At 44.6% G+C, this 125,096-nt stretch overlaps 1 protein-coding gene across 3 annotated transcripts; it reads left to right on the top strand.

Moving 5' to 3' along the window:
• Positions 1-34,546: 34,546 nt before the first annotated feature.
• On the top strand, positions 34,547-123,002 carry METTL24 (methyltransferase like 24). Of its 3 annotated transcripts, XM_084622937.1 has the most exons (7): positions 40,794-41,059; positions 41,640-42,115; positions 78,364-78,462; positions 88,241-88,380; positions 91,921-92,149; positions 106,004-106,092; positions 121,708-121,899. In XM_084622937.1, exons 2-7 carry the CDS (start codon positions 41,726-41,728, stop codon positions 121,763-121,765), a joined length of 1,005 nt encoding a protein of 334 aa, XP_084479063.1. In that variant the 5' UTR covers positions 40,794-41,059; positions 41,640-41,725; the 3' UTR covers positions 121,766-121,899. The 3 variants fall into 3 exon arrangements, with proteins under 3 accessions (XP_084479062.1, XP_084479063.1, XP_084479061.1); XM_084622935.1 differs by lacking the exon at positions 106,004-106,092 and having other exon boundaries at positions 40,800-41,059; positions 121,708-123,002; XM_084622936.1 differs by lacking the exons at positions 40,794-41,059; positions 41,640-42,115; positions 106,004-106,092 and adding an exon at positions 34,547-35,875 and having other exon boundaries at positions 121,708-123,002.
• Positions 123,003-125,096: the final 2,094 nt, after the last annotated feature.

Raw genomic sequence — 125,096 nt, 5'->3', positions numbered from 1 at the left:
TTAGTCTCTAAGGTGCCACAAGTACTCCTTTTCTTTTTATGGATACAGACTAACACAGCTGCTACTCTGAAACCTGTTTCCTCTTTGGGGCTGAAACCTGCATGCACAAAAATGTTCTCATGAAAAGTGCCAGATTGACAAGCCTAAGCCTAGTTAGTAAAGTCCTCTCTTTACCTTTATAGAACACTTCAGCACGGGCAGCAAGCAGTACAGTGGACTCAGCATCGCTTTAAATCTGTGAAGTAAGATTAGATAACTTTCTAATTATGATATGCTTGAATCCAGTTTGTGGGAGAAATTCCACAGCCTGTGTGTACAGGGATTCAGGCTAGATGGCTGTGGTGGTCCCTTTATAGAATCACGTGGAACTTTCCAGATTTTCTGAGGATTACATTTTCCTTGAACCTCCTAGAATGTTGTCAGCCATGCCCACACAGGTATATAAGGGGTGGGGAGTCACCAGTCTGTCAGTGAGATATAAGAACAAACTGAAGTGAGAGCCATAGGTGCCAACTCCGTAGATGTTCCGGTGCTGAAGCAACCACGGGAAAAAAATGGTGGGTGCTCAGCACCCAACACCAGCCCCCCTATCAGCTCCTCCCACTCCCTCGCAGCACCTCCCGCCTGCTGGTGGCCCCACAGATCAGTGCCTCCCCCTTCCTCCACGCATCTCCTGTGTTCCGCAGATCAGTTGTTTAACAGTGTGCAGGAGGCGCTGGGGGCCGAAAGAGGGGAGAGGGGTTGGGAAGAGGCAAGGCACGAGTGGGGGTTTGAGGGAAGGGTGGTATGGGGGCGGGGTCTGGGGCAGGGCAGGGGCGGCAAGAACGGGTGGGGACGGGAAGAGGCATGGCAGGGGTGTGGACTTGGGTGAAGTGGAGTGGGGGCAGAGTCTGGGATGGAGCGTGGGTCGAGCACCCCCCGGGGACACAGGAACTGGGTGCCTATGATGAAAGCTGTGATATTGTGAATCTTGTTTTATTGTGTAATTGTGAAAGTGTACTTGTGTTTTAAGACTTGAAGAGTGTAAGTAGTGACTAATAAAAGACATATTTAATGAGACACCAGAAATATCTATCAAACCCCTATCAACATAACAACATAAAAGAAATACTGTTACTTCTTTTGCTATGTATCAGAGGGGTAGACGTGTTAGTCTGTACCCACAAAAACAATGAGGAGTCCGGTGGCCCCTTAAAGACTAACAGATTTATTTGGGCATAAGTAAAAAATCCCACTTCTTCAGATGCATAGAACGAAAATTACTTATGGATACAGGCATAAATATATTGGCACATGAAGAGAAGGGAGTTACCTTACAAGTGGAGAACCAGTGTTGACAAGGCCAATTCAATCAGGGTGGATGTGGTCCACTCCCAATAACTGATGAGGAGGTATCAATACCAAGAGAGGGGAAATTGCTTTTGTAGTGACCCAGCCACTCCCAGTCCCTATTCAAGCCCAAATTAATAGTGTTAAGTTTGCAAATGAATTGTAGCTCTGCAGTTTCTCTTTGAAGTCTGATTTTGAAGTTTTTTTGTTGAAGGATGGCTACTTTTAAATCTGCTATTGAATGTCCAGGGAGATTGAAGTGTTCTCCTATTGGCTTTTGTATGTTACCATTCCTGATGTCTGATTTGTGTCCATTTATTCTTTTATGTAGAGACTGTCCAGTTTGGCCAATGTACATGGCAGACGGGCATTGCTGGCACATGATGGTATAGATCAAATTAGTAGATGTGTAGGTGAATGAGCCCCTGATGGTGTGGCTGATGTTGTTGGGTCCTCTGATGGTGTCGCTAGAGTAGATATGGGGACGGAGTAGAAAACGGGCTTTGGTACAGGGATTGGTTCCTGGGTTAGTGTTTCTGTTGTGTAGTTGCTGATGAGTATTTGCTTTAGGTTGGGGGGCTGTCTGTAAGCGAGGACTGGCCTGCCTCCCAAGTTCTGTGAGAGTGAGGGATCATTTTCCAGGATGGGTTGTAGATCGTTGATGATGTGCTGGAGAGGTTTTAGCTGGGGGCTGTACATGACAGCCAGTGGTGTTCTGTTATTTTCCTTGTTGGGCCTGTCCTGTAGTAGGTGACTTCTGGGTACCTACCTCGCTCTGTCAATCTATTTCCTCACTTCCCCAGGTGGGTAGTAGTTTTCAGAATGCTTGATAAAGATCTTGTAGGTGTCTGCCTCTGTCTGAGGGATTGGAGCAAATGCGGTTAGGGCTTGGCTGTAGACAATGGATTGTGTGATGTGTCCTGGATGGAAGCTGGAGGCATGTAGGTAAGTAGAACGGTCAGTTGGTTTCTGGTATAGGGTGATGTTTATGTGACCATCACTTATTTGCACTGTAGTGTCCAAGAAGTGGATCTCTTGTGTGGACTCATCCAGGCTGAGGTTGATGGTGGGATGGAAATTGTTGAAATCCAGGTGGAATTCTTCAAGGGCCTCCTTCCCGTGGGTCCATATGATGAAGATGTCATCAATGTAGTGTAAGTAGAGGAGGGGTGCTAGGGGACGAGAGCTGAGGAAGTATTGTTCTAAGTCAGCCATAAAAATGTTGGCATACTGTGGGACCAGGCGGGTACCCATAGCAGTGCCGCTGATTTGAAGATATAAGTTGTCCCCAAATCTGAAAGGGTTATGGGTAAGGACAACGTCACGAAGCTCAGCCACCAGGTGTGCCATGGCCTCATCAGGGATACTGTTCCTGACAGCTTGTAGTCCATCCTCGTGTGGAATATTGGTGTAAAGAGTTTCTACATCCGTGGTGGCCAGGATGGTGTTTTCAGGAAGATCACCAATGCACTGTAGTTTCCTCAGGAAGTTGGTGGTGTTTCAAAGATAGCTAGGAGTGCTGGTAGCATTGGGTCTGAGGAGAGAGTCCAAATAGCGAGACAATCCTGCTGTAAGAGTGTCAATGCCTGAGATGATGGGGCATCCAGGATTTCCAGGTTTATGGATCTTGGGTAGCAGATAGATCTACGTGTGTGTCTGTGTAGATTTGTTCTGGTGCTATAGCAGGGAGTTTCTTGAGAAGATGGTGTAGTTTCTTTTGGTACTCCTCAGTGGGATCGGAGGATAGTGACCTGTAGAATGTGGTGTTGGGAAGTTGCCTGGCAGCCTCCTGTTCATAATCCAACCTGTTCATGATGACTACAGCACCTCCTTTGTCAGATCCTTTGATTAAAATGTCAGAGTTGTTTCTGAGGCTGTGGATGGCATTGCGTTCTGTATGGCTGAGGTTATGGGGCAAGTGATGCTATTTGTTCACAATTGCAGCCTGTGCACGTCGGCTGAAGCACTCTGTGTAGAAGTCCAGTCTGTCATTTCAACCGTCAGGAGGAGTCCACGCAGAATTCTTCTTCTTGAAGTGTTGGTAGGAGGGTTCCTGTGGGTCAGTACACCGTTCAGTGGTGTGTTGAAAATATTTCTTGAGTCGGAGATGGTGAAAGTAGGCTTCCAGATCACCGAAGAACTGTATCATGTGTGTGGGGGTGGTGGGGCAGAAAAAGAGTCCCCAAGATAGCACAGACACTTCTGCTGGGCTAAGTGTGTGGTTGGATAGACTAACAATATTGTTGGGTGAGCTAAGGGTACCACTGTTGTAGCCCCCTCTGACTATGCTATGCTTAACACATAATGTTTGATGACTTTCTAAGACTGCGGAACATAAACTATTGTGCTCCCTAATACTGTCTGCTTTCCCCTATAGAAAATAAAAGATGCCCCCGAAGAAGCCTTCAGGAGCTCAGTATAGGAAGCAAAAAGCTTAGTTGGAATCTAGTTTGCAGCAAGGGGCAAATTTGATGGAAAAATACCTGAAACAGAACAACAGAGACAGGGCTTTAGGCAGTAGCCATCATCCCAGAAGAAATCTGAGGAGCGAAGTGCAAATGATGGAAGTCCTATTAGTAAGGAATTAGCAGCTTCAGTTCCCAGGGCAAAAGTGAGAAAAGCAACCTTTTGAAATTAAAGGACATTGTAAGGCTGTCACCTACTGTAACGCTATTTAATACTGGTCCACCCAATGTTAGTGCACAGTTCAATTTCTTGATGTTAGTGCATTTCAGTTGTTCTTAAATTAAATAGTTTCTGTAAGCTTAGAGGAAACAATTTTTTAAAATTTTCTTATATATGGCATGAATAAATACAGATTTACAGATCTTAGCATGCAAAAATATATCGTTTTATATGGCAGGGTTAAATCATGCATGCAAATCCTGCATCTAAGTTGTGAAATGGGCTACAAATGCAATAAAAATATTGTATTCAAAAGTTTAACAATGGAGGGGAAGGCGCTGAAGATGCTCCTCACCTGGGGTCACCATTTGCAGAGATCAGGAAGAAATCCCCATCCTGAATCACCCCTGATTCACAACTGGTCACATGTATTCTGTGTTTGGCTTTTTTTTCTTCATTCCTCTGTAGCATCAGGGATTGGCCACAGCTGGAGATGGGACACCAGATAGGGTGAACCAATGCTTTGAGGTGGTACAGAGAATCATCTTTCTTAGATGCCTGGCTGGTGTGTCTTGCTCCCATGTTCACAGTCAAATGATCACCAGATTTGGGGTCAGGAAGGAATTTCCCACAGGTCTGATTGGTGGGGACATTGGTGATTTTCACCTTCATCTACAGCACTGGGCATAGTTCACCTACTGGGATTATCTGGGCCAGATATTATTCATCTAATCAATTCTTTGCCATTGCTGGGCCTCGGGCACTGGTGGCGCCTTGGGCTTTTGTGTTGTTTGCCTGTGGCACACAACAGTTTAGTCTCCTGAGGACTGAAATGCTTGAGTCTGACTAAAGTCAAGGGGCTCAATACATGGGTAACTGGGTGAAATTTAATGGCCTGTGATATAAAGGAGATCAGACTAGATACACTAATGGTCCCTTTTAGCCTTAAGAACTATAGCCCAGATCCTCAAAGGTATTTTAGGCACCTAAAGCCCATGGATGAGGTGAGCCTCAAAGCTGCTTTCACTTATGCTTGGCTGCCTATGGATCCATGAGCCATACGGCATCAGCTGGGCAACACTGGGGCATATAGGTGCCATAGTCACATCTGTTTTTCCCTGGGCACACCTTTCTGCCAGTGCCCAGTAGGTGGGATGGCGTAGGAACCACTTGTATATGCCACTTGGAAATTCCCCTGTAGTATAGCAATCCTTGGGGCCAGGTCTGCCAGCTGTATAGCTCTATAAGAGCAAAGTAAAGCGACTGGAACAGAACAGACATGTTCCAGTATGTTGATCCAAGAGTTTATATAGCTGTCAATTTTTTTCATTTGGTTGTTACTATGGTGATTTATTATCGCTTGCATCAAGAAAGACAGTAAGTACACAGGTGTCCTTCCAATAATGAGAGTCAAAGTTATTCCAGCTATATATCGTTGCTATAAATCTATAAAAGACAAACTTAATAGAATTTTCCAGCTGCAGCCAAAGAGTGTCAAATTAACTAATTACAGATACAGTAGTAATGAGTTCTTTCCAGTTGTACTAAATCTAGTTAACTATTGCCCTTGTTCCTGCAGTTTCCCCAATAAACTCCATCACTATATATTTATTTTATGATTCAGTGAACACACTGCACAATACAGAATTACAATATTGTAAATTAACTCTAACAAAAACAGTTAAAGATTATTTACTGCAGTAAATTACATAGTTTTATATGCATCACTGAGGCTCTGGTTGCTGCATAATCTTACAGTACATTACATTATAGAGCAATATAGGACAAGAAACTGGTACTCATTTCGATCAATCTTGTCTTTTAGCCATTTGCAAACATCTCATTTTTACCTAAGTCCCTTTGACTTTGTTCTTATGCACAGTCTTTATGTTTTTCAATGTGTCACACCAGCTGCATTGATTGTGCCTTATGGGATAGGTTTTCCCTCTCTCTGCTTCTGAACAAGAACCCGAAGGGTTGTAGGCTCCAGACTCTCCTTTGTTACCTCTACTCAGAGTTTAGATTTCTTGTTTTTCTCCTTAGGCTGGGCTGATAGGAATAATCAAAAAAAAAACAAACCAATCAAAGACCACAAGATTCATAAATAAAACCCTATTACTAATGGAGAGAAGATCAGATTAAAAACAAATCCAGCTGTACCTGGATATGAGCTAATTAAGGAATTTATGCTCACCATTCCATAGTTTAAAGTAGAGCTGAGTTTTATACTTGAAGCAAAGATTCAAATATTTAGTTATGTATGAAGAATACAGGATATCCTCCCCAAAATTATAACAAGGGCTCTTTGGGTACAGAATGATTTTTCTGAGAATTTTACAAGTAAATCTGTTAATCAGTTTATGAGTTAAAATTAGTTTTGAAATAGCTTATTAAAAAATGTTAGTACCCAAATGATTTTTTTGTCCAAATGATCACAGTAACAAAACAACATAGCCTCTTTAAACTTCTCATATAATTAAAACTCACTGAAACTTTGTGCATAGACTAATTTTAAAGATTTTTTTGACATTTAAAGGTTATTTTTGCTGTTATTCTTCATCACTGAAAGTTTCAGCATGACCTGGCAAATAATTTATTCTACAGAAAATTCCCTGAAGAATTGCCCTATCTCAAAATGGCTGATATATCCCTTCCCATTGTTCTCAATGGAACTGAAGCCATAGCTGCCCTTAGAAAAGGTCCCCTCTTACTGTTCCTAAAATGAGTGATATCAAACTGTGTTAAGCTCAGATGTTGCCCCCTGACAGCATAGAGACAAGGAAATTCCCAGATAAAACCCATGAGGAAACAAACTGAAAAAAACTTGATGTGTTTTGAAATATAAGTTTAACTTAATCTGGAACTAGAAACACTACTATGCCCCGAAGAAGTGGTTTTTTTTTTAACCAACGAAAGCTTATGCCCAAATAAATCTGTTAGTCTTTAAGGTGCCACCGGACTCCTCGTTGTTTTTGTTACTATGCCCTAAACATAATTGCATGCTGCCACCACACGATGGTGTTATGGCCCTAAATGTGAATTCCTATATGAAAAGACAGGGTCTGTTCTTAGAAGCTGACCAAAACAAAAAGAGAGACCTGTGACTGAAGCCATAAGAATGGTCATACTGGGTCAGACCAGTGGTCCATCTAGCCCAGTATTCTGTCTTCTGACAGTGACCAATGCCAGATGCTTCAGAGGGAATGAACATAACAGGGCATTCATCAAGTGATCTATCCCCATCATCCACTCCCTGCTTTTGGAAGTCACAGGCTAGGGACACCAAAAGCATGGATTGCATCCCTGACCATCTTGGACCTATCTTCCATGAATTTATCTAATTTTTTATTCCCCATGCCCCCATTATAGTTTTGGCCTTCACAGCAGCCCCTGACAATGAGTTCCTAATGTTTACCGTGTGTTGTATGAAGAAGTACTTCCTTATGTTTGTTTTAAACCTGCTGCTTATTAATTTCATTGGGTGACCCCTGCTTCGTGTGTTATGTGAAGGAGTAAATAACACTGCTTTATTCACTTGCTCCACACCATTCATGATTTTATACACCTCTATCATATATACCCCCTTAATTGTCTCTTTTCCAAGCTGAAAAATCCCAGTCGTATAAATCGTTCCTCGAATAGAAGCTGTTCCATTCCCTTAGTCATTTTTGTTGCCCTTCTCTGTACCTTTTCCAATTCTAATATATCTTTTTTTAGATGGGGTGACCAGAACTGCACACTTTATTCAAGGTGTGAGTGTACCATGGAAGTCCAGGAGAGGGGACCTGGAACCCAGAAAGGACATTGACTGAATCCCAAAGAACACTGAAGAGTAGTGAGGAAACTGAGGCAGGGAATTGCATACAAGCGTTGTGATGTGTTCCCTGGGGTGCAACCTGGAACTGGGGTACCACTGAGCCCTGTGTCTCACCAGTCTGGGCTCCCTCTCACACTGTGATGCTGTGAAAAGCTACAAACTTCTGGCAAAAAGAATAGGAGTACTTGTGGTACCTTAGAGACTAACAAATTTATTGGAGCATAAGCTTTCGTGGGCTACAGTCCACTTCATCGAATGCATAGAATGGAACATATAGTAAGAAGATATATATACACTGTGACAAAGTTCCTCCTCTACCTTGGTGGGTCTTGTGCTTATTGGCAGATTTGCTCGCCTTGGAGCTTAACGGCAGCCCTCAGTTTGGCCGTTTTTGTGAACCCACAGTCCAGGTCGATGACTCCTGAGTCTGACCAGGAGTTGGGAGATTTTGGAGGAACCTGGGCCCACCCTCTACTCTGGATTCCAGCCCAGGGCCCTGTGGAATGCAGCTGTCTAGAGTGCCTCCTAGAACAGCTGTGTGACAGCTACAACTCCCTGGGCTACTTCCTCATGGCCTCCTCCCAACACCTTCTTTCTCCTCACCATAGGAACTTCCTCCTGATGTCTGATAATGCTTGTACTCCTTAGTCCTCCAACAGTATGTGTTCTCACTCTCAGCTCCTAGCGCCTCTTGCTCCCAGCTCCTTACACGTGCACCACAAACAGAAGTGAGCTCCTTTTTAAACCCAGGTGCCCCGATTAGCCTGCCTTAATTGATTCTAGCAGCTTCTTGATTGGCTGCAGGTGTTTTAATCAGCCTGTCGTCTTAATTGTCTCCAGAAGGTTCCTGATTGTTCTGGAACCTTCCCTGTTACCTTACCCAGGGAAAAGGGACCTAGTTAACCTGGAGCTAATATATCTGCCTTCTATTACTCTCCTGTAGCCATCTGGCCCGACCCTGTCACAATACATACAGAGCAGGTGGAAGTTGCCATACAAACTGTAAGAGGCTAATTAATTAAGGTTTCAGAGTAACAGCCGTGTTAGTCTGTATTCGCAAAAAGAAAAGGAGTACTTGTGGCACCTTAGAGACTAACCAATTTATTTGAGCATGAGCTTTCGTGAGCTACAGCTCACTTCATCGGATGCATACCGTGGAAACTGCAGAAGACATTATATACACACACAGACCATGAAACAATACCTCCTCCCACCCCACTGTCCTGCTGGTAATAGCTTATCTAAAGTGATCATCAGGTTGGGCCATTTCCAGCACAAATCCAGGTTTTCTCACCCTCCACCCCCACACACAAATTCACTCTCCTGCTGGTGATAGCCCATCCAAAGTGACAACTCTTTACACAATGTGCATGATAATCAAGTTGGGCTATTTTCTGCACAAATCCAGGTTTTCTCACATCCCCCCCACCCCCATACACACACAAACTCACTCTCCTGCTGGTAATAGCTCATCCAAACTGACCACTCTCCAAGTTTAAATCCAAGTTAAACCAGAACATCTGGGGGGGGGGGGTTAGGAAAAAACAAGAGGAAACAGGCTACCTTGCATAATGACTTAGCCACTCCCAGTCTCTATTTAAGCCTAAATTAATAGTATCCAATTTGCAAATGAATTCCAATTCAGCAGTTTCTCGCTGGAGTCTGGATTTGAAGTTTTTTTGTTTTAAGATAGCGACCTTCATGTCTGTGATTGCGTGACCAGAGAGATTGAAGTGTTCTCCGACTGGTTTATGAATGTTATAATTCTTGACATCTGATTTGTGTCCATTTATTCTTTTACGTAGAGACTGTCCAGTTTGACCAATGTACATGGCAGAGGGGCATTGCTGGCACATGATGGCATATATCACATTGGTGGATGTGCAGGTGAACGAGCCTCTGATAGTGTGGCTGATGTTATTAGGCCCTGTGATGGTGTCCCCTGAAGAGATATGTGGGCACAATTGGCAACGGGCTTTGTTGCAAGGATAAGTTCCTGGGTTAGTGGTTCTGTTGTGTGGTATGTGGTTGTTGGTGAGTATTTGCTTCAGGTTGCGGGGCTGTCTGTAGGCAAGGACTGGCCTGTCTCCCAAGATTTGTGAGAGTGTTGAGTCATCCTTTAGGATAGGTTGTAGATCCTTAATAATGCGTTGGAGGGGTTTTAGTTGGGGGCTGAAGGTGACGGCTAGTGGCGTTCTGTTATTTTCTTTGTTAGGCCATAGTAAGATGAGCGATTATCAGCAGGAGAAAAAAAACCCTTTTGTAGTGATAATCAAGATGGCCCATTTAGACAGTTGACGAGAAGGTATGAGGGTACTTAACATGGGGAAATAGATTCAATATGTGTAATGACCCAGCCACCCCTTGTCTCTGTTCAAACCCAAGTTAATGGTATCTAGTTTGCATATTAATTCAAGCTCAGCAGTTTCTTGTTGGAGTCTGTTTTTGAAGCTTTTCTGTTGCAAAATTGCCACCTTTAAGTCTTTTACTGAGTGGCCAGAGAGGTTGAAGTGTTCTCCTACCGGTTTTTTAATGTTATGATTCCTGATGTCAGATTTGTGTCCATTTATTCTTTTGCATAATGACTGTCTGGTTTGGCCAAAAGAGAGGCCAAAGGGAGGCCTCCAGCCATAGAGAGGCTCCAGCCAATTCCCTCTGGCTCCCCAGCCTTGCACCCCAGAGCTGTACCATTTTGCCCTGGTCAGAAGCCTGACCAGTGTAAGTTTATTACCCAGTCTGCCACTTCTACAAAGGAGAATGGACATGCACCAGCTCTGGCAACCTGAGCAGATTTCCCAAGCACTCCAAGCAAAACACACCGTTTTAGGTAAAATATAAAACAGATTATTAACTACAGAAAGATAGATTTTAAGTGATTATAAGTAATAAGCATACTGATCAAAGTTGGTTACCTAGACAGGATTTGAATCAAGCAGCATCTGACCATCATGGTATCCTTCCTTAATACATAGGCTGGGATTCTCCTTTCCAGTCTGGGACCACCCCCCCAGTTCAAAGTCTTTGTCCTCCAGACATGTTTCCAGGTATTGAGTTGTGGAGTGAGGCCAAGTGATGATGTCACTTCTCCTCTTTTATAGCTTCTTACAGCTTGCTGGAAAGATCCTTTGCTATGACATGGCTCAAGCAGTCTCCATTTTCTACATGCTATCTCTGAGAAGTCTCCATTGTATACAGTTCCTGGGATAGTCCTTGTGAGTGAGTATTCCCTTTAATGGGCCATTAGCATGTCTGGCTCCTCCACAGTTGCATTTGAAAGATTGCGTGTTCCCAACATCACAACATATTTCAGTAACACATACATAGCAAAACTTCATAACTCAACATACTGTGATAGCACATACAATACAACAGGATATTAATGTTCAACAGAGCAAGACTTTTAAAATGAAACCTCACAAGGCATACTTTGTACAAAACATGTCATAATTATATGACAGTGGTGAATATTGGGATTCCAGGATGCTGCTTTCAGGGACAGAGTGCCACAGGTATTCATTGTTTTGCTTTTACTATTCATTCATTGTATTTTTCTTGTGCTGTCTAAAGTGAAGAGTGATTGATTTAGAAATCCCTGTGGAAAGTCTGTGTCTATTTGCTTCAACTGTCACGTGTCTCTGATGGGATAAATTCTAAACCAGAGATGTGGAGGTTTTGGGGAGGGTGTGCTTAAGCAATTAAGTTGTCTTGTGGGGGTTCAGCACTGATCTTGGGGCCTATGGCAGCGGGACTATGGGGGTCCTACTCAGGGCCATCCTTACCCATACGCAAAGTACGCAGCTGCGTAGGGCACCAGGAAATTTGGGGCACCACATTTCCTGGTGCCCTGAGCAGCTGTGTGCTGCTCCAGCCCCTGCTCCGCCCCAGCCCCACTCCCACTCCCCTGAGGAGTGCAGCAGGGCTGGACCTGCACTCACCAGCAGCGGGAAGTGCAGTGACCTGGCCCCAGCCATGCCACCGGTAAGTGCTGGGGGGTGGTTCCCCCCGTCCCCCAAGCCAGCCCCTCCCTGGAGGCCTGGGGCCTCACACACGCCCCATGCGGCGGGGGGGGGGGTGCTGTATAGGGGCCCAGAATAGCTGGGGAAGGCCCTGGTCCTACTTCTGAGAAGGGACGCTAGACAGTGAGTCTATGCCCAGGAAATATGCCTAGAGGCCAAAGAGAGAAAGAGACGGTGCCTTTGAGCCTACCCAGACCAAAAGGAGCTGAAAAACACACAGAGAACAGTGTTTGGATTCAAGCACAGCCACCTCATGAGCATCCAGCAGAGGGAGCATGACCAAGTATATGACAATTTACAAAGACATAATTCATCTCCAGCTCTCCTGTTTTAGGAAGTGGAGTCATTTCTGTGTTGTTTCTGTGCCACAGATAGCCGGAGAATGTTTCCAGTTTCATTCATTGTTGTATGGGATATTGTTTCCCTGAGGAAGGAGATTCATGTTCACCTCAGCCACCCCAGAACCTGCATGGGGCATAATAATAAGCAAGAATTTCCCCTGCCAAACCTGAAATTGGCGTCCGATGGCAGCGGCTGCACCGGGGAGGCTGAGCCTCCCCTAGCTTAATATACCCACCGCCCATGGTTCACCTCCTATCCACTTGTCTGCAGAATGGCTTTCCAACCTGCTATTTGCTTCTCCCCTTTCATCTTGCCTATGCCTGTTTACAAATACAGTTCATTTGTTAACTTTCTAGTCTCTGCCTAAAATAGGATCCTTTCTCCCATGTCTTTCTCTTGCCTGTCTGAATTCCTTGTGAATGCTAATTAGGCTTCAGCACAGACCTGGCTTCAGCATATTACCTGAAGGAATTTATCATTATGTCTCTCTGGACACAAGTTAAAGAGACCATAGGATCATAGAAATGTAGGACTGGAAGGGACCTCAGCAGGCCATCTCTCCCAGTCCCCTGCCCTGAGGAAGGACTAAGTATTAGCCTTGAATATGTCCACCTTATCCATACTTTGTAATCTATATCAAATATAAATTCCTGGCAGATGGTGTCCAATCTGTCACACTCATAATGTTCTTCAAAGGCATAATTATGGAATAAAAAAGGAACAATTATATTTGAGACATTTGTATCAATCTTTATAATTACAAGCAGCAGATGGCCTGTATGTCTGATTTTATAACCTGGGCAAAAAGTAATCAACTGGGCTTTTTTATTTACAAAAACAAAAGCAATAAAGATATATTGTCTCACTGTAATCTCCTGCCTGCAGTTTAGTAAATTTCTCAAATTTCTGACAAGTATGTGGAAATTAAGCGTTCAACCATGCAATATATCTTAGTTGAACACTATTGCATATGGAATAATCAGAAGTCTAAGAAATAGAATTAATATAATTAAAGAGACTAGCCTAAATGTTTTGGGATGATTTCACACAGGATATAACATTTTTCTACAGTGATACCTCAATTAAACACTGTCAAAGGCTAATTATTTCTTTTGCACCGGCACATTTCTCATGTTCCACCAGAGGGAGCAGTTGGATCGATCCGGTCCTGAAAGCCAAGAACTCCAGCACAAGAAAAAAAATACGTGGAGCTGAGTGGTGAGCATCCATGGAAACGTGGGCAGTTTCCCATGCCACAGGGCTCTTACGTATCTAAAAAGCACAGATGGTTTGACAGGTTTGAGTGCTGTAGTTAAGTTTAAGAAATGACAGCATTCAGTGACTACTGTACCAAGTTCTGGAAACCTCTTTCAAACTTTCTGAGAAAATGGGGCTTGCGAGAGAAGAGATGTACAAAAATACGATTATAGGGTCACTCATAGCTGCACTGTCCTAGGAAGAGACTGGGAAGAAATTGTGTCTTGGAGATACATATTCCTCCCTTGCTTTCCCACTTGTTCCTGTTGTGGGGAAAGTACTTTGCTACAGCTCACTACAGGGTACAGCATACTATACCTGCCCTCCCACTAGTGCCCAGTTAATTCTCCTGATTGAAGGGCTCCACATCTACCCCACCCATTTGCTTACAGTGGGGCATAACGACCCCAAAGACCGTATTCTCGCTCCCACATAGCCTGCCGATGGTGTGAGGTTTTATGACCCTAATTCCCTGGACTGGTTGCCAAGTGGCTTGTACATACTGAACCTAAGCCTGGTCTACACCTGTAACTTCGGCTGAGTTAGCTATGTCACTCAAGGGTGTGAAAAAATTCACACTCCTGAGTGACATCGTAAAGCTGATCTAAACGCCGGTGTAGACGCTGCTCGGTCAATGAAACAATTCTTCAGTTTACCTATACCTAGTTACTGCCTCTCATGGGGGGTAGATTAATTACAGCAATGGAAAAACTTCTTCCATCACTGTAGGAATTGCCTGCACAAGGGTGCGACAATAGCACAGCTGCAGAGCCATAGCTCTGCCACTGTAGCATCGACAGTCTAGACAAGCCTTCAGAGGCTTAGTTAATCACGATCAATATTTTTAGGGCTGGCTAAAAAGGGTCGCTTTTTTTAACCTCTTCTTTGGTAAGAAATTTCCAAAAATGTTTGTTTTTTTCATCAAAAACAAAACTAAAAACTTTTGGTCTAAATTTTGCCACTGAAGGAAGGTACAAAAAGAGAGAGAAAGGTAACAAAACTAATAGTTTTGAATTAAACATACATTTTGCCATGAAAATTATCATTTTGTTTGAAAAGGCCTTTTCCATTAAACAATAAAAGTATCAACAGAAAAATTTTGACCAGAGTTCGTATTTTCCAGTGTTACTTCATTCTTTAGGCCTTAATCCTGCAACATTAAGGTGAATGAGAGCTTTGCCATTGGCTTCAATGAGCATAGGATCAAGCCTTTTACACACATTAATTTGTGTCCACCACGCTGTTGTCCATTAACTGTATGTTGTTGGGGAAATATGTTTCCTAAACCTGTAACACGCATCATATTCCATGCTTCTGTCATTGTCACATTTTTGCTATTCTATTTTTAACTACAGCAAACTATTGATTAATTGGCAGAAATCCAAGGCTTAAATTTGAAATTTCCTTAATCTATGAGAGTTTTAGGGGGATATATTTAAAAGTCATCTTTGCCACAGAAAGATTAAATAACTAAATAGCCTCTCACTTTCTGAATGACCCTGCATTTTTTGTGGTCTGCTACTGTACAAGCATGCTAGGAAGCCCAAGATAAGTAATACACTCTTTTCACAAAGTTGTACTGCCAGATGTTAATGTTTCTGGAGCACAAAAGAAAAAAAGGGAGTACATCAGTGCTAATGGGATACAAAGAAGGGATTTTGACTCACCCCATTATATTTCCCTCTGTGATGAGAGGTGACTCTTTGAATTAGATAGTTTCAATTTAAGCAAATGGGACTGGCAGGGAAGACTTCCATTTAGATAGGAAAGAGGAGAAAGGCGCTTTTGCTTTACTCAAATGATGTAGTACGCACAGTATTTCCAATAGTCAGTATAGCATTTCTGCTATGAGTACAACCTCAGATTTCCAAGTTCCTCTTCACTGTACGTGTGGACTTTTCAGAAGTGTCTTTTCAGTAGGAGCACACATCCACATGAAACTCAAAGGGACTTGTGCCCCTGAATCACTAATAGATTTTGAAAAAAATTCTTCCCTAAACTCTGTAGGGCAAGGACCATATCTTTCTTCATGTTCTGCACCTGTCCGAGCATTGTTGGCGTTCCAGTAATAATCACAGAATGAATTTCCATGGAGATTTGGAATACGGTAATTGCCTCAAACAGAAGGATATAGCTTTTTTCTAGCATTTAATGGACTTCTCAAGTGAAAAGCAATAAAAAGTACGTGAACAGATGTTTTCACTCTTTTTCCCCCCACTGCTGCATATATTACATAATTATATACTAAAGTGTTCCCATCTGTTTTAATAGCTTATTGCAGGGTGTATTATATGAGGTAAAAGACAGAGAGAACAAAGTCCTCACTTTTTAAAGGCCTTTGGAATTTAGCAATTATTTTTTTCCTTTTCACCCATATTAAGCCTGAGAGATGAATGAGAAGTTATATATAGCAAATATTGCCTCTTCCAGAAAACATCTTGCACTGAAAGGATTCAGCCCCTCACCCATGAGCACCCAGCCTCATCAGCCTGGATTAGCACCTTGCAATTGGACTACAAAAGAAGGACCAAACTGTGATTCTAAGGGTCACTGCTTCCCTATTGCTCCAAGGGAGAAGTAAACTACACCAGCCCTTTCCCTGGTGCAGCTTACTCAACCTTCTGCGCCAGCTCAGCTGCACTGGCTGGCACCTTGCAGGGAGGGGAGCAAAGATGCTGCTTACTTCCTACCCCACCCACCTATACAGGAAAGGTAGCAGCAGCCTGGCAGTGACTGCTTCAATGTGGGTAGCCTGCGCAGGAAAATCAGAGGCTCTTTTCTCCCCCTTCCTCCTCTACATGAGTATACAGCTGGGTTCATGGCTGAGCCCCTGATTACTCTGCTTCCCAAGAGATTGCTGAAGGATTTCTCCATTAGACAATTTTATTTATAACACAGATCTTTCTTTGCCATCTTTCCACAGCAGGGACACAACAGATTTCTGATTAGACTTGAAGAACTCTAGAACAATAATCACTCACTGAAGCAGCAGCTTGCACAGTAGGAAAGAATTTTAGAAGCAATAACAAATATTAGGACATGTGGTTCTTATTTATATATTTTGTTAACTATTGTCAATATCTGTAAAGCACCATTTTCCCCACACCACAGCCTGATCTTCATCAGGTGTAATTCAATCAGAAAAGCTTACTTACTGGAGCGTTTAAAAAGAATTAATTTGACTGGCTTCTGCTTGTGGGATCCAGGACTCGTGGTGAATAGAATCCAGGCTGTGGGGAAAGTGGGCCTTCTATGGAAGATAATGCAGAGGATTGTCAGCTGCAGTAGGGACTTAGGCATTTGTAAGCAGGGTCTGAATGAGGTTACCCCAGAATTCTAGTGATGAACTGGGGGAAAAGACTTCAGGAGCCGACTGTATGTACATAGACACACCTTTTCTTCTTAGGTGTTCAGCAAACAGCTGCTTTGCCAAAGTGATCAATTTTGGCAGGTTTTGGGTTACAATTCACTTCAATATTGAATAAATGTTGGTATCCTTCTTGTATGAGTAAAGGCCAGCAGAACTGTACTTAGCCTGCCCTGATTGGGGGGGGCGGGGGGGTCACTCTAAACTGTACCTCACTTGGTAAGCAGGGGGTAGAGATGCCGAATCCTAGTAAAAGTTAGGAGAGACTTATCTGCCCTAGCTAGTAGTGTGGATTCCACTTTGAGAGTCCTGGAGGGAATCTGACTTTTCTTTCTCCAGGATTTAAAGTTAAAATTGAGTTAACCTCATTATTAAGAGCAGGGTTAAAGGGTAGAACTTCAGAACACAGCATTGCAGAAGTGGTAGCAAGCAGCAGCACTAGTTACAGCAGCAGAGGTAACAGTGCGAGCTGAGTGACAGGAGTGAAGCGGCAGGTAGCAGCCAATGGTGGCAGAGGTAACAGTGGCAGTTGTAGAGGGCAGAGTCAGCAACAAACAAGAACAGAGATAGTAGTAGTAGTAGCGAGCCAGTTGCGGAGACGGTATAAGTAGCAGCAGAGACATTGCTTGACTGTCCCTCTTTTTCAGGAATGGGAGGTGAACTCACATAAACTCACCTCTGAACTCTGGGTCTTCACTAACTAAAGACAACCAACTGTGTGTGGGGTGCAGCGGAGGGAAAGGAGAGGGGCGTGTTAAAGGAACTTTTGTTCATGGGACTTTCACACCACAAACTGGGAAACTGAGGCAAAGGATATTACCAAATGTACTGTGGGGTGGGTGGTTGCTAATGGTTATTTACTTCTGACTTGTGGGTGTGGTGTTTTCCCAAATTAATGCTGGGTTCTCTTTTCCTTTTAATAAAAGTTTCCTTTGTTAAACACAAACTCAATATTTGAGGGTAGGAAAATATTGCCTCTGAGAGGCGCCGCAACTGGTTGTTAATTTTCCCAGATTAGTGGGTGGGGACTTGAGATGGTTCTGTTTTGTATTGTTTAGAGGCAACTCTTATTGTACCTGAACCGGGCTGCTCCTCACACCCGCAGGCAGAAGGGTTACAAACTGCAATGCTGAGAATCACAACAACTAACTTTTAGGCACCTAGAAAATCATGAGACAACACTGTGATCCACAAAGCCTGAGATAGGTGTCTCGATACATTGAAAGGGGAGAGATAGGCCCCCTTTGACTGCAATCCACAAAGCAAGCCCACTAGTCTTAGGTCCCTGCCATACAGTTAGGGTTCCTATGGGAAGGGGTCTCCACCCTGGGGTTAGGGTTCCTATGGGTAGGAGATTTGGGACTAGAGTTAGGGCTCATCTGTGTTGAGGCCCCTGCTCCAGGATTAGGGACCCTGTGGGTAGAGGTTCCCGCTCTAGATTTAAAGTTCTTACGGGTAGAGGACTTTGGGTTGTTGTTCGGGTTCCTGTGCTTATGGGACTTGGAATTACGGTGAGGGGTTCTATGGGTAGGGGGTCCCAGCCCTAAAGTTAGGATTCCTATGAGTTAGGGTAAGGTTTCCTATGGTACGGGACTTGGGGACTAGGGTTTGGGTTCCTATGGGTTGGGGTCCCTGCCCCAGGATTAGGGTTCTTATGGGTATGGGATTAGGGATAGGGTTCCTATGGGTAGGGGGTCCCTGCAGAATGGTTAAGGCTCCTATGGGTAATGGTCCCAGCCCTAGGGTTAGAGTTCCTATGGCTGGGGTCCCTGCACTAGGTATATGGTTCCTATCGGTAGGGGTTCCCACCCTACGGTTAGGGTTCCTACATGTAGGGGACTTTGGGCTAGGGTTAGGGTTCCTGTGGGTAGGGGTTTCTGCTCTAGGGTTAGGGTTGCCATGGGTAGGGCATTTGGGGCTAGCGTAAGGGTTCCTATGTGTAGGGGTTCCAGACCTAAGTTTAGGGTTCCTATGGGTAGGGGCCCCTGCACTAGGACTCCTATCGGTAGGGGACTTGGGTCTAGGTTTAGGGTGCCTGTAGGTAGAGGTCTTTGGGCTCGAGTTAGGATTCCTGTGGGTAGGGGTCCCCGCTCTAGATTTAGGATTCATGGGGGTTTTAACTCTGGGCTATTGTTAGGATTCCTATGCTTAGGGGACTTCAGTTTCACGTTAGGGGTCCTATGGGTAGGGGTCCCAGAACTAGGGTAGGGGATTTGGGTCTAGGGTTACAGTTCCAATGGGTAGGGGTCCTCCCTAGGATAAGGTTGTTTATGGGTTGGAGACTTGGGGCTGCGGTTAGGGTTCCTATGAGTAGGGGTCCCGGCCAAATTGTTAGGGCTCCTGTGGGTAGCAGTCCCAGCACTAGGGTTAGAATTACTATAGGTAGGGGTCCCTGCCCTAGATATAGGGTTCTTATGGGTAGGGGCCTTGGGGTTAGGGTTAGGGTTCCTATGGGTAGGGCTTCCCACCCTAGAGTTAGGGTTCCTATGGGTAAAGTACTTGGGCTAGGGTTAGGGTTGCTATGGGTAGTGGTCTCCACTCTATGGTTAGGGTTCCTATGGGTAGGGAACTTGGGGGTAGAGTTAGGATTCCTATGTGTAGCGGTCCCAGCCCTAAGTTTACAGTTACTATAGGTAGGGGACTTGGACTAAGGTAAAGGTCCCTATGGGTAGCGCTCCCCTCCCTGAGTTTAGGGTCCCTATGGGTAGGGGTCACTGCCCTAGGATTAGGGTTCCTAAGTGTAGGTGACTTCAGGCTAGGATTAGGGTTCCTATGGGTAAGAGTCCCTGCCCTAGGGTTAGGGATCCTGTGGGTAGGGGTCTCCGATCTAGATTTAGGGTTCTAGGGGAATGGGACTTATGGGTATTGTTAGGGTTCCTATACTTAGGGGACTTTGGTTTAGGGTTGGGGACTTATGAGTATGGGTCCCAGGAATAGGCTTAGTATTCCATGGTTAGGGGACTTGGTATAGGGTAGGGTTCCTATGAAGATGGGGCTTGGGGTCCTGTTAGGGTTGCTAAGGGTAGGGGCTCTGCCAAATGGTTAGGACTCCTATGGGTAGTGGTCCCAGCCCAAGGGTTAGAGTTACTATCGGTAAGGGTCCCTTCCCTAGGTATAGGGCTCCTATGGGTAGGGGTTCCCACCCTAGAGTTAGGGTTCCTATGGGTAAGGGTCCCTGATCTAAGGTAAGGATTCCTAATGGTAGGGGAGTTGGGGTTATGGTTAGGATTCCAATGGCAAGGGGTATATGCCCCAGAATTAGCTTTCCTATGGACATGGCATTAAGGGCTAGGGTTAGGATTCCCATGGGTAGTGGTCCAGCTTTGGGGTTAGAGTTCATGTGGATAGAGATCTTGCCGGTAGGAACCCTAACTGTAGCTCCAAGTGCCCTACCCATAGGAAGCCTAACCCTAGGGCATTGACCCCTAACCGTTTGAAGCCTAACCCTACCTCACGTGCCCTACCCAGAGGAACCCTAACACTAGAGTAGGGAGCCCTACCCGTAGGAACCCTAACCATTGCTCAGAGTGTCCTATCCATAGCAACCCTAACCTTAGCTTCAAGTGCCCAACCCCTAGGAACCCTAACCCTATAGTGATGAGGCATAGCCTCAGGAAACATGACTCTATGGTCAGGAGCCCTGCATTACCCTGTCTTCATAGATCACAACTGAGAATGCCAAATTCAGGACAAACTGCTGAGAAATAGGGCAGACACCACCCCAAAATTGGTGGTTATTCTCCCATAAGATATACCAAACCAGCAACAAAAGTAAACTTCTGTCTCACCACACTGCCTAACGAGAAGTCAGAAAAGCAGTCTCCTTAACATTCCAGTCCTTGTATCACCACCAAAAACAACCTCGGGTTCAGAGGGAAGACTGGGTAGCTGACTCTGCAGAGCAGGACAGCAGTGCGGTGCAGTGCTGGGTTTACAATGGCACCATGGCCCACACTTGGAAGGGGCCCATAATGCCTACATGTGGCCCCCATAAAGGATTAATCCAGCCCTAGCCAAAGCCTGGCAATGTGTTGCAAGGTGTGCTGGGAGTTGTAGTTCGCATGCTGGGGCATTCCGCCTGGCCCCTTGGACCTGTGCCACCATCTGCACTACAAGTCCCAGAATGCCCTATGCTGGCTGCAAGCTGCCCCAGTTGAAGTGGGTGGTGGTGGTGGTGGAGCAGACCCGAAAAAAAAAAGGAAACGGTGCAGGGAGAGGGTTTCTGCCGCACAGTATCAGGCAAATACAAGAAAAATGTATTGAACAAAACATGAATCTGTGCAGTGTTTTCATTGTATCAAATGCTTTTGTCAGATCAGTCAATAGAGAAGGATTATGGATTATCCTCCACATGAGGGGCTGCACAGTCAGGTACTTTTTAATGGAGATCTCACTGACTCCTTTCCCATTTCAAATGGAGTTAAACAAGGCTGTGTCCTTGCCCTTGTACTGTTCAACCTCTTCTTTACCCAAGTTCTCAACCATGCTATAAATGGAGTCAACATAGGCATATACAGACACAATGGCTCAGTCCTCCATCTTACAAGGCTTAAAGCAAAAACAAAAGTAACAGAACTACTAATAAGAGAGGCACTCTTTGCCGATGATTGTGCCCTCTTAGCACACGCAGAGGGAGATCTCCAGTGCATCGTAGAGCACTTCACTGAAGCAGCACAATTGTTTGGCTCACAATCAGCATGGAGAAAACGGTGGCGTTGCAACAATCACCTTCGCCGCTCTGTGCCATATCCCCCAGCACAGGGGTCTCCAAACTTTATGAGATGAGGGGCCATATTAGATTTTTGAAGGGGCTTTGTGGGGCAAAGCGACTGTGAAAGCAATTAAATATATGCAAAATCGTTTAAAAATCAACACTACTGTACTGTCAGTGTTGCATTAAATTCTAAATCAGGTATTGTTAAGGAAAAGTTAGCACATGTGACTCCATTTTGGTTTGGGGCCCACCATTGTTTAAATGCCAGCACATCATACACCAGGAGGAGTAATCCTTAGATATTGAATCCCTGTGAAAATCCTCCTCCTTGTCTCCATCCTGCCTTGACTCCCAGTATCTGGTTTTTGTCAGTCTTTAACTCCCGGTTTCTTGGCCTTGATGTGAGGCCTCCCATCCTGATAATAAAAGTTACTGATGCATGGCTTTAGGACCATGCTGTGTAATTAACATACTGGTATAGCACGAGGAATGCACCAAGCAGGGATAGGTGGTAGATAAAACAAGGGTTTGTTTATTGGCTAAGGTTTCCGATGCACGAGGGCAACATGCTTTGCTAAAAGGTATATAATCTTTGTATAATCTGCATTCAGGGTCCCCTCCTGGCTAGCAGGGGGGCACCACGCTCGAGCGTAATAAACTTAGTGTCTTTTGGGAACTCTGCAGTTGTGGACTTTGTTTCTGTGCCTCAGCCTAGATTCGAACTGTGCGTGTCCTATCAGGTATAATTCGCAGCATTTGTGTGCGTGTCCTACCAGGTGTAATTCGTAGCACTTGTGTGCGTGTCCTACCAGGTGTAATTCGCAACAGTATAAAAGTTAATCGATGCAGGTACTGTAAGTTGGCTCCCCTCTTTGGGTCTGCTCTGCCCCGTGCCTGCTCCTTTCTCCCCGTGCCTGCTCTGCTGAAGAAAATGACAAAGGATTGAACGTTTGGCTGTACTTTGGTAAGAGAAGCTCCAAGTTCCCATTGTTGGTTGGGACTATTTGGTTCTATTAATGCTGTAGTTAAAATTTAACCATTATGAAATTATTAATTTCCATCTTCTTTACTCCATTTATTGGAGACATAATTAAGCATCTGGCTTGTATTTTTACTCTAAGGCAGGGGTCTGTGCCTGCTCGGCTGCAGCAGCGACTCTCCCCTAAGTTGGCTCCCCTTTTGGGGGGACACTGGCTCCCAGAGGCACTCACCCCTCTGCACAGCTCAGCTGTGCTGCCGCCCCGCGTGAGCTGCTGCTGGCAGCCCCTCCCACTGCCTGCTTGGCGTGGCTACTCAGCTGTTTGCTTCTCCCCTCTTGGTTGGAGGGCCGAACAAATGGAAGCCCTGGGCTGGATCCGGCCCGCGGGCCATAGTTTGGAGACCCCTGCCCTAACATATCCATTAGTGGAATCCAACTAAAGCAAGTTGAAAGTTTTACCTGTCTTGGCAGCAACATCTCCAGTGATGGATCTCTTGACAAAGAGATCACAAACAGGATTCAGAAAGCTTCTCAGTCATTAGGAAAGCCACGTAGTAAAGTCCTGAAATCTCATAACATAACCCTCTCAACAAAAATAAAACTTTATAATGCTTTTGTGCTCACATCTCTCCTCTACTGCTGTGTGACCTGGACACCATACAAATGACATCAAACAGCTAGAGGCCTTCCATATGCGGTCTCTGTGCACCATTATGGGGATCTGCTGGCAGGACAAAATTACCAACCTGCAGGTTCTCCAAAAGTAAAATGCCATAAGCATCGAGGCCATGCTGATTAAAGCCCAACTATGTTGGGTAGGACAGATCATTGGGATCCCTGAATATCAATTCCCTAGAAAAATTTTCTATGGAGAATCGGCACAAGGACACTGGAATCAAGGCTGCCCCAGAAAGCGCTACAAGGTCAGCACCAAGAACAGCACACACTTTGGTGCAATAAAACCGGATGATTTCGAGAAGGCTGCGTTAAATAGATCAGCCTGGCAACACACAGCATACAGAGCTTTCCAAGCCTTTGAAGAGGACAGAAATAACTGATTATTAGCTGCAAGGGAAAAGCGTCATACTAATGCTATTGCTACCAAGACACTCACCAATGTCTTTGTCTGCCCGATCTGCTCACAAGCATGCATGACACACTTTGGACTTCAGTCACTCCAGAATCCACAACAAGAGAGAGCATGAAAACATCATCATCGAGTCGATGGACTACACACATACACTTCTTTGGTGGCTAGTCAACTGTCAAACTTCCTGACTCTGAGCTGTATTAATTTTTCCTGATATTTAGCCTACATTTTTTTTCTTTATTTTTTTCTCAGACCTTCATGTTTACACCCTTTAAATATGTAGCCTGTTAGCATACTCTACAAACCCTTTCCTTATGGCTTAGCAAAGTTATATATACACTTGTTTTCCTGTCTTAACCATTTTTGTTGGTCTTCTTGAGAGCAACACTTTGCAGGGAGTTCCAAGAAGAGAGGTCCATAGGTGCTGGAACTAGGGGCATTGGGAGTGCTGCTGTGCCCCCATGGCTTGAAGTGGTTTCCATCATATACAGGGTTTACAGTTTGGTTCAATAGCTCTCAGCAACCCCAGAATCACCTCTGGCCCATTAGGAGGATTTTTATACAACCCCCCTTTCAAACAAGCTAGAAGATGAACCACTCCTCACATCCTTCAAAGAAATAACAGCTGGGGAAGAAAGTGACACTGCTAGAACCCCTGGGAGCACAGCTACCATCAGCAGTTAGGGTCAGAAGCCTCCCTCCAGCTCTAATAACACCAGGTTATTATCTTAAAAGCCATAAAGAGGCTAGATGAGTTCTAGTTATCTCCTTTCTTGGGTATATGAATGTAAGAGCCCTGTAGGCTTCATGGCAATATTGGCAGGGAGCTCATTTGTAGGGACTTTCCTTTGTCCTATTTTTCCCTTGGTAATCTCCAGAAATCCCCAGTAAAATAGCTTGCTTGTTTTTTAAGTATTGGTTTTCCACACAGTTCCAACCTTTCTCCTGAGCAGGTCAGCTAACTGCAGAGCAAGTGTCTATTCTGCTTCAGCCTGCCTGGCTTGGGAAGCTATGAATACCTGAGACTGGATAGAGCCTCTTCATTTTGTTTGGCATTAGCCAAAAGATAACCAGTAAATTGGTATCAACGTTACTGTTGTCAGCATGGTTTATGATTGCATCAGATTGGCTCTCCCAGACTACTCCTTGGATTAGGATGTGGTTAGTTAAAGTTTGGCATGTTTATAACGGAAAAGCTCACTCGTTTGAGGAGAGATTCTGTTATACAACACAATTCTGTATGGTATCCAATTTATATATTATACAGAACATTTTGAAGCTGTGAACGCCCTCTCAATTATTAGTGGGTGGATTTAGAACTTGATTGATCATAACCACAGAGAGTTTACAAATATTTGCAGGTATGGATGGGGTTTACTTTTTAAAAATCTTCTGGGAGATTTATATAGTTAAAGAAATTATTCCTCCTATATGGGCTCATTGGTGCCAGTGAAGGTCTCTCACACACATTCAAGGGTAACACTAAGCTCACTGTTATGGGCCAGATTCTCTGCTATATACAGCTGCTTCTAAGCGCAGCAGAAAGGGGAGGCCTTATTCTCTGCCCGCCATGCGTGAAGGTTAGAGCAGCCTGGAAGTTCCTCCAGCCTGCACCTTCCGGCAGTGGTCTCCACAATACCATCCATCAGCTGGGGATAGCCAGAGTGCATAGTGCTCTGGTCACTCCTCCTCCCTGTTTTGACGCAGTGCCTTAGAAGTTCTAGATTCTTGTTTCTTTTTAACCCTCATTTCTCACACACAGGCTTCCTTGCAGAGGGATCCTTGATAAGGCAATTACTATATAATTTCCTTGCAGTGCTTATTTATAATGAAAAAGGAACCCAGTTTCAAGCTGGTTGGCTGGAGAGCAGTGGTGGTTGGCCAGGCGCCCAGCTCTGAAGGCAGCACCTCTGCCAGTAGCAGCACAGATGTAAGGGTGAAATGGCATGGTATATTGCCACCCTCACTTCTGCGCTGCTCCTGGTGACAGCGCTGCCTTGAGAGCTGGGTGGCCAGAGAGTGGGAGCTGCTGGCCGGGAGCCCAGAGGTGCTAGGGCTTTGAACTGCCAAGCCTAGAGGTGCTGGGCTCAGTCCTAGCAAGCCCCGGCATAAATTATGCACTGTTTTCTTGTTAAAGTGAAGAGAGGGCCAACAAGGAAGAGAAGGGAGAGAGCAGAGAGTGTTTAAGGATTGTGTATGATTTCCCATTGTATTACACCTTGGCCTAGGCAAGTTTTCTCACTATCCTTGTTTAATATTTCTACCCTTATTCTGAGTCTCTCTCTCTCTCCTCCTAGTCTCCCTTTGTGAGGGAAGGAGATTTATATCCAAAGAAAATAGGAGACATGAGTTATGGTGTATGAGAAATAAAAATTATTTTATTAGAAAAAACAACAGTCGAACATTAGTTTTTACTTTTTTCTTTTCTGGCTAACACTTGATCTACTTTTAAATTGAAGTTAACTGAAGTCCCACTGAAGATGACCTGACTGGTATTGTTATTGTAGTACAAGGTCAATGTTTATATTTATGGCTGAGTGATGAGAAAGAATGGCTGCATTTGAGAACCTGAGCTTTCTATTTTACTTGTGTACTGATACAGAAATAACAAATAAATCTGAAGTGATAAAGTCAGCAGCTCCATTGTTTTTAACAACATCCACTCCGTCACACCTCCATAACTTATTTCAGTATCTAATTTTTTAGTATTTTAGGGAACCTTCCATTTCTAATGGCTTAAGCGTCACAAGATTATAAAAATAATAGATTTGTGAGTTTTATTTGCCTTCTGGTTCTTGCGCTTTAGGGCTCATGTTTTTAAGATTTTTCTCCACCACCACAAGGGCCACAAACATTTTATTTCACTGAAAGCAGAGATTCTCACATTTGTGACTCTAGCAACTGGGAAATTGAAGAAAAATACCAACGTTGCAAGACTTGTGATAAAATCATGAGAATCAGCAACACTGCAAGACCAGTGAACCATTCCTGTTTCATATTGGATTCAGTCTAGTTTTTTCAACCTTGTTTCTCCATGCAGATGCCTTATTTATATAGTCAAAATGAGAGGAGAATGTCTAGCAAAAAGCTGTGCTCCTTGAAGCAAGTGTCTCTGTCCTGGTGAATGTGATCCGTATTTTGAAAATCTGGGCCCTTCTGACAAGAATCCTATCAGATGCAGGTAGCCAGTGATTTAAAACTAACCTCTGACTTAAAAAAAAAAAAAAGTTGGCAATTGTAAATTGGCAGAGCGAACCCACAGGACCATTAAATGTTCCTCCCTGAGGTTTTATTCTCGAGACATAGAGGCCCATAGTGACTAACATATGGAAATATTCACAACAAATAGTTTTCCAAATAAGTCAGGCTGCTCCATCTCTTCTTCCCCCTTATCTTCTTTCATCCAGCTGCTTCCACTCCCCTCCTGCTCCTGACAGGAGTTGAACTCTTTGCCTTGTACACACTCCTCTTCTGGCAGCAGCTCCCAATCATCTCTCTCAGCAGAGGTCAGCTCCAGTTCTGCTCTTTGCTGTGAACAAAAGAGACGTAGCTGAAGAGGCCAAAGCAGTGGCTGCCACAGGCGCTGACTTTCCAAAGTGCCAGGGGGTGCTTGACCCCGGTCCCACCCCACCTCTTCCTGCTCACACTTCGCTCCCACCCTGCTTCTTCCCGCCCAGTTCTGCCCCCTCCCCCAAACGTGCTGTGTCCTTGCCCCCAGAGCCTCCTGCCTGCACACCGCAAAACAGCTGATCGCAGTGGGCAGGAGGCACTGGAGGGGTGGGGGAAAATGATTGGTGAGTGCTGAGCAGCCACTGACAGCCCCCCTTTTTTTCTCCGCGGGTGCTCCAGGTCCGGAGCACCCATGGAGTAGGATCCTATGGTTGCTGCTGCTGAGAGAGGCAAAGGAGCCTAGGAAGAGCACCAAGGACAGAAATAGCTCCGTTTAGAAAAGTTACCTCCTATAGCCATATAGTCTATGATTACTGGAAGGCTGCAGCTATGAGACAGTCACATGAAGAAGAAAACAAACTGGTTTAACAGAACCAGAAACTTCCCAGTTTAGGGTACAACATAGTCCTCATAGGTGCTGGAACGAGGGGTGCTGCCACACCCTCCTGGCTTGAAATGGTTTCCATCATATAGAAAGTTACCAGTTTGGTTCAATGGCTCTTAGCACCCCCACTATAAAAATTGTTCCAGCACCCCTGATAGTCCTATGATCATGTGACACTCAAGCCCAGGGGTAATCAATTATTTTTTGTCAAGGTCCAAATTTCTTGGTCAAGGTTTAGACTCCAGAGAAACATCTTTCTCACTGCAAGTGTGAAACAAATTCATACAATGCTGTGCATTAGTAACATACTTCATACTTATATTTTTAGTGCATCAAATGAAAAATCAAATCAAATCACTGTATAACCTAAAAATAACCTCAAAGAAAGATGTAATAAATTACTTCTGAGACTTTGAGAAAGTACATAGATAAAATGTCAAATAGATGCAAATATTAGCATTAAAATACTTCCAGATAACTGTTTTAAGTTTTGAATTTGTTTTGAATTTACAAAGAGTATTAACTTTGGTTTTGTCAAATAAAATTATTGTAGGCATATATGTAGCTAGATAGACATATTTGAAACTTTCAAGCCTTTTGTGGCTTATTTAATATTAGTATCAGAGTTTGAAAGAAAATACTTAGTACACACAAACTCTCTTAGCTTTATGATTATAGTCTTTTCAATAAAAAACATTCCTCCCCACACACAAGTATTAACCAAAAGTAACAGGTATTTAACAGTAATTCATGATAAAGCTGTAGCATCACTACTGAAAATGTAATTTTATATGGCAATACAGATGTAGAATAAAATATGTGAATAATTACAATACTTACCATCAGTAGGAGAAATGACAGGTCCTCCACTGGACAAGGGCCTTGAAGTTTGGAGTGACTTCAGTCAAGGCAAGATGGACGCAGTTGTTCAGATGATTATCAGTCAAAGCAGAGTGATTTTGCAATTTAATGCTGTTCACTGTTGAGAATGCTGACTCATACATGGTATGTCGAGCCAAACATAGTCAAGACGTTAAATGTTACCTTCAAGTGTGGATACTTGGAGTCCAGCAAGTTTCACATGTAGTTTCAGTGTGCTGCACCTTAAGCATGTCATCTGCTGGTAAATCAGTAGGGCCCTACCAAATTCATGGTTCATTTTGGTTAATTTCACGGTCATAGGATTTTAAAAATCATAAATTTCATGATTTCAACTATTTAAATCTGAAATTTCACGGTGGTGTAATTGTAGGGTCCTGACCCAAAAAGGAGTTTGTGTGGGAATCGCAGGGTTAGTGTAGTGGGGTTTGCAGTGCTGCTACCCTTACTCCTGCATTGCTGCTGGCAGCAGCGCTGCCTTCAGAGAAGGGCGGCTGGAGAGCTGTGGCTGCTGTCCAGGAGCCACCTCCAGCAGCAGCGCAGATGTAAATAGAGCATGGTACGGAATTGCCACCCTTACTTCTGAGCTGCTGCTTGCAGAGCTGGGCCCTCAGTCAGCAGCTGCCACTATCTGGCCACCGAGCTCTGAAGGCAGCAGTGCAGGAGTAGGGGTGGTATGGCATGGTATTGCCAACCTTACTTCTCTGCTGCTGCTGGCGGGGGCGCCGACAGCCGCCGCTCTCCAGCCACCCTGCTCTGAAGGCAGCGCAGAAGTAAAGGTGGCAATACTGTGACCCCCATAAAACAACCTGGTGACCAACCTACCCCAGGCCCACAACTCCCTTTTGGGTCAGGACCCCAATCTGAGAAACGCTGGTCTCTCCTGTGAATCTGTATCGTGCAGGGTAAAAGCACACAAAAGACCAGATTTCACGGTCTGTGACGTGTTTTTCATGGCCGTGAATTTGGTAGAGCCCCATAAATCAGTAAGCTCCAGTTGTAGTTTTGATTTTCCAACATCTGGAACGGATGCTTCTGCTCGATTCCACCAAGTGCCATTTGGTTGTGCCACGAATGGGCTCCTTGCAAACAGGAAGATGCCTTTCACACGTTTAAATTTTTGGAACCTCTGCTGGAAGTTTTGAGGAAGCCTTTCCAGAAATGATGCCATCTGATTCATGTCTGCAGTGTCCCAGCAGCTTAGCAGCATCAGGAAATACAGCATCTCCCCAGTTTCCAAATCATTTATGAAGAGACTCTGTTTTGAAATGAAACAACACTGCTGTGGATATCCCCTACATTGTGATTTCACCCCTGTAGCTTTAAGTTGAAATCATTTAAGTAACCCTGGGTGGGCAAACTTTTTGGCTCGAGGGCCACATCGGGGTGTGAAACTGTATGGAGGGCCAGGTAGGGAAGGCTGTGCCTCCCCAAACAGCCTGGTCCCTGCCCCCTCTCCGCCCCCTCCAGCCTCCCCCTGCTTGCCCCCGTCAAAACCCCCACCCCATCCAACCCGCCCCGCTCCTTGTCACCTGATCACCCCCTCCTGGTACCCCCACCCCAACCATCCCCCGGGACACAACCCCCTACCTAACTCACCCCGCTCCCCATCCCCTAAGTGCCCCCCCAGAACTTCTGCCCTATCCAACTGCCCCTTGTTCCCCATCCCCTGACTGCCCCTCCCTCCCCGAACCTCTGCCCCATCCAACCTCCTCCTGTCCCTGACTGCCCCCCAGGACCCCCTGCCCTTTATCCAACCCCCAGCCCCCTTACCATGCCGCTCAGAGCAGCATGTCCGGCCACCGCGCTGCCCAGCCAGAGCCAGAGACGCTGCTGTGCTGCCATGCCCTGCATGAGCAGGCAGCCCCGCCGCCCAGAGTGATGCCCACGCAGTGGTGTGGCTGCGGGGAAGGGGGAATTCGGGAGAGGGGCTGGGGGCTAGCCTCCCAGGCCAGGAGCTCAGGAGCCAGGCAGCATGGTCCTGTGGGCGGGATGTGGCTTGCGAGCCGGAGTTTGCCCACCTCTGAAGTAACGTATCAAATCAATGAGAAAGGCCAGGATGCTCAGGCTTGCAGCATCCCTCAAAAATGCATGTAGCTCTTCTGTCTTTTTCCCTGGAATTTCTTGTAGATATTCTTCCATCGGGGTTCCCAAACTTGATTCGCGGCTTGTTCAGGGTAAGCCCCTGGCGGGCCACGAGACACTCTGTTTACCTGAGCGTCTGCAGGTACAGCCACTTACAGCTCTCAGTGGCCATGGTTTGCCGTTTTTACTGCTTACCCTGAACAAGCCGCAAACCAAGTTTGGGAACCTCTGTTCCACATGAATTCAAATTTCCCATAGCCTTAGTACTTGCCCTCTGCTCAGCCAGCGGATGCCATTATGAACCAACAGGTCATCTCAATCAGCAGATACTTCTGAAAGAAAGCTTTTGAACTGTTTGTGTTGCAGTGTTCACTTGGACCGAAGGAAGCTGACAAGTTTAATCACGATTGATGTTACATTAGCATATTCATCACTATGCTTTGCACAAAGTTTAGTTTGATGGATTACACACAGATAGGATATCAAATTAGGGTTCAGGTCTTGCAGATGTTTCACAAGCCCTTGGGGAGTACTGACCATGGCAAGAGCGCCTTCTGTTGTAATTGACACAATCTGAATCACATCAAAATCTTCATTAGACAAAAAAGTTTGAACAGAATTAAACAAATCCTCACCTGTCGAACGATTGTTATACAGTATTATAAGGAACAACAAATTATCCACAAATTTTTCTCTATCAAAAAAACAGACATACAGAGCTAGCTGAGCCATGTCTCTGATATCACAGGATTTGTCCACTGCCATGGAAAATCTTCCCATTTTCAGTTTCTCACACAACTGCTTGAAAATGTCTTGTGCCATCATCTCAGCGCACCTAATAGCTGTTGTGTCTGAGAGTGACACTTGTGTGAGCATGTCAACGTCTTCTCTGCAAAAAGAGTTTCAGCTTTAGTAACCATACTTTGCTTAGGAATGTCCTTGTCTGTATGGAAAAGATTTCCTGCATTTTGCCATTACCCACACACACACACTTCATGAAGCTTCAGTTGCCTTTTCTTAAGTGCAAGTAGCCTTTGAAATAAAATTTGTGCTCTGAAAATATCCATCTTTTATTGAAGGGATCTTGTCTGATCTTAAACGGGAGCCCAGTGGATATTTCTGGTCAAAATCCATGTTTCACTTCATGTGTTGTTTGATGTTTCCACTTTTAACAAAGACCACAATCTGTACAAATTACACATACTGATCAAGAATTTGGACACTGTGGCAAAATAAAACAGTAAGCATCGGTCCATGCGTCTTTAAATGAATAGTTTTTGGTGTCAACTTTCCGTTCTTTTTTTTGTTGCCATCATGGGCAGCATGTGAACCCCCCGTTCGGGGAGGATAGCTCCCTACCCCACCCCTCATACACCCACCTTGCCTGCCAGAGCCAGAGGAGCCCCGAACCGCACACTGCGGCTGGAGGAGCTCTCGCTGGCCTGGCGAGCCACCCTTAGTCCTGGGCCGCTACCCTGGCCCGAGTCGCCCTGGGCCACAGCCTGCCCGCCTGCCAGCCCAAGCCACCCTGCTCAAGCCCCCTCTGGCTTCAGGGAAGAGACAGAGTGAGGGTGAGAAAAGGAGCAGCAGGGCCACAGGGGAAGAGCAGAATGAGGCTTTGGGGAGGAGTGTGGGTGGGGCCACAGCCCGGCTGCTTGGGGAGGCTTAGCCTCCCCTGGCCTATTATACCTCCCACTCACTACTGCCATGTTTAAAAGCAGTGATGTTAAACGCTGAAAGCATAAGAGGCGGGACTACTGCTTTCAACAGTGTAAATGAGCCCATGAGCGTACAGTGAAAAATGTAATTTTTTTAAACAGGAACGTACTCTCCGTTTTTTATTGTTGGAAACTTATGATAGCTCAAATTAAGGAATTAAGGAGAACAACTCAACCATTAATTCACAGTACAATGTATTGGAGATCGTACTGTGAAAGAATGAGAGGGTAAAAATAATAAGTAAATAAAAAGATTTCACAGTCTGTTCAAAAGTGTCTGGCGGTCCAGATTTGGCTGGTGGTCTACCAGTTGACTACCTCTATTCTAGCTTGTATAAGATCATGGATTTTAAAAAAAAAACACAGAAGAAAAACTTGCAAGGGGAGTGGATCTCAAAGTTGGGCACCAGCCCAAGCCCGAACATCTACACTTCTGTTGTTAGCTCCACAGTCCAAGCCCCGGGAGCTCAAGTGAATTGACCTGGGCTCTGAGATGCAATGCTGTTTTTTTATTGCAATGTAGATGTATAGTTTTCTGTGTTCCCTTTAAGATCCTGATGGGCCGTCAGTCCCCAGCCTTGTCACATAAGCCCTGTTCACCTGTGTACGGTGTAAACCAGTGGTTTTCAAACTGTGGGTGGGTCGCGGAATGTAAGACACTGGGTTGCGGTGTCTCTCGTCAGCACCGCTGACCAGGCCATTAAAAGTCCCATTGGCACTGTTGCCCAGCTAAGGCAGGCTAGCTCCTCCGTGTTCTGACACCGCGTTGCACCCTGGAAGTGGCCAGCAGCAGGTCCGGTTCCTAGGCAGGGGAGTCACCGGGCTCTGTGTGCTGCCCCCACCCCAAGCACCAGCTCCACACTCCCATTGGCCAGCTTCCAGCCAATGGGAACTGGCGGGAGGGGTGCTTGCGGGTGAGAGCTGCATGGAGCTGCTTGCGTATCTCCACCTACAAGCCGGACAGCCTGCTGGCCGCTTAGCAGCCCCACTGCACCGCTGTCTGGGAGCTGCCAGATGTAAATCCACACCCCAATCCCCTGCCCCAACCCAAGCCCTGAGTTCCCTCCAAACCTGGAGCCCCCTCCTGTACCCAAACCCCTCGTTCCTGGCCCCACCCCAGAGCCTGCACCCCCACCCCAGAGCCCTAACCCCCCTCCCACACCCCAACCCCCTGCCCCAGCCCAGAGCCCCCTCCCACACCCTGAACCCCTCATTCCTGAACCCCTCTGCCCCAGCCCTGAGCCCCTCATCCCCAGGCATCAACAATTTTCTTCAACTGGGTCGCCAGAAAAAAAGTTTGAAAACCACTGGTGTAAGCAAGCAGTTAACTCCTAGCTTGTTTGAAAATAAGGAAGGCCTCTTTATAGCAATTCTCTTTTGGTAACATCGGAAGTTTCAAAAAATTGTCATGAGTTCAAACTGGCACATTATTAATGACTAAAAAGAACAAAGACTCTTCAGATTTAAAATTTCTGTGCTACTCCCACATTACACTGTAGGATAGTAATTGTCAGTTTTTTCCATACCAGGAACACCCCAGGACTCTTTCCCCAACTAGCCATCTATCCAGGACCCCTCTCCCATTAAGCAATATGGTTAGCAAACAACTTGAACCTCCTGCCAGCTATTTGGGTCTTCCCCAAGTTGAAACCCCTGCTATATCTCAGCCACAGGTGTATACAACAACCAAGCTATTCTCAAATGTCTGTAAAATGGAATAGAAATGAGGCTATTAAATTTGTTCCTCAGAATTTTACTTTCTGAGACAGACTTAATACAAAACATACATATTTTTCATTTGTTCCTTACCCTTCGTTTACACAATACCATTCTTTCCCATCTAGATTGGCTTTGCCCTTTCCCCAAGACAAAGGGGATTTTGTTGAATTTCAGTAGCAAGTGTTTTGCTCAGTTACCTTTGGTGGCAATAAGTGTAAGTTAATATCTCTGGTAAGCACTCCTTCATTTCAGCAAACACTGTTGGCTGCTTGCCAGCCATCTCTGAAATGACTGAGGCTGGATCATGCATCTTTGAATTTTGCATTTTAAAAATCAATGACATCACAACAGTTTTGTAAATGTTCTTCCCATCTTAACACTGTCTTAGTTTAGTACAAGTCTCCACCAAAACAATCTTCCTTCCACATGCTCCTGACAAAACATATTCTACTTTCGCTTTAAACATATGACAAAAATATTAAGGACAATTGCTGTTGACAACCACAAAAACAACAAGGAGTCCGGTGGCAGCTTAAAGACGAACAGATTTATTTGAGCATAAGCTTTCGTGGGTAAAAAACCACTTCTTCAGATGCATGGAGTCAAAATTACAGACGCAGGCATTATTATACTGACACTTGAAGAGAAGGGAGTTACCACACAAGTGGAGAACCAGTGCTGACAGGGCCAATTCGATCAGGATGGATGTAGTCCACTCCCAATAATTGAGGAGGAGGCATCAATTCCAGGAGAGGCAAAACTGCTTTTGTAATGAGCCAGCCCCTCCCAGTGCCTACCTACTCAAGCCCAAATTAATGGTGTTAAATTTGCAAATGAATTTTAGTTCTGCAGTTTCTCTTTGAAGGCTGTTTCTGAAGTTTTTTTTGTTGAAGGATGGCTACTTTCAGATCTGTTACAGACTGTCCAGGGAGATGGAAGCGTTCTCCCACTGGCTTTTGTATGTTACCATTCCTGATGTCCCATAACCACAGTGATAGTCTAATGACAAAATAAGGGGGAGGGGGACAAACTTGTCAGCCGCTTCTCGGCGAGCTGAGAGCGAGGCTTGCCCCCCTCACAAGGGGGCACCGAACTATTCGGGCGCTGACTGAAGTTCGTCTTCGGCGCTACCCAGGGAGAAGCGCGCACCGAGCAGAGCAGACCCGCCGGGCACAGAGACGGGCTCGCTGAGCTCCCCTTCAGCCAGGTCACACCCCCATCCCGGGGGAGCGTCAGGCTGGGTGTGGTTGGTGTCCGCGCCGGCCGCAGCCCCTTTGCACAGCCCGCCGGTGCTGGCTGGCTGCCGCGGGGCTCCGGTCTGTCCCGGGGGAGCGCCGCTCGGCCGCCTGCCTTTCCCAGCGCCCCGGCTCTCGCCTGGGCCCCCCTGCCCCGCCCCGCCCCGCCCCGCCGGCCGGGCGCCCAGCCCACGGGCTGTGCCGGCGGCGGCGGCAGCAGGCTCCCGCTCCCAGGGGCTCGCCCGCCCAGTCAGCGGGCCATGAGCCCGGGCGCGGCGGCTGCAGCGGGGCGATGGTGCCCAAGGAGAAGCCGCTGTGGAAGGGCTTCGCGTTCCGCCTCTGCCTGCTCTCGGCCGGGCTCTTCCTCTGCCTGCAGCTGGGGCTGAGGCGCTCCCGGGCCCCGGCGGAGAAGGCGGGAGCCGCTGCGGCCCGGGCTCTGCCCGCCCGGGGCACCGAGCAGCGCCTCGGGCCGGTGCCGGCCCGCAGCAGCCGCAAGGGCAGCGCGGAGGCGCACCTGGGGCCGGGGGCGGGGCGGCCGGAGGCGGCGAGCGCCAGCAGGAGGCGGGTGACCTACCTGAGAAGCAGCCGCAGAAGGAGCTCGGAGCCCGCCTGCTGCCCCCTGCAGTCCCTGGGCAGCAGCCGCAGGAAGGTAGGGCACTGGGAGGCCGGGGGAGGGACATGACACGGGCATCGCCATATCACAGCATGACACCCCCTCCCCATGCCGAAGGGCCATAAAATCTAGCTAGTCTAAGGCCGGCGCCTGCAAATGGCTCTGCCCGCACGGGTGGTCGGGACCCCGGGGCTTGGCTCCTACCTCTGATGTGGGGACACTCTCCGCCTCCCCATCTCGCTGTTGGTGCTGAGCCCAGGGGGCGCTCAGTGGGATGACCATATTTCCCAAAGGGAAAAGGGGACACCACATGGAGCTGGCCCCAGCCGCTTGTCCTGGGGTTTGGAGAGGAAGTTGAGGGAGGGATCGCTCAGTGGTTTGCACATTGGTCTGCTAAACCCAGGGTTGTGAGTTCAATCCTTGAGGTGGCCATTTAGGGATCTGGGGCAAAAATTGGGGATTGGTCCTGCTTTGAGTAGATCCCTTCCAACCCTGATAGTCTATGATAAGTTTGGCTCCATATCTGACCTCTGTGGCTATGATGCTAAAAGAGCCATGCAGACCTTCCTGCCCAGGCTCTGAGTGGAGGGGGTTTCAGAGCCTGAGCCTGAATGCATCTACACAGCGACTTTTAATGCAGTAGTGAGCTCGAATCTTTACACCTGGGCTCCGAGACTAGCTTTGGGGTTTTGTTGGTTGTTTGCTATATAGACAGAGGTACCCTTTGAGGGAAGTGTAGAACTACCAGGATCTTTTCTTAATACTCCAGCAGGCCAGGGAAGAGGATGGAGAAATTGGGTAATTCCCTCTTCCCTTATGCCCATCACATCCAGGAATGAAGGAAGTAAAAGAAGCACATTTTGCCGCAACATGGTGACTTTGAGATTTTCTCATGTGGTGTGGTGATGGCATCATGTTACATCAGTTTGCAATGTTGCCAGCTCTTGCAATTTTATTACCAAGTGTTGTAATATTTGGTGTGTTGTCTTAAATCCCCAGCTCCTGATTAGGGGAGATCCATAGCTTTTTTTCAAAAAGAAAGTATATTTTTAACCGTAGTAGTTGCAGGTAAAAACTTTAAATCCTAAGTGTACTTTTAAAGGCTCAGAAGTTAGTAGACAAATACAAAGAGCTCCAATTTATAATTTTTAAGTCAGTCTAATTGTTTTTGGGAGGCTTGACTCATGACTTTTGAATACTTGGGGTTGGCACTGTATGTGTTGGTGTTGAGTTGTGATGACACTTCACACCACAAGCACTTTAGGATACAGTGCTGTTATTTTGTGTTGCTGTAAGTTCATTTGAAAGTGAAGTGACTGAAGTTCATGGTCCATGTCTGCATTAAAGAACTGAACTGTTTCCAGTTGAATTGGTGCAATAGAATTGGTTTAAGCATAAATAGCTTTATATGTCCACTCAAGGAATATGGATGCATACGTTAAAATTTTGCAGTTTCCCTGTGTATCAACACTAGTGCTGTTCTAAACCATTACAATTGCACTGCTCTGAGCTAACAATTTCTGGCATGTCTCCCAGATGTAGTATATTCTGGAAGATTTTTAAAGGCTTCTGGTTCATTGTGGAATGGTAGTGTGAGGACTGTTTGAACTGTTGGTGCTGTTACATTCGTGGTACTGGTCCACACTGTCACTGAGCCACTGAAATGACATCATGATCATCTACCTAAAGTACAGTATGCTTCATTTATTGGGATGCTCTTCATCATGCTACTCCCTCTACTGAGACTACTCCCAGGAAATCAAGTTAACCTAATGAAAGAGAATGGTAAAGACTGAGGCTCTGTCAGGGAAAATAGTAACCAAAAAATCACATAGGGTTTGTCCATATACACACAATTTGTACTACTTATTTATGCTGGCAAAATTGGGATGGTACAATCCCCGTAGTGTGGATACAGATATTCCATTATAAGCATTTTTGGAGTGGTGTTGTAGCTGTGTTGGTCCTGTGCTGGCGACCTAAGAAAGAACTCTGTGAATCTCAAACGCTTGTCCCTTCCACCAAGTGAAGCTGATCCAATAAAAGATATTACCTCACTCACCTTGTTTCTCGCATACTGGCATAGTTTATTCCTATATGGGAAGGGGAATAAGCACGATTGGTATAAGGCATCTCTGTATTGGTATAATACACAAGCTATGTCTTCACTAGGAATGTGAAATCCTAGTGAGGACAAGGCAGTTTGTAGTCTTTACATGAGTTATAGGTTGAGTTAAAGACTGTAGGGGAGCTTAGTCTTTAACTTGATCTGCTAACACATGTTGAAATTACATTGTATTCACTAGGATTTTACATTGAGTTAGTTAACTTCAGATAGTTCAAATAAAGAACACATCTTTAGCCCCTAGTGAAGGCAAGGTCTAGGGATTTGTATAGGTATAACTATTTTGGTTAACTGAAATAATTATACATATAGTTACATGTACAAAATGTATATGTAAACTAGGCCTTAATGGGACACATGTAGCCATTGCCTATTGATTAAGCAGTACTTAGATGTTAAATAGCTCTGAAATGCTAGTCATTTTAACAAGAAAAAATAAAGTAGAAATGGAGTGAATCGTTTTTATTTTTCACCATGTTACATTTTATTTTATTTAAAGACTTTTCAGACCGTTTTAAGAGAAGAAACAGTCTCTTAATTAATACTTTATGGCTTCTACCTGCTCCTTTGGAGCAAGAAAGTAGCTAGACCAGCACTGGCAGCCAGGCTTATGAGCATCCATAGTGCTCTGGGGAGGTGAGGGGAGGGCAGGGCAGGGCAAAGGAACAGTGCAGAGGGACTGGGTCTCAATACAGATCTCCAAGGATCCACCAGGATGGATATATTTCACTGTGGATCTTGCAAGCCATCATGCCATGTGTCCTCTGCATGTCTACAACCCCCTTCTTATCCATGGCAAGGTTAAGACCTTTAACTGTATAGTGTACTGCACAGATATTTCTTTTGGAGGGGATTACAATATATGATCTACAAGCAGTGCAACAAAATATTACTGAATATAATTTTTCCATATATGTTGGGGGATAGCCTACTCTGCTGCCTATTAAACAAATTACACAGAATCATAGAAGATAAGGGTTGGAAGAGACCTCAGGAGGTCATCTAGTCCAACCCACTGCTTAAAGCAGGACCACCCCCAACTAAATCATCCCAGCCAGGGCTTTGTCAAGCCGGGCCTTAAAAACCTCTAAGGATGGAGATTCCACCACCTCCCTAGGTAACCCATTCCAGTGCTTCATCACCCTCCTAGTGAAATAGTTTTTCCTAATATCCAGCCTAGACCTCCCGCATTGCAACTTCAGGCCATTGCTTCTTGTTCTGTCATCTGCCACCACTGAGAACAGCCAAGCTCCATCCTCTTTGGAACCCCCGCTTCAGGTAGTAAAAGGCTGCTATTAAATCCTCTCTCACTCTTCTCTTCTGTAGACTTAATAAGTCCAGTTCCCTCAGCCTCTCCTCATAAGCCATGTGCCCCAGCCCCCTCATCATTTTTGTTGCCCTAGGCAGAAACAATAGAGAATAAAACACTGCAGAATAATTTACATGATCAGTACTTTTAAGGGTCATGTTTACAAACAGTTGTCTTCATATTTTTGTGCTTGATAATAATGTAGTTTTGTTTGTGAACAAACTCACAGGGCATTTGTCTGGGATTTTACCTAGAAACAAATGAACAAAAATTCCAAAAGAAGATGAGAAAGTCTAAGATCCATTCATCCATCCATGACTCCTATCCTTTCAATTCCAGGAAATTGATTGTGTGATTGCACACTTTTTGTGATCAGTGGCACAACAGTAAGATTGGGAAGAATGACACTAAAGACAGTGTGAAAGTTTATACCCTAAATAAATTTGGAAGAAATAGATTTTCATCTGTAAATATTAGTTTCACTGTACATATGCAAACCAATGAAAAAATATTTCCATCTGTGATAATTGAAATGTACAGATAGGCTAAAGAAGAAAAATGCTGCTTGAGAACTTATTAGAGTTTGAATAAAGAATATTTACTTTGTGTATTTTGATAGTTTGTGTTTTAGCAGTTATAAAGCTTTAACTTTTTGAATCTTAATGTCTACTATCATTAACTAATTATTGTCTGACCCCCCCATAATATCCTGCAAATGTAGAAATGTAAATAGATAAAAATAAAAAAGCTTACCATCAAAATTATACAAAAAACTAAATTCTGCCAAGCCTAACCATAAAAGAGTACAAGTGTAAGTACATTCGTCAGCTCTGGTCTACACTAGGAGTTGAGGTTGAATTTAGCAGTGTTAAATTGATTTAACCCTGCACCCATCCACATGACAAAGCCCTATTTTCGACTTAAAGGACTCTTAAAATCGAGTTCCTTACTCCACCCCCGACAAGGGGATTAGCGCTGAAATCGGCCTTGCTGGTTCGAATTTGGGGTACTGTGGACGCAGTTAGATGGTATTGGCCCCAGGAGCTATCCCAGAGTGCTCCATTGTGACCGCTCTGGACAGCACTCTCAACTCAGATGCACTGGCCAGGTAGACAGGAAAAGGCCCGCGAACTTTTGAATTTCAATTTCCTGTTTGGTCAGCTTGGCAAGCTGCAGGTGAGTGCAGAGCTCATCAGCAGAGGTGACCATGCAGAGCTCATCACAGAGGTGACCATGATGGAGTCCCAGAATCGCAAAAGAGCTCCAGCCTGGGCCAAATGGGAGGTACGGGATCTGATTGCTGTATGGGGAGAGGAATCTGTGCTATCAGAATTCCGTTCCAGTTTTCAAAATGCCAAAACCTTTGTCAAAATCTCCCAGGGCATGAAGGACAGAGGCCGTAACAGGGACCCGAAGCAGTGCCGCGTGAAACTTAAGGAGCTGAGGCAAGCCTACCAGAGAGGCAAACGGCCGTTCCGGGTCAGAACACAAAACGTGCCGCTTCTATGATGAGCTGCATGCCATTTTAGGGGGTTCAGCCACCACTACCCCAGCCATGTTGTTTGACTCCTTCAATGGACATGGAGGCAACATGGAAGAGGTTTTGGGGATGAGGAAGAAGAAGAAGATGATGATGATGAGGTTGTAGATAGCTCACAGCAAGCAAGCGGAGAAACCGGTTTTCCCAACAGCCAGGAACTGTTTCTCACCCTGGACCTGGAGCCAGTACCTCCCAAACCCACCCAAGGCTGCCTCCCGGACCCGCCAGGTGGAGAAGGGACCTCTGGTGAGTGTACCTTTTTAAATACTATACATGGTTTAAAAGCAAGCATGTTTAATAATTAATTTGCCCTGGCATTCGCGGCTCTCCTGGATGTACTCCCAAAGCCTTTGCAAAAGGTTTCTGGGGAGGGCAGCCTTATTCCATCCACCATGGTAGGACACTTTACCACTCCAGGCCAGAGGCACATAGTCGGGAATCATTGTAGAACAAAGCATTGCAGTGTATGTTTGCTGGCATTCAAACAACACCAGTTCTTTATCTCTCTGTGTTATCCTCAGGAGAGTGATATCATTCACGGTCACCTGGTTGAATTGGGTGCTTTTCTTAAGGGGACATTCAGTGGTGCGCATTCCTGCTGGGCTGTTTGCCTGTGGCTGAACAGAAGTGTTCCCCGCTGTTAGTCACGGTGTGGGGTGAGGGGCTAGCCACGTGGTGGGGGGAGGCAAAATGCAACCTTGAAATGAAAGCACATGTGCTATGTATGTAATGTTAACAGCAAGGTTTACTGTGAAAGAGTGTACCCATTGTTCTATAAAATCTGTCTTTTTAAATACCACTGTCCCTTTTTTTCCCCTTCCACTAGCTGCATGTGTTTCAAGGATCACAGGATCTTCTCCTTCCCAGAGGCTAGCGAAGATTAGAAGGTGAAAAAAATGCACTCGCGATGAAATGTTCTCTGAGCTCATGCTGTCCTCCCACACTGACAGAGCACAGATGAATGCATGGAGGCAGACAATGTCAGAGTGCAGGAAAGCACAAAATGACTGGGAGGAGAGGTGGCGGGCTGAAGAGAGGGCTGAAGCTGAAAGGTGGCGGCAGCGTGATGAGAGGAGGCAGGATTCAATGCTGAGGCTGCTGGAGGATCAAAATAATATGCTCCAGCATATGGTTGAGCTGCAGGAAAGGCAGCTGGAACACAGACCGCCGCTACAGCCCCTGTGTAACCAACCGCCCTCCTCCCCAAGTTCCATAGCCTCCTTACCCAGATGCCCAAGAACGCAGTGGGGGGGCCCCTGGCCACAGCCACTCCACCCCAGAGGATTGCTCAAGCAACAGAAGGTTGGCATTCAATAAGTTTTAAAGTTTTAAACTTTTAAAGTGCTGTGTGGCCTTGTCCTTCCGTCCTCCACCACCCCTCCCACTGCTTCTCTCCTCCACCACCCCTCCTGGGCTACTTTGGTAGTAATCCCCCTATTTGTGTGATGAATTAATAAAGAATGCATGAATGTGAAGCAACAATGACTTTATTGCCTCTGCAAGCGGTGATGGAAGGGAGGAGGGGAGAGTGGTTAGCTTATAGGGAAGTAGAGTGAACCAAGGGGCAGGGGGTTTCATCAAGGAGAAACAAACAGAACTTTCACAGTGTAGCCTGGCCAGTCATGAAACTGGTTTTCAAAGTTTCTCTGATGCGCACCGTGCCCTCCTGTGCTCTTCTAACTGCCCTGGTGTCTAGCTGTGCATAACCAGCAGCCAGGCGATTTGCCTCAACCTCCCACCCCACCATAAATGTCTCCCCCTTACTCTCACAGATATTGTGGAGCGCACAACAAGCAGTAATAACAGTGGGAATATTGGCTTCGCTGAGGTCTAAGCGAGTCAGTAAACTGCGCCAGCACGCTTTTAAATGTCCAAATGCACATTCTACCACCATTTTGCACTTGCTCAGCCTGTAGTTGAACAGCTCCTGACTACTATCCAGGCTGCCTGTGTATGGCTTCATGAGCCATGGCATTAAGGGGTAGGCTGGGTCCCCAAGGATAACTATAGGCATTTCAACATCCCCAGTGGTTATTTTCTGGTCTTGGAATAAAGTCCCTTCCTGCAGCTTTTGAAACAGACCAGAGTTCCTGAAGATGCGAGCGTCATGTACCTTTCCTGGCCATCCCACGTTGATGTTGGTGAAACGTTCCTTGTGATCCACCAGTGCTTGCAGCACTATTGCTTGTGGTTTATGTACTCGCCGGCTTGGTGCTCCAGTGCCAAGATAGGGATATGGGTTTCGTCTATGGCCCCAACACAGTTAGGGAATCCCATTGCAGGAAAGCCATCCGCTATGACCTGCACATTTCCCAGGGTCACTACCCTTGATATCAGAATATCTTTGATTGTTTTAGCTACTTGCATCACAGCAGCCCCCACAGTAGATTTGCCCACTCCAAATTGATTTCCGACTGACCAGTAGCTGTCTGGCGTTGCAAGCTTCCACAGGGCTATTGTTACTCACTTCTCAACTGTGAGGGCTGTCAGTGATGTGCCAGGCTAAGTTTAAAATGACTTTCCTCCATTCTTTTCAATTGTATTACACAACTAAAAGTTTCTGTTTAAAAAAGATGTTCCCAGCCTTTGGATTTGTTTTTATAGACTTTATGTCCAGGGTGTCTAGAGCAGGAGTGGGCAAACACTTTGGCCCAAGGGCCATATCTGGGTTTGGAAATTGTGTTGCAGGCCATGAATGCTCACAAAATTGGGTGTTGGGGTGCGGGCTCCAGCTGGGGGTGTGGGCTCTGGGGTGTGGCTATATATGAGGGGTTGGGGGTGCAGGAGGGTTCTCCGGGCTGGGACCAATGGGTTTGGAGGGGGATCAGGGCTGGGGCAGGGGATTGGGGCATGGGAGGGGGTCAGGAGTCCAGGCTCCAAGCGGTGCTTACCTCAAGCAGCTCCTGGAAGCAGTGGCATGTCCCCCGTCTGGCTTCTACACAGAGGCACGGCCAGGTGGCTCTGCGTGCTGCCCCATCCACAGGCGCCGCCTCCACAGCTCCCATTGGCTTTAGTTCCCAGTCAATGGGAGCAGCAGGGGCAGTGCTTGGGGCAGGGGCAGCATGCGGAGCCCCCTGGCTGCCCCTACATGTAGGAGCTGGAGGGGGGGGGGGACATGCCACGGCTTCTGGGAGCTGCGCAGAGCCACGGCATGCACAGAGTGGGGCAAGCCCCTGACCCCTCTACCTGGCGGGAGCTCAAGGGCCAGATTAAAATGTCTGAAGGCTGGATGCGGCCCCCAGGCCGTAGTTTGCCCACCCCTGGTTTAGAGTGTATGGGTAAGCATCATTTTTAGTATTCTGTAAATCTGCTAAACATAAGTTTTTGATGTTAAAATTTTTCATAGTTGATTTATGTGTATATTGTTTTTAAATTGCTTTCAGTTTTTTAAATCTCTGATATTAGTTGTGCAAGTCACTTCTTTGTGTGCCTCAGTTTCCCCATCTCCAAACTGGGGATAATGATACAGTAACTCCTCACTTAAAGTCATCCCAGTTAATGTTGTTTTGTTGTTATGTTGCTGATCAGTTAGGGAACATGCTCACTTAAAGTTGTGCAATGTTCCCTTATAATGTCGTTTGGCAGCTGCCTGCTTTGTCCACTGCTTGCAGAAAGAGCAGCCCTTTGCAGCTAGCTGGTGGGGGCTTGGAACCAGGGTGGACCGGCAGCCGCCCTATCAACTCTCTGCTCCCCTAAGTTCCCTGTGGGACAGCCGCCCAACAGCCTATCAATTGCCGGCAGTTCAGCTGTCCCTCCTCCCTCTGCCATGTGCTGCTCCTGCCCTCTGCCTTGGAGCTGCTCCTGGGAGTCTCCTGCTTGCTGTGCGGGGTGGGGAGCAAAGTGGGGGGCTAATATCACGATGTCCCCCTTCACCCTACTCCTGCCACCCGCTTACCCTATCTCCAAAGAGCAGTGGGGGGACACGACTGGGCTCAGGATGGAGGGAGCTTGCAGGCAGCAGCTGCTGCCTCAACTTCCTGATCTTAAAAGGCAGTGTACTTAGAGTGGGGTCAGCGTACTTAAAGGGGAAATGCACATCTCTCTCTCTCTTACACACAGGGTGTGTGTCTCTGTCTCTGTCTCTGTCATGCTGTCTCCCCTCCCTCCATTCATGCTGCCTTGTAGAGTATGAGGCTACATTAACAACAATGTTTAACCCTTGAGGGCTCAGCTGAGTTCTAGTTCATCATTTAGCAGTAAGGCATTCCCTGGGAAATATCCCACCCTCTTCCACCCTCTGACTTCACCACCACAACCAAGCTTCACAATCATCATTGCTGTGTACAGTATTAAATTGTTTGTTTAAAACTTATATTGTGTATACATATATATAATAGTCTTTTGTCTGGTGAAAAAAATTTCCCTGGAACCTAACCCCCTCTATTTACATTAATTCGAATGGGGAAATTGGATTTGCTTAACATCATTTCGCTTAACGTTGCATTTTTCAGGAACATAACTACAATGTTAAGCAAGGAGTTACTGTACTGACCTCCTTTGTAAAACACTTTGGATCTACTGCTGGAAAAGCACTATACAAGTGCTGGGTGGTATTATTATTATTTATTACATATTATTGGGCTGCTCCTGCTTCTGTTCAAGCCAGTGCTAACACTCTCATAGAAATCTTGGTCCTCTTGAAATCAGCCTAATCTCTCTGTTTAGCCATTTATACTACACTCAATACTGTAATAGCTGAACACTTTAGGATTGGGCCCTAACTTTTTATACTGATTTATTATTGTTTTCTCCCAGTTCCATACATTGTAATGTGAAAGCTGTTGAGATTTGAGAGTTGAAAAGGATGATCTTAAGAGTTTACAGTTATATAGGTTTTAGTTTTTGTTTTAAATTTGGAAGAATCCCCAAACATTTTATAAACTGAAACATAAGTCAGACACAGAGTTTATTCCAACTGCTTTATGGGTATCAGACATCAAAGTTCAGCAATTCACAGAATTGTTACACAACTATTTGGGGCTATGTCTTCACTAGAAATGCTGCTGCTGTGCTTCACTATAGCCACTTGCTACAGAGACCGGAAGGATTCTCCTTCTGTCAGGCTAGTGCTGGCAACCCCAGTGTTTAGGTCGGCTTAGCATGGTAGACCTAACTTCTTAGTGTAGACCTGGCCTAGGAAAGGAAGTATAGGATATACCTTAACCTTAAAAGTAGAGGCAAAGTCTAGGTAAAGTTAGAATATAATTGCCCAAATTGGAATTTGGCTAGGACACTGAGTTAAAATCCATACTGTTGTGAAAAGTGCAATGGTGTCTTTAACTACCACTGTGATGGGTTTGAGGCTCTTTGGGGTGACACCTGATGTACTGGGATGTCACTGAGTCAGCCTATTCTACCCGGCCTTGCTGGGTTAGGCTCACAAGCCTCTTCCAGCCAAGCACACAGAGAGACAGAGATCCGCTCTGGAAAGATTCAGCCTTAGGGGCTTGCTCCAACACTCTGATGCCCACTCCCTTTAAGAGGTACAAACCCAAAGGTTTTATGAAATTCTCCCCCTCCCTCAATGTGAAGAGAGGTGTGCACACTTCTTCCCCCCCCCCCAGTTAGAAATTACATAAACTGGATTATATTATAAAAAAGAATTAAGTTTATTAACTACCAAAGGTGGATTTTAAGTGAATATGAGAGATAACAGACAGAACAAAGCAGATTATTGAGCAAATAAACAAAGTATGCCAGCTAAGCTCAATATACTTAAGAAACAGGTTACAAAATGTACTTTCTTACCCTAAATGTTATTTTAGGCAGGTTGCAAAGTTTCTTTGGTTTAGAGTTCCAGTTATATTTCTTTTCAGACTGGACTCTTAACTCATTCTGGACTCCCCACTTGCCCTCCCCTCGGGTGGCTTTAGCAGTCTTTCTTCTTGGGCAGACAAGCCATGGAGAGGAGTAGTCCCGTTTGCCTTCCTCCCCATCCTTAAATAAGATTAACATAGGGCGGGAATCCTTTGTTTCCCAAATGTGACACTCCCCCCACCCCTGTTCCCTTCCAGTGGAAAGTTAGAAGAAGTCTCAGGTAACGTTTAGTATCCGGTGACAAGACCACCTGACTGTAGTATCACAGCATCCATGAGTCAGTGGCAGTATGGAGTGTCCACAGGAAGGCCCAGCCTTTTCACAGTCCATTCTCCTCGCTGATGGGCCATCCGCCCTGTCTGGCTTTTCCATTGTTGTACTGAAGTGTTAGCAGTGGGTGTCACCCAAAGTAGCATAGTTGAAATACAGATACATAGTCAATATTCCTAACTTCAGATATAGAAATGATACAGCGTACAAATTGGATAATCACATTCAATAAATTATAACCTTTCCAATGATAACTTACAAGACCCATCTTGCATAAAGTACATCTCAGTTATGTCATATTCATAACATAATCATATTTTCATAAAGAATATGAAGTGAAACGTCACAACCACAAATGGTCATGACTTCAGTTTAACACGTCAGTGGGAAGAACATCACTGACACCATTTCCTTCAGCACTTGGGGGTCTGTTGTATTAATTACAAGGGTCAAAAGAGTTAATGTTAGACACTTTCACTGTCTAACATACAAACAGTGATACAAAGAGGTCTATTGTGTTGTTGTTTTTTAACAGAGGCCTTAGTTTACTTGATTTTTTGGCAAACACTTGTAAGTGATTTTAAACTTAAAAGATTATTGATTAAACACAAGAAAGAAACTGAAACTGAGTGATTATGCAAAACAAACAATTAAAATTTTTAAGTCTCTCTCCTTTTGGAGGCAAAATATTAGTCTCTCATTTACAGAACAACCTTTCTTTGATTAAAAGTAAAGGATTAATTTTACTTTCAGTCCAGATGTGTAAAGGGTATTCATGTCTCCTGTTTCTAACAAATAGACACAAGGTGGAGGAAAGAGGATAGACAGGGCAGGAAAAATATGGCTTTTGTTGATATCTTTGGAACAGTGGATGGCTGGTTAGCCACAAATGGATTCTTTGGCTGGTTGGTCAACCGTTGCTTGGACACTGGTTCGCTTTCTGGTCAGAACATCATCTGGTTGGGTCTTTTACTCCTTGGACAGGGCAGGGTTGTGGCCATCTCATCTCACAGTGCTAATGCAGTGCATTTGATTTCAGGGTTTGATGAAAAGCTGAGAGAGAGAATATAGGAGGAAACAAATAGTGGGGCAGAAAGGAACACAACAGAGAAGGAGAGGCAAAACTGGATGTTATGTGTCTCTGTGGTACAGGCAATTAGTTTTCTGATGGGCTGAGGACAAAATGTCATGATGATTTTCAGAATTTACAATTGAAAAACAAAGCTCTTTGAACAAGAGCAAAGCCAACTGGCCTTCTTCCTGGAAGAAAGTCTTTCGGTTTGGTCTTCTCCTTTTATCTTGCTGTCAGGAAGGAATCTTCCCCTAGGTTAGATTGGCAGAGACCCTGGGGGTTTTTCGTCTTCTTCAGGAGCATGAGGCAATGATCACTTGCAGATTTAAACTAGTGTAATTAGTGGATTCTCTGTAACTTGAAGTCTTTAAACCATGGTTTGAGGACTTCATTAACTCAGGTCTTGTCTACACTGCCACTTACAGTGCTGCAACTTTCACCATTGTAAAGTGGCAGTGTAGATAGAGCAACAGCACTGGGAGCTATTCCCCTCGTGGAGGTAGTTTTATTACAGCGCTGGGAGAGCTTTCTCCCAGTGCTGGAGCCACGACTACACAACCGCGTTAAAGCGCTGCCGTGGGACCGCTTTAACGTCGGCTGTGTAGACATATCCACAGCCAGAGGTTATGGGCCTGTTACAGGAGGGGGTGGGCGAGCTTCTGTGGCTTGCAGTGTGCAGGAGGTTAGACTAAATGATGGTGATGGTCCCTTCTGACCTTCAAGTCTATGAGACAAGATGAGATGAGCTGGGATGGAAATTGAGATGAGAGAGAGAGAGCTACATTAATTTATTTTTAAAGTCTCTTTTTAAGAAACCCCAAAAGGGGAAAAATAGGTGACATCGTTTTTCCCCTCATTATTTTGTCTACCAATTAGGCCTGATATTTGTCACACAAATTTTGGTTAATTAATTGTTTGGACTAATCCAGCTTCTTTGTATGGTTCTTTTGCACTTGTTTATAATATTGATTTGTTGAAAACAACTCAACTTATTTTCTTATGGTTAATTTTTAAGTACTCAAAGTACAGGTTATTGTAACATTTTATGAACTTTCACTTTTGAGCTTACAGTTAGGGTAAATTTTATAGGTTTAATAGTCACAACAGGTCTCCCATCCAAGTACTGATCTAACCCAAACTTGCTTAGTAAGTAAGATTTGCACAAGGATTACACAGCAAGCTAGTATGGTTTCAGGCCATTGGTATGTGGGAGGTAACTATGAGTGCCTTGGTTTTTGTTCAGATATTGTCAAACTAAAAGAGCAGGCTGAGGGAGATGATTGTGTTTGGAATAAAAGAAGGTACTTTTATTAATAGTTGTTTCAACAGCAAACAATCAAATCCCAAGACCACCAGACAAATCTGGTATCAAATTGATGCAGCTGTGTCAGTAAAAAATACAGAAGCACATGAATTCTTTTCAGAGTAATTATGCAAGAAAAATACTGACACTTCTCTATATTTTAATGGCAAATAACATTTGTTTAATAGACCATAAAGAGTGAATGTAACATTGTTTCTGACAGTGATGTCATTTGTTAAATTACGAGGTAAATGATCTCCCAGTAACCTTGATTCTTACATGTTTTTTATTACTGAAAAAGATTCTTCCTTCATACATTTTTGGGAAGCATCTGGGGAATATTATCTTTCAGAAAGTCATTAAGGCTTTATGTGATTTAATTATATCTAACAATATAATATATAGATTTATTCCAAATACATACTCCAGATTTCTTTTCAACATGCACAGGTTGTGGAATAAACTGTCCTAGATAGCCATGATGATGAAAATATTTTTATAAGGGATATAAGCCATCATGCTTAAAGGCATAAGCCAAACATTGAATGATAGATGGGTAAGTTTAGTTATTCCATAATCTTTCATTATGGGGATTGTTTCACCTTCCTATTGAAGTGTCTAGTTCTGGACACTGTCAGAGACAGGAGAGTGGGCTAAATGGACCACTAGTCTGATCCAAAATGCAGTTCTTATGTGTCTGTGTTAGGAGAGAAATACGTAATGACCCATTTCTCTTTTCAGCACATAACCCAAGAAGCTGTACTGGGCAGATGTATGGGGGTGGGGAGAGAACAATGCTCCCTTTCTCCCATCTGCAGAATGGTTGCACAGCCAGTGGCTGAACTAGCTCTGTGTGCCCTCTAGGCATTCGCACTTTCGGAGGGGACCAGAGGATTCCTGCTGCAGTGGATTCTTTGCTCTCACCTCTTTTTTGCTGTTCCAAAAGCCCCTGCAGAGAAGGTCTCTATGCAAGGGCTCTATGGAGAGCAGGGCTCTACAGGTGCACAGCAGACCTGCACCACTTCTGCCACTCAGGGATCCTCTGTGGCCACAGAGGCAGGATTTTCCTCATATGAATAGTGACCTGTATTAGTTTTCAGTTGCCACTGACCTACTCTGTAACAAAAGTGACACACGAATGTGGTAAAAGACTGGTCTTTATTTTTTGGGCCCAGTCACACGGCCCATATTTACAAGTTATACTTCTGACACATGGCGCAAGTCAGCATCCACTGTCTCCAGCGACCGCACACCACCAGCAGGTTGCATTGGTAGCTTGCAGACAACTTCACTGAGATCAGAATCCCACCTCTCCTGAATTTTACAGTCCTACTCAAAAATTCCCTTTGTATAACTTGCTAGAGGGGAGTAGGAGGAAAGAGCAGATTTTGGCCATGTCGACACTACAGGCTTGTGTTGGTCAGAGGTATCATCCCTGACTGACAGAACTGTGCCAATAAAAGCCCTAAGCATAAAGGCAATTATACCTGCAAAACTGTGCTTTTGTCTGTATAGCTTATTTCACTCAGAGAGGCTGGAATAACCACCATCAGCAAAAGCCCAATTTTGCCAGTATAAGCTGTGTCCCTACTAGAAGTGCTTTGCTGGTGTAGCGTACCAGTATAGCTGTACTGGCAAAGCACCTTACAAGGTTGTGTTTACACTGCCACTTTCAGCGCTAAAATTTTAGTCGTTCAAGGGTGTGGAAACACCCCCCCTCTCCCCCGAGCGACAAAAGTTTTAGTGCTGAAAAGTGCCAGTATAGACAGTGCTTTATCTCCGGGAGCCGCGCTCCCAGCGATAAAGCTACCATCCCTCGTTAGGGGGAGAGCTACCATCCCTCGTTAGGGGGAGAGCTACCATCCCTCGTTAGGGGGAGAGCTCTCCCCCAGCGATAAAGCGTGTTTACACTGCCCACGTTACAGCATTGCCACTGCCGCGCTGTAACGTGGGCAGTGTAGACGTATCCTTAGTGTGGACATAGCCTGCATGACGCCCCAGGGGCTTAAAGCTCTCTCGGAGAGTTTTTGGTTTCATCCTTTATCTCTGCAGTGCTCCAGAGTGCTTGCTCTTTCTTAGCATCTTGTCACATGCAGAGCAGGATTTAACTTTCCAGCTGCTAAGGCTTTCATTGAAGCTTGATCAGTTTTTCACCATTAACATTTACTCACCCAACCGTTTACTTGTCAGCATTTATGTATATATTTAAAATAACATGAAACCCATGGCAGTTGCTGGAGTCTGACAAATGTCATTGTCCAGAGGTTATCTTGAAATCTGGAGAGCCAGATTAAGTGACCTGTGCACAGGAGTGCTCTCCTGGGATCTGGTGGTGGTGGTGGACAGAATCTTCACAGGCATCTCCACAGAAGTTACTGCAGCTAAGGTTACTTAGCCTCAGCATGCGATACTTCCCCTGAATTCAGCAGGGTCTGGCTAATGGATCTGAGTAGTTACTAATCCACCAACTGTATCTTAGCTCCAAAATGCCCTTTTCTGCTACATGGAGCTGTGCCCTGTGGTATGTGGGGCATGTGGTCTCTTTGCATTCTAACCTCCCTGCACAGTGGAACCACACTGGCTCTGTTCCATGGACATTGTATGCTTACAGGTGGCGGAGGGGGCAGGATTTGTCCTGAAGAAATTATGAACATTTAACATAAAATGAATGCCGAGTTTGAGAAGTGAGAGATTTCCACAAAATGGGTATAGCTTTGTCAATGGCAGGCCAAGCTTCCCTACGCCACTTCACCTCAGCCTTGCTTACAGATTGATCACCTTTATGAGTTGGGCTGGTCCAGGCCTCATGCTTATTCAGGGCACGCTCCAACTCCCACTGAAATCCAACATCCTCATTGGAAGTTGAATCAGCCCCCAAATCCTCTGTCTGTTGAGTCTGCTGCAAAAAGCTGAAGTTGTGATGTGGACATCGGACAACAACTCCTTTTCACAAACACTGTCCAACAACTATCACATTGTAATGACTAATAATGACTACCTGTCTGTAATGGCTTTGTTTGGATTCCAAATGTTGACATATGGGTGAGAGTCTCTATGTCCCATTACCTATTTTTCAGGCCACATACTATGCTCTCTTACTTATAACTTAGACTACATGCTACTTGGAATTCCATTCATACTGGATAGTCATTCAATTTTCCACACCAGTGATGGTGACAGTGAATCATATAATCAGCTAGCAGTAAAACACTTGAGTAGATATACATCATTTTGCATTCACTTATTATAAAAACATCATCTAGAATCCTCCCAATGAGTTAAAATCTGAAGTAAAACAGATAATGAAGTTTAGTTGAACAATTGAAAAAGAACAAGGTTTGATTTATAATTTTGAGACAGTGTTATAGATTGTCTTAGAATCTGTTAAATTGTTCACTCTATCATTATTTATGGTAGTTTCTTTATTTAGAATGTGATTGGATGACTTGCTGGCCTTTTTCTGAGTAAGAGAATTTATTAGAATAATATAAGCCCTGTGTACAAATGAGCTGAAGGCCCTGGGTAACAGATGAATGCAATCTGTAATTTTGAATCCACCCTTACGGCAGTAATTCAGTCATATATATACTGGAAACAGTTGAAATGTTTCCCGCTGCATTCACAGTAGCTTACAGCGTAATCAGTTGTAGGCTGCACTGTCACGCATTCTTAGACAATAAACCTACTATGGCATACGTTGTACCAACAAGAAACGTTTGGATCGTTCATCATACCTATGTGCTCCAGGATTATTGATTTCTCATATTGGGAAATCTCCCTTTAAGAGTGTCCCCAGGGGGAGCTGCAGCTGGGTGGAGGGCCTAGTTGCCATGGACTGTAGAAGAGAATAGGGAGCCTCAGTACAAGGTCTGTAGATGGATGACTCTGTTTTGATCCCCTTAACTGTTCATTACTTTTGATTTCTAGACTTATGCCATAAAAAAGGAGTGCCTACCCTGTGTTCTATGCATCCGATGAAGTGAGCTGTAGCTCACGAAAGCTTATACTCAAATAAATTGGTTAGTCTCTAAGGTGCTACAAGTACTCCTTTTCTTTTTGCGAATACAGACTAACACGGCTGCTACTCTGAAACCTGTGTTCTATGTGCTTCTTGATACATTTTATAAAATGGACTATTCCTATAATCTCCCATGTCAAATAATGAACACATAACTGAGCAGCTGTTAACCTATATGCAAACTTACTGTGTTCCACCAGAGTCCCCGCAGTTCCTCATGGCCAGGGGAAATTGTCATTGCTGCCAGGGCCAGTTCTAGGGAGAGTGAGCAGGTCTTGCCTGGGTGCTGACAGCCAGGTGGTGCCAGACTACTGTGCCACTTGTCTTTTTTTTTTCTTCTTCTCTGCTCTGATTGATTAGTTGGCCATTTATGTTCCACTGATGATTGGTTGGCCACCTTTCCCCTTTCCTCCTTTGCATCGCAGCTGGGAAGTGGGGTGTATGGGCGGCAGCACCAAAAACACTTTCTGCTCTGGCTGGCAAAATGGCTAGTGCTACTCCTTCTTGCAGCATGCTTTGAAGGTTGATAGAATAGAACTGTTTTGGACTGGGGTGCAGTGAGTTCAAAATCTGAGTTCCAAATTGACAGTGCCCTGCCAGGTGAACCCTCTTTCTTATATGAGTTGTGCTGATCTTAACTGTAACAGTAGGGCATGGGGAGAGAGGTGATCTTCCAGATAACTAGGTCTTGGGCCATTTAGGACTTTTAGGTCAAATCCAACATCTTAAATTCTAGCTTGTACTTGAGATCCAAAAGCACTGGTGTCATGTATTCCTGGAAAGATTTGCCCCATAACAAATTATGTGCACCAGTTTCCATTTACTGATAGATTTAAGATGTAGCCTCATGAAGAGGAAATTGCTGTAGTTCTTCTGGAGATAACAAAGGCATGGATGGCCCTTAGACTACGTGCTTACCTTTTATTTTCTTTGGTAACTATCTCTGACCTTTTGTGCCTACCACCTATAATCACTTAAAATCTATCTTTCTGTAGTTAATAACAGAAGACAGTGTTTTACCTAAGACAGTGTGTTTTGGTTGAAGAGCTTGGGAAATCTCACCTTAGTTTACAAAGTTTTACTCCTGAGGCATTCTGCACCAAAAAAAAAAAAAATTATGCGCCAAAAAAAAAATTACACACACAATATTTTAAAATTCTGCAAATTTTATTTGTCAAATAAATATGGAGGCTCCAGCATGGCACTGAGGAGCACAGGCCACTGGCTGCACAGAGGTGGGAGATCACTGTGCAGCTCCATCCCCGGGACACAGACTCAGCAATGAGGCTGCACCCAATCCTGACGTGCAAGGACTAGCCTGCCCCAGAAACACCCCAGGGCCCTGCCTCTCCATGTGGGCAGGTAGGCTCAACAAGGCAGGATGCAAGTGTGGAGGGGCTTAGTGTGGGGAGATCCAGGTGTGGTTTGAGAGGGTTCTGGGTGGGGCAATCTGGGTGTGGGTAGCTCAATGGGGGATTCAGATGTGGGGAGGATCTGGATGCCCAGGGGCTTGTTGGGGGGTTCTCAGTGCAATGGTAATGGGACTCTGCAGGGGGTCCAGGTGAAGGTGGTTTGGGCTTAGCGGAGGGGGGGGTCTGGGTGTGGGAGGCTCAGTGCGGGATCCAGATGCTGGGAGAATGGGGCTCAGTGGGGTGGGAATCCAGGTTCAACTGGTTGGGAGTTGGTGGGGTGGGGATTCGAGTGCGGGTGGCTTCTCAGGGTGGTCCAGGTGCAGGGGGAGTGGGGCTCATCAGGGTGGGTTCTGAGTCCAGGGGGGTGAGGCTTGGCAGAAAGGTCTGGGTATGAGGGGGTCTGGATGCATGGGAGATGGGCAGATGGGAGAGCAGCTCCTATACAGGGATCCGTCCTCCTGCAGCTAAGGAGCTGTGGGCACAGGAAGTGGGCGAGGGGTGGGGGATAATTTGCAGTTTCCTGCAGCTGGGGGAGAAATCTGAGGGTGGGTCTGACCCGGGCCCGGATGCCATGCAGGGGAAGAGGAAGTCCCATCCTCACTAGCCCAGCTGGGACTAGCAGCTGAGCTTGGTGCAGGGTATGAGCCACCAGCCAGGTCTTCCCCCAGTCCCACCTCCTGCCCCACAGTGATAGACTTTTCTGCCGGCTCCCTGGGCACCTGAAACATACTGCTGGGGAGGTTTGCATGACCACTGTTGTGACTCCCTTTGCTTCCCCATCAGAGAGTCATTTTCTGCAGGGAAGCAAAGAAATCTGCAGAGGACATCAATTCTGCGCATGCACAGTGGCGCAGAATTCCCCCAGGAGTAACAAAGGCTAGCGTGTCTCCTCTCCACATTGAGGGAGAGCAGGACTGGGTAATGAACTTACCACTGGGCAGGCTTTTGACCAGGGCAAGAGGGTAAAGTTCTGGGGCACAAGGCTGGGTAGCTGGGGGGGGGGAACTGGCTGGAGCCTCTCTATTGTTGGTTCATCAGTGGCTGGCAAAGCACTCAGTTGGGTGTGTCCCTGCCTTTGGATGTCTGTGTAAGTGCAGTACCTGCCAGAGTCCCACAGTCCAGGTTGCACTCCAGGAACCCCATCACACTCTGAAAGGAGTCACTGATGTAATTTTAGGCTCCTTTCTACAGTTATTTCTACAGTAGCAGATGCTCTGTGCTTTGTTGTCAGTTTTGGAAAGATTATCAGTTATTTTTATGACAAAGAGGTCAACAAGGGGAAAATCATGATGCCTGTTGCTCCAGAAAAAAAGAAAGTGGGTAGAAATGGGATGAAAAACAAAGATTGACTAAATAGAAAGGGATAAAAATGTTAGGGAAATACATGTTATTTAGAAAAGTCTTTGGTATTAGAACCAATGGAGACTGAAACTATTAAAGATATGCAGCAGTGCCATAACCTTCCCTTTCCTAATAACCTGGCAAAGTTGATAAGTTAACTAGTTGATAACTTAACTAAGTTAAGTACAATACAGCATAGGAAGTAACAGGTAATGAATGAATAAACTGATAGTGAACACAGTAAAATTTGCAAAAAGAAAAGGAGTACTTGTGGCACCTTAGAGACTAACCAATTTATTTGAGCATGAGCTTTCGTGAGCTACAGCTCACTTCATTGGATGCATACCGTGGAAACTGCAGAAGACATTATATACACACAGAGACCATGAAACAATACCTCTTCCCACCCCACTGTCCTGCTGGTAATAGCTTATCTAAAGTGATCATCAAGTTGGGCCATTTCCAGCACAAATCCAGGTTTTCTCACCCCCCCCCCAAACTCACTCTCCTGCTGGTAAAATTTGTTAATCTAAGTGATAGTGTGTTGTAACTTTTTACCTTTCCCTCATCATTTCCTTGTGTCTCTTACATTTTCAAAGCAAGTAAACTTTGTTTCATCTTTAATAGCAATGTCATCCTCCTCCTTTTTCCGACATCTTTGTGGAAAATTAAACAAGAAACAATTAGGTTTTGATTGGATGCTGCCAGAGTTTATGCTCTTCATTTTAATTAGATGTTATGATTAATGACCTGATTGTGCAGTTTTTATTCATTCTGAAATCCATGGGAATTTTGGGTGCTATGTCTTGTATAATTAACAATAAAACACTGGTAATTACCTTTAGTCAAAGAGGATGTTACTAACATGCAGTTGTGTTGTTTATATCTATACCAAATTGCATGCTTTGGAGCAAGCTTGAGTTCATTCTTTACTAATTTGTAAACAGTCTCATACTTGAAAACCCCCCAAAAACTAATAACTTTTAACCTGCCTGTAACTATTTTTCAGCACACTGAAGAAACTTTTTGAAAAAAACATAGTTTTTTAAAAGATATGTTCTAGTTCAAACAGGAATTTATTTGGGGAAGTCCTGTGGCCTCTGTTACACAGAAGGTCAGAGAAGTTGATCACAATGGTCCCCCCGGCCTTATAGTCTCTGAAGAGTTTATCATTGCCTGGCACAGCTAATTTCTTTATTTTGAAAGACTGAGCTTTCTGCTCTTGCCCAAGGAATGGTATTCCATTCTTTTAGTAAAAAACAAAAGAGGAAAGTATGTTTGTTTTGAGATAGAGATGGCACAGGTTTCATCCTGCCAAGTTAGGTTCCCCATTGATTTCTTTATTAGCTAACTTTTACCTATTCAAAATAGCAGTGAGCTTAAGAAAAGTTGAGACTCAGCGTGGAATGTGCTGATCAAGTGAACAGAGTATGGTTCTGAGAGACAGCAGGGCCTCATGGGTTCAAATTGTGATGCATTGTGAGCCTCCCTTTATCTGATTTTTCTAGGTTTTTACACTGTGCTCATCACTATGACCTCTGAGTGTCTGAGTAAATCACTCAATCTCTGTTTCCCCATCTGTAATGTAGATAATATTTACTTACCTATCTCTCAAAGGTATTGTGAGGCTTATGTAGCAGACCCTTAATGTAGCAGTGCCAGTGTCAATGTTGTCCACTCTTCTGGTTTTTATCATGAGTCTTACTATGTCGGGTGTTTTTATTGAAGCCAAAGATCCTGTATTTATTTCATTTTTTAAAAGTAAGTTCATAGACCTCATGGCTGTGGAGAAAAGCTTGAACATATGACTAAAATACACTCTAAAGGTTCAAAAACAGAAGGCAAATTAAAAGCAACCAAAATGGATTTTTTAAAAAAAAAATCTCATGCTTTGGGAGGGGTGAGAGAGGATGTGACTCAAGATTTTTTTTTTTTAATGCTTGGGCTTGGCAACGCTGCCGTGCCGTTACATTTTTTTTGTCGAGGAGGAGGGCAAGGCTGCAGGGAGCCTGCACAGAGGGCCAGCATTTTCTGTATGCCACAGGACACTACTTCATGGGGGTTCCTTCTATACTGACTGCAAGAAATTTAGGGGTGGGCTCATGGATCCACAACTATATGTATCTACTAACCATTCCACCACTGCGAAGGGGCATATGAGTAGCAGCGGCATGGGCTAACACAATTGTGTGAGCTAAAGGGGAGGGTTCGGTCCTGGCTCTTGCGGGCTTCCATTGCATACCACCCAGTTAGTCAGGGTTTGCTGAGGAGAGGATTTGCTCCATAACATTTGTACATTGCTTTGAAGACCTAAAGCTCAATATAGGTGTTAAATACTGTTGTTCAAATACAAATAGTATTTTAAGATTTGTTTTCAAGTATCCTTAACGTGCTGTACACTGTAAGCCTGATCCAAAGCCCGTAGAAGTCAGTGGACAGACTTCCACTGATTTCAGTGGGCTTTCGATCAGACATTATATTTGTTATTCATTAGTAGAGTGTCTGGTTTTTATGCAAAATCTAACTATTTGTTGATTAACAGTATTTGGTGTGCAGTATGGTTTGAATAGCACAATGAAGTCCCTCTAAGGAAATCTCCAATGTTTTTCTATCAAATGTTGGTTAGACAGATTAATATAATATCACATATATATTCCCAACCAAATAACTTCATTTAAAAAATAAACAAATCAACAATTAAGGATGCAGATTGGTCTTGTTTCTGCACAGATACAGGCCAGATTTGGTAAACAGTAGCTAGCCATCAGTGTAGCTGCTTTGGTGCTGACCCCTACATGTAGACAAAGACATGCAGAGGTTTGGAATAACTAACCTAATGTAGTTTTACTCCTGCCTTAAGCACTTTTTGAAAATCTTGGTCATTGTTTATTTTTCCCTTCCATTCCTGTTTAAAGTCCACTGAAACATTAATTATAGTTTGTTTTTAAAACTTAAGCTTCTGAAATACCTGCTCCTCAATCTTTTACAATAGCAAAGAAAACCTAACACACCTTTCCTGTACCTTTTATGCCCTTTTAGAGTACAAACAATCTCTCTCATTAACTATATATGTTTTCATGAGTTTGGTAACTCTGCCTCTGGAAACCCGAACAATCTTCCAGCAGGGTGGATTTAAATCACCAGGTGCAAAACCTCAATTTAAATTGTCGATTTTAATCAATCCACCCTGATTGTTGGGATTTCTTGAGGCAGAGTTACAAATCTCATGAAAACATCTATTTAATGGGGGAGATTGTTTTTATTCTGCTAACAGATAACTTCAGTTATTTTCTAAAGAAAGGTGCATTCTCATTGGTTGGTATAACCATTGTTTCTATGGTGTCTAGAGTAATCAATATTCATAATTTGAGAACTGAGCCTATCAGAGATCAGGTAGGGTGAAATCTATAAAATAGAAAGAGACCATGTATGTGGGCTCAGTGGATGACCCTGATGAGATACATGATGGTGTCTCTTGGAGTAAGATGCCAAGTCACTATGTGCTCAGTAGCACAGCTATCTACAGGATGAAACCCTTAATACAAGACCTTTTGTTCCATATTTACAAAGCTTGACCTCAAAAGTTAGATGTTTTCCCCTGATTCTTTCTTTATATAAACAAGCTGCCTTTAATTCAAAGTTTTTGATAGAGGCTCATGGGTTCAGCATATTTATTTTTTATTTAAATATTTTAAGAGATCATAACAAGTTTAGGCTTTAATATATTTTGTATTAAATTCAGATTTCATTTTAAACAGGTTTATTTTTAAAACCGAAAGCTTATTATAATTTAAATAATACAACTAAAACTTATTTACTTGATTTAAAAAAAAACCCAAACCACTGTCTTCCAGAGACAGCTGGATGTACTTAGAAAGGTCTTCAATTTCAGAAGTCTGCAGAAGTTTCCATATTGCCACATTTTAGCTTTTCTAGCATCCCAGTTGATTCTCGGGGTTCTTAATTGTGGTGATTTTATTTTCAAACTCTTCATACTCAGTGAAATACATTTGTGGCACTGTGTAAATAATAATAAATTAGTTGCAGTGCTCTCCAAAGTCATCAAAGACTACAAAATAAAATAAAAAATCTGGCAACTGTGCATGGAATACATGCTTTGTGATCTGGAGGCATAAACGCAAACCCTGGATTTTTATTCGTTAACAGCTGTCTTCTTCATTTTGGGAAGGCTTTCTTGGAGGCTCTCAAAACTCTTTTAAGTTTGTCATTGAAATATAGACTATTTGATTTTAAGCATCTCTGACTTCCAGCATGCTCTTTAGGTTAAGTGCTTGACTGGTGAAAAAAACTGAAAAATTTAGAGAGACCGTACTTGAATTTCAACCTATGTGTGATACACCAGTTTAGTGTGTTTGATCATGTCTCCTTCTAGTGACTGGTTTCCATGATTATGGATGAAATTCTGGTGCCATTAAGTCAGTGGAATTTACTTTGTGTCAACACACTACTTTATTTCTCATATGATAGAGGCTTTGGATGTTGAAAGTCCCAGATTTGATGACTGCAGTAGCCTGTATGCGTGATGCATTTCATTACATGTTGTCTTCTGGACACTCAGCTGAGGTAGTCAGAAATGAAGGAGGGGCAGAAAATAAGCACAGCCATTAACAAAAAGAGAATGGAAGTGGAACTCTCATTGTTTGTAATCTTTCAGCAATTACTGTGTATGTATAGACCCACCATTTTGCTGTGTATATTGACCAAGATACAATCTCTTTCAATTTCAGTTGCTATGTGTTAGCCTGGAGCTCTTCTAATTAGAATTAAACCACAAATTATATTTTTCAGTTTGATGTATGCCTCCATTTTCAGAAAGTGTTACTTTTTTTTTTTTTAAACAAAATCAGTTCACTTAGAGTGCCAGACTGTCTGGGGGAGCAAGTGCCTCTTAAGGGCTATTAAGCAAGTCCCTCTTGCTCTGGGTGTTGCTCAGAGCTGTATTAATTGGCTCTGGAAGCAGTCACATCCTGCCCTCTCCAGGCAGAAGGAGGTTTGAGGCAATGCAGAACTTTGGAGGAGGTGGCTGTCTGGAGAACAAGGAGTATTAATAGGAGGGAGTTTGATGAAGTTTGCTCTCAAACAAATCAAGACACACAGATATGTAAACTACTTTGGTTATTAAATTTTTCTCTTACACAACACATGTCAAAATTTTTTATTTAAATATACAACAAATTATTAATGCCAGGGGAACTTTAATCCCTGCACCTCTTCTGTATGCAATCTTGAATATGGCAAATAGACATATTACACAAGAGAACTTGGTTGTGTACATATTTTATCACCAGCTGATGTTGGCACAAGGCTTTGTTCTTCAGCCTGAAGTTTCATGATCAAGTTTTATGCTAACATACTAGTTTTTATAAGACTGTAGACCTCCTGTGGGATGGATTCTGTACGTGGTCTTTCCACTCTCTACTGCATGAAACTAATACCTCTAGAGAATGAAGCTATTATTCAAGGTTTTGATACAAAGAAGACAGTGTGTGTGTGTGCACTGCCATCAAAGGCTTTAGAAACATCCTGTCTCAGATTAACTCTTGGAAGGCTAAAAATGGTGAAACAGGATTTTCATTATTAGGTAAAATGATTCATTATGGGCCTGATGTGGCAAGCAATCAATAGAAATGCTGTGCTCAGAGGCCTTGTAGAATTGGGCCCCAAGTGTGTTATCCTGGGTCTCACAGTGGCCAATGCCTAAGGATAAGTTTTTGCCACGGTTATTTTAGTAAGAGTCACAAACAGGTCATGGGCAATAAACAGAAATTCACAGAAGCTGGTGACCTGTCTGTGACTTTTACTAGAAATAACAGTGGGGCTGACTGGGGTGGGTGGGGGGAAATGACAGCTCCAGCCCCCGCCAATCACAGTGGCGGCTGACAGCGGCAGGTGACAGCTCCAGGCCCTCCCCTCCCCCCCCGGCGGCTCGGAGCCCTGGGGCCCCCTCTGCCCAGGATGGCTCCGAGCCCTGGGGCCGGTGGCTCAGAGTCCCAGGGTCCCCACGGCAGCTCAGAGCTCTGAGGCCAGTGGCTGACAGCTCCGGGGCCCCCACTGCAACTTGGAGCCCTGAGGCCCCTGCTGCCCAGGATGGCTCAGTGTCCTGGGGCCGGTGGCTCGGAGCCCCAGGGCCAGCAGCTTGGAACCCACTCAGGGCTCCAGGGACCCTGCTGCCCGCAGTGGTTGAGAGCTTCCAGGCCCCTGCCCCTGGGGGCTGATAGCACCAGTCCTGCAATCTCAAGGTTGAAGCTGAAGAAAAGGTCACGGAGGTCTCTGAAAGTCTGTAAATCTAAATCTTATCTTAACCAATGCCTGATGTTTCAGACCACGGTAACCCCTTCCCTCCCCACCTTCTGATGATGCCCCTAACCAGTTGTGCAATGCTCTACATGGATAAAAATCTTTATATGTAAAGAAGTCAAGCCTAGAGAGCAAACAGTTCAGCCATATAAAGATGTGATATGTGTAAAACCAGGCACTTTAGAAAGACTTCGCTATTTTAGTAGTTCACTCAAAGCATATATGGAGCTGTAAAAATCAATGCTATTTGCTTTTGAAGGATCTGTTTAAATGAAAGCTCACTGAAGATGTAGATGTCCCAGCTCTATAACGATGCTACTTCTATGCAAGTAGTGGGTAAGTCTTTATGGATATACCTAATGCAAACTTGTAATACTGATGATGCTTAGTATGGGGAGAACTAACATGGTGCACCTTAAATGGATTAAAAGCTGCCTTTCTGACAGATCTCAAAATGTAAATGGGGAATCATCATCAAATGGGTGTGTTTCTAGAGGGATTGGTTCTTGGCCTGATGCTATTTAACATTTTTATTATTGATCTGGGAGAAGACACAAAATCATCACTGTTAAAGTTTGCAGATGACCCAAAAATTGGGGGAGTGGTAAGTAATGACGAGGACAGGTCACTGATACAGAGCGATCTGGATTGACTGGAAGCAAAAGTTACGTGTTTTACTGTGGTAAATGGAAATGTTACATCTAGGAACAAACAATGTAGGCCATACTGACAAGATGGGGGACAGTATCCTGGGAAGCAATGACTCTGAACATTATTTTGGAGGTCGTGGTTGATAATCAGCTGAATATGAGCTCCCAGTGTGACACTGTGGTCGAAAGGGCTAATGTGATCCTTGGATAAATAAACAGTGGGATCTTGAGTAGGAATAGAGAGGTTATTTTACCTCTGCATTTATCATAGAATCATAGAGTATCAGGGTTGGAAGAGCCTTCAGGAGGTCCTCTAGTCCAACCCTCTGCTCAAAGCAGGGCCAACCCCAACTAAATCATCCCAGCCAGGGCTTTGTCAAGCTGGGCCTTAAAAACCTCTAAGGATGGAGATTCCACCACCTCCCTGGGTAACCCATTCCAGAGCTTCACCACCCTCCTAGTGAAATACTATTTCCTAATATCCAACCTAGACCTCCACCACTGCAACTTGAGACCATTGCTCCTTGTTCTGTCATCTACCACCACTGAGAACAGCCTAGCTCCATCCCCTTTGGAATCCCCCTTCAGGTAGATGAAGGCTGCTATCAAATCCCCCCCTCACTCTTCTCCTCTGCAGACTAAATAAGTCCAGTTCCTTCAGCCTCTCCTCAAAAGACATGTGCACCAGCCCCCTAATCATTTTCACTGCCCTCCGCTGGACTCTCTCCAATTTGTCCACATCCTTTCTGTAGTAGAGGGCCCAAAACTGGACCGAGTACTCCAGATGTGGCTTCATCATTGCCGAATAGAGGGGAATAATCACTTCCCTCGATCTGCTGGCAGTGCTCCTACTAATGCAGCCCAATATGCCTTTAGCCTTCTTGGCAACAAGGGCACGCTGTTGACTCATACCTAGCTTCTTGTCCACTGTAATCCCCAGGTCCTTTTCTGCAGAACTGCCACTTAGCCAGTTGGTCCCCAGCCTGTAGCAGTGCCTGGGATTCTTCTGTCGTAAGTGCAGGACTCTGCACTTGTCCTTGTTGAACCTCATCAGATTTCTCTTGGCACAATCCTCCAATTTGTCTAGGTCACTGTGGGCCCTATCCCTACCCTCCAGCATATCTACCTCTCCCCCCAGCTTAGTGTCATCCATGAACTTGCTGAGGGTGCAGTCCATCCCATAATCCAGATCATTAATGAAGATGTTGAACAAAACCTGCCCCAGGACCAACCCCTGGGGCACGCCGCTTGATACCAGCTGCTAACTAGACATCTAGCCCATTTATCAGTTTATACCCATTGAGCCCGACGATCTAGCCAGCTTTCTATCCACCTTATAGTTCATTCATCCAATCCATACTTCTTTAACTTGCTGGAAAGAATACTGTGGGAGACCATATCAAAAGCTTTGCTAAAGTTAAGGTGTATCACATCCACTGCTTTCCCCGTATCCACAGAGCCAGTTATCTCATCATAGAAGGCAATCAGGTTGGTCAGGCATGACTTGCCCTTGGTGAATCCATGTTGACTGTTCCTGATCACCTTCCTGTCCTCCAAGTGCTTCAAAATACATTCCTTGAGGACCTGATTCAAGATTTTTCTGGGGACTGAGGTGAGGCTGACTGGTCTGTAGTTTCCTGGATTCTCCTTCTTCCCTTTTTTTAAAGATGGGCACTATATTTGCCTTTTTCCAATCATCCTGGGCCTCCCCCGATCACCACAAGTTTTCAAAGATAATGGCCAATGGCTCTTCAATCACATCAGCCAACTCCCTCAGCACCCTTGGATGCATTGCATCCAGCCCCATGGACTTGTGCGTGTCCAGCTTTTCTAAATAGTCCTTAACCTGTTCTTTCACCACTGAGGGCTGCTCACCTCCTCCCCATACTGTGCTGCCCAGTGCAGCAGTCTGGGAACTGACCATGTCTGTGAAGACCAAGGCAAAAAAAGCATTAAGTACTCCAGCTTTTTCCACATCATCTGTCACTAGATTGCCTTCCTCATTCAGTAAGTGTCCCACACTTTCCCTGACCTTTTTCTTGTTACTAACATAGCCCTGGTGCAACCGCAGCTGGAATACTGTGTCCCGTTCCGGTGCCCACAATTCAAGAAGGATGCTGATAAATTGGAGAGGGTTCAGAGAAGAGCCACAAGAATGATTAAAGAATTAGGAAACATGCCTTATAGTGATTTACTCAAGGAGCTCTATGTAGTTTAATAAAGAGAAAGTTAAGTCGTAACCTGATTACAATCTGTAAGTATCTACATAGGGAACAAATATTTAACAATGGGCTCTTAAATCTAGCCGAGAAAAGTATAATACAATCCAATGGCTGGAAGTTGAAGCTAGACAAATTCAGCCTGGAAATAAGGTGTAAGTTTTAACAGTGGAAAGTAATTAACCATTGGGACAATTTATCAGAGGTCACTGACAATTTTTAAATCAAGATTAGATGTTTTTCTAAAAGATCTTCTGTAGGAATTATTTTGGGGAAGTTCTATGGCCTGTGTTATAGAGGAGATCATATGAGGTTATCACAGTGGTCCCTTCTGGCCTTGGAATCTGTGAATCGACTCCAGGAATACTTTGTCAAGACTGAGATATGTTTGTTCTTCTATTGTATTCTCTTATGTCTTCTATAGACAGCTCCATTTGGGGGGGGGGGAGGGATTTGTGTTGCTTAATCCATGTATTCCCCTCTTGGATATAAAGCATTAAGTATTATTTATCCCTGTTGAAGATTTTTTTAATCTTTTGCACCACCTTCCTTCTATAAAATCCAATTAAACGTTAATTGCATCTCATAATCATGTTAAGTGAGCACAGCAATTTCAGTGGCAGCATGGTGTATGTATGTGGTAGAACTCAGTAAAACTGAGTAAAACAGTAAAACTCAGTAGAACTCAGTAAAACTGCACCTGAATGACAGCTGATTACAAGCAAGGGTCTTTCAAATCAGACAGGGTGAAACTAGAAATATTCTGAATAAATCAGAGTGGCAGGGTGAGGGTGGGGGAATCATTTGTTTCCATGGCTTACAAATATTTATAGATATTGATGGTATTTCTTAACACACAAGTGTTGTATTCTTCTTTGCTCCTGGCTCAAATGTAAAAAATTCTTATTACATAGTGAGAGGATTATATATTTTCTCTCAATTAAGATGCCTGTGCATAAGCTGATGGAGTCTTCCATTTCTTTCTTGGAAGCAGTAGACATTTTGGCAGCAAATTGTGATTTTTGAAAGGTTTTGCTCATAAACATTGCTGATAATTAAACATTACGTCATGAGACTGCTAAACAAAAAAAATATTTAAAAGTGTAATTAAGCATTACATCATGAGACTGTCAAACAAAAAAATTATTTAGAAGCGGGGAAAAAAGCACTTATAAAGATCAAACACATGGGATCATGGAAAACTTCCTAACTAACTCCCTTTTAAAATTCAAATACCAAAAACAAACATTTTTTGAAATGTAGCCAGGAAACAGATCATGAGTATGTCTCATACTTTACACTAAAATTTTATTGAAAGTTCCTGGGCTTCAGGCAGTCCTTTACTCTGTAATTAAGAAAATTGCTAAAAAGAAAGTTCAGGTCTGAAGGAATATACACATGTTTATGCTTCATTAAGCATTGTATATCTGATTCAAGTTTTGCCCTCTTATTCTAGCATAGGAAAAGATGGTTCCTTGGTGATTTTGGCTGCCTGGCAGTTTGAATTACCTCACTACAATCTGGATTTGTTGCTCCATGAAGAGGTCCGTGATCTACAATTTGTGTTTTTAAGCATAGGCTAGGAAAACCTGCACCTGCCCTTTAACCTGTCCTTTGCATATGCTGAGTTAAACTTTATATTATGGCTTCAGAATTTTAGCAGGACAAATGATACCTTGTGTATGCTGCAGCTTATTAATAGATTATCAGATGATTGTCACAGATGGCCGTTGATGGAGAAAATGTGGAAGTAAATGGTCTCCAGGGGAAAATCATCATAGGTCAGATTAGTACCAAAGAGAAGTTGGCCATATGTCTGAAATGTCTGAAAGCCCACCTCACCCCCAGACCTTCAAATGAACTGTCATGTTATTTCAAGTAACCATGAACGATGTTATAAGACTTTCTTTGTTTTAAGGTTACTCTATTTATTGAATCTCTACAGTGTATCCTGGGTCCTATTGCAGTGAGTCTTACTTAGAAAATATCTTCAGGATAACATTTGTCTTGCTGTCCATTACAATTCTGGGTTTCAAGAGTCAACTTGTAAAGGGACCATAGTAAAATGTATCTAAAGAGTTATTTTTATTATGGTAGTTTCAAGGCAGTAGTTGTCTTGTGGATGTAAGTGAAGGGGGTAAATGTAAAAGCACAGACATCTCAGGATGCCATTTCAATTTTTCATGTGCTGTCACCTGTAGAATGTCTCTTTGTGCAGCAGCAGCTGGCCCATTTGTTGGGAATGGAATCAGCAGATAATATCTATGCTATAGAAACATAAACATGGCACCTCCATGGATCTATCCTTAATATGAAGAGAGAGGATGGTCTTGTGGTTAAGGAGTTGGACTGGAACTCAGGAGATCTGGATTCATTTCCTGGCTCTGCAAACTTCCTGGATTACATTGGCGAAGCTTTTTTGTTTGCTTCAGTTCATTATCTGTATAATGTAGATAATAGTGCTTCCTTTGTCTGTCTTGTCGATTTGGTTTGTATCCTCTGTGGGGCAGGGACTGTTTCTCAGTACGTGTTTGTGCAGTGACTAGCACAGGGGTCGGCAACCTATGGCACGTGTGCCAAAGATGGCACGCAAGCCAATTTTTAATGGCACGCTGCTGTCTGCCGGGGACAGCAGCATGCAATTAAAATCCTGTCCGGCCCACTCTTCTCTGCCCCCGCCCACTGCTCTCTCCTTGCAGGGCAGGCAAGCTTCCCTCTCCCCCCGCCTCTTCCCCCAGCGTGCTGAGTTCCTGCCCCTCCTTCTCCCCCTCCCTGTGGCCAATCAGCTGATGGCCCTTGCTACAGAGGGGGAGAGGGAAAAGCAGAGCCGCAGCACGCTCTCTGCTCCGGGGACATTGGGGAAGGGGGTGGAATCGGCATATTCCCTCCAGCCCCCTGTCATGAGCTGCTCGGGACAGGGGGCTGGGAGCACCTCCATGACCCCAGCTCACACCCCCAGCCCTCTGCCCTGACCCCTGCACCCCCCCTCACACGCCCCCAGCCTTCTGCCCTGACCCTGAACCCCCCCAAATTCCTAGCCCTCTGCCCTGACCCCTGCACCTCCCTCACACACACCCAGCCCTCTGCCCTCACCTCTGCAGCCTCCACACACCCCAGCCCCATGCCCTGACCCCTGCACCCCCCCACAACCCCAGCCTTGACTCCTGCACCTCCTCACACACCTCCAGCCCCCTGCCCTGACTCCTGCACCACCCACACATACCCAGCCCCCCACACCCCATGCCCTGACTCTTGCACCCCCACATCCACATTCCCGCCCCCACCCTGAGCACCAAACGGGAGCTCCTGCACCCTCCCCACTACCACATTCCCACCTGCACCTCTCGCACCAAATGGGAGCTGCCCAGTTAAGCGCTCCACACCCAAACCTCTTGCCCCAACCCTGAGCCTCCTCCCTCATTCTAGCTCCTGGCCAGACCCTGCACCCCAACCCCCAGCCTGCTCCTTCACCCCCAGCCATGTTCTCAGTGCACTCCCACCCTCAGCTCAGTACAGAGAGAGGAAGAGAATGGGCCAGAACCAGGGAGAAAGTAGGTACCTACTCTATGTGGACAGGGCTGGGACCCTAGGCCGGCAGAGGGCTGAGCGGGGCCGGCAGCCGGGACCTTGGCTGGCAGGACCCGGTGGACAGAACCCCAGACCGGCAGTGGGCTGAGCCGCTCAGCCCACTGCTGGTCTGGGGTCCCAGCCGCTGGCCCCGCTCAGCCCGCTGCCGGTCTGGGGTTCTGGCTGCCTTCCCCTTGCCAGCTGGGGTCCCGGCCGCAGGCCCCGCTCAGCCCGCGGCTGGCCTAGGTGAACGGAACCCCAGGCCAGCAGCGGGCTGAGCAGGCTGGCGATGTAAGTTCAGCATTTTAATTTAATTTTAAATGAAGCTTCTTAAACATTTTGGAAACCTTGTTTACATACAACAATAGTTTAGTTATATAATATATAGACTTATAGAGAGAGACCTTCTAAAAAACATTAAAATGTAGTATTGGCATGCAAAACCTTAAATTAAAGTGAATAAATGAAGACTCGGCACACCACTTCTGAAAGGTTGCCAACCCCTCGACTAGCACAATAGGACACCAGTTTCAGCTGGTGCCTCGTAAGGCTACCACAAACAATTATTACAATAATAACATCAAATACTCTTCTTGGTGGACAACTGAAGCAACTAGACTGCGTATTGGAGATGTTCTTGGGACCAGAAGGGCGGGAATCCTCCTCACCAGCCCATGAAACTGCTCTACAGATGCAACTCCAGCCTCAGGGATGGAGTTTTCTCTGTGCTGCCTTTGCCCATCCCTCTCCCACCACAGGAGGAATGACCAGTGGATCCACAGAGCAGTGAATCCTCAGCTCCCAATTCCCACTGCACAGTGGTATGCAGGGAGCCTCTGTGGAGCGGTGTTGCACAATTTGGAAGGGCCCCTCCCTCCCATGTGCTTTTCTTCAAACATGAGTAAAATATTGATCAGCTTTAACAAGAAAAGTAAAGATGTTTGAACATTTGGAAAGGAAGCAAAATCCTGTTTAAAGAGTGAAAAGGGAAATATTGGGACAATGTTAATGTTTACAGATCACCTGTTCTAGACAACAGGGTTGTTACCTGCCCTTACAACAGATGGGAGGTCACAGCTCATGCATTGCAAGTCACAGTGCATGGAAAATAGCCTCTGGATATGTAATGCAGTGTAAGCCCATGCTTGAGCTCAAGTCTAACCCCCTTCATGTCTACATTGCAATTGCGCTAAAACAGGTCTTGAACCCAGGGTTCCAGGATCCTGCAGGGCTGAAAGGTCCAAGCTCCTGTCAAGCCGGGACCCTGGGGTTTGAGCCCTATTGCTTTGCAGTGTAGATGCAGCCCTTCTTGACGTGGGTCCCAGGAGTCAGCCAGAAGTATCCCACAATCCCATGAAACAATTTCCTTAGTCCTCGCGATCTCAATAATCTGCAATCGACTTTACTGAAAACGGAAGCCATTGCCCTTGGCAAACAGCAGCAGCTCAGGTCAGCGTTAACCCATCTCCAAGCACAGTATCAGAGAGCCTCCTGGGTTTGCAATGGAGAGTGAACCAATCAAGCTTTTAGCAAAGCAAGCTGCTTCCGGGTCACAGAAGCACAGCCAAATTTTGGTGACTCTCTGGTGAGATACAAGTAAAACCAGGGACTTCAGCAAAAGCAGCAGGAATGACCAGGTGTACCAGCAGAGAGCTACAAAAATGGCAGCTCTGCAGATTTTCCGGATGCGTGATCAGTGCAGGGAGCATATTAAGAGGCTGAAGAGCGAGTACTGGAAGACCAGGGACAAGAACTGCACTTTGGCCAACTTACCAACAACATGCTCATTTTATGATGACTTTGACCGGATTCTGGGCACTGCACCCAGCACAGAGCCAACCGTGCTTTATGACGACCTGGTCAGCTGGGATGGTGCCCTGCTGGCTTTTGAACCCAGCCTGGGGACTGATGGAAGTCAGCAGCAGGCTCCCAGTGAGGAGTATGAAGTGACTCTTTTAATTAAACCAGTCCCAGAGCAGGCTCTGAATCAGGAACAGCAGCAACTTCTTGGTCCCTACTCAGAAGAATTGTTTGATCCCCACCCTGAGGAACAGCCCACTGCCGAGCTTGCAGAAAACCTGGTGGAGACAGAAGGTGTCCCAGAGGCCAGTAAGTGTATGACTCAAATGTACAGTTTATTATTATAATAGTGGGGGTGGTAAGGGGATTTCTGCTGTAAGAAGCATTGATAAGCCCTGGCTACCAGCGTGTGGCCACTAATGACTGACTGTATCACAGCATCTGGGTGTCCCCTCTTTCCCTCCCCCACCCGCCTCCCATGTGGCATTCAAAATGGCAACTTGGAATTTCAAACATTCATAAATAGCTGTAAAGGTTATTTTAACTGTTAAGTCACAGATGTTTGTCAGGGTCAGTCATGTTTTTCTTCCAGCAATAAGAAACTTGCCACTCTGTAATCACTCTTCCAGGGTCTATGGACCCACCTGTAAACAGTGAGCTGAGTTGGTGATTCAGTATTCTATTCCCAAACCTAGTCCATTTCAGTTAGAGGTAATCCATGCAGTTTGCAGGCCACCAGATCATTTCTCCCAAGTACAGGTGGGGTGTCAGTTTTGTCCCCACTGCTGCAGATTTCAGAGCGTTTGCATGCAGCAATAACAGGGTAAGCCATGTGTGAGCTAGTGCAGCATCATGTTAATTCCATCATGGATTCTGACTCAATCCTGGCTGTTGATAGCTGCAAACTATTCCTGAAGGAGGACCTCCAGACAGTCACATTGCATGGAAGGGTGTATTTTCCAGGTCCCCCATAGAGCTGACTAGTCCACTCCAGTCACAAATGTGCTATACGTTTCAATACTTCAGCTGCATACACTGCAGGTTTCCCTCCAGCAGCTAGGAATAACATCTCCCTTTGCCATTAAGCACCACACGAACAGTTATGTCTTCCAAAATATGAAAGGCCTGACAAGACAGAAAAAGCCTTTTTCAATAAGGGCACGAAACAACCTGCCCCTGCTCCATATGGCAATTAGTTAAGAAATTTTTATGAAACAGAAAAAGGTTATAATTTTAAACTTACCATTGTTTCTGCACTTCTGTAACTGCAATTAACAAGGCTGTCCAGAGACAGTATGAGGACTGAGGCATCTCCTTTACAATATGTGTTAGTTCACTTTAGAAATGTTATATTTTATGTCCTTGAGATGCCACCAAAATTAATTCAGTGCTCCTCCACTGAGCTGATGTAGACAATAACCCTCCATTTCTTGTCCTATTTCAGGACCCTCAAACTATACTGCCAACTTCTTCTTCAGGAACTCAATCTGTGGCCCGGCATACCTCCACAGACTGTTCCAAAAGGAAGCATTTCTGTGATGAAATTATGGTTGAAGTTCTTGCAAAGGCAGACCAGCAGGTCCAGTACCAGAAGAAGAGGGACAGCATGTTTAGAGGCAGGAAGAAAGGTTGAGGCTCGCTGCACAGGTGGAGGACAGGGTTTCAGCAAGGGAGCAGAGACTTCCAAAGCAGTTCCTGGAACAGGAACAGAGGCTAAGGGAGGAGGACAGTGCTCAACAGACAGAACTGTTTCAGCAACTCATCTCCATAATGGCTGCAAGAAACACATCTCTTGCTGCCTCCCGAACTTCATGATATGAGCATGTGCAATGTACCCTCAGTCCATTAGTAGCTTGGACAGCTCTGTGTCAGGGTGGCCCATGCACTCAGGACTCATGAGTGGCTGGGCAGGGCAACTAAACCCTGTGTAGCCTTCCTTCATCAACCCCTGTCCGGTGGAAACCTCCCCTCCCCTCTTCTGCTGCTGTGTGAGGGGAAAATGTGTAAAGAAGGGAAAGAAGAATGTAGGGTCAGCGGTGATGTAGCAGTAGGGGGATTGTATCGTGTATTAACTATTTCCTGTTCTTTTTGTGTGTGGGGAGGGTTGGGGGGGGTGTTGTAATGATAGCTGGCCTGCCAAACGCTGTGTGTGTTTTACTATTTTAGGACATGTTTACAAATAAAGGATGTTATATTTTCACGAAAGTATACTGCTATGTCTGCATCACATCATACAATCATGATTTGAGATGATAGAGCTAAAAATGTGTTTAGGAGTAATTAAGCACCATTAAGAAAACCATATTCCTCTATTTAGCTATTCACATTTTAATACATTCCATCTGTACACCCATTCTACCCTCTCCCCCAACACATAACCAAATTCACTATTTATCATGTCATTCAGATTTACTTTGCGTGTCAGTCAAGCCTACATCTCTCCCAAGCACTGCCCCCCACCAAAAAATTAATAAGCCACTTTTCCCCCACAAGCACATTCCTATGGGTACTATTCCCCCTCTTCCATTGGGCCATGCAAGTCCATAATGTGAGAACACCAAGCAACACTGACTTCTGTTGCCCGGGTGCAACCAGCTCCCTCAGTGGTAGCTGCAGTTTCTGGCTGGGGGTACTAATCTAGCGACCCGTCATTGTCATAGGTCTGTTCAGGGGGAAATGGCTCAACTCTGGCTTTACAAAGGTTGTGAAGAGCACAGCAAGTCACAGTACTGCAATCAGCACTGATGACATTGGAATCCAAACAGACACCTCCAATGGGATTTTAATCTGCCAAAAGCACATTTAGCCACCATTCTACACCTGCTGAGAATGTAATTAATCTTTCTTTTGCCAGGGCCTCTGAAATTAGGGTGCGGTTTTGTAAGTCAAAGCAAAAGGGATGCATGGGCTCCCCCACAATAACAGTGGGGACAGTAACGCTGTTTAAGTAAATGTCATTTGGTGGGAATAGTGTCCCAGCCTATCTATGAATGTAGACTCCTGAGCAGCAAAAAACTCTAGCATTGTGAACTTTTCAAGTATAGCCCTTGTAAACATTCATAAATCTGCCTCTGTGGTCCACAAGGGCTTGCATAACCATGGAGTAGTACCCTTTGTGGTTTGTGTACTCGTGCTCCTTGCGGAGGGCAAACTATGGGCATATGACTCCCATTGGTGGCTCCTGGCACAGTTAGGAAACCCCATTCTCTCAAAGCCAGTAATTACCTCCAGAATATCTTTAATGCCTGCCACCTTGGGTAACCCACACTCCTGATTGCCTCAGTTAACTACCACTTTACCCACAGTCAACTTTCCAACCCCAAACTGGCTGGCAACAAACTTGTAGCAGCCAAGGGTAGCCAGCTTCCAGGCCATTATAGCAACCTACTTCTGGACTGGCAAGGATGACCTCAGATGTGTCTCTTTATGTTGGGGACAAGCTGCTCACAACGCTCCAGAAATGTAGCTTTCTTCATGTGAAAGTTCTGGACCTACTCCTGGTCATCTCAGGTCTGCATGACGATGTGATCCCACCGGTCTGTGCTTGTGGCGTTGCTGCAGAAGTGGTGCTATGTTGGGGGCATCAGCAGCTATGCAGTTATATTGGCCAGTGCCAGTGCAACTCTGAAATGGTATTCCAGGGTACTCCTCCTCCTCTGCTGCCTCCTCTCCTTGCAGCTCCATTGGGAAATCCATCAGGTACCTTTGGGGGGGACAGAAAACATCGCTAATATGTCCACAAGCGCCTCAGATGCTGTGCCAGTTTTCTGACACAGGAGTGAAAGCGCAAGAAAAAGAAGTTCATCAAAAGGCACCTTGTCCAGGTTGCTGGCTCGGAGAGCTGGGAGTGCCCAGACCAAAATGACGGCTTGGCAGGCTGTGTTTGGCAGGCTGTTCAGACTTCCTACAGCATGCAGGGCTGATAGGAAAATTTTCCCACATTGTACCACAGTCCTAGGGCTTGAGTGGCCACATTTTGTGGGGAAGGAGGCTTTTGGGATTCTGGGATATGATTACTTTGACTTGGATCTGCACACTGCAGTGTGGATGTCAGAACTCTAGGTTCGAGCACGTGTTAGAAAAGTCTTAATGTAGGGTTAAAATACAATGTAGATGCTCAAACCCAGGGTTCCCTAACACGGGTCAGCTGACTCAAGTCCCACTAACCCTGGGCTTACATTTCAAAGTGGACATACCCACCGGGGCTGTTACTCCCTCCCTTGCAGGGGTACAGACTGGGCCTTTGCTTCACCATCTCCCATCCCAGGGTGCCAGCCAGCACAGCCAAGCTGAGTTGGAGGGGGAAATAGTCTGCTATTGGTATAGACCTACTGGATCAATTTTGATCAGCTCCTGATGCAATGCAGCTTACTCCGAGCAGAATGTAATGTTGCAATCTAGTCCACTGTGAGAAAAAAAATCAGAAAACCTCGAGAGAGAATGCCACAGGGATTCTTTAACATCCCACCATATGAAAGAATCTCATTTCAGACAAAAAGAAAAGGAATACTTGTGGCACCTTAGAGACTAACCAATTTATTTGAGCATAAGCTTTCGTGAGCTACAGCATGAAAGCTTATGCTCAAATAAATTGGTTAGTCTCTAAGGTGCCACAAGTACTCCTTTTCTTTTTGTGAATACAGACTAACACGGCTGTTACTCTGAAACCTGTCATTTCAGACAGTTAATGCCAGAGCTTTATTTTCTCTGACAACTAGCAGTAAAGATAATTTTTGGGTGTAATGGAACAATGGGTGCCCTGTAATTCTACTACTCTGTGGAGTACCTGCAGTGTTCTACATTTCAGAATAGCTGACTCAGCTGTTTGGGTGCCCCTGGTTTTGCCTGAAAACTATTGCCAGACTTCATTCTCATTTCAGCTTTCAAACATGTCAGATCTACAGCTTTCCTGTCATCACAAATGTTGTGTAGCCACATGAAATGTTTGAATCATTTTGAAAGATTCCACACTTTTCCCTCCCAAAGTGTCCACTTAACTTTCTGACATCAGCAGTTTCAACGTCACACTTTGAAATCAGAGTATCAATGGTCTGTGCCACAAGTGGGTTTCTTGATATTCTGGCTTCTGTGACATGCAGTGTGGGACACGAATTCTTGTTTAATAGCAAAAAGTGAAAGAAAGCCAAAAAAAACATAGAGGGGGGGAAATGTAAGGTTACTGTTTGGCTGTTGCTGCAAAAGTTTCTAAAATGTTCAGCATCTCTTCACTGTTACAAAAAAAAAAAAATGAAAAACCAAGACCAAAACTCTCCTACAGATTACTTGGCTCATATTCACTCACAGACTGTTGTTTACTTAGAAAGCAAAAATATGAACTTGTGATAGGAGTTCAAGGCAAAAATTCCATCTGGTCTGGAGTTCCTGTCTAATAATCTTTGTGTTTGAGCTTCATCTTTCTTTCGTTCTATTCTTGCTAGGGTTGCCAACTGTCTAATCTCACAAACCCAAACACCCTTGCCCTGCCCTGAGGCCCCACTCCTTCCCTTCCCTGAGGCCACACCCTGCTCACTCCATCCCCACTACCCCCCTTTACTCACTTTCACCGGGCTGTGGCAGGGGGTTGGGGTTGGGGTGTGGGAGGAGGTGCGGGCTCTGGGCTGGGGCCGAGGGGTTCAGAGGGTGAGAGGGGGCGCTGGGCTGAGCCTAGGGCAGGGGCTTGGGGTGCTGGAGGGAGCTCAGGGTGTGGGTTCTGGGAGGGAGTTTGGGTGCAGGAGCGGGCTCAGGTCCGGGGCTTGGGGTGCTGGAGGGATTTAGGGGTATGGACTCTGGGAGTTTGGGTGCAGGAGGGGGTGTGCAGTGCAGGCTCCGGGAGGGGGCTCAGGGCTGGGGCAGGGGATTGGGGTGCGGGGTGCAGGTTCTGGGAGAGAGTTTGGGTGTGGGAGGGGACTCAGGGCTGGAGTAGGGGTGCAGTAAGGGTGAGGGGTGTGGGCTTTGGCCAGGAGGCGCTTACCTTAGGTGGCTCTTGTTCAGCAGTGCAGCGGGGATAAGGCAGGCTCCCTGCTTGCCCTGGTCTTGTGTCGCTCCCAGAAGGGGCTGACACGTTGCTGTGGCCCAAGGGGGGTGGGCAGGGGTCTCTGCGCGCTGTCCATGCCCTGATGCTGCAGCTCCCATTGGCCAGGAACTGTGGCCAGTAGGAGCTGTGGGGACGGAGCCTGCCTGAGCCCTGCTGCACTGCCATCTGAGGTGAGTGGGACCAGGGGGCTCCATGTGCTGCCTCCTTGGTGCGCTATTCCGGAAGTGGCCAGCACATCCCTGTGGCCCCTGGGGAGGTGCAGGTGCCGCCCCCACAGCTCCCATTGGCCACAATTCCCAGCCAATGGGAGCTGCAGAGTTGGTGCTGGGGACAGGGGCAGCGTGCTGAGACCCCCGCCCCCAGCAGCCATAGGGATGTGCTGGCTGCTTCTGGAAGCAGCGTGGGGCCAGGGTAGGCAGGGAGCCTGCCTTAGCCCCACTGTGCCACCAGACATCTAGTGGCCTAAAATCTCCTGGGTTGTCTTCAGTAGTCTCTGGGAGATAGGGCCTGATTCCAGGACACTTCCAGCGAAACCAGGAGCGTAGGCAACCCTAGTTCTTGCCCATCTGCTATGTCCCCCATATCACTACAATGGTTCCTGTACCTGAGGAGAGAGGGCTGCAACTTCCTCTATAGCCTGTCAGTATTGCTGTGTCAGTCAGCTTAATGGAAGGCTCTTTCTTCCTCCTATGATTTCAGCTCTGACAGTGTTCAGTCTAGTCCAATTAGTTTTACTTCCTTTAACTTGATTGTTTTGAGACTTTCTAATTGAAATGAGACCCTGCTGGGATCACAGACCGTTTTGCTTTTGTTTTTGTTTTGTTTGTTTACTTGATGCAAAACAGTGTTATGAAAAAACCATGGTTGTCTTCCTGGAATTTTCAGTTAATCACAAATGACCAAGGGAAGCTAGACCCCACCTAACTTATTATAAGACTAATGGACTGTCACAATGCAAAGAATAATCTTTTTGGTGGGGCTCAGTCATAGGGAATTTGTCTTAATTTTAATGTAAGATTTCTCCATATACTTTTGTGTGTGTGTTTGAGGGAAAGAACAATTTCTAAAATGACAAAAGCATGCTGCATTTAGGGAAGGTATTGCTGTTGGGAGTGCAACACCCTGTTGGTATGCAAACACATTTCTGAAAGACCTTTCCTGTCCTACTTTCTGTGGGAAGTGTTGTTTGAAAAGCTGACAGGATCTCCAAGGTTTTGAGCTGATGGGCCCCTCACAGAGTATGCAAAGCATCCACTGAAACTAGTTCCCTGTGGAGATGAAAATGAAGAGTTATAATACTATGGGCAACAATGCTGCCATTTTTCAGGAAAATAAAGAATTCTGATAACTCTTTTTAGGCGAACATGAAAGAATAAAGGACCTTTTCTTTTAAAAATGCAGACTACCATATTGAATTATAAAACTAGACTTTAAAAAAAGAAAATCTACTGATTGTCTAGGTTTATTGCTTATAATCACTGTTTGCAGTGTAAGATCCCCATATATTACCAGAAACTGAAGTGGAATGGTATGTTCAACTGCATTAAATTTTATAGTGAACTATTGTAGGATTTTAGCCATTCACATTCTGATTTTCTACATGTCAGTAAAAAATTTTAGAAAACTTTTTTATATTTAAACTTATATCTCATTTAATATATTGTGCCACTGCATTTTATGCTTTTACTGAGAGATGCCATTCCTTTAAGTGTTTTTTCTGTATTTACAGACTATACGATGGAACGTAGACCTGCAGCCTTGGGCAAGTCCAACTCCTTCCCTGAATTATGAGGCCTTGAGGTTCCTGAAGTATATCACCACACCTCAGGTTGGTTTCCATTTCGATATCCAGTTTGAAAATAATTTGCAAAACACAATCAATTATTCCCCCCAGAAAGATTCTTCAACAAGAGTTACAATGATTTCCACTCCCCATGGAGCTGAAGGTTGCATCTTGTTTAGATTATATATATTGTTTCTGAAGCTGTGCAACTTAACAATGATGATCAACTTAAATATGATGGTTAAAAGAGAGGCTAGAAAGAGACTCCTTTCCTTTGAACATTTATTAATAAAATCCATCATTGCTACCTGTGCCTCTTCTCGAGTACAGTAAATCTGAAATTTCAGAAATAGATACACAAGGGCTGGGGGGGTTCCAAAAGTTTTGTGGCAGGCACTGGAGGACCTTTAAATAATCATTTGGTAGCCAGGCACATTTTCTTGAAAAATATGCATTCTAGGTACTCAACCAGTTTAGGAGAAGTGGCAGGTCCCCCTATATATTAAATAGGTTTCCCCAGTAATGTCAATAGCGATCCAATCTCTCTGTAGCAAAATATTTTTCTATTCACCCCAAAAAAATGGCGGGAGTAGGGGGAGAGAGGTTAATTTCTGAGATGCTGAACACTTAGAACTCCAGTTGCAGTCAAAGGTAGCTGCAGGTGCTCAGGACATCTGAAAATCAGGCCTGGATGTCTTGCTAAAGATGTAACTTTTTACAATGACATTTATATGTGTATTTCACCCAAGAAAGAAAGAAAGAATGGGAAGGGCCGCTAGATGCCCATAGTTTAGAACAGGGTGGGTATTTTATTATCCTTATCTACCAACAAGTAATCCCTGAACATCTGACTTGCAACTTGTCTATTCTGTGTCTTGCAACTAGGAATAACAAAGAACTTTATAAGATTGGTGTTTGTGTCACTCCCATAAGAAATTCTTTCTCTATACAGTGTTTCTGAGGATGATACCTAGAAATATACCATTGTCCCTGTCTGTTGGTAATTGTGAGGGTAACACAATCCCTGCTTATCTGCAGACCTATGGGTGCCCTAGCTGTATGATTAGAAGTACCTGAATCATTTTTACAATGATGTCTGTGCCCCAAACACTCACTAGAATGAAGTATACTGAGAAAGCAGGAATGAAGATGATTCAAACGAAGACAGTAAGATCTAAATGGAACCAAATTAATTACACTTCTTTTTTTGTCAAGTAGAGATGCTTAGCCTGAAGCAGGCTTAGAGCACAGAAAACAGTCCTTATTCAGTGACTTAATACATTGTGGCAGACTCTGCTAGTTGGGTCAAAACCTACAGGAGCATCAATTAGTGAAGAGTTTATAGTTTTTGACATAGCAATCAAGAGGTTCAGTTCCCAGAATGATGACTGACCTCTGGGGCAGGCGTAAGTGAAATCAAGAAATGAAAGAAACCCTCATTGCTGATCTAACAGATGCTACTGAATTAATAACTGACCATGATAGCCCCATAAAAGGAGTAAATGCCACAAGAAATGAAAGATATTTACAGAATTGGGCATCAGGTCTTGTTTTTCTTGTGGACTGAGCAAGTTTCAATGAAATGAAAGACCAGTGCCGCCAAATCGAGAAGATATCATAATCCCTTGCCTGAGCAAGGTGTGGACCTGGGAAGGCACTTTAAATACTAAGATTAGATTATCATGAAAACCTTAATATGTTTCATTCATTATTATTTGTATTAAAGTAATACCTAGGGGCCTCAACCAAGATTGGAGCTCCTTGTGCTAGGCTCTGTATAAACACATAGTAAGAGACAGTCCCTACCTGAAGAGCTTACAATCTAATTAGATAATACAAACAAGGGTGGTGGAGGAGAGGGGAAACAGGCCCAGAGAGGTGAAATGTGTTGCTCAAGGTTATACAACAGGCCAATAGCTGAACTGGGAATGCAACCCAGGGCTCCTGGCTCCCTGTCTGGTGTCCTCTCCCCTTGCCCATGCTGCCAAGAGCTGTTAAAAGCTTTCCAAATTCTGAGCATTGTAATTGCTTGAGTATCATGAGTCAATTAACTCAGAGCATTCTGAAGTTTATTTATTTTGCTGCAAATCGATTTCCTGTGGAATACAGAATTTTTTTGTATTTTAAAATGAGCACCGATATATTATGTGCTTGTTATTGCAATGCCATTTATTTGCTGATTTTTATATGACTGAGGGTATGTCTACACTATGAAATTAGGTCGAATTTATAGAAGTCGGTTTTGTAGAAAGCGTTTTTATACAGTCGATTGTGTGTGTCCCCACACAAATGCTCTAACTGCATGTAGTCAGCGGAGTGTGTCCACAGTACCGAGGCAACCGTCGACTTCCGGAGCGTTGCATTGTGGGTAGCTATCCCACAGTTCCCGCAGTCTCCGCCACCCATTTGAATTCTGGGTAGAAATCCCAGTGCCTGATGGGGCTAAAACATTGTCGCAGGTGGTTCTGGGTACATATCGTCAGGCCCCCCTTCCCTCCCTCCTTCCGTGAAAGCAAGGGCAGACAAACATTTTGGACCTTTTTTCTTGAGTTACCTGTGCAGACGCCATACCATGGCAAGCATGGAGCCCCCTCAGCTAACCGTCACTGTATGTCTCCTGGGTGCTGGCAGACACAGTACTGCATTGCTACACAGCAGCAGTTTATTGCCTTTTGGCATCAGACAGTGCAGTATGACTTGTAGCCATCATCAACGTAGTCCTGGGTGCTCTTTTAACCGACCTCGATGAGATCGGGGCACCTAGGCAAACATGGGAGTGAGTCAGCCAGGTCATTTCCCTTTTAAGTTTTGTCTCATGGCGATTGAGTCCTACCGGCAGTGCACTGTCTTTTAATCAGCAGCCAGCAGAAGTCGATGGCCAGTAGTCAGACTGCACCATCTTCTGCCGAGCACCCAGGAGATGACGATGGCTAGCAGTCGTACTGCACAGTCTGCTGCCAGCAAGATGTATAAAGATAGATGAAGTGGCTCAAACCAAGAAATAGACCAGATTTGTTTTGTATTCATTTTCTCCTCCCTCCCTCTGTGAAATCAGTGGCCTGCTAAACCCAGTTTTGAGTTCTGTCCTTGAGGTTTTGAGTTCTATCCTTGAGGGGACCATTCAGTTTCTCGCAAAGCCACCCCCTTTCTTGATTTTAATTCCCTGTAAGCCAACCCTGTAAGCCATGTTGTCAGTCGCCTCTCCATCCGTCAGGGCAACGGCAGAGAATCGTTCCGCACCTTTTTTTCTGTGCAGACGCCATGCCATGACAAGCATGGCGCCCGCTCAGATCACTTTGGCAATTAGGAGCACATTAAATACCACACGCATTATCCAGCAGTATATGCAGCACCAGAACCTGGCAAAGCGAAACCAGGTGAGTAGGCGATGTCAGCGCGGTGACAAGAGTGATAAGGACATGGACACAGAATTTTCTCAAAGCATGGGTCCTGGCAATGTGGGCATCAAGGTGCTAATGGGGCAGGTTCATGCGGTGGAACGCCGATTCTGGACTCGGGAAACAAGCACAGACTGGTGGGACTGCATAGTGTTGCAGGTCTGGGACGATTCCCAGTGGCTGCGAAACTTCCGCATGCGTAAGGGCACTTTCATGGAACTTTGTGACTTGCTTTCCCCTGCTCTGAGGCACAATAATACCAAGATGAGAGCAGCTCTCACAGCTGAGAAGCGAGTGGCAATAGCCCTGTGGAAGCTTGCAACGCCAGACAGCTACTGGTCAGTCGGGAATCAATTTGGAGTGGGCAAATCTACTGTGGGGGCTGCTGTGATGCAAGTAGCTAACACAATCAAAGATCTGCTGATATCTAGGGTAGTGACCTGGGAAATGTGCAGGTCATAGTGGATGGCTTTACTGCAATGGGATTCCGTAACTGTGGTGGGGCCATAGACGGAACCCATATCCCTATCTTGGCACCAGAGCACCAAGCCGGCGAGTACATAAACCGCAAGGGGTACTTTTCGATAGTGCTGCAAGCGCTGGTGGATCACAAGGGACGTTTCAGCAACATCAACGTGGGATGGCCGGGAAAGGTACATGACGCTCGCATCTTCAGGAACTCTGGTCCGTTTCAAAAGCTGCAAGAAGGGACTTTATTCCCAGACCAGAAAATAACCATGGGGATGTTGAATAGTTATCCTTGGGGACCCAGCCTACCCCTTAATGCCATGGCTCATGAAGCCATACACAGGCAGCCTGGATAATAGTCAGGAGCTGTTCAACTACAGGCTGAGCAAGGGCAGAATGGTGGTAGAATGTGCATTTGGACGTTTAAAAGTGCACTGGCGCAGTTTACTGACTCGCTTAGACCTCAGCGAAACAAATATTTCCACTGTTATTACTGCTTGCTGTGCACTCCACTATATCTGAGAGAGTAAGGGGGAGACGTTTATGGCGGGGTGGGAGGTTGAGGCAAATCACCTGGCTGCTGGTTACACACAGCCAGACATCAGGGCGGTTAGAAGAGCACAGAAGGGCGCGGTGCGCATCAGAGAAGCTTTGAAAACCAGTTTCATGACTGGCCAGGCTACCGTGTGAAAGTTCTTTTTGTTTCTCCTTGATGAAACCCCCCGCCCCTTGGTTCACTCTACTTCCCTGTAAGCTAACCACCCTCCTCTCTTCCTGTCGAGCATTGTTGTTTCACATTCATGCATTCTTTATTAAGTCATCACACAAATAGGGGGATAACTACCAAGGTAGCCCAGGAGGGGTGGTGGAGGAGAGAAGCACCAGGAGTGGTGGTGGAGGGAAGGACAAGGCCACACAGCACTTTAAAAGTTTAAAACTTTAAAACTTATTGAATGCCAGCCTTCTGTTGCTTGGGCAATCCTCTGGGGTGGAGTGGCTGGGTGTCCGGAGGCCCCCACACCGCGTTCTTGGGCGTCTGGGTGTGGAGGCTATGGAACTTGGGGAGGAGGGCGGTTGGTTACACAGGGGTTGTAGTGGTGGTCTGTGCTCCTGCTGCCTTTCCTGCAACTCAACCATATGCTGGAGCATATTAGTTTGATCTTCCAGCAGCCTCAGCATTGAGTCCTGCCTCCTCTCATCACACTACCGCCACCTTTGAGCTTCAGCCCTCTCTTCAACCCACCACTTACTCTCTTCAGCCCGCCACCTCTCCTCCCAGTCATTTTGTGCTTTCCTGCACTCTGACATTGTCTGCCTCCATGCATTCATCTGTGCTCTGTCAGTGTGGGAGGACAGCATGAGCTCAGAGAACATTTCATCGTGAGTGCTTTTTTTTCGCCTTCTGATTTTCGCTAGCCTCTGGGAAGGAGAAGATCCTGTGATCCTTGAAACACATGCAGCTGGTGGAGAAAAAAAAAGGGACAGTGGTATTTAAAAAGACAGATTTTACAGAACAATGGGTACACTCTTTCACAGTAAACCTTGCTGTTAACATTACATACATAGCACATGAGCTTTCGTTCCAAGGTTGCATTTTGCCTCCCCGCAGCGTGTGGCTAGCACCTCCCCGCTTCCCCCTCCTTGTGACTAACAGCGGGGAACATTTCTGTTCAGCCACAGGCAAACAGCCCAGCAGGAACAGGCACCTCTGAATGTCCCCTTAAGAAAAGCACCCTATTTCAACCAGGTGACCATGAATGATATCACTCTCCTGAGGATAACACAGAGAGATAAAGAACGGGTATTGTTTGAATGCCAGCAAACATACACTGCAATGCTTTGTTCTACAATGATTCCCGACTATGTGCCTCTGGCCTGGAGTGGTAAAGTGTCCTACCATGGTGGATGGAATAAGGCTGCCCTCCCCAGAAACCTTTTGCAAAGGCTTTGGGAGTACATCCAGGAGAGCCGCGAATGCCAGGGCAAATTAATTATTAAACATGCTTGCTTTTAAACCATGTATAGTATTTAAAAAGGTACACTCACCAGAGGTCCCTTTTCCGCCTGGCGGGTCCGGGAGGCAGCCTTGGGTGGGTTTGGGAGGTACTGGCTCCAGGTCCAGGGTGAGAAACAGTTCCTGGCTGTTGGGAAAACCGGTTTCTCCGCTTGCTTGCTGTGAGCTATCTACAACCTCCTCCTCCTCATCATCTTCCTCATCCCCAAAACCTGCTTCCATGTTGCTTCCATGTCCATTGAAGGAGTCAAAGAACATGGCTGGGATAGTGGTGGCTGAACCCCCTAAAATGGCATTCAGCTCATCATAGAAGCGACATGTTTTGCGCTCTGACCCGGAGCAGCTGTTCGCCTCTCTCGTTTTCTGGTAGGCTTGCCTCAGCTCCTTAAGTTTCACGCGGCACTGCTTCGGGTCCCTGTTATGGCCTCTGTCCTTCATGCCCTGGGAGATTTTGACAAAGGTTTTGGCATTTCGAAAACTGGAACGGAGTTCTGATAGCACGGATTCCTCTCCCCATACAGTGATCAGATCCTGTACCTCCCGTTCGGTCCAGGCTGGAGCTCTTTTGCAATTCTGGGACTCCATCATGGTCACCTCTGCTGATGAATTCTGCATGGTCACCTCTGCTGAAGAGCTCTGTATGGTCACCTGCAGCTTGCCATGCTGGCCAAACAGGAAGTTTAAATTCAAAAGTTCGCGGGCCTTTTCCTGTCTACCTGGCCAGTGCATCTGAGTTGAGAGTGCTGTCCAGAGCGGTCACAATGGAGCACTCTGGGATAGTTCCCGGAGGCCAATACCATCTAATTGTGTCCACAGTATCCCAAATTCGACCCAGCAAGGCCGATTTCAGCGCTAATCCCCTTGTCGGGGGTGGAGTAAGGAAATCAATTTTAAAAACCCTTTTTGTCGAAAGAAGGAGCTTCGTCGTGTGGATGGGTGCAGGGTTAAATTGATTTAACGCTGCTAAATTCGACCTCAACTCCTAGTGTAGACCAGGGCTGAATGGGGCCGGGGAGAGAAGAGAAGCCTACATTCGTGCTTAACGGCTTAGTGAATCTTGGGAACAGCATGAAGAAAAACTGTTTAAGTTTTCATTAATTTACCATAGGTATTATGAGCTAAAGAGGGGAAAAATGCAGCATGCAGCCCTCCAAATGGTAATTTTCAAGATAATGGTATTTTAAAGATTCATCATCATCATCATCATCATGTTCCTATTACGCCTCTGGCGTTTAGGGCAATGACGAAGCTCCTCCGCTCCTGTCTGTTTCTGGCAAGTCTTTCAGTAGCTTCCCAGATGTGCCCCAAGTTTTTCAGCTCAGCTTCCACAGCTCTTCGCCATGTTTTCGGGTGGCCTCATTTTCGCTTGCCTTTAGGTGTCCATCTTATTGCTACTCTTGTGATGGAATCAGTTTCCATCCGAAGCACATCACCAATCCATCTCCAGTGCCTCCTGGCAATGATGATGCTCAGATCCTCTTATTTTAAAGATTAAGCCTCATTAAAAGTGAGTGTTTTGTTTATTTGTAAACAGAGGATATGGATAGTGATTGCTAGAGCTCAGCCTGAATTGTGACTTCCATTCTAGCTCTGTTATTTAGTTGTTCTGTCTCATCAGTTCCAGAGAGGTCAATGTCTGTGCTTTCCTAGTGTTGGTTGAGATTGGAAATTGGATGAGAGCTAGCTGTCTGAGGCTCTACCTGGACAAAACAGAAGACAGGGAACTACAGGCCAGTCAGCCTCACCTCAGTCCCTGGAAAAATCATGGAGCAGGTCCTCAAAGAATCAATCCTGAAGCACTTGCATGAGAGGAAAGTGATCAGGAACAGCCAGCATGGATTCACCAAGGGAAGGTCATGCCTGACTAATCTAATTGCCTTTTATGATGAGATTACTGGTTCTGTGGATGAAGGGAAAGCAGTGGATGTATTGTTTCTTGACTTTAGCAAAGCTTTTGACACGGTCTCCCACAGTATTCTTGTCAGCAAGTTAAGGAAGTATGGGCTGGATGAATGCACTATAAGGTGGGTAGAAAGCTGGCTAGATTGTCGGGCTCAACGGGTAGTGATCAATGGCTCCGTGTCTAGCTGGCAGCCGGTATCAAGTGGAGTGCCCCAAGGGTCGGTCCTGGGGCCGGTTTTGTTCAATATCTTCATAAATGATCTGGAGGATGGTGTGGATTGCACTCTCAGCAAATTTGCGGATGATACTAAACTGGGAGGAGTGGTAGATACGCTGGAGGGAAGGGATAGGATACAGAAGGACCTAGACAAATTGGAGGATTGGGCCAAAAGAAATCTGATGAGGTTCAATAAGGATAAGTGCAGGGTCCTGCACTTAGGATGGAAGAATCCAATGCACCGCTACAGACTAGGGACCGAATGGCTAGGCAGCAGTTCTGCGGAAAAGGACCTAGGGGTGACAGTGGACGAGAAGCTGGATATGAGTCAGCAGTGTGCCCTTGTTGCCAAGAAGGCCAATGGCATTTTGGGATGTATAAGTAGGGGCATAGCGAGCAGATCGAGGGACGTGATCGTTCCCCTCTATTCGACATTGGTGAGGCCTCATCTGGAGTACTGTGTCCAGTTTTGGGCCCCACACTTCAAGAAGGATGTGGATAAATTGGAGAGAGTCCAGCGAAGGGCAACAAAAATGATTAGGGGACTGGAACACATGAGTTATGAGGAGAGGCTGAGGGAGCTGGGATTGTTTAGCCTGCAGAAGAGAAGAATGAGGGGGGATTTGATAGCTGCTTTCAACTAACTGAAAGGGGGTTCCAAAGAGGATGGCTCTAGACTGTTCTCAATGGTAGCAGATGACAGAACGAGGAGTAATGGTCTCAAGTTGCAGTGGGGGAGGTTTAGTTTGGATATTAGGAAAAACTTTTTCACTAAGAGGGTGGTGAAACACTGGAATGCGTTACCTAGGGAGGTGGTAGAATCTCCTTCCTTAGAGGTTTTTAAGGTCAGGCTTGACAAAGCCCTGGCTGGGATGATTTAACTGGGAATTGGTCCTGCTTCGAGCAGGGGGTTGGACTAGATGACCTTCAGGAGTCCCTTCCAACCCTGATATTCTATGATTCTATGATTCTATGACATCAACTTTTTGTTTGCCTGTAAATTGCGTAGCAAACCTATGGCTCTATATAAATAATAACAGTGAATCACAGGCCAGTAGATCAGTGGTTCTCAGCCAGGGGTCAGGGGCCCACTGTGGGGCCCTAAGCAGATTTCAGGGGGGCCTCCAAACAGGGCCAGCATTAGACTTGCTGGGGCCAGGGTAGAAAGCTGAAGCCCCACTGCATGGGGCTGAAGCCCAGGGCTCTGAGCCCCACCACCCGGGGCTGAAGCTGAAGCCTGAGCAATGTAGCTTTGCAGGGGCCCATGTGGCATGGGGCTCCAGGCAATTGCCAGGCGTGTTACCTCCAAATGCCGACCCTGGCTTTTATATGCAGAAAACCAGTTGTTGTGGCACAGGTGGGCCATGGAGCTTTTATAGTATGTTGGGGGGCCTCAGAAAGAAAAAGGTTGAGAACCTCTGGTCTAGATAATCAAGTGTTACGAGATTTTTTCCAAAATGATACAAAATGCAGAATTCAGTCCAATGTTTGAAAGGAAAAATAAATTGACTTTTATGCTCAAGTGAATTGTTTTTAGGGAAATCGATTCAGTATATAATACTGAAGCTCAGTTATTTGCCTTTAATATTTGTATTGGTCTTAGGAGGGATTTTTCTGATCCATGGCAGTCTTCACCCAACAAAAGAAACAAACAAGATAAAAACAACCAGTCTTTATAGCCATGGACCTGATTGTAACTCAGATTATAATTAAACAATTTTTAATTTTCCTACCCACCACCTTTCCCCCACAAAGTAAACCAAGAGTAAATTTAAAAGATTGGTGTTCTGCACGTTAAAACAAAACCTCTTCTGATTTCAACAGATTTCATGTGAACATATGAATATGAACAGCCTGACAGATAACTCTGAAACCATAAAGAAGCCGTGGTCAATCTGTCTTGATGACAGGTTCAGTTTAGTTCATCGAATCAAAAGCAAGCAATGCCGTCTCTATTCACTTGGGTAAGTACTCCTTTTGGAGGAACAGAAAAGCATTTTAGCATGAATGCATTTTAGCATGAAAAGGCCCTTTCTTAAAGCAAAGTGTAACAGTATTATCTAACAAAAATTTGGGTTTTATTCAGTTGCCTTTAGTACTTGTTGACAAGTGTTGGTCCCTGTTGTGGAATGTGATTTAAGAAAAACCCTTTCTTTCTGTGAGGTCCTTCCCTTTTCTTTCTCATATTCAACATGACAATGATGCACATGATGGAAAGTAAAGAATTAATAATTTAAGAGTGATGGTTCCATTAAAGGAAGATGGAAGTTAATGAGGTCAACTGAGAAGCAAACACTTCCTTCTCTAAGCAGGAAATTCTTGTATAATTACCAGTTACTTCAAAGGAATTATTTGTAAAACATCTTTCTCCACTCCCCAGCCAAGAATCAGATTTTCCAGGGTGAGAAAGCACGCTATGTGGTCAGGAGTGACAGAGCACTTGTGCTGAGGTGATAAATAATAAAAACATTGTGGCCTTCTTGTAAAATGTTTTAGTCAGTTTAGTGTTCACAAAATGTTGAGATTGAAATTCACGTAGTTCACCAAACTGTCATTTAATTAAACTTTGTTTACACTGTCCTAGACCAGTTTCAAAACAGTGACGTAGTGAGAGAATCCATCTCCCATTGCCCTGAGCCTGCACAATTTATTTCTATGATTTTGATAGTGTGGATTTAATAATGAGCAAAAAGAAATTAATCCATTCCCTTCAAGATTGGAATAACTGAGAAATGTGTTTGTGTATCAGTGATTATGACAGGGCCGAGAGTAAAAGGGCTATCAAAGTCAAAGGGAGTCTTTCTATTGACTTCAGTAGGCTTTGGATCTGAGGAAGTAAGAGTCTATGACCAAAAACAGTTGGGTAAGAAAGTTTTCTCATTGGGGAAAATTACAGGTGAGTTCTGAGTTTTCACCCAGAGAGAGCTCCTCCTCCCTACTGTTTTCTTCTTCTTTTCTGAAGTATTTACACAGCATATTTCAAACAAACATGTAATTTTAATACCAAAAAAAAGTTTAGGTATGTCTGAGTTTTTCACAAGTTTTTTAACTTCACCATGAAGATTTTTTGCTAGGCTAGTCTCATAAGATGCGCATGTGTATGTGTTTGTGTGTGTGTGTGTATATATATAATCATACACCCAAGCAAAATACATCCCATAAAGCAGTTTTTTTAAAAAAAGAAAGTACTTTGTGTTACAAAAAAGCAGGCTTTAATTCCCTCGGACTCTATTTATAGTCTTTCAGACTCATTGCCACTTAATTCTTCTGTTCTTTGGTTCTTTGGTTTATGACTGGCAGAAAAGTAATTTTGTTCTGAGTAAGACAAAAATCTTCTTTAAATGTTCCACTCCTCTAATTCATTTTATAAAGAGTAAATGAAAAACAGCTGCTTCAAATTAACAGCATCTTCCACAGTGGGGGAGAATGTCACACAAATGCAGAAGTTCAATTTGATTGTAAAAGGGACAACCCTGCATTAAATCTGTAATCTTTAATAATTGAAGAAAATATTCTGCATATGTGGGGGCTATGCCAAAAGGGAAGAAATATTATATGTCAGTGTGAGTGAGCCCTGCCTAAAACCTCTGGAGGCCCTTTGATATTAATTTTAACTATTTCGAGTACTAGCATGCATGCTGCCTTTTTTTGCTTTGGGGACAGGATTTCCCAGAATGATATGGAATTGTAATATGTATTAGTGAGCTGTAGCATTATCAGTGCTAAATCTGTTTATATTAAACTAACTCTGTTACAAACACAATATGTAGACATTCAAACTGGGATAATATGGGATTTCAAAAACTTACCAGTTGAGGTTTTAAGTGTCTCTTTGAAACACTGTGTTAAACTGTACACAGTATAAGAGTTAGATAATGTAAAAACTACCTAAAAATCAATGCAAAATGTGTCTCAGACACAAGCCAGGCCTGGAAATTGCCCTCCTGCCCACCCCACATCTGTAGGCCTAGGTTATCTCCTTCTATGGAAAATCTCACAGAAGGGGAAGATAGGACCTTAAAACTGCAAGTTTTTCACAGCTGCTCCTCTCTGTCTTTGTCCCCTCTAGACCTGTAATACATGAGCAGGCCAGGAATGCGCACTTGGAAATGGGGTGTGTGGCAAAGGTGTATTCTGGGGCTGTGCAGGGGCCTGCCTGGCTCCCAGTGCAAGTCAGAAACAACCCATCTGCTCTATTTTCTGTTCTGTTTCTCATGGCCCTCTATGAACCCCAAGAAGTAGAGACTAGCTATACTGCACTGCACTCTCGCTATGCCCAATGTGCTCCAGTACATCCCTGGTCTGTCCCCTCCAGAGAGGGCTGGGAGCAGGGCCAGTGTTGAGCCTTTATTCCACTTTTACACAAGCTGTAGAGGCCCCTTGAACAAAAGGTTATTCCCAGGGTGTGATTTCTCCCCACTTTGAAACCCGCCTCTTCCACTGCCTGTGCACTGTACATGAAGTTTCAGTGTAACTATTGATTACAGCAGTATTGTGTCTTCACCTTTACTTAGTGTAAAATAAGACAGTTCAATGACAATAGCATGTTTCATTGTACTGATACTAGAGACAGAAACTGTTTTCTATCCACAGTTGGATGAAAGGGTCTCCTTTCTTTTTCTAACTCAAGCTACTTATACAGAAGATCTGTCTTCTGAAGCATCTTTTGTATACTTTGTTTCCCCTACTGCATTATCACTTACCCTCACCCTCAACACAGCCACGTTTGAATGTTGCAGGAGGATAAGCAGATCTGTTTTTTGAATCTCACCGTATTTTTTTCAGTTTGTGTTTGTTGTTGATGTCCCAAATGGCCTAAGACATTTCAACTTCCTGTCTTCCACATATACTTTTTCTGTTTTCCACTCTCTTGGTCTCATCCTGCAGTCCTTATACAGGCAAAAATCCTTTTGAAGGCAGTGCAAGTATTGCCTGCACCTGGTGTAGTGCATCTGCTTCTCTGAAATGTACAATTTGAAAGTACTGAAAGACTGTCAGAGGTAAATGTCTTCCTCAATCACTGAGTCTCTTACATGCTCATCAGCTCTAGTATGCTGATTTACACTCAGTTATTCTGATTAATTTAGTTCATGCAATCCCCCTGAAATATTTTTGATGTGTAAATAGGGTTATAGCAATTAAAAGAAAACAAATCTCTAAAAATACCCTAAAGATCACTTAGCATATTGCACTAAGGAAGGTAGTTATTTTTTTTTAAATTTCCTTTTGCTGTGAAGTTATTGGTGTTGATTCCTAATCTTCAGCAGGAGAGAGAGTGTTCCATTTGTTTATTCTGTTTATTTTTAGTGACCCAGTCAGAATCAGGTCCCCATTGCGCTGCAACAGCAAGTTTACAATCTGAAAAACAGTTCCTTTGCTCTGCTTCAAAAGCCAGTATGTAGGAGTATCCTCTCCCCTTGAGTATCCATGAAAGTCTGGGATAATTCAACGGCTGGGTACAATTTCTTTTTGCAGTAATAATAATATCTTGTTTGTTTCTGTAGATTGAGCAGTGATGATAACCAGTTTGAAATCAGCCTGGCCAACAGTGGTTGTGAGGTGCATCGATTTGATCCTAGTATCAAGTCAGCTCATATTCAGGAGGGACGACACCTCTGGAACCATCGCCTGTCCATTGACTGGAGAGATCCCAATCCGGCAATTGCTCCTCATAAACTACGCAGCCATACGAAAAAGCTTGGCACCATCTTGAATGAGTTTGGACACCAGAAGGTGAGAATTAAAGTGCTGCAATCATAACACAAGGATAACGAGCCGAGAGAATTCCAAAAGTTTCCTTCCTGTTAGCCCGAGGGGCTTGAGGCACTCTCTCTCATTTCCAAAATCCTCTTCCAATAAATATCTCCTCTTTCTAAAAAGTTGTGTTACATTCTGTCATGAAGGTGCTTTTCTATGGTGCTTTTTCAGTTCACTGGCAACAAACACCTTGATTTTAAATCACTAGCCAGACATTCAATATTCTGTTCCTCTCTCTCCTTTTAGACCCTCTTAATAGAGGCTATCTGATAACTTCGGCTACTTGTTTTCTCAGCCCTGTCCATAATCTGAGTTTGAATGGTGAATCCTTAATACAGCACCTTTTATAAGATCACAGAAACATTTACAACTATAATTAGAACAGAAGAAATTTTAAAAGGATTGTTTATGTTCACAGGGCCATTCATTTTTATTAGAGACTTCAGTAACAAAAACATCCTGGTTTGAAATTGCCAGTAATCTGTTTTCTTGGGCTTGCCTGATCTCCTTATAGGGAATTTTAAAGATACTAGAGTTCTTCTGGTCTTCAGTGACTTTTGCCAAAGTACATTTCACAAAGTTCCTGACGTGCAGATGCTGCATACTTTCAAACGAATATTGCCCTCAAAGAAAGTACTAACATGAATTAAAATGTTAATATGCCTTGATACCCTCAGCTAGTTCTGCTTGTCTTTGTTTTTTAAGAAATGGACAGACCTAGCTGCAGAGGTGGTCTCCTGCAGGACTTTCAGAGCAAGCAGTAACATAACATGTAGGTTTGTCATTATAAAGTATGAGGCACTCTTTTAATTACTTTTTTTCCTTTGGTATTTTGGCTCAGCTATCCTGACAGAACCATTTTGAAGTTAAAAGTAAAAAGCGGAGTGTTTTTTCTATCACATAGTCATATTGTTCCTATTTTAGACTTATGCTTTAGTGAAAGAGTATCTGAACAGAGAGATGACTTTTCTTTGATATTTGTGTTGTGAAGAATTATACATTCTAAGATATATATATCAAAGAAAAGCCCATGAAACTTGTTAGACTCTAAACCTACTGGGGAATAATCATCCAGTTAGTGTAGTAATTTAGAATGATAAGACCCTGAATGAATTGGAAGATTGGACTCTGTTACTTCTGTGTATGTTAGGTGAAAGTCACCCTTGGATGGAGGGGCCACGAAAAGGCTCCAGCACAGAAAAACCAGAGCAGTTCTTCTGTGCCAGCGGAGGGCAGCCAGGGAGCATGGCTCAGCATGTAGAGGAAGTATGAGAGCGTGGCTATTGAGTCTGTAGTTATGTGGATCCATTGGCCACATATACATATCACATAGGATTTGGTTGTGGAGGGTCTCTGCATACATGGTGAGCAAAGTACCACTTTCCACACTCTGCCCTCTATGTAACTCCCCATATGAAGCCAGTGTGTTTGTTGAAGGTGGGAATTGAATTTCGTCCAGTGAGAATAAAACCATTATATGCTTTGCAGTATTCTACCATTTCCCATTTACTGAATATTTGAATGAGCCAATTCAATTTACATAACTTTTTCTGTATTACAGAGACAAGGTGTGTGAGGTAATATCTTTTATTGAACCAAATTCTATTGGTGACAGAGATGAGTAAGTTGGTCCAATAAAAGATATTATCTCACTCGCCTTGTCTCTCTAATATCCTGGACCAACACAGCTACAACAGCTCTGTATTAGAAAAGCAGTCTAAAGAGATTAATGCTGCCCTGCATCTCTGGATTATATGTTGCATAAAGACTCAAACAAGCTGCTGTTCATTAAGAGTACCTCAAAGTAAATATACTGACTTTCAGTTTTTCATTTTCCTACTGAATGTGAGTGGAGTGTTTTCCTTCACTGTACAAATAAGCTAATGCAAAACATTTTCATGACATACTTTCCAAAACATTATTCAATTAGCCATTTAAAATATTCTCCTCCTTTCATTCTTTTAACTTTAAAAATCCATCCTCTTTCCTTAGAAGTTATTGTTGCCCCTGCTTCTAGTAAGGAATTTCAAGCAACTCCATTTGAGCTAAAGTCAAGTTTTGTCCACACATTAACTACACTGGTGCTGTAAAATCATCTGCAATCCTCCCATTATAATGTGAGTGCCTCCTCTGTAACGTTCGGCCTCTGCTGGACCATCAGGGCTTACCAATTTATGCATGAGGAACAGATGTGACATAGCCACGGGAAAAGACTTTGGAGTAAGTATTGGACAAACTAGGAAACATAAGAGGAAATGTGTGCAACATCTGTGTGTCCCTTCATGGGCAGTTTTGGTGTCCTAGTGTATTCTTGCTTCATTTCCTCTATGTCAGAGGTGGGCAAACTACGGCCCACAGGCCACATCCGGAAGTCCCAGGAAGTCACACTTGGGAATTCCTCCCTTTGGGGTACCCTCAAGCCCTTTCACCCCCACTCTGGGGAAGAGCTGAGAAAGAAAACAAAGGAAATCAGCTGTTGCCACCAGGTAATTAAACAACATATGCACAAACCTCTTAGGACACAAAAACCCAATCCTGTTCTTAAAAAAAGTAAATTTTATTAAAAACAAACAAACAAAAAAGAAAATACATTTGGAATTTAAGCTATTGCTAGATTTAAAAAGAGCAAATATAATAATTAAGCATCAAGAATGGTTTTCTTGAGGTCCAGCTTAATGGCTATAAGCAAAACAAAAGCCTTTGGGGGTTAGCACAGAGGAGTCCACAAGCCATAAAGAAATAAAAGAGAGAAACCTAATTGCGTCTTCCTAGACATTCCCTGATCTACTTACATATCTGGGGTTCAGATAAGTAATTCCTAGGTATGATTTAATGATTTTTCATACCTGGTTTAAAGCTTCTTACAGCATTGCTGCACTGTGTCTCCTCTCTCTGGAGAACAACAACAGACAGACAAAGGGAAAGTTTTTTCCCAATTTTAAAAAGTTCTAGCCTTCCCATTAGCTCTTCTGTCAGGTGCCCACTCCCTTTTACCTATGGGATTTTTTAACCCTTTACAGGTAAAGCAAAATCCTTAACAGGGATTTTGTAGCTAACTGGTTGGCTGGGTGTCCAAAATAGGTAGTTCTCCCCCCTCCTTCATTTATCACGGTAGGTATCAACAATTTGTGGCTACTTGGACAACTCCCCCCCATTTCAAGAGGCAAGGAAGTTATTAGAAAAATCTCCGATTAGTCCAATTCAACTTTTTGAAATATTCATACATACTCCAGTGCTGCAGACCTCTTGTATATGCTACTCTTACCTGATTCTGGCAGGAGTTATCTGAGCGCAAATATTGCAGGACTGGGACTCTCAGTGTGTTAGGGATAGATGAACACAGAACTTCTGTTACTGACCACAGACTTGGTAAATTCCAGTGTTCTTTTAGACTGGTCACAAAGCAGCTCATTCTGTTGCTCAAGGGTTATCTACTAATCCTAAATTCAGACTTTATTTCAGTAGATAGCTGGTTCAGATTTCCAACCAAATCATTCATCCAGTCTTAGTATATATGTGTGTATTAGCTTTGTATACAGCTTTTGCATCTTCTCCAAATGGTAAATGTTTTTTCCTTGTAACCCAGGCTTTAGTATGCAGTATAAGGAACAGAGGAAATTTTAAGAGAAATCCAAGCTCCCATGCCAGTCCTGAAATCCCAAACCCAACCATTACATATTTTTTGTGTTATAAAGATTGTGCTAAAAAGCAAAAATAAGAATCTTTGACAGTAAAGCTCTTAGCCGCAGAAGCAAATTAATTCATGCTGGCTTGAAAGTATATGCATGAAAAATGCACGTTCACACATGCAAACTGTTTATTCAGCAGTAGTTTTCCTTCCCCTGGAGCTCAGCAGTTCTGATCTATCAGGGTGTCCTATTATGCACAGTCCAATGAGCCTGGTGTTGCATTCCTAGGAAAGAGAGGTCAGCAGCCCAGAACCATGTAAACAATAACCTCTCAGAAAGTCAGAAAAACAAGAAACTGAGACAGCAAATTGAATTTGCATTTAACAGCAAAGCACCTCCGAATATAATTTTTAGACTGCAGTAAGGAGTTGCTGTCACCTGTATTACTATTAAAATAATGATTTTTTTTAAAAAAAGAAATTATGTAAGATACAGTTGCATCAGGTCCACAGTTTACTATTAAAAGAAATTATGAAAGTTTTAATATTTTAATTTATGCTGGGTTTTGCATTAGGAATTGTTTGGGTGACAAGCTGGCTAGCAGATGTCAATTCCATTTTATAGAACATGCTTAGATTTAAGGCTTATAGAAATCCCAAAATAGTCCTCATAACTTATTATTTAATACCTGACACAACTTCAGAAATTACACCCTGCAGTAATGTTGATTAATAAACTCATAGCCTCCTAAACAAGTAATTTATCACCTGTCTTCATCTCCTAAAGCAGTTAATGTAAAGTCTGTTTCATGCTGCATTTCTAGTTTTGAGAAAGCTGGTAAGAAAGATCAAAGATGCCAGAAAATTAATTCCCCATTTTGTTTTGGTACCACTTGTGTTGGCAGCAGCACAAATAAATATAAAAGCAAATATACAAGGCAAAAATTGCACAGTGACTTAGTTGCATATGACGATCAGATTAAGAAAATTCAAAAATAATGCATAAAGGTTGGTGAAAGACTACTTTCAATTTTTAAAAGCAATAAAATGACACTTCCCTGCTTCCTGAGGGCTATTATTATTAATGTAGTGAGAGACAATGTGGTCTTGTGGATTTCTAGCATAGCCTCTAACTTGGGCAAGTCATTTAATCTTGGTATCTCATTATCGTCCATTAAGATTGACTTACCTACTGCACAGAGATGTTTGGAGTTAGTTGGTGTGTTCCAGATCCCCAAAGGGCCTTAGGCATTGTGATGCTGAGCATTGCAACGCCTAACTTTTAGTCAGCTAGGAAACCACTGGAACAGCGATGAGCTCCACAAAGTCTTGGGTTAGGCACTCAAGCTCCCTGAAAGAGAGAGGGGAGAGAGAGGCACCTAGGAATGGGATCTATAAAAGCCAACACACTAGGCAGGGAGTCTAATGGGAGATGCTGACGAGAAGGATGTGTCCTAAGTCCCATCTGTCTTACAGAGTTAGGCACTTACATCTGGGATGTAGGGAGGCACCTATCTCTGCTTGTGATTCACAGCTGGGAACCCCTCCCCTGGAGTAAGGCAGTTTAAGTGCCTAAATCATTTCTTGTGAGAATGAGTTAGGTGCATGTCTTGCTGCTCACAGAACAGCTAGAGTAGCAGGTGGCAGCAGTGATGACCTTATAACTTTTAGTCCAGTAGCTAGAGAACTCACCTAGGATGTGGTTCATTTCCCACCCACTTCCTAGGAGGGTTAAAAGGTTGTGAACAGGGTCACCCACCTCTTAGTAGTGCCCTAACTACTGGGCTGTGGGTAGGGTGACCAGATAGCAAGGGTGAAAAATCAGGACAGGGGGTGAGGGGTAATAGGCACCTATATAAGACAAAGCACCAAATATCGGGACTGTCCCTCTAAAATCTGGTCACCCTAGCTGTGGGATATTCTGATGTGAGCTGCCTCAGTCTGACCGGCTGAAGTTGTTCCACTGTGTATAAATACTTAGTCTTTGGAGCAAAGCGAGGGAGTGAGAATGATTCTATAGTTTAGTGGGGTTAGGTCACTCACCTGGGAGGTGGGAGACCCAGGGTCTCGTCCTCTGGCTCCAAGGACTGTTTCGTTATTTAGCCCAAGTGGAATAGCATCGATAGGAAAGAGTGAGGAAGCTCATATCAGAATATCCCATAGCCTAGCAGTTAGAACATTGTCCTGAGAGATGTGGGAAAGCCCTGTTCCCTTTCTCCCCTGAGGCAGAGAGGGGAATTGAACCTGGGTCTCCTGGGTGAGTGCTCTACTCATTGGGCTAAAGTTATAATGTGGGTGGTTTTACTTCCACCTCCTCCTCCAGCTGATTTTGAATGGGGCTCAGTCCAGTAAATAGGCTCAGAACACACCTCATGGATGGGCTCAACAGGCAAGATAGGAGCTCTTCCGTTTTTCTTCCCCAGTTCGTAGATTGCACTAGGGCTTAGGCACCAGTACACCTAGAGTGAGGCAACAGCGTGCATGCCCAGAGGCAGAAACTTAGGTGTCTAGGGAACTTTTACTCTGAAGATTTAGGTGCAAGTGAGTTTAGGTGCCTAGAGGGTTAGGTGGCTGCCAAGATGGGGTTTTGTGTATTGCTGTGGAGCGTAAAACCAGAGACTTAGGTACTTAAACTCTGGAGTTTAGGGGCCTAAGTATCTTTTTGGATCTGGGTCCCTGTCTGTAGTGCTTTTAAAATATAATATGAGTGTTAAGTATTACTGTTAGGAGTTAGCCACAAGCTCACAAATCTATGGATGTTTAATGGGTGAGGATAATTTGCAGTGAGACACAACGCCACTTGGGCAGAATTTAAAAAGACATTTAAATGTGGTTTTGGTAAAGTAAATTTTCTGCACACACTCATCACTGCTGATTGTCGAGGTATTAGTCTGTAAATATATGTTCTCGTTTACCAGGAATTGCTCTTTCTGTCAGATTCTAGCCATGATGCCACCAGCTGCTGTTAGTAACATTCATAAATATTTGTATATTTATATGATAATCATCAACAGTGGATTTTGGCTTTGTGGAAAGACTCTGGCAACAGTAGGAGACTGAACATCAATGAGACCATCAGTTTAAACCCAACTGCTCCTCTAATCAACAATGTTGGGAAAAGGAAATAGAGAAAAGATGCTCACTGGGTGATGAGAGTCATTGAATTATTATTTCATTCAAGCATTGGCTGCCAGTGGTGGGAGCTCAGTAAATTTTTGCCACATGCCCAGGTTAGTGGTAACCAGCATTTTTAAATGTAGACCACAAAAACTGACGCTTTTGCCTGCAACTGTATCAGAGTTGTTCTTCTCACTTGCTGGCGCATTGTACAGACATAGGCCTCATACCTGTCTTTTGTGGCTCTCCTGCCATTCTTCTTTGAGTGCTGGTCTAATAGATTTTTCATCCATGGGGATTCCCATCTTGGATCCTCTTTGCAACCCAGGGAAACAGGAAGTGCCTGGCCTATTGCTCACAAGATGCTCAGGGGTACAACTCCAGAAGGGATGCCTTCCTAGTCCAGTGGTCAAACCTGTTGAAGCACACCTTCTGTCCCATCACCCTGCTATCTTGTATCCTTTGGAAGATCAAGCTGGACAAGGAAATAGTGATCTTAATAGGACCACGTTGGCAGCAACAGTTCTGGTTCATCTTAGCTCTGCAGATGTCTCCTTGCCTGTGCATTCACCTACAGCCATTTCCAGATCTACTGTCACGGAATGGAGGCATGACCAACTATCCCAGCCTGGCATCCCTCCATCTGGCAGCCTGTTTTTTTTGGATGGGCAATGCACTTAGAGAGATCTTGCTCACAGGAAGTTCAATCCATCCTTCACAATAGCAGAAAACCCTCTATGAGAAAGTGCTATGCTGCCAAATGGAAACAGTTCTCCCTGTGGTGCCAGAAGCATCCTTTGCCTCTGTAGGAGTCCAGGATTCCTCTTATCCTGGATTATCTACTGTCCTTGAAGGCACCAGGCCTATCCATCAGTTCATGATGTGGGTATTTAGCAGCTATTAATGCCTTTCTTCCTACAGTGGAAAACTGATCAGTTTTCACGCACCCCACAGCAGTAAAGTTCTTAACAGGCATTATCAGAATGTTCCAGCCAGTATCAAGATCTACGCCTGCTCAGGATATGAACATGGTGCTATTGGTATTTATGAACCCAGTATCCCAGTATCCTTAGTACCCTTGGACTCCTGCTTCCTCTTACACTTATTGATGGAGGTGGGCTTCCTCACGGCTGTCACCTCAGCCAGGAGGGTGGGTGAGTTCAGGGCCCTTATGGCAGACCTGCCTTATATGATCTTTCACAGAGACAAAGTATCCCTGAGAATGCACCCCAGATTCATCCCCAAGGTTCCTTCTGACTTTCACCTGTTGCAGACGGCTCCCCTGCCTGTATTTTACCTGAAACCTCACAGTAATAGGGAGGACAGGAAACTCCACTCCCTACATGCACATAGAGCTCTAGCCATCTACCTGGACAGGACAAAGCCCTTTAGAACAATGTTTCTCAACGACCAGTCTGTGGGCCGGTGCCAGTCCCTGAGATCTCCCTGACACAGTTGAGGAAGGCAGCAAGCTGGACTCTGGTATCGAAAAGGTTGAGAAACACTCCTTTAGGAGATCTCTGAGGTTATTTGGCTCTATTGCCAAGAGGATGAAAGGAGAGGCAGTATCTTTCCAGAGACTCTCGAAATCACCTGCATTCTCTTCTGCCAGAGCTTTCAGAAGCCCCTCCTCCTGAGTCTGTCAGGGCTCATTCTCCCAGACATCAAGCACCTCACTGGGTTCCCTGCAAGGAATTTCGCTCTAGGAGAGCTGTAGAGTGGCAACCTGAGGCTCCATTCACACATTTACCATGCGCTATGCCCCAATTCAAGCCTCAGCTGAGGAGGCTTCCCTTGGTTCAGTGATTCAGTGATTCCTCAAAAACAGAGTTATTGATAGATTTAAAGTCAGTAAAATATATGTACAGATGAGTCATAGTTTGTAATTCCAAACAGTGGCAATGATGTAATAAACTGCCGGTCTCCCAAAAGTCTTTTCAGGGTACCCAGAGATCTCTGGGGATCTCAGCTTTGCATCTGGTAAACTTCTCTGTAAGAGTCCAAACAGAGGATGGATTATTTCTTGAATCCATATTTATAGCTCCTTTACACAGAAAGCAAGATGACAGTGTCTTTAACCGTGTGGGCTTTTCCTTTGATGTCAGAGAGCGAGGAATGCATTTTGAATCTTTGACCTTTGATCATTACACACAATGACCACTTGCAAGGAGTGTGGGGAATATAAACAGGAAGTACTGGAAGTGTTAGTACATAAGCTAAACTATGACTTAATTGGCATTACAGAGACTTGGTGGGATAACTCATGACTGGAATATTAGTAGAGAGGCTAAAGCTTGTTCAGGAAGAACAGGCAGGGAAAAAAGGGAGGAGCTGTTGCATTATACATCAAGAATATATACACCTGTTCTGAGGTCCAGAAGGTGAGAGGCAGACCAACTGAAAGTCTCTGGGTAAAGATAAAAGGGGTGATGTCATGGTAGGAGTCTACTATAGATCCCCAAATCAGAAAGAGGAGATGGATGAGGCATTTCTAGAACAAATAACGGAAATATCCAAAACATAAGACTTGGTTGTAATAGGGGACTTTATCCAGACAAATGTGTTTTTCCATATTACTTTTCTAATATTATTTCCAATAGTTTCTTGGAATGTAATGGGGACAGCGTTTTGATTCAGACAGTGGAGGAAGTAACTGGCCATTTTAAACTCGATTCTGACCACATGCGAATCTGAAGGTGGAAGGCAGTTTGGGTGAAAGTGACCATGAAATGATAGATTTCATGGTTCTAAGGAAAGGAAAGGAAAGAGTGAGAGCAGCAGAATAAGGACAATGGACTTTTAAAAAGCAGACATTAACACGCTCAGAGAATGTGTAGGAGAAAAATCTAAGGGATAAGTGGGAGAGTTGGCAATTTCTGAAGGAGACAGTATTAAATGCACAACTGCAAACTATCCTGATGCAAAGGAAAGATAGGAATAATAGTAAGGGGCCAATATGGCTTTATCAGGAGCTCTTTAATGATCTGAAAGTCAAAAATGAATCCTACAAAAAGTTGAAATATGGATGAATTGCTAAGCAGGAGTACAAAAGAAAAACACAAGCATGTAGGGACAAAATCAGACAGACTAAGGCACAAAATAAATGACACCTAGAGAGGGACTATAAATATATTAGGAGCAAGAGAAAGATGAAGGAAAATATAGGTCCGCTGCTTAGCAGGGAAGGAGAACTAACAACGGATGACGTCAAGAAGGTTGCGGTGTTTAATGCCTATTTTACTTCAATTATCACTGAAAAGATTAATGGTGACTAGATACACAAAACAATTAATATTAACAACAAGGAGGAAGGAACACAAGCCAAAATAGAGAAAGACCAGATTAAAGAATATTTAGACAAGTTAGATGTATTCAACTCAACAGGGCCTGATTAGATTCATCCTAGGGTACTTAAGGAACTAGCTGAAGCAATCTTGGAACCATTAGTAATTGTGTTTGAGACCTCATGGAGGACAGGTGAGGTACCAGAGGACTGGAGAGAGGGAAACATAGTACCTGTCTTTAAAAAGGTGAACAAAGAGGACCTTGGGAATTCTAAACCAGTCAGTCTACCTTCAACACCTGGAAAGATACCGGAACAAATTACTAAATAAGCACTTTGTAAGGACTTGTAGGGAACAGCCAGCATAGATTTGTCAAGAACAAATCATGCCAAACCAACCTAATTTCCTTCATTGACTAGGTTACTGGCCTAGTGGATAGAAGGAAGCAGTACATGTGATAAATCTTGATTTTAGTAAAGCTTTTGTCACAGTCCCACATGACATTCTCATGGGAAATGTGGTCTAGATTAAATTACTACAACGTGGGTGCACAACTAGTTGAACCACCGTATTCAAAGAGTATTCAGTGATTTGCTGTCACTGGGAGAGTGTATCCCGTGAGGTTCCACAGGGGTCAGTCCTGAGTCAATATTTTCATTAATGACTTGGCTAATATAGTGGAGAGTATGCTTATACAATTTGCAAATAACACCAAATTGGGAGGGGTTGCAAGCATTTTGGAGGACAGGATTATAATCCAAAACAACCCTGACAAATTAGAGAAATGGTCTGAAATCCACAAGATGAAATTCAATAACGGCAAGTGTAAAGTATTACATTAGGAAAGAAAAATCAAATGCACAATTACAAAATGGGGAATAACTGGCTAAGGGGTAGTATTGCTGAAAAGGATCAGGGGGTTATAATGGATCACAAACTGAATATGAGCCAACAGTGTGATTCAGTTGCAAAAAAGTCTAATATCATTCTGGAGTGTATTAATAGGAGTGTTATACATAAGACATGTGCAGTAGCTGTCCCACTCTGCTTGGCACTGGTGAGGCATTCGCTAAAGTACGCTGTCCAGTTCTGGGTGCCACACTTAGGAAAGATGTGGATAAATTGGAGAGAGTCCAGAGAAGAGCAACAAAATGATAAAAGGTTTAGAAAAACCATGACCTATGAAGAAAGGGTGAAGAAACGGGGCATATTTAATATTGTAACTTGGAGAATCTGGCTAGGTGCATTATTCAGTCAGAGTGCTGGAGCTGATGCAGAGAGAATAGGAAGGGGACCTGGGGCTGATTTGAGTTGGGGAAGGGTAATAGTGGCTTGAGCACCTGTCTCTGGGGTGTTTAGAACCACAGGGGCTGAAGCTACTGCAGAGGGAAAGATGGTTGGGGAACCAGAGTATTAGCTAGGAGGCCCTGGAACTTGAACCCCATGGAGTTACTGTATCTGGGCTGAATAGTCCACTGAATAGTCAAGTCCGCAGCAGAGCGTATGGAGGGTGGGTATTGGAATCCGAATAAGAACTGCACATCTCGAAGAACTGCCAGTTACAGGCAACTAACCTCCTCTTCTTCTTCAAGTGATGGTCCCTATACAGATTCCAAACATAGATGAGTAGTGAGCAGTGACCAGAATGGAGGTGGGTGTAAGGATGTGCTTGGAAGTGCTGTCTGTAGTACAGCATGGCCCACAACTTCATTCACAGCCGCCGTGTGGGTGATGGCGTAGTGAGATATGAAGATGTGTACGGAGACATTGGTGAAGGAGCCCGATGTGGCCACTTGCGCTCAGGTAGAGTGTGCTGTGACAACATCAGGTGGTGTTACATTGTTGAGTGTGTAGCATTCGCAAATGCACCTAGAGACCCATTTGGAAATGCACTGTGAGGAGAGGACTTGGTGCTTACAACAGTTAGCAATCAATATAAAAAGTCTTGGTGATGCATGGAATACATGGGTTCAGTGGAGGTAGAACACTGATGCACGTTGGATATCCAGAAAGTGGAGGACCCTGTTTGCATGGGAGGTGTGTGGTTTGGGGCAGAAAATTGGGAGGTGGATACACTGATTTAGGTGGAACTCCAACTCCAACTTAAGAAGGAATGGAGACAAAAGGAAGCTTCATCTTTGTGGAAGATGATGTAAGGGGAGGGTCAGCCATCATGACTGCTGAGTTAATGGCTACTAAGAAGATTACTTTCATGGAAAGATGAGAAAGGGAGGACATGGCCAGGGGCTTGAAGGGCAGTTTTGTGAGAGCAGAGAGAATGAGATTAAGGTCCCATAAGGATGTGGGTTTGCATACAGGCAGGAAGATATTGAACAAATCTTTTAGGAAGTGTACAGTGGTAGGGTGTGCGAACATGAAAAGACCATCCACTGGGAGAGAAAGGCACTGAGCGCTGCTAGATGGACCCATATGGAGCTGAGGGATAGGCCCAAAGTCTTAAGTTCAAGAAGGTAATAGAGGACGATAGATATGGATATCGTAGACAGCGGGTATTGGTGGCGGTGAGTCCAGGAGGTGAAGTGCCTCCATTTCACCTGGTAGCAGGCTCTGGTGGATGCCCCCCTGCTTTGGGTATGGATACGTCACATGGGGGTGTAGCATGCCCTGTCTATGCCTGAGCTCCATCCAAAAATGAAACTGAGGTGAAGAGGGCCGGGATTGGTATGCCGAAGTTGGCCCTGGTCTTGCATGAGGAAATCCGGTAGTGTGCAGAGGTGGAGTGGTGTGCAGGTGGAGAGGTTAAGGAAATCAGTGAACCAAAACTGACAGAACCAAAATGGGGGTATGAGGATTACCATCACTTGATCCCGGCAAATCATGCACAGTACTTGAAGTTGAAGGGGAGCAAGGGATAGCGGAGAGAGTCTGTCCAGGGAGAAGGGTATCGTCCTGAGAGTCGTCCCCCACGGCTCCTCTGGAGCAATAAAATGGAAGTTTGAGGTTCTTGTGAGTGGTGAAGAGGTCCCAGCGTGGGTGCTCCACTTGTGGAAGAGGCACGTGTTGTGCAGCTCCCATTTGTGGTTCAAGTAGAGTGTCTTGCTGAGTGTGTCTGCCAGGGAGTTTGGGTGCCCGGGAGGTACGTGGCCAGGAGTGTGACTTGATGTTTGATGTACCAGTTCCAAAGGTGAATGGACTCTGAACAGAGGTAGGGAGACTTGGCACCACCCTGTTTGTTGAGGTAAAGCACTGCTGCAATGTTGTTGGAGAGTAATTAGATGTGCTTGGCCCGTATGAGGGGAAGAAACGCCTGGCAGGTGAAATGGACTGCCCTCAGTTCCAGGATATTTATATGCAACCTAGCTTCCTGAGTGTCCAGATGCCCTGTGCTATATGGCAGTCTAGGTAAGCTCCCCAAGCCACGAGGGAGGCATCCATTGTGAGCACGGGTTGTGGCATAGGAGGTTTGAAGGGAGTACCAACCAGGACCTGGGAAGGATCAGTCCATGATGTGAAGGATGTCAGTACTTGCCAGGGGATCAGGACTTTGCTGTGCAGGCAGTCACAATGTGGTCTGTAGACAGAGAGGAGCCAGAGCTGGAGGCAATGCATGTGAAGACGGGCCTGTGGTGTCACTGAGGTACGCGCTATCATATGTCTGCGAAGAGAGAGACAGCAGCGGAATGGTGGTACAGGGTTGCAGCACAGGCTTGCAATTTGGTTTGTGCTGGTGGTGAAGTGGTCTGCTGGAAGGAAAGCCCATGCTGCATTGGAGTCAAGTCACACCTCAATGAAGCCGATTGTTGGGTAGGTATGAGCACTGACTTGTCCTCATTAATACAGATCCCAAGAGAGGTGAGAAGAGCGCAGACAGTGAGGATGGTGGAGAGGAGGCATTGGCAGGAGAGCACAACTAGGAGCCAGTCATCCAGGTAGGAGAGCAGAGAGTAGCCGAGACTTTGCATCTGTACTGTTATGATGGCAAAGACTGGTAAATACACATGGAGACGTTGTTATGTCAAAAGGCAGGATTTGGAATTGGTAATAATTGTGTCAAACTCACAATCGGAGAAACTTTCGATGGGCTGGGTGAATATTGATGTGGAAACAGGATTCTTTTATGTTGAGAGCCGCAAACCAGGCTCCTTGGGAGAGCAAGAGGATAATCAATGCGAGTGTCACCCTATGGAATTTGAATTTCCGGCTAAAGGTGTGAGCACTCAAAGGTTTAAAATGGGGCAGCGCCCTCTGCCCTTCTTTGGGATAAGGAAGTAAGGGGAGCCCCTTGTAGCTAGATGGGACGGTCTCTATGGTGCCCTTGAGGAGAAGAGCATCAGCTTCTTGTTGGAGGAGGCCCTGATGGGAGGAGTCCCCGAGGGACAGTTGGGAGCGGGGAAGCAATGATGCAAAAACAACAGGAATTCTATGGAGTATCCATGGTTGATGATCTCTAGTACCCAACTGTCCGTGGTGATCTTGCCCCAGTGGAAGTGAATAGGGCAAGATGGCCCCCAAAGACAGTATGTGGCACTGTGGGAGGGATGGTGGGGGGGTCTGGGTTCTCGACAAGTATACCAAAACTGTTGCTTTGATGGTTGGTGGGAGAGGGGCAAGGAGGTGGTCATGGCAGAGGCGAGATAGTGTTGTCTCTGGGATTGCTGCCGTTGACGTGGTGCCTCCTGCCAGCAGTGATAGTAAGCCAGATGGAGGCCTGCGGTCAAGGCCAGTATCGCTGCTTTTGCTGTCTGTATCATAGGGCTGAGGTATAGAAACTGAGAGACCTGAGCGTGGCATGGGAGTCTTTAAGAGAGTGCTAGGACTCGTCAGTCTTATCACTGAATGCCTCCACGGATGCATGGCATCCTCAATCAAGAACTTCCAGAGGCAGGAATGACTTACAAATAGGGCAGCAGGGGGCAATGTGGGCCTCACTGAGGCGATACAGGCAGCGCTCATGCTCATCACTCACCGAAAATGGGCCAGGGCAAGAGGCACAGTTCTTGAAGCCATGAACTCAGGGCATAGTCCCTGGAAGAGGGGGGTGTCTCCCCCAAATGTGGCAATAAACGACACTAACTATCTACTAGTAACTACAGCTATATAACACTATGAATGACAACTACAAACAAGAAAAAACAGACGGGAAATAACTCGCTTAGCAGAGTTAAAAGCATGAAGGAACAGGGGTTCCGATTCCAGCCATGTGGCAGTCAGAGGGAACTCAAAAGGTGTTGACCCACATGGTTTATTATACCTCGGCTGTGAGCATGAGGGGATGCACGTGCAGGTCAACAGACACTGCTTTAAAAACCTCCTGGTGCATGGTATGCATGCACATCCACATCTGGAATCCATATAGGGACCATCACTCAAAGAAGAATGTTTAGTTATCAGTTCCTGTCTGAATGTTCTCTGGAGACACTAACTGTACTCCAGCTAAATTCTGCATTGTGAACTACTGCAGTTCTTGCAGACCTGTTTCTCACATCTGATTTTCATGCTGGCTGTTGCTGAAATGGAGATCACCAGTGAAAACTATATTATGGCAAGCCAACTAGAAAATGTAAAGCTAATGTTTTTTTAAAGTCACCACATTAAAGCAATAATCCCAAAGTAGTAGAGTGTGTGTGGTTCAACAATAAGCATTTGTCTCCAGCTCTATAATTTGATTTATGCATTCATGCTAGACTTATTGCCTATGACACACATTCAATTCCTCTGAGGTTATTCTTGTGCATGTTGGGCCAAGTTCATCCTTGCTGTAACTCCACTGGCTTCTTGTAAGTTACACCAGGATGCATTTTGAGCACTAACTATTTCCATGTGTGAGCTTCCCATATGCTTTTGCATCAACTAGCTGGTATTACTCCAGTTACTGCAAATTCAGTGGAAATCAGATTGGTGCAGATGTTTCCAGTTGTAGTTTGAACATATACAGCCTTTTACCATCAGTAAACTACAAAGTACTGATGCTTTTTTAAACGAATTAATAAATTTAGCAGTCATGAAATCAAGGCAGCAGCTAGAGTCAGATGGATGCTGTGCAAGCCCCGCTTCCCCAGTACAGTTTTACCAAGCCATCACCATGCTGACCGGCAGCACCCCTAGAATCCTGCTGCGGAACTCATCTTTAACAGAGACTGCTGCTTTGTACAGTGTTTTGTGCATACCTGGCTCTAATGTGATATCATCAAACCCACTTTTACTGCTCATGGCCCTTGAAATGAAAGGCTCATGAACTGACCAATGTTTCCCTTCTCTCCCTTGTCCCTTCCAAATGTTTCTTTAAAGGAGTTTCTCTCAGACTCTTTTGTCTTTCTCTGCTTTTTTTTAAACTCCATTCTGTTTATTTGCCTGATTGGATACTTATGGTGCTATCAACAATAGTGCACTTACCAGGAAACAAACTGGAAGGATTGTTTAGTATGCAGCTATCTTGCATTCAGTCAGCATCTTTGTTAATAGCCGTAGTAATATAGGTCAGAGGTTTCGCAGCCAAAACCTGTGTGCTCCACAAGAACACAAAAGTGCAAAATGTCTTTGCAATGGGGAAAATATGGGCACCAGTTTTAAAGGCGACTAGTAGAAGATTTTTTTTTAAAATTGGTGTATGTCCTTTTTTGCTTCTATATGTTATATAAAGTGTATGGTGTATAAAAAAGGACTAAAATAATGTTCATTTTGTACAGTTTTTAGTGCATGTTTTTATCTTAGAAATATCAGGAATATAAAGTCTAGTCTTCCCTAGTTTTGCTGGAGAACCAGTGGGATGTATGTTGTGGGCATTTAACACCAGTTAATTGAAGGGGAAAGGGTGTTGAATCTCTCTATTCAGTACATTAGTAAAATTAAAACAAATAAATAAATATCTAACTACTATTTATACTAACTACTATAATAAATATCTAACTATTTCCAAATAAATAAATCTACCTCTCTACCCCAGTTGCTCTCCTTCTGTCCGGTGACTGACTGACAAATTCTTTATAAAGGTTCACGAATCCAGCATGGGGAGGGAAAGAAGGGGAGATTCTGCAAACATGGCTGTACCCCTTAATTCTTCGTTAGCAAGTTTTTCAAATTGTTGCCAAAGAGCCTACAGCACATCCCCCTTCTATAGCTTGAAGTCTTTCCATTTGGAGTTTGACTATTGTTGGTCTGTACACTTAAATCATAGCAGTTGGAGCTCTTTCTGCTGTTACCATTTGATTCTGATGTCACCTCAAAGTATCCAAATCATTTTACTCAAAGGAAGACTGGGTCTAAAAATGTACAGATTAGCCCCACAAACGGCCTTTCTCTCTCCCAATGCAATATTACAGTCTTCGTGGGAGAAGAGCAGAAGAGGGAAAGATTCTTCAAGAGAGTCTTTGTTGTGTGCCTCAAATGTACATTGTACATGCTGCCGTACTTCTGCTGCCATTGCAAATGAACACTGGGACCACATAGGAAGGAATGGGCAGCCTGGAAGTACATAAGCAAGTCAGATAGCAAGTGGAATGAAATTAACAGTCTCACAAAGGGAATTTTTTTTTTAAGTACTGTATTGAGCGGCCTAGCATGTATGTGCACCAGATCCTCCACTGGATGAAATGAGAACTGCTGAGCTACATCATAGACCCCATTCTGCTAATAACTGAAGGAGAGTCCCTTTAAGAGATGATGGCCTATGTTTTAGGAACAAGAGAATCAGAGTTCTCTCTCTGTAGGCAATGTGAAGTTCACACAGCCACGGTGTGGTGCATAATTGAATGACAACTGATGTCCAAGAGGCTGCAGATTTTCTTTCGCATATATAGCAATTGTTACATTAATGTCCACACACACCTCACATCCACTGGATTAATTTAATACCTTTAGGAGCTTCTCACTTTCAGTGAATCACTTTTATAGAGACGACAACATTTGAAGAGCTGGCTTGCAGGGAGATGGAGCCTCCCAGGCTGCTGGAGATATAACGGTTGGGGCTATTTCAGCAACTAGCAAAGAGCTCATTTTGAAGATGAGAGGGAATTTGACTGAATTTGGTCATATACCAAAGGATGCGTAGAGAGACCCTAGGTATGCAGTGATATATTTTCCTTAATATAATTTACATTGCATTCAGCATCAGGTTCCTATGGTTTACTGTTGGTTTAGCAAACACAAGAAGAGCTTTAAATACTCTTCAGTGAAATGTTTTTTGTTTTGTTTTTAACTATTTGCTTTATTCTGAAAATAGCCTACCGCAAATGCTCTTCTCTAAGGTGTTTTATTACTTTCTAATGGATTTTTTGAAGTGTTGTAGCTGTGTTGGTCTCAGGATATTAGAGGGACCAGGTGAGTGAAGTAATAGCATTTATTATACCTCACCCACCTTGTCTCTCTAAAGCAGTGGCAGCCATTAACTTCCATGTCTAGTAAGAGAGAACATGACCTTCATCCTCTTCAGTTCTCAGAGTGGTAGCTATGTTAGTCTGTATCAGCAAAAACAATGAGGAGTCCTTGTGGCACTTTAGAGACTAACAAATTTATTTGGGCAAAAGCTTTCGTGGGCTAGAACCCATTTCATCAGATGCACGGAGTGGAAAATACAGGAGCAGGTATAAATACATGAAAAGATGGGAGTTGCCTTACCAAGTGTGAGGTCAGTCTGTTAGCGTGAGGTGAGTTCTGTTAACAACCCACTTTTATACCCTTGCATAATACTGCAGCAGCATAAACAAGATACAAATGTTTGTTCCTCTTTAATGAAGAGAACTGAAGCTCCAGTGAACAGCATTTATTTTCTTGAATAAACATCCGTTCCTAGAAGCATCCAGCAGTGTCTGGTAGATAACATCAAAAAAGCAAAAACGAGAGGATTTTTTTCCTGCTCAGAGGTCAGACAATAGAATGTTCTCTCATTAGATTAAGTTAGCGAGTAAAGGCTAAAGTCAATGCCTAAACCCTAGTACCTTCCCATCCACTGGAATTCACAGGCCTGAGGTTGCAGGGTATGGGGAGAGTCAGGGGCCTGAGAAAGGAATTCACAGAACCCACCGAAGCTAGCCAGGAGCAAAATGCTGTGGAAAGGGCAGGGTTGAGGGTCCAGATCTGACAGGACGTAGGAAGCTGCCTCTCTCTGTTTGGGATCATGAGCTATGGGTATAAGAGCCCAGGGATGGCTAAGCCTCCCCTGGCGCAGCTGCTGGCAAACCCTGCCGGACCCCTGGGCCATGGTGGCCTTGACTCTTCCCCTCCCTGCTCTACTCCTTCTGATAGAGGACTACTCCTACTCCTGCTCTACTCCTGCTCCCCACCGCCTGATAAGTCTTCTTTCTCTCCTCCACTGAATCCCCTCCCCAAAGGTCCCTGCTGTTCGCCACATCCTGTTCCCTGACCCCCTGCGGGGGTAGAGGAGTCAGGAGGGACATGATGAGCCAGTGGGGTGCGTGTGTGTGGGGTGTGGGGAAGTGAGGAGGTGAGCGGTGGTCATAGGGTTGCCAGGCATCTAGTGTTCAACCAGAATGCCCAGTTGAAAAGGGACCCTGGAGGCTCTGGGCGGCACTGCCGACTGGGCTGTTAAAAGTCCGGGTGGCAGCAGTGCAGCCAGGGCCCAGGGCTAAGGCAGGCTCCCTGCCTGCCCTGGCTCCACGTGTCTTCTGGAAGTGGCCACCAAGGCGCATGGCGCCCCTCACCCCGAGTACCGCTTCGAGGCTCCCATTGGCTGGGAACTATGACCAATGCGAGCTGCGGGGGTGGCGCCTGCCGTCACAAGGGCAACACACAGTCTCTCTGGCTGCCCATGTGGCTGGGGAGAGAAGGGCTGCAGGGACCTGGTGGCCACTTTCTGGGAGCCACGGTAAATGCCACTGGGACCCCACACCCCAAACTCCCTCGTGCACCCAATCCTCCATCCGTCCCAGCTCGGTGTCCCCCCATACCCAAATGCTCTCCCGGAGCCTGCACCCTCCCCACCCACACCCCAACCCTCTGCCCTAGCCCTGAGCCCCTTTGTGCACCCCAAGCCCCTAGTCCCCAGCCCCACTCCAGAGTCCACACCCCCAGCCCCCCTCAGCCCCTTCCTACACCCCAAACCTCTCATCCCCAGCCCCACCCCAGAGAGCTCTCCCTTACCCCAAATCCCTCATCCCTGGCCCTAGCATCTGCCCCCCAGGAGTGAAGAGGCAAGCAGCAAGCCAGCAGCGGCAGAGAGGGTTTTGCATTGGGGGGGGGGGGGCTCTGGTGGGGGCGTGAGGAGATGAGCGGCCGGCCAGGGGGTGGGGTGGGGAGACGAACGGTGGGCCGAGGGGTGCGGAGGGATGCAGCGAGCCAGGGAGTGTGTGTCTTGTGGGGAGCAGGGGGTGAGGAGGCAAGCGGGTGGGGTGAGGTGGGACGTGAAGAGCAGCAGCGGGGTGGCCTAGGGGGCAGGGACTGGGGGAAAGCAGGGATGGAGTGTGGGCAGGGCCAAGTGCAGAAGAAGGAGCTAGCCCCCCCAGGGGCTGCTTCACTTGCCACCCATACTTGGGATTCTCAGCTGTGAACCCTCCCTTTGCACCTAAGCTTTCTCATGGAGGAAGAGACAGCATGAGACCCCATTATAGCCAATAGCCCCGTGGTTAGGATACTCTCTTGGGATATAGGAAAGCTGTTTTCAGGTCCTGCACTGCCTGATTTGAAGCAGGGACTTTAACCCAGGTGTCCCACATTCCAGGTGAGTGCTAACCACCAGCCTAATGGGTACTGTGTGGTGGGGCTTTCTCCATCTCTCTTGTTGAAGCTGTGCTACTTGATAACTATTCATTGGGCCAGAGAGCATGCCCAACCAAGAGATTGATACTATAGCCTGCTGGCTAGGGCACTCAGGTGGGATGTGGGAGAGAGAGGTTCAAATCCCTTCAGATCTGGCTGCGTAGGGGTTCTTCCATAGCCTAGGTAGATACCCTAACCCCTAGGCTATTCAGAGGCTTGCCTTCATTCTCCAGTACATAATGTAGGATTTAGGCTTCTAAAACTCCTTTTCAAGAGAATTCCTCTACCCCCTTAAGCAACAGTTTGAAGGACCAGCAAGGCCCCGAATAGGTGATATTTTGATCCTTTTCTGTTTAACATAGATAAGCTTTGCAGGTTGGAAAAAACACTCAACACCAGCAGACAGTGCAAATGGTGTCTTCTGTTTCAGAGCAGAGGTTTGCTAGTATTGGTTAATGACACTGACTGCAAGTAAAAAAAAGTCACTGGTTGACCATTATGTAAAATATCAGCTGAGCCAATCCAACATTTTCACACCTTGCTTTCTCTGGGGTAGCTTAATTTTAGGAATTACTCTAATTTAGTTATAAATGAATGGTCCATTAGCTCAGAATAATCTCAAAAGCAGTGACCAGGGCCAAAAGCTTTGATTACCACACTTTTCTTGCAAGAAAGAGGCTAAAATGAGAACAGGATTTAATGTGAGTTCAATAGTATCAGCAATGGTGAATGGGAAGGTGCTCAGAGCAAGAGATGTGATACATTACATGCCAAGCAAAAAAGAGTACACTGAGCTTTAGAAGCCAATGGGATCGGTCGTATTCAGTTTAGCAGGATTTGGGCAGCTTTTTGGGTGGGCAGGGAACATCCCAGTAATTTTAAACAAGTCATTTCCTGTCAAATGAAAAGACTCTAATGCAATTTAACTGGACTGATTTATTACACCCCAGGGGCTTTGTTTTATCTTTATGTCTCAGCCCTGCTTTCTGGAAGCTGTCTTGACCCAACACATCATATTCAAAATTTTAAGTCAAAGCCATTTTATGTATTTTTTTATTCCGATATGTTGACCATAAAATATTACTCCTTTAGCCCTTCAGAAAGCATCTAATGTACAGGTCACTGCCAGCAGTAGCAAACCCACAGCCTTTCTCTGCAGAAATAAAGCCAATAAATCTGTAATTCCCCACCTCAGCCCCCACAAAACCATACTCTTTCTCCACATAAATAGGCACCTTCTGCCTCTCAACCTTTTCCAAAAGCCTGCCCAGATAGACCAGCTTTACAACATCCCCTAAATGTCACCACATTTGGGCTACTTTGGACCAAAGGAAAGAGAGGATTCCAAAGTCAGGGCTGTCTCCTGGAGAACACTGTGTCAGCAGCTTCTTCTTTTGTATAATTATTATTTATCATTTGTATTACCATAGCACATAGAAGCCCTGTCACGGACCAGGAGCACATCATTCTAGAACAAACACAGAACAAGACGACAGTAAGTAAAGGTTCTCCCTCCGGAGCACCTCCACTGATCCCAGCTGTAGGAGTGTGGCACACGGGGAGAAGTGGTCACGCCCTAGCAGCCAATACTGATTCCAGAGCACAGGTACTTTATGCTCACAGGGAGATACACTGCTTAGCAAGCCAGCTGCTATTTTCTGCACCACCTGCAGTTTCCAAGTTGATTTAAGGTGTAATCCCATGCAGAACACTTTTCAGGACTCTAACTGTGAGATGAAAAAGGCATGGATGATGGTAGGGAGGCCTACAATTGACAGAAAGGGTGACAGCCTCCTGCTCAGCTGTGGATGGAAAAACACTGTTCTGGCCCCTGCAGCAGTATGATTAGCCAACAGCAGCTGGGAACCAAGAATGAATTATTTGGATATGAAGCTATCTATACAATGCCATCATCTGGAGGACAAAAAGGAACTTTAGTTCTGATCCAAGTTGAGTAAGAAACACAGGCCTGGGTAGGGGCACTTTATCTTTTCACCCAAGTCCTGCACCCTCACCATCCTGGTCAGGGCCCCAGGAGTATGCATGCAACTGCACAGCAGAGCCTCGTCCTCCTCTCACTGTTCAGAGATGACATCCATTCTCTTTGGATTGAAGAGATAGCAGGAAAGGAGGTCCTGCACTGCTGCATCTGCACTTTGCTCTTAAGGATGACCACTGTTCCATCTGCCATCAATTACAACCCAGGGTAGGAGAGAGACAAGGACGCAGGGCAAGGAAATAATAGGGAGCTAAGCAATAGGCTGTTGGTGAAGAGGACAGAAATCAAGTTGAAAGGGGATGAATAGAAAGAAGGAGAAAGAGGGAAAACATACGGAAAGACTGCAGAAAAGAGGACAGCAAGTCACAGAAGAAAGAAAGAAAAAATTTAAAAAACATAATACAGCTTTTTCCCAAGAAAGCTACTGCCAAAATGTGGATTGCATTCATATAGTAGTGTCTAAATTCTTATCTACTGAGGGCATCTTAAACTAAGGGTGGGGTAACAAAAGACAGATACAACAGAAAACAGAGCTTGTCTCATCATGCACTTGATATGAAAATTATAATTTGTTAATCATGGCTTTGGAGGTCAGGCACAGATCAGTCTTATAATCGACTTTCTGGATGAATTCTTAATGTGAAGCTGCAGGGATGTTTCAGTCTTATAATCGACTTTCTGGATGAATTCTTAATGTGAAGCTGCAGGGATGTTTCAGTCTTATAATCGACTTTCTGGATGAATTCTTAATGTGAAGCTGCAGGGATGTTTGATCATGAGCACTTCCACATAGCTTTGAACTAGCAATAAAATATCCTATTCCCCTCTTCATTCCACATTGAAAAACTGATCCTTTGGAAACAAAGGGATGGTGGCTGACTAACCTGCAATGAATTTGCCATTTCTCTCTTTTGGGGCTGCTGGTGCCACGTGGTGAGTAATTGCTTCCTCCAGCAATCCACTCTCAATTGACTCTTCTCTCCAAGGAGCTCTAAATGGTACTCAGAGGGTACCAAACATCCTAAATCCCTGATAACTCTGCTATTTCTAAGATTATCAAGGCAAACTGAACTCTTGCTTGTGTAGTGGGAAATGACACAAGGTCACAGCAAGTCATTAGCTTTAAAACAGTAATTGAGCCAGTGTATCATGTATGAAACATTAGACACCTAAAATTCTCTCCTCACATACTTTCTTCAGTTGGTACATATGCTCTAGTGGTGTGAGGAAAGGGCCCATTTTTCCCTGACTGGTAGAATACTGTTTGTACTTTATAGAAATTGTGTAGTATCCCTTTAAATAGTTTGTGCACCCTCTGGTGGGCCTCCCTGTCCCTTTTTGCTGTAGCTACCAGAACCTTGCCAGAGCAGCATAGCTGCTGAGCGTTAATAGTCACGGCTATTTGGAACCCAACAGTCTGCATCTGTGTGACTTCCACGTATTCTTAAGGGTGTGGGCAGGAGGACACAAGAGGGTGGTACATCTTCAGAAGGGTAAAATATTTAGAAAACATACAAACTTGGCATTTATAATATCTACATATGTGATTAATCCAATTTATCTTTAATTTCTCAGTCTAATCTCTGGTGTTACTTGGAACAGTTGTAGATAAAATATATCTAGACAATGGCATGATGTTTAAGTTGGTGTCCCTTTAAGCTTTTTAATTATTTATGGTGTATTATAAACAACACAGTAGTTTAGAGCAATGTTTCTCAATCTTTTTTGATGCCAGGGACTGGCTTGCTGCCTTCCTAAACTTTGTCAGGGAGATCTCAGGGACTGGCACTGGTCCATGGACCGGATATTGAGAAATATGTGCTTTAGAGCATAGAGGAGATGCACTCCATGCCCACAGAAGCTTACAATCTAACCCTGAGACCATTTTGTTCAAAGCTATTATTTACTTCCTGTTATTTAATTTCTTAGCATCATTTTTTAATACTTGAATCAGCTGTGGCAGGTTTCATTTAAAAAAGGAAGCCTCTTAGCAGTTTCAGGGACCACACAGTATCCTGTCAGAGATCACAACCTGAGTGCAGCTAAAGCGCCCTCTCAGAAGCAACATTGTATGGGGGAAACTCCAAAGACTGACATAACCAAGTCCTGACAGTGTGGAAGTGAATGAGTTATACTTCCACCATTAAGCAGGGGCTTCCGTGCATGAAATAGTGTTCTCGGTGAACAACAGTGGCAGCTCTTTGACGTCGTTAAGAATCTGAGATGGAGTTAAAAATCTTTCCTCTGCAGCTCCCCATACTTTGTTTTCAAGTGGCTTTTTTGTAATCCAGCACTTGAATAATTTTTTCCAGTGTCAGTGTTTTTCTTCAGCAAGTCAATATGTGGCAGCTTTGGCATTGTCTGTATAATTCAGTACTGAAAGGAAATAGCTTGAAAACAGAGATCTGGCCCCTAAGCCTCTACAGTCCACCCAGCCACAAGTCACAGAAGCTATCAGTTACACAGATCAAAATTATCTCCCATAGCGTGGATGACTAGATTTCCCACACAGAGCTCTAACAGCTGGCACCTAGGGCAAATACTAACATTTTCAGAGCTTATTTTGTGGGTTAACTCCCTCAAAGGACTCAAATCTCAAAATCAGAAATTCTCTGCTAGGCGGCACCATGCTGGAATCATTGTATATTGACATCCGGATCCTCAGAGAAGAAATCTGTCAGAAGGTGTTTGGCTTCCAGTAGGTTTTTCAAAATATATCCTTAATCCTAGGAGATAGTCCACAGAGAGGGTTATTTCCATTAGTAATCTGTGTACTTTCATTCAAACTTCTGTCTCTCTCTCACACATGCTCACACAATTTCAAAAGAAAATTAGACCAAGAGTCTGCCAAGCTCAGCCTCCCACCTGGGAGTCCCTGCTCCAAATCAGGCAGAGCAGGGATTTGAATTTGTGACTCCCCTCTTCTAGGTGAATGCCGTAATCCCCAGACTATTGGGTATTCTGGGGTCATGCTTGCTTGTTTTTTGGTGAGATTTCTCATCTAGATTTAGTCTGCCAGAGCACAAGTCTGACTGCTTAGGTGCCAAACTGTAGGAGAAGGTATGTGGCCTCTTTCCTCTACATTTCACTCCTGGCTAGTTTAAGCAGTTCCCTGCTCAACTTGCTGGCTTCCGAGAATCCCTTTCTTAGCTGCCTATCTCTCACCATGCATTGTACAAGAAGTCTGGATGCCAATCTTGGTGGCAGGATGCCTAGGGATTAGGTGTTGCATTGCTGAGTGTTACAATGCCTAAGTACCTTCATGGATTTAGCCCTTGGTACTTAACAGCAAGTAGGGCAATCGGAGTTGCACATGAGCAGGTGCTAAGTGAACAGATATGTGTATGTGTTTCTATCTTTGCCTGAGCAATGAAGAGCACTGACTAGTAGAACGTTAAACTAAGAAATTCTGGCTTGGGTATATATCACATCTCTGCTAGCATCATATTTCTTTTCTGCTCCTTCCAGTATGTGTTTAATAAAGTCATTATTGTGGCTTGGCAACCAACTTTTCTGCAGAATAAAATGAGTTAATAGCCACATTTCAAGTCAGTTTTATGAAAGTGGGATAGAATGTGCAGGGTGCCTGCTGTTCAGCCAGTGCAGCTACAGGGCTATTAATATTTTTTAGACAATAACTGTAAATAGATTATGACAGAATGACCTCAAACTATATCATTATGGGGCAAGAATAGTGGGGAAATGAGAGAATGAAGCCAAGCAGCAATTTTTCTGAAAAGTTTTCAAACTAGATAATGTCTCCATTTTTGAAAATTACAGCAGTCCCATGAAGATAAAGCCAGTGGTGTCTAAGGCATTGCAGTGTAGTCATGTAATGATCATACTTGTTTAGACTGTAAATTAGCTACAAAAATACAGCAAGGTCCAATTTTTTAAAGGTATTTTGGAAAAGCAGCAGCTATTTGAATTTATAAAGAGGAACTACTGGGTTCATCCCTTAACTACTTTTCACCTTAAATGTCACAATGAGTTAAGGAAATACAATTTATATTTATAGTGCTTGTCAACACAATAGAGTCTAAAATGATTCACAAGTAAACTGATATATAAAGTATTAAAGACAAAAAGCTACATTAAAGGTAGCAAAATCAAGCACTGAAAGTTAGGAAGTGCCAGAGTTGAGGATACCTGTGCACCCTTAATTTGGCCCCCTTGTGCTTATGCATTATGATATAGTCTTTAATTACATGATTACACACTATTTTTTCCCACAGGACCCTCTGCCTCATTCAGAGCACAGGATGGACAATACTGACAATGAGCAGCTAGTCAATATTTTATTTTCTCCTCATTGTTCAGTGTGTGGCTGTAAGCTTTATTTACTGTACACTATTCAAACCTTGCTCTGGAGACATAATTATTAGTTTCCTCATAGGCTTTTCTATGGTGCTTAGCACTAAAGTAGCTGAGTGCTTCACAGATGTTTTTTAAATTCATTTTCACAACACCGCTGTGTGGTGAAGGAGTATTATATCCCAATTTTGCAAATTGGAAACTGAGCTACAAAGATTAAGGTCAAAAGTATCCACTGATTTTGGGTGCTGAATTTGGTACACCTAGGGCCTGATTTTTTTTATAAGTAACATTATATAGCACTTCACATATTCAAAGCACAGTTCCCACTCCCCTTAGTTTCAGCTGCAAGTCAGATGCCAGTGCCTCAAGTCAAGCACCTTGAAAATGAGGATTATACAATTAATGACCACCTGTGGAAAGTTTGGTGTAAGTAGCCTGCCTAGCTTCACATAGGAAATTCCATGGCAGAGGCAGGGGTAGAATCCAGTTCTTCAGAGTAGCATTCAATTGTCTCCAGTTTGCTTACCCAGCAAGTTCTAGTCATGCCTTTCTGAACTCCCTGTCCTACTCCCAGGTAGGTAGAAAAAAGCAGCACTTCCTTTCAAAACAAGCCCAACCCATTTCAGAGAGAGGGGAGTGGGGGCAGTGCTTAATTTGTAACAAAAGAGGTGCTGGGACTCAGCCCTGGCAAGCCCCAGCACAATTTAAGCCCTGTTACTCAATTTAAGTTCAGTGCTGTGGTGGAGTCCTACACTTACAAAATGGGTTGTGGGATCTTAATAGCCACAAGTGGTCAAGGCCCTGGTTTTAAGCCTCTTCCACTAGAAGGCACACCTCCACGAGCATGCTGGGACTGATTGAAAGGAAATAGCACCACCAAATGAATCACAAACACCGCTTCCTACAGCACTTCAATGTTCCTTGGAGATCTCCCCTCCAAGAACTCAGACCAACTGGACATGGCTTGTGAGTTCTGAATGGGTCACAGCAAAACACAAGTCAAAACAGGGTTCCATCTACCACAGCCAAAGAGCTGCATACCAAGCACTCCCCAAATGGTCAGCTTGTGTGCATTTCAGCTGTACACTTCTGTTCTGTCATAGCCGTGTAACAGAAATTTACATAAAAGTTAAATCACAAAAATTGAGACAATATTATCTGACTGACATTAAGCCCACAAACAAGAAAATGCATACGCATATGAAACACTACGTTTCACTCATCTCATTTTCCCCTATAATAAGCATTGCAGTAGCATTGTCATGCCTCATAAGCTGCAATATCTAGGCAAAAACAGGAGATAAAAGGACACTGAGCCCCACTCCCCCAGCATCTGGACCCCCATACCCTGAAACACCCAGATCCCCCACCGAGTTCTGTCCACACCCAGACACCCACCCCACTGAGTTCCAACCACTTTCACCTGGCTCCCCCTGCAGAGTCCCATTACCGTTGCACCCAGAACCCCACCAACAAGTCCCTGTGTATCCAGATTGCCCCACAAGGAACCCTCTCAACCCACACCTGGATCCTCCCACACTAAGCCCCTCCACACTTGGATCCTGACAGGCTGAGCCTGCCTGCCCAAATCTGGTGAACCTGGCACAGAGGGGCAGGGCCCTGGGGTGTTTCTGGGGCAGGCCCAGTCCTTGCACCATGTCAGGGTTGGGTGCAGCCTCACCGCTGAGTTTGTGTCTTGGAGGGGGAGTTGCAGTGTGATCTCCCACCTCTGTTCAGCCAGTGGCCTGTGCTCCCTAATGCCATGCTGGAGCCTACACATTTATTTGACAAATAAAATTCGCAGAATCTTTAACTATTGTGCACAGAATTTTTAATTTTTTGGCGCAGAATGCCCTCGGCTGTAGGACCAAAAACAATTTCACTGTTACTCTCTGCTGCCCTTGTCTGTTGTATGCAGCTGTTTTGTCCTCATATACTTAGATTGGAAGGTCTTTGGGGCAGGGAGGGAGGGAGTGAGTGTCCTAACATAATAGTCCTGATTGGGACCCTCAGTGTTATTGCTGTACAAACAAACATAACTTGTTGGGCTTAGTGGATTTTGTAATAGTAAAGAAAGTAATGGACAAATACCACTTCCTTCAGCCCAGGCACAGCCAAAGTTAAAGAAAAGTATGATCTGATATCTTTGCATATCAATGTGTGTTTCTCACCCCTCTAACTTTGAGACATGTGGAGGATTTGTAAAGGAATAATAAAATATAGCAGTTTAATGACCACATTAGTACCCTCATTAGAAGCCTCAAACTACAAAGCATTTAAAACAGGGAGTTGAGAGCGTGGGGAGTTGGGGAGGGGAAGCTATGAACAAGCAATTATGAAACTTCAAAAACTGGTTCAATTATCCACAGGAGGTGCTGGGATTGCTAAACAAAAACAGCCATACTCAAGAGTAATTAAGTAAAATTGAATGAAATTGAAAAGCATGGCACGTCAGATGGTTATCAACAGCAATTGCAAAGTCTGTCTTTTTCATAAAGTAATTAGCTTTTTGTTTCAGATTGATGTCCTCAAGGCAGATATGGAAAGTGCTGAGTGGAAAATTTTGGAAAACCTGATTCTGGAAGACATTGTTGAACAGATAGGACAACTGGTCTTTGAAGTCCACATTCATTGGCCTGGATTTGAGGTCAGTGGCAATGACAGCACGGTGGTCCGATACTGGTACAGTCTTCTCAAAGAATTAGAACTGAAGGATTTCAGGCTTTTTCACACTTACAAAGACTTATTGAAACCACAGATGTTTCTGAAAAAGGAAGCCTTCAATGCAAGTAGCTGTTACACACTAAGCTGGGTGAACACAAGATGGAAATAGAATAAAGGAATTGATGACATGTAATCATCCCATTGAACCGTATTAGTGAAAAGGACATTGGAGCAGCTGACAAAAGTTACTGAACTTGCAAACCGGGGCCCTGTTATCAAAATGTTTCTAAGCAATATCTCAAAAACTGAATGTTATCATGCATTGTTTCGGAAAACTAAAAAGAGATCCGGCATTGAAATTGTTTTGTACATGCATCTTCCATAAGTTACGTAGATAGACTTTATTAGAAACAGATGAGAGATATTTTCTAAGTGTTTGTCTAAAGTGGCTAACAGTTCTCCACACATGGCTGTGGATTGACCCCAGCCTTCCTAAAGGTCAGCAGAGAGCATTCCCCTACTCTGGCCCTGAAAATTCACTGGGAGCAGCTCTAGTACAGTGAACACCAAGAGATGCTGCTGAAAAAAATCACTGATCCAAATAAGTTACTTTCTCAGGGATGGCCAAGTGATACATTTTCCTTAAATGATTGTGCTTAGACTAGCACCTTTTATTACTTTAAAAACAAACACTCCCATGACAGTTGTGGCAGATTGTTCTCTTCCAACCAACAGTTACTTAAAAGGGACAGTCAATGGGAAATCCAGTCAATTTTTAAAAAGGTGTAATGTATTGTCAGATACTACACCTGCCCCTGGTATATGCATGCCAGCGCCTCCTCCACAGGCATTCTTCACTCAAATCAGTCCCCCTTCCAATGGCTAACAAGCTCAAATCACTCAACTGGCCCCTCCAGGTTTCCCTCAGAAGCCCAACTGGCAGGCTCAGTAGGCCCAAGCAATATATTTTAAACTTCCCAGAGAAGTCATTTCCCCCTCACTTTACCAGAAACATAGTGAAGGAGTGCATGGTTTATGTGAACATTTCAAAAACTCTAGCCCATCCAATATTACCCATCTGAGAGGGGTTAAGAGAGAATTTAGTATTTTTATGTAATGTATTGCCATTAAACTTTGTATTAAATAAAAGACACACAGTCTCCCTTGCTTTGGTACTTCCCCTTCCTTTTCCATTCTTTAACTTCCTTTACTTTCCCATCTGCTCTGAGCCTTGGTGTTTCTCCCCTGCCACTCAGTTTTCAGTCTATCCTCAATTCATTTTACTATGTTTAATAAGACTCTCCTCAATCATTCTTTTCCTGTTTTGCTCCTTTAAGCCCCTCATTCCTTTGTTCACACCTATCATCACAAACTCCCTGCTGTGCTGCTACACCGCACACACCATCATGCTATATAGACCTGCCTTCCGAGGCTGGCAAACAGAGGAAGTTATGTACCATTTTCCTAACATTTGTGTACCATACTAAATGGGTGCCCTGCTACACAATTTCCCCAGATCCATTAACTAATGCCACACAAATACATCAGTCAGTTCTTTTCCTCCCCTGTCCCTCCAGGCTCCTCCTACAAGCAGCATCTTCTCCAGTCAACTGTCTTCCCCCTGTAAGATGGTAGCAGCAGCTGGCTCAGCCCTCTCCTCCTCTTCGCTCTTTCCTTCCCCTGCTGCTTAGTACTGCCTCCCTTGGCTCCTCCCCCAGCGATCTCCAAGCCACCCATTTAGAACCTAGGAATTACCATGGTGGAGCAGACTAGTGATCCATCTACTCTTTAGCACAAGCCAGTACTAGATGCTTCAGTGGAAGAGGCAAAATATCCTGAAATTGACAATTATGGAATAACCTGCCTCTTCCACCACCAAGGAATTTTCTTCCTACTCCCTTCCGTGAGAGGCTGCTTTATGTCCTGATGCAATGGGGTTTCTCTCACTTCTAAACATTTAAAACAGGTAAAAGAAGTCCTTGCTATTTATGTGGCTAATGTCCAATTCTTTTTTGACTCCTAGTAAGTTCTTGGCCTCATTGTTATCCTGTGGCAGAGAGCTCCACAAGAGGCTGGGGCTTCCAGACAGATTGATGTACAGAGGACCCAGTTTATAGATAAGCTTTCAATTTTCATTTCTGTACTAACCTGGGTCCAGGCAGCTGAACTCTGATGTCATGCTAAACAAACCGCTGTAATTATTGATTGCCTCCCAAGAACTACAACACTGAAGAAGCCCTGCAGCTAAGCACTGCACTGACTGATTCACATCATCTACCTGTAGTTACAGATTCCATAGAGGGAGCTTTTCATGGGGTCAGTCTACACCAATGAAGTAAATTAGCGTTCTGCTCAAGAAGCTATGATCCTACGGAATGATCTTTGAATGAAAGTGGAGAGGGAATTCCTTCTTTACTACAAGCACGTTGGATGCAAATTCTTATGTAGTGAACAGTAATATTCTTTAGGGGACACAGACCCATAAGAGTTCGTATAAAAATGCCTAAAGTCGTCAGACTTCCTCAGCTGTTACATGGATCTGACTTAAAAGTGATCACTAACAACCCCGAGAATGTCTGAGTCATCATTTTTCAGAAGTCAGATTGGGATAGTATCAATCTGGGTGTGATTAACAACTTGGTTTTAGAAATAGTGCCACATCATCTTTTCCCGTGGGACAGTCTTCGAATAACTAAACTGGTAATCTATAACAACTCGCTGCAGATTAGTAGTGTAAGAAAGCACAAGTTAGAGGCTCCAAACATGGATTATGTAAACTTTTCCCAAGAAATTAAAGGAGACACACAAGTTTATTATAGTTTATTGCTCTGAAACAATGTAGGAGTGTAATGATGGAAATGGACTGAAGTTCCATCATGCATCTCTTGACGTTACAGCAGACTTGTAACTTTAGAATACCCAGAGTTCATCACTTTTCTCGAGATTCCCAAATAAAATCAGGAGTGAGCAGGGTGGGAACAAACGTTTCTGGTTCTGTACCTCCTCCAGGAAAATATTGGAGTAGCTACAGGAGTTCTTTAACATTTGCAGTCTTAGATTAGACAGGACACTCTTTAGCGGAGAGCAGGTTGTTCTACTATTTTAGGAAAAAATGAGCAATTCTAGTTTTCCTTACACACTATCCAGACCTTCAGCTTTAGAGTCTCTGATTCTGGCTGTAAGAGGTAGGTATCACGATTTTGGGACTTACTTTTGGTCCCGTCCCCCCATGTTTGTTAGTCT

Source organism: Lepidochelys olivacea (genome assembly GCF_965140295.1).
Source record: "Lepidochelys olivacea isolate rLepOli2 genome assembly, chromosome: 3".
In the NCBI taxonomy this organism is placed as follows: domain Eukaryota; kingdom Metazoa; phylum Chordata; order Testudines; family Cheloniidae; genus Lepidochelys; species Lepidochelys olivacea.
The sequence above is the reverse complement of the archived record's forward strand: the minus strand, read 5'-3'. Positions and strand labels throughout refer to the sequence as shown.

Excerpts from the sequence above, each read along its gene's own strand:
- METTL24 (XM_084622935.1), top strand. The coding sequence starts at position 41,726 with ATGTTCTCTGAGCTCATGCTGTCCTCCCACACTGACAGAGCACAGATG. Across the intron at positions 78,463-88,240 it reads AGTATATCACCACACCTCAG|ATTTCATGTGAACATATGAA; the intron begins GTTGGTTTCCAT and ends TGATTTCAACAG. Across the intron at positions 92,150-121,707 it reads ATGAGTTTGGACACCAGAAG|ATTGATGTCCTCAAGGCAGA; the intron begins GTGAGAATTAAA and ends TTTTTGTTTCAG.